This window comes from Symsagittifera roscoffensis, chromosome 2, assembly GCF_963678635.1.
Source record: "Symsagittifera roscoffensis chromosome 2, txSymRosc1.1, whole genome shotgun sequence".
Classification (NCBI taxonomy): Eukaryota; Metazoa; Xenacoelomorpha; order Acoela; family Convolutidae; genus Symsagittifera; species Symsagittifera roscoffensis.
Genome location: NC_087063.1, coordinates 29,094,889 through 29,239,067, shown reverse-complemented (window position 1 = coordinate 29,239,067; position 144,179 = coordinate 29,094,889). Strand labels below are relative to the sequence as shown.

The 144,179-nt window shown below is 36.6% G+C and overlaps 5 protein-coding genes across 6 annotated transcripts in view; 4 read left to right on the top strand and 1 right to left on the bottom strand.

Annotated features, from left to right (window-relative positions):
- The first annotated feature begins 53,001 nt into the window (after positions 1-53,001).
- LOC134839212 (SAFB-like transcription modulator) lies at positions 53,002-55,556 on the top strand. The gene is made up of 2 exons (XM_063854689.1): positions 53,002-53,237; positions 53,344-55,556. The coding sequence occupies exons 1-2, from the start codon at positions 53,009-53,011 to the stop codon at positions 55,401-55,403; spliced, it is 2,289 nt and encodes a 762-aa protein (XP_063710759.1). The 5' UTR covers positions 53,002-53,008; the 3' UTR covers positions 55,404-55,556.
- Positions 55,557-55,609: 53 nt separating this feature from the next.
- LOC134839213 (NADH dehydrogenase [ubiquinone] 1 beta subcomplex subunit 8, mitochondrial-like) lies at positions 55,610-62,060 on the top strand. Its single transcript, XM_063854690.1, has 4 exons — positions 55,610-55,918; positions 58,451-58,751; positions 59,196-59,289; positions 61,803-62,060. The coding sequence occupies exons 1-4, from the start codon at positions 55,678-55,680 to the stop codon at positions 61,920-61,922; spliced, it is 756 nt and encodes a 251-aa protein (XP_063710760.1). The 5' UTR covers positions 55,610-55,677; the 3' UTR covers positions 61,923-62,060.
- Positions 62,061-62,979: 919 nt separating this feature from the next.
- On the top strand, positions 62,980-66,287 carry LOC134840314 (POU domain, class 3, transcription factor 3-like). Its single transcript, XM_063856076.1, has 2 exons — positions 62,980-64,171; positions 64,638-66,287. The coding sequence occupies exons 1-2, from the start codon at positions 63,905-63,907 to the stop codon at positions 65,313-65,315; spliced, it is 945 nt and encodes a 314-aa protein (XP_063712146.1). The 5' UTR covers positions 62,980-63,904; the 3' UTR covers positions 65,316-66,287.
- Positions 66,288-74,994: 8,707 nt separating this feature from the next.
- Positions 74,995-105,707, bottom strand: LOC134840156 (uncharacterized). 2 transcript variants are annotated; one of them, XM_063855865.1, is made up of 6 exons: positions 105,248-105,706; positions 103,822-104,085; positions 103,377-103,516; positions 78,600-78,761; positions 75,686-75,841; positions 74,995-75,225 (listed from the first exon to the last, which is right to left on the bottom strand). In XM_063855865.1, exons 1-6 carry the CDS (start codon positions 105,543-105,545, stop codon positions 75,076-75,078), a joined length of 1,170 nt encoding a protein of 389 aa, XP_063711935.1. In that variant the 5' UTR covers positions 105,546-105,706; the 3' UTR covers positions 74,995-75,075. The 2 variants fall into 2 exon arrangements, with proteins under 2 accessions (XP_063711935.1, XP_063711934.1); XM_063855864.1 differs by lacking the exons at positions 74,995-75,225; positions 75,686-75,841 and adding an exon at positions 76,562-77,304 and having other exon boundaries at positions 105,248-105,707.
- Positions 105,708-123,136: 17,429 nt separating this feature from the next.
- The window catches only part of LOC134839788 (serine/threonine-protein phosphatase 2B catalytic subunit beta isoform-like), a 46,239-nt gene continuing 25,196 nt past the window's right edge, over positions 123,137-144,179 (top strand). The window contains exons 1-4 of the mRNA XM_063855410.1: positions 123,137-123,143; positions 123,578-123,903; positions 124,491-124,713; positions 124,934-125,161. Coding sequence (XP_063711480.1) covers positions 123,137-123,143; positions 123,578-123,903; positions 124,491-124,713; positions 124,934-125,161 — 784 coding nt within the window. The remainder of the gene's footprint in view (positions 123,144-123,577; positions 123,904-124,490; positions 124,714-124,933; positions 125,162-144,179) is intronic.

The following is a 144,179-nucleotide window of genomic DNA, read 5'->3' as shown; positions in this document are numbered from 1 at the left end:
GGAGCTTCCTTAACTAATAGAAAAATTTTCTTAAGAGGTCTGTCTTCGCTATCCAGGATGTAGCAGTCTGAAAAAATACGATTGAATAAATTTATTTTGTGGACAGAAGGATTTTTATGTTTCCGAGAAAAGTTTTTAAGTTTTCGAGAAAATTAGGATAATAATTTAGGATAATGTTTAACAATTTTCTTAGCCTAAGAACAATTGACTCATTTGGGTTTTTGTATGCTCTGGAAGTTTATTCACTATTTTCCGTAATGAGATTGTTCAAAATTTGAATAGGGCTTTCACTTCTTGAGCAAAAACATTTGACACTGTTTTCACTAGTTCATACAAATGGAGCTCTTTCGCAAAAAAAAACAACTTATTTTTCAGTCTTTGATTTTGGATTGATTGGTATTTACCTGCTCTTAAGATAACTCTGATCGAGCGCTTCTTTTTTTGATCTAAAAAATCTACATTGGTTTCCAGTCGCGTTTCTACCAAAACAATTCAACTCGAATCTGGTCAATTTTCGGGCCACTGAATAGTCACCAATTCAGTTCTGTTCAAACAGCATAAAATCAAACACCCTAAGAATCGTGCAGTCGCGCCAACGTGTTGCGAGCTTGCCAACAGAGGGTCGGATACATATAAAAATTAGAACCAGTTATCGCCACAAGCGACCCACAGGTAGCGCGACCATCAGCTACCTTAAATCGAATAAGTCGGCTTGGTAGTCTTGGACTAATTGAACAGTAATTGATAGTAACACAACTGTTTTCGATTTTGGTAACAACGGGACTTTTTTATTTAGGTAATTGTGAACACCCACCGTTTCACAAACATATCCGGTAAAATTCTAAAGACGGCGACGAACAGACAGTGTACTCGATCTGAAACTATTTTATGAGATCTCAGATGCATCTAATAAGACCAATCTCTTTGCCGCATCACTTTAAGACTAACTCAGCTACTCTGATGGACTAAGAATCGGAGACATAAACGACCACAGCCCCCATGGGAATTTCCATCTCCCCTAGACGAGTGCAGTGTCCTCCTCGCAGATGACATAACTGTCTCTCCCTATGCCCTTTTTAATACTGAAGTCAAAACTCGCTCGATGATATCTCAACAAAACTTCTCTTCTGAGATAATTATCGCCGCTCAATCGCTTGTATTGTATCGCTATTGTGAACCCCAGACTACGCTTAGCTCAGACCATCTGCCAATATTCATACAAATTGCTTCCAACGCGGCTCTTCTTCTATCAGCCAACAAGACTTTTACCAACCTGAATAAGGCCGACTGGGAAAATTTCATTTGCGAAGTTGGCGAAAATTTAGGCTCCGAACGGATAATGAAATTTTACCAAAACTGATGAGCAGATCAACGCCATTAAAAGTCAAATAAAAGCAGTCAAAAACCTGTTTCAAGATGGGAGCAACCTTGAATATTTTTTTTATCGAAAGATCTGAAAAGCAGTTCAAGCTGTTGATCATTGAGCCACCTAGGAAGGAATACCCTGCCTGCCTAGAAGAACAATAAATTCATGAAGCAAAATCAGACAGTTCTCCCGCGACCATCTCACTACGTTTGTATCGAGTGCAACAAACACATGAAAAGTTCACTCTTGCAGTACGGCTCTAATTTATGGCTGTTGTGCAAAAAACTTGCTCTAGTCATGATGTCTCACTACAGTATTTGTGATATCAGCAAAGAGTTGACAAAAAATGTGGCCCTGAGCAAAATTGCCCGGTCATTCATACATCCAGATATGCAATTCTTGCATCAAAAACTTCAGCACCACTTACCCCATCTGCAAAAAGAAAGTTGACTTCAGTGACCTATGGGCATAATGTAAATGTCAAGTGTTGTTTAAATGTTCAATTTTGCAGCTTTGTCTAGTTGGTTTGGAAAGATTTTTTAAATTTAAATCACCTAATCGTTTACAAATTGATTTTTCAAATTTAGCCATTGACAGCTTTAGAGAAGGCAGGCTGGAATGGGAAGTTCTGCTCCTTTTAAGGTCTAAGAGCATGGGCAACCGAGCGATGTTCAACTTACAAGTTGATGAAGCTTCTGATCTGTTTCAGTTCGGAGCGAACTTCGCATAAAGACTTCACTCCACAACCGATCACTTTGTACCGACTTCTTTTTAGACCCAAAACTCCTCATTTTTGAAGATCGATTTTTTTCTCTCCAGGACATTGCAAAATCCTGCTGAATGCCAAAAACCTTAAAACCGTTTTAATAGAAACTGAACTTTCTCGACTATTTTTGATACTACTTTTTAACTTGCTGGTCAATATATTTTGATGTTGAGGAAATGTGTTTCATTGATGAATTGTACTTCATGTTGAGGAATTGTAAATTTAAGACTTTTTTCGTGAGAAAAAATGCAAACTTAGAAAAATGAGTTTTCTGGAGAAGCTTTTAGCCGAATCTGTTTACCACTTTTAATTTGATCTACTGATTTTATGCGTCGGGTGACAGCAACCGCATAAATAGTTAAAGAGCATACTCAGCTGACAGAAACAATCTATTTGGTGAATGTAGATTGCACACTCCTGATGACATTTATATCACTAGGTCCATCAATGTGAAGGACAGCAAAAAATCCACTACCAATGTTTAATTATGGATGAAAAAAGTTTCACAATACCAAAAACTAAAGTTAACTTTAAAGCATTCCAAATGAGCCATGAAATCAGATGAGACCAAAAATTTATGGATCGAAATAATTTCATCTTTCAAACTGCGTTCTTTTCGTGGCTATCCGCAAAATAAATTGTGGCTATCCACATACAGTTTCGACTATTCGGAGATTTTTGAAACAATAATATATAAAAATCAGGGAACATTTTTTTCAGCTATCCGGGAAATTAAAAAAAAAACCGGCTGTCCGCAAACAATTTTTGTCGGCTATCCGGCTTCAAGGCTTGGACTTAACTGATTGACAGGGGAACAATTGGATCAACCGTACAATTTCCGCCCACACGTCGATTTAGATGGGATAGAACACACGTTTTTCAAAAATTAACTTTGAAGGCAACCAACATGAATCTCAATAATCGAAAAAATTATGAACAAAAATTTTGGTTATTTAAAAGATTTAATAGCTATACAAATACACTACAGTTGATCTACAACGGTTGATCTGATATTCTACGGATCTGATATTCTACGGTTGATCTGAACAAATACTATTTCGCTAACAATAAATTAATTGACAGATCTCGTTACAACCAATGAAATAATCGAGAACCTGCTCAATTAATTGCTCAAAAAACTGTTTCAGATGCTTTTTGAACACAAAAGTATTTGACAGCGTCGTTGACAGTTTCTGAATCACAAAATTGTCGGTCATTTGATTTATTATATCCTCCGAAGTTATGTGGGACGCGTATCTTGCTGTACTTGAGAAAACTGGAAAAATTAATTGCAATTAATTTATGACATATGAACCAATATTCTAAATTAAGTTAGTACGCTTTTTTCCACCCCCCACATGTGTTGTTCATAACTTACCTTGTAACATCACGCACGCATTCAGCCATAAAAACACGCACGACAACTGAGAAAACTTGATATGTGGGGGTGGTAAGTGGGAAACAGCTAGTTAGCCGAACTGTAAAGTAGATCCGAAACTTTTTTTGTCAAAAAGATTTAAGCGATAAAGGTTCCCCAAAACTATGGTATAACTTAAATGTTAGGGTTGAAAAGTTAGTAATCCCCCAGACCCCGCCGCCCCCCTAACGCCACACATGTTTTTTTTAAGAAGGGGATGATTTTAGAGGGGGTTGCGGCTTGGGGAGTGTAATTGAGAGGATAAGAGAGGGTGCAGGGTGCATGGATTTTAATTGATTACAAGGAACTTTATTGATTTTTCAAAAAGTATATTATAATCCACTTTATGATCAATTAGTATTTGTTTTGGTGGAAACTGACAATGAAAACATAATAAAATCGATAATTAAACATGGAAATTCAGTGCGGTTAATTATAATCGATTGTAATGATATTGTTTTTGACCACTAAAATCGGTTATTATTCATAGAACAAATAAAATTAGAAAAATCATGAGTTAAAAAGTAGCATTTTTGTTGCTAATTAATTCAATGAGAGTAAAAGTATTAGCCAAAAAAACTTCCTAAAAATGTTAGCTAACAGGCTGACAAAAGTTCAAGCATTTTTTTGACCAGTCAGAAAAGGGCGTTCAGCAGTGCCGAAGTACAACTGTGCCGAAACTAAAAATGTGTTCTACAGTGGTGAAAGCTGAGGAAATTTTAAAAAATTTCAGCTGTTTGCAACATGTTGGCATTTTGCTGGAATACTGTTTTGTTTTGGAACAAAACCGAGAAAAAAACTTGACAATCTGCCGAGCTAATTGTTTGTTCAGAAAACCGCACTGAGGAATTTTTGTTTGTTAAACAAGCAGCATCAACCAAAATGGCCATCCTTGAATTTTATAATTTTGTCGACTTTAATCAGGTTAATTTTCAGTGCTTTGAGGTGATTAACAACAATATTCAAAGCAAACTTCGACACAATTGAACATCATTTTGATTTTCGGCAATATTGTACGTCGGCACTGTAGTACTACCCCAATCAAAATGATAAAGCTTATGTGTTTTATAACATTTACGCTATATAAGAACCTGAAAGCACTATTTTTTCATCTGTAAAAGGGTATTTTTCGAAATTTTAGGCAAGTTTAGTCCATATTGAGCGTTCTTCATGACAATGAAACCCTAGGAAAGGCATTCATAATTTACATCGGCAGGATTTTGAAATTAATTAATTATAAAAAAAAGTTTAGTTTCTTTTAAACATTTCACAGAATTTGTATATATTTTTCCGTATTTAGAAAAACGGCTTTTTGTTCTTTTTTTCTCCTCACAAGATAATATTTTCAAGTACCCTGCCTGTGAATTCGCGAGCAGTCTTGAGTTAGGTTGTGAGATCGCGACCAGCTAAAACCGAGACAGGGGTCCACTTGGGAAAACTAAAAAAAAATCCGTCTATTGTGATATATCTATCAAGAAAGCTTCAGTGTTTCCGCGGGCACGGTTTTGTCAGGTACTGAGTTCGCGACCGGCCAAGAACAAGACAGGGGTACACCTGAGATGCTTTGAAAAAAAATTCAGTCAGTTTCTTTTCCAAATTGGAAAGATCGAAACAAATTATTAATTAAAACAGCCCAAAACTTTTGTATTCGTTTGGTATTCAATTTTTATGATTCATTTAAGGATACTTTTTAGATAAGTTTTTTTCTTTTTCTAGTTTTTCATTAACCAAGGACATCAAACAAATAAGGTTATTTAAACAAAAATGATATACAAGCAAATAGTTATATAATTTGTTGAACTAGCTTGTGTTTTTCATTTGAACTGCACAACCAAATATTATCACACAACAAACATTTTTCTTGGAGTTATATATTTTTTTTAAATAATACAAAAAATAATCAACGCAGAGAGAAGGATTCATAGGATTGACAAGGACTTATCGGAGTTAAGAATTTAAAATCTGGGAGTAATGGACTCATTTATTTTGCAAAACATACGCTGGCTCTCGAAAAATGTTGATGATCTGCAAATTTTAGTTCATAGTCTGAAGGAAAAGCTATTAGCACAATGTTTAACTGCCACTTGGCTGAAAAATGACCAAGATAGTAAGATTTTTAACATTGAGAGCTATAATATAATTGAAAAAAGCAGCAGAAAAAGCATCAGGCGGGGTTGGTGTATATATAAGGGAAGACCAAAAGTACACAGATATAGGCAGAGTAAAGGAAAAAAATGTCCAGTTTTTAACCATTGCTCTTAATACACAAAAATGTATTTTTTTAACAGTAGTCTATATTCCACCTACATGAACAAACAAATCCACTTTAAAAAAATTGCAGATCCATCTGGATTCTCGAATGCTGCGCCAGAAACAAAACATATAGTATGTGGTGATTTCAATATTAATATAGCTCGAAATACTAGAAAAATCAATTGAATTGACAAAAATTCTATCGGGGAAACGTTTATTTTTGCTGAAATCGGACAAACCCACGAGAGAAACCAACCAATCGAAAATTTGTTTGGATCTTTTTTATAGCAGCCATGACGGATATATAGAAATTCTGAAGATGTCTTTAACAAATGAAAAGAATTCAGAAAACCGGTAGGAAATAGAAAGTGGCTGAACCTCGAAAATTCATAAATTAATAACCAAATAAGCGAGGCTATTCATAATCAAACAAAAATTATGACAATTTTGATGAAAAAAAACTCGACAACGCTTTTGAAGAGCTGAAAAGAATTGTTGTTGAGAAGCTTAAACATTTTGTTCCAGTTTATCGAAAAAAAAGTTGAAACACGTGAATCCTGGATAGATAACCAATTTAAAAAAGCTGCTGCTAAAAAACTCGTCTGAAACAAATATATAATCGTAGTGGCAATTCTGAAGTCAGACAAAAGTATGAAAAACAGTGTAAATTGGCTTTTGATGCTTTTACGAACTCGAACAATCGGCCACGGCAGACAAAACAATTTTGAAAATTTTAAATGAAAGTAAAGGGGAAATTGACGAAAATCGTTTGAAACATCAGAAACGAAATTGGAGCGTTTTGAAGAATTCGTTTCGACAGCTGGCGAAAAACTGGCCCGCACGTTTAATGATAGGTTGCCAACTCTGGAACAATAAATACATTCAATGTATCTAATACCAAATAGCCAAGAGAGATTTTTCAAAATGTGAGATAGGATCAAAAGAAAACTCAGCACAGACTTGTTTAATGAAAAATTACTTTTGATAAATGTTAAAAAAAAGTATCGCACCAATTTTATCAAAAACTGTTCCAAGATTGTTTTTATAAGGCCATTTTTCCAGGTAGCCTTAAAATGGCCGAACTGATTCCAGTTTTTAAAGAGAAATCAAGCAGATCCCTCAAACTTTCGACCGATAGCCCAAATGCCAGCGATAGGTAAGCTCCTGGAAAAATTTATTTACAATCGCAAGATATCATATTTCAATAAATTTGAATTACTTTAAAAAAATCAGTTTGGTTTTGGCTCATGTCGTGGAACAGTTGACGCAATCGTTTCACTGATTAAAAGTATAAGACAAAGATTTAAAAATCAAACAAAACTGACTCAATGCACCTCAACAACTTGAAAAAAGCATTCGATACAGGAGATCACTTACTCCTGTTGAAAAAATGCGAGTCCTATGGACTACGAGGACCAATTTTTCAGTTATTAAAGTCTTATTTGAAACATAGGAAGCAGTATGTAGCCACTAAAAATGCAAACTTAGCTTCAGTGTTCCTCAGGGATCTACTCTTGGTCCACTGCTTTTCATAAACTTCATTAACGATATCGATTCACACCAACAAAACAATAAATCTTTACTATACGCAGACGACACTGTAATTAGAACATGTACCCAGATGAAATATGTGCATGTTGAGCACCAGGCTGCTTTTAACAAAACAGCACAATGGTTAAAACAAAAGAAGCCTATACTTAATTCGGATAAAACAAAACCCTAATTTTCGGCAAATCAAATAGAAAAAAAATTAAAAATTCCAAACTGTCAACATAAATGATCAGACAATTGAGCAAAACATTTTTTTCGATATCTTGGAACTCATATAGATGAAAAGCTGAACTTCGATGAATGCATTTTCTCGATAAAAAATCACGAAAATTTGCGGAACTTTTTATAGGTTAAGAAAGTTACTTTCCAGCAAGCACCTTGTAACAAATTACAAAACTTTCGTTCAACCTACTTTAGTATGGTGTTTTGGCTGACGCATCCACAAAGAAGACCAAAGTAGATCTTTTAGGTCAAAAAGTGAAGCGCTTGTTCAGAATAGTCTTAAGAGCACGTAAATACCAATCAATCCAAAATCAAAGACTGAAAAATAGGTTGTTTTTTGCAAAAGAGCTACATTTGCATGAACTAGTAAAAACAGTGTCTTAAATTCTCAGATGTGACAGCCCTATTCAAATTTTGAACTATCTCATCACGGAAAATGAAGTGAATAAACTTTCAGAGATGCGCGGTACAGCAAGAAGACTACCAACAAGAATGTTAAATAATGTTAAACATTATCCTGGATAACTAAGACACCTTAAGAAAAATTTTCCATTAGTTAAGTAACTTCCATGATTCTTTTTGTCTTTTTTCTAGTTAGCTTTCCTTTCCTCACTTTTTGGCGGAGACCAATATAAGTTAATCTAAGTAGACACATGGGACCAAGTTAACATCCTCCCCCCTCCCCATTCAGCCGCAATACAACTGAGAAAACAAGAAAACTTGATATGTGGGGGTGGTAAGTGGGAAACAGCTAGTTAGCCGAACTGTAAAGTAGATCTGAAACTTTTTCGTCAAAAAGATTCAAGCGATAAAGGTTCCCCAAAACTATGGTATAACTTAAATGTTGGGGTTGAAAAGGTAGTAATCCCCCAGACCCCGCCGCCCCCTAACGCCACACATGTTTTTTTTAAGAAGGGGATGATTTTAGAGGGGGTTGCGGCTTGGGGAGTGTAATTGAGGGGATAAGAAAGGGTGCAGGGTGCATGAATTTTAATTGATTACAAGGAACTTTATTGATTTTTCAAAAAGTATATTATAATCCACTTTATGATCAATTAGTATTTGTTTTGGTGGAAACTGACAATGAAAACATAATAAAATCGATAATTAAACATGGAACTTCAGTGCGGTTAATTATAATCGATTGTAATGATATTGTTTTTGACCACTAAAATCGGTTATTATTCATAGAACAAATAAAATTAGAAAAATCATGAGTTAAAAAGTAGCATTTTTGTTGTTAATTAATTCAATGAGAGTAAAAGTATTAGCCAAAAAAACTTCCTAAAAATGTTAGCTAACAGGCTGACAAAAGTTCAAGCATTTTTTTGACCAGTCAGAAAAGGGAGTTCAGCAGTGCCGAAGTACAACTGTGCCGAAACTAAAAATGTGTTCTACAGTGGTGAAAGCTGAGGAAATTTTAAAAAATTTCAGCTGTTTGCAACATGTTGGCATTTTGCTGGAATACTGTTTTGTTTTGGAACAAAACCGAGAAAAAAACTTGACAATCTGCCGAGCTAATTGTTTGTTCAGAAAACCGCACTGAGGAATTTTTGTTTGTTAAACAAGCAGCATCAACCAAAATGGCCATCTTTGAATTTTATAATTTTGTCGACTTTAATCAGGTTAATTTTCAGTGCTTTGAGGTGATTAACAACAATATTCAAAGCAAACTTCGACACAATTGAACATCATTTTGATTTTCGGCAATATTGTACGTCGGCACTGTAGTACTACCCCAATCAAAATGATAAAGCTTAAGTGTTTTATAATATTTACGCTATATAAGAACCTGAAAGCACTATTTTTTCATCTGTAAAAGGGTATTTTTCGAAATTTTAGGCAAGTTTAGTCCATATTGAGCCTTCTTCATGACAATGAAACCCTAGGAAAGGCATTCATAATTTACATCGGCAGGATTTTGAAATTAATTAATTATAAAAAAAAGTTTAGTTTCTTTTAAAGAACATTTCACAGAATTTGTATTAATTTTTCCGTATTTAGAAAAACCGTTTTTTGTTCTTTTTTCTCCTCAAAAGAAAATATTTTCAAGTACCCTGCCTGTGAATTCGCGAGCAGTCTTGAGTTAGGTTGTGAGATCGCGACCAGCTAAAACCGAGACAGGGGTCCACTTGGGAAAACTAAAAAAAAAATCCGTCTATTGTGATATATCAAGAAAGCTTTGCAGTTGCCCTCTCTGTGTTTCCGCGGGCGGGGTTGTGTCAGGTACTGAGTTCGCGATCAGCCAAGAACAAGACAGGGGTACACCTGAGATGCTTTGAAAAAAAATTCAGTCAGTTTCTTTTCCAAATTGGAAAGATCGAAACAAATTATTAATTAAAACAGCCCAAAACTTTTGTATTCGTTTGGTATTCAATTTTTATGATTCATTTAAGGATACTTTTTAGATAGGTTTTTTTTCTAGTTTTTCATTAATCAAGGACATCAAAAAAAATAAAGTTATTCAAACAAAAATGATATACAAGCAAATAGTTATATAATTTGTTGAACTAGCTTATGTTTTTCATTTGAACTGCACAACCAAATATTAGCTTTGAGGTGATTAACCACAATATTCAAAGCAAACTTCGACACAATTGAACATCATTTTGATTTTCGGCAATATTGTACGTCGGCACTGTAGTACTACCCCAATCAAAATGATAAAGCTTAAGTGTTTTATAACATTTACGCTATATAAGAACCTGAAAGCACTATTTTTTCATCTGTAAAAGGGTATTTTTCGAAATTTTAGGCAAGTTTAGTCCATATTGAGCGTTGTTCATGACAATGAAACCCTAGGAAAGGCATTCATAATTTACATCGGCAGGATTTTGAAATTAATTAATTATAAAAAAAAGTTTAGTTTCTTTTAAAGAACATTTCACAGAATTTGTATATATTTTTCCGTATTTAGAAAAACGGCTTTTTGTTTTTTTTTCTCCTGAAAAGAAAATATTTTCAAGTACCCTGCCTGTGAATTCGCGAGCAGTCTTGAGTTAGGTTGTGAGATCGCGACCAGCTAAAACCGAGACAGGGGTCCACTTGGGAAAACTAAAAAAAAATCCGTCTATTGAGATATATCAAGAAAGCTTTGCAGTTGCCCTCTCTGTGTTTCCGCGGGCGGGGTTGTGTCAGGTACTGAGTTCGCGACCAGCCAAGAACAAGACAGGGGTACACCTGAGATGCTTTGAAAAAAAATTCAGTCAGTTTCTTTTCCAAATTGGAAAGATCGAAACAAATTATTAATTAAAACAGCCCAAAACTTTTGTATTCGTTTGGTATTCAATTTTTATGATTCATTTAAGGATACTTTTTAGATAAGTTTTTTTCTTTTTCTAGTTTTTCATTAACCAAGGAGATCAAACAAATAAGGTTATTTAAACAAAAATGATATACAAGCAAATAGTTATATAATTTGTTGAACTAGCTTGTGTTTTTCATTTGAACTGCACAACCAAATATTATCACACAACAAACATTTTTCTTGGAGTTACAATTTTTTAAAAAATACAAAAAATAATAAACGCAGAGAGAAGGATTCATAGGATTGACAAGGACTTATCGGAGTTAAGAATTTAAAATCTGGGAGTAATGGACTCATTTATTTTGCAAAACATACGCTGGCTCTCGAAAAATGTTGATGATCTGCAAATTTTAGTTCATAGTCTGAAGGAAAAGCTATTAGCACAATGTTTAACTGCCACTTGGCTGGAAAAATGACCCAGATAGTAAAATTTTTAACCTTGAGAGCTATAATATAATTGAAAAAAGCAGCAGAAAAAGCATCAGGCGGGGTTGGTGTATATATAAGGGAAGACCAAAAGTACACAAACATAGGCAAAGTAAAGAAAAACACGTCCACGTTTTAACCATTGCTCTTAATACACAAAAATGTACTGTTTTAACAGTAGTCTATATTCCACCCACGTGAACAAACAAATCCACTTTAGAAAAATTGCAGATCCATCTGGATTCTCGAATGCTGCGCCAGAAACGAAACACATAGTATGTGGTGATTTCAATATTAATATAGCTCGAAATACTAGAAAAATCATTTGAATTGACAAAAATTCTATCGGGAAACGTTTATTTTTGCTGAAATCGGACAAACCCACGAGAGAAACCAACCAATCGAAAATTTGTTTGGATCTTTTTTATAGCAGCCATGACGGATATATAGAAATTCTGAAGATGTCTTTAACAAATGAAAAGAATTTAGAGAACCGGTAGGGAATAGAAAGTGGCTGAACCTCGAAAATTCATAAATCAATAACCAAATAAGCGAGGCTATTCATAATCAAACAAAAATTATGACGATTTTGATGAAAAAAAAAACTCGACAACGCTTTTGAAGAGCTGAAAAGAATTATTGTTGAGAAGCTTAAACATTTTGTTCCAGTTTATCGAAAAAAAAGTTGAAACACGTGAGTCCTGGATAGATAACCAATTTAAAAAAGCTGCTGCTAAAAAAATCGTCTGAAACAAATATATAATCGTAGTGGCAATTCTGAAGTCAGACAAAAGTATGAAAAACAGTGTAAATTGGCTTTTGATGCTTTTACGAACTCGAACAATCGGCCACGGCAGACAAAAAAATTTTGAAAACACCACCAGGCTGCTTTTAACAAAACAGCACAATGGTTAAAACAAAAGAAGCCTATACTTGATGCGGATAAAACAAAACCCTAATTTTCGGCAAATCAAATAGAAAAAAAACTAAAAATTCCAAACTGTCAACATAAATGATCAGCCAATTGAGCAAAAAACTTTTTTTCGATATCTTGGAACTCATATAGATGAAAAGCTGAACTTCGATGAATGCATTTTCTCGATAAAAAAATCACGAAAATTTGCGGAATTTTTTTTAGGTTAAGAAAGTTACTTTCGACCAAGCACCTTGTAACAAATTACAAAACTTTCGTTCAACCTACTTTAGTATGGTGTTTTGGCTGACGCATCCACAAAGAAGACAAAAGTAGATCTTTTAGGTCAAAAAGTGAAGCGCTTGTTCAGAATAATCTTAAGAGCACGTAAATACCAATCAATCCAAAATCAAAGACTGAAAAATAGGTTGTTTTTTGCAAAAGAGCTACATTTGCATGAACTAGTAAAAACAGTGTCTTAAATTCTCAGATGTGACAGCCCTATTCAAACTTTGAACTATCTCATAACGGAAAATGAAGTGAATAAACTTTCAGAGATGCGCGGTACAGCAAGAAGACTACCAACAAGAATGTTAAATAAGTTTTAACATTATCCTGGATAACTAAGACACCTTAAGAAAAATTTTCCATTAGTTAAGTAACTTCCATGATTCTTTTTGTCTTTTTTCTAGTTAGCTTTCCTTTCCTCACTTTTTGGCGGAGACCAATATAAGTTAATCTAAGTAGACACATGGGACCAAGTTAACATCCTCCCCCCTCCCCATTCAGCCGCAATACAACTGAGAAAACAAGAAAACTTGATATGTGGGGGTGGTAAGTGGGAAACAGCTAGTTAGCCGAACTGTAAAGTAGATCCGAAACTTTTTTTGTCAAAAAGATTTAAGCGATAAAGGTTCCCCAAAACTATGGTATAACTTAAATGTTGGGGTTGAAAAGGTAGTAATCCCCCAGACCCCCCCCCCTAACGCCACACATGTTTTTTTTAAGAAGGGGATGATTTTAGAGGGGGTTGCGGCTTGGGGAGTGTAATTGAGGGGATAAGAAAGGGTGCAGGGTGCATGAATTTTAATTGATTACAAGGAACTTTATTGATTTTTCAAAAAGTATATTATAATCCACTTTATGATCAATTAGTATTTGTTTTGGTGGAAACTGACAATGAAAACATAATAAAATCGATAATTAAACATGGAAATTCAGTGCGGTTAATTATAATCGATTGTAATGATATTGTTTTTGACCACTAAAATCGGTTATTATTCATAGAACAAATAAAATTAGAAAAATCATGAGTTAAAAAGTAGCATTTTTGTTGCTAATTAATTCAATGAGAGTAAAAGTATTAGCCAAAAAAACTTCCTAAAAATGTTACCTAACAGGCTGAAAAAAGTTCCAGCATTTTTTTGACCAGTCAGAAAAGGGCGTTCAGCAGTGCCGAAGTACAACTGTGCCGAAACTAAAAATGTGTACTACAGTGGTGAAAGCTGAGGAAATTTTAAAAAATTTCAGCTGTTTGCAACATGTTGGCATTTTGCTGGAATACTGTTTTGTTTTGGAACAAAACCGAGAAAAAAACTTGACAATCTGCCGAACTAATTGTTTGTTCAGAAAACCGCACTGAGGAATTTTTGTTTGTTAAACAAGCAGCATCAACCAAAATGGCCATCTTTGAATTTTATAATTTTGTCGACTTTAATCAGGTTAATTTTCAGTGCTTTGAGGTGATTAACAACAATATTCAAAGCAAACTTCGACACAATTGAACATCATTTTTATTTTCGGCAATATTGTACGTCGGCACTGTAGTACTACCCCAATCAAAATGATAAAGCTTAATTGTTTTATAACATTTACGCTATATAAGAACCTGAAAGCACTCTTTTTTCATCTGTAAAAGGGTATTTTTCGAAATTTTAGACAAGTTTAGTCCATTTTGAGCGTTCTTCATGACAATGAAACCCTAGGAAAGGCATTCATAATTTACATCGGCAGGATTTTGAAATAAATTAATTATAAAAAAAAGTTTAGTTTCTTTTAAAGAACATTTCACAGAATTTGTATATATTTTTCCGTATTTAGAAAAACGGCTTTTTGTTCTTTTTTTTCCTCAGAAGAAAATATTTTCAAGTACACTGCCTGTGAATTCGCGAGCAGTCTTGAGTTAGGTTGTGAGATCGCGACCAGCTAAAACCGAGACAGGGGTCCACTTGGGAAAACTAAAAAAAAATCCGTCTATTGTGATATATCAAGAAAGCTTTGCAGTTGCCCTCTCTGTGTTTCCGCGGGCAGGGTTTTGTCAGGTACTGAGTTCGCGACCGGCCAAGAACAAGACAAGGGTACACCTGAGATACTTTGAAAAAAAATTCAGTCAGTTTCTTTTCCAAATTGGAAAGATCGAAACAAATTATTAATTAAAACAGCCCAAAACTTTTGTATTCGTTTGGTATTCAATTTTTATGATTCATTTAAGGATACTTTTTAGATAAGTTTTTTTCTTTTTCTAGTTTTTCATTAACCAAGGAGATCAAACAAATAAGGTTATTTAAACAAAAATGATATACAAGCAAATAGTTATATAATTTGTTGAACTAGCTTGTGTTTTTCATTTGAACTGCACAACCAAATATTATCACACAACAAACATTTTTCTTGGAGTTATAATTTTTTTTAAAAAACAAAAAAAAAATAAACGCAGAGAGAAGGATTCATAGGATTGACAAGGACTTATCGGAGTTAAGATTTTAAAATCTGGGTGTAATGGACTCATTTATTTTGCAAAACATACGCTGGCTCTCGAAAAATGTTGATGATCTGCAAATTTTAGTTCATAGTCTGAAGGAAAAGCTATTAACACAAGGTTTAACTGCCACTTGGCTGAAAAATGACCAAGATAGTAATATTTTTAACATTGAGAGCTATAATATAATTGAAAAAAGCAGCAGAAAAAGCATCAGGCGGGGTTGGTGTATATATAAGGTACGACCAAAAGTACACAGATATAGGGAGAGTAAAGGAAAAAAACGTCCAGTTTTTAACCATTGCTCTTAATACACAAAAACGTACTGTTTTAACAGTAGTCTATATTCCACCTGCATGAACAAACAAATCCACTTTAGAAAAATTGCAGATCCATCTGGATTCTCGAATGTTGCGCCAGAGACAAAACACATAGTATGTGGTGATTTCAATATTAATATAGCTCGAAATACTAGAAAAATCATTTGAATTGACAAAAATTCTATCGGGGAAACGTTTATTTTTGCTGAAATCGGACAAACCCACGAGAGAAACCAACCAATCGAAAATTTGTTTGGATCTTTTTATAGCAGCCATGACGGATATATAGAAATTCTGAAGATGTCTTTAACAAATGAAAAGAATTCAGAAAACCGGTAGGAAATAGAAAGTGACTGAACCTCGAAAATTCATAAATTAATAACCAAATAAGCGAGGCTATTCATAATCAAACAAAAATTATGACAATTTTGATGAAAAAAAACTCGACAACGCTTTTGAAGAGCTGAAAAGAATTGTTGTTGAGAAGCTTAAACATTTTGTTCCAGTTTATCGAAAAAAAAGTTGAAACACGTGAATCCTGGATAGATAACCAATTTAAAAAAGCTGCTGCTAAAAAACTCGTCTGAAACAAATATATAATCGTAGTGGCAATTCTGAAGTCAGACAAAAGTATGAAAAATAGTGTAAATTGGCTTTTGATGCTTTTACGAACTCGAACAATCGGCCACGGCAGACAACAAAACAATTTTCAAAATTTTAAATGAAAGTAAAGAGGAAATTGAAGAAAATCGTTTGAAACATCAGAAACGAAATTGGAGCGTTTTGAAGAATTCGTTTCGACAGCTGGCGAAAAACTGGTCCGCACGTTTAATGATAGGTTGCCAACTCTGGAACAATAAATACATTCAATGTATCTAATACCAATTAGCCAAGAGAGAGTTTTCAAAATGTTAGATACGATCAAAAGAAAACTCAGCACAGACTTGTATAATCAAAAATTACTTTTTGATAAATGTTAAAAAAAAGTATCGCACCAATTATATCAAAAACTGTTCCAAGATTGTTTTGATACCGCAATTTTTCCAGGTTGCCTTAAAATGGCCAAACTGATTCCAGTTTTTAAAGAGAAATCAAGCAGATCCTTCAAACTTTTGACCGATAGCCCAAATGCCAGCGATAGGTAAGCTCCTGGAAAAATTTATATACAATCGCAAGTTATCATATTTCAATAAATTTGAATTACATAAGAAAAATCAGTTTGGTTTTGGCTCATGTCGTGGAACAGTTGACGCAATAGTTTCACTGATTAAAAGTATAAGACAAAGATTTAAAAATCAAACAAAACTGACTCAATGCACCTCAACAACTTGAAAAAAGCATTCGATACAGGAGATCACTTACTCCTGTTGAAAAAATGCGAGTCCTATGGACTACGAGGACCAATTTTTCAGTTATTAAAGTCTTATTTGAAACATAGGAAGCAGTATGTAGCCACTAAAAATGCAAACTTAGCTTCAGTGTTCCTCAGGGATCTACTCTTGGTCCACTGCTTTTCATAAACTTCATTAACGATATCGATTCACACCAACAAAACAATAAATCTTTACTATACGCAGACGACACTGTAATTAGAACATGTACCCAGATGAAATATGTGCATGTTGAGCACCAGGCTGCTTTTAACAAAACAGCACAATGGTTAAAACAAAAGAAGCCTATACTTAATACGGATAAAACAAAACCCTAACTTTCGGCAAATCAAATAGAAAAAAAATTAAAAATTCCAAACTGTCAACATAAATGATCAGCCAATTGAGCAAAAAACTTTTTTTCGATATCTTGGAACTCATATAGATGAAAAGCTGAACTTCGATGAATGCATTTTCTCGATAAAAAACTCACGAAAATTTGCGGAATTTTTTATAGGTTCAGAAAGTTACTTTCGAGCAAGCACCTTGTAACAAATTACAAAACTTTCGTTCAACCTACTTTAGTATGGTGTTTTGGCTGACGCATCCACAAAGAAGACCAAAGTAGATCTTTTAGGTCAAAAAGTGAAGCGCTTGTTCAGAATAGTCTTAAGAGCACGTAAATACCAATCAATCCAAAATCAAAGACTGAAAAATAGGTTGTTTTTTGCAAAAGAGCTACATTTGCATGAACTAGTAAAAACAGTGTCTTAAATTCTCAGATGTGACAGCCCTATTCAAATTTTGAACTATCTCATCACGGAAAATGAAGTGAATAAACTTTCAGAGATGCGCGGTACAGCAAGAAGACTACCAACAAGAATGTTAAATAATGTTTAACATTATCCTGGATAACTAAGACACCTTAAGAAAAATTTTCCATTAGTTAAGTAACTTCCATGATTCTTTTTGTCTTTTTTCTAGTTAGGTTTCCTTTACTCACTTTTTGGCGAAGACCAATATAAGTTAATCTAAGTAGACACATGGGACCAAGTTAACATCCTCCCCCCTCCCCAAAGCAAAAAGCCGTTTTGTGGGAGGATAGGATGTTAACTTTGTTCTATGTTGGGATTGTTCAGCCAATCAGAATCGAGCATTTTACATGCAGCGCTTAGCAAATTTAATTTAAATTAAGCGCTAGGGTGGAGGATCTTAACTTGGTCTATTTGGAGGGGGGGGGGGGGGCTGGGGGGCATGGAGGTTGTTAACTTGATCCGTCACATGATTCGATTTCAAGTATTGATAAATAATTTCTCACCCAGTATCAATAATTTACTAAATGAATTTCCGCTCTGAGACACCTGTGAACGGACCTGTAGGTCCAATGGTGCTCTGAATTCATTATGATTATTATAAAACACGCCTTTAATAATGTTTTAAGTTTTAACTTTCCTAAATATCAATTAGAGGCTTATATTTTATTTAAAAGCCAAAAATTGGTGAAGAAAGGTCATGAAATTGAGAAATTCTTCAGACCAGTCTTCAAAATAATCATATTTCATGAATTTTTGAGAAAAATTTCGGCTCGAAGTCCCTTATTTTAAGATTCGGCTTGAAATCCCGTCCGCTTGATGTCCGGCACCCCTTTTTCTTTAACGCCATTAACATACATGCATGCCTATCAGTTGCGCTAAAAAAACTAATTTTGGATGCTTAGAAATGACAACACCGAGGCAATAAATTGAATTTTTTCGAAGCACACAGTACTATTCACCTCACTTTACTTACCAAATACAGTTCGGCGTCTCTTCCGCCAAACAAATTGCAATTTATTTCAAGACTTTTTGAGAAAAATTTTGTCTCGAAGTCCCTTATTTTACGATTCGGCTTGAAATCCCGTCCGCTTGATGTCCGGCAACCCTTTTTCTTAAACGCCATTAACATACATGCATGCCTATCAGTTGCGCTAAAAAAAAACTAATTTTGGATGCTTAGAACTGACAACACCGAGGCAATAAATTGAACTTTTTCGAAGCACACAGTACTATTCACATCACTTTACTTACCAAATACAGTTCGGCGTCTCTTCCGCCAAACAAACTGCTCCTGTTGTCGACCGACGGCCATAGATTGCAGCAGCAGCAGCTACTAATTCCAAATCTTCTTCCTCGGCTCCTTTTCTTGCGTCTTTCTCTCGTTTTTCGCCGAGTTTCGTCTCAAATCGTCTTGATAATTTCTCGGAAGTTATAGATTTGATTCAATAACGTTTTGTTATGATGAACTATTAAGATAACAGCCTATTCTTTGTCTAACCAAACGATTATTAGTTTATATGTGACAATTCATGTAGCAGAAATCTATCAGCGAATTTCTTTAGTTTTATAATCAAAAGTTACGTTACGACGCAATTCAATCCAACAGCATAAACCGACCGAATCGTAATTTAAATCATGTTCTGTATATAAATTCTGAGCCGCTCAGCAATGTTTTATTTGTCTATTGTGCAATTGTGCACTTTGGTGTATATCATTATGTTCGGAGTTCTGTAATTCTTTTGAATACGATGCATTTTGATAAGATAACAGCATCCATCATAATGAAACCGACAGCTCCGAACTCAAAAATGGGCAACTAACTACCGAAAGAAGACAAATCGCGACACAGCAATGCATCTATCTGTATGCTAAACATGCGAGTTGTGTCAGTTAAGAGTGTTGGGATTATAAAGTAGTCAATAATACAATTTAGTGAAAGTATAACAATCTTGATCAACTTTTGAAAATGAGCAGTCTAGGTGCAGCAATAAGCATGTGTGCTTATTAGCATGCGCTAAATGGTGGCGTCTCTCATGATGGAGGGACCGAAAATTGGAAAATAATTTTAAACAATTTTCAGCCAATTAGAATTCAGTATTCAAAAATCTGAAAGAAATATCGAAAATCTAAAAGCAAGCAATAAAATCCAGTCCATGAACATTAATACTGACCGATCAAAAAATTAGCAGATTGCAGTTAAATTAATTTTCAAACATTGCCAGATCATAGACATATTACAATGAAAACTAATTTGGATCATGTTAACTATCCCCCCCCCCCTATTGCAGTAAAGGGGGGGGGGGGTATAGTTAAATAGGTTTGGAATACGTTTAGTGGGGAGGATGTTAACTTGGTTCTAAGTTGGGAATTTTCAGCCAATCAGAAAATCGAGCATTTTACATGCAGCGCTTAGCAAATTTAATTTGAATTAAGCGCTGTGGTGGAGGATCTTAACTTGGTCTGTTTGGTGGGGGGGGGGGGGGGGGGGGGGGGGGGGGAGGGAGGGGGGGATTGGATGTTAAAACTTGATCCCACTAATTTTTCCCAAGAAACCCGCCGAAAAATTGAAAACTGAAACACCAAAGCTGTTGTATCTGCACATACTGTGCATGTCTTTTTTTCTGCTAATTTTGACCTCGGTTCACTGCAAAAATTGGATCTTGTTAACCATTCCCACCATGGGAATAGGAGGGGAAATAGTTAACAAGATCCCGAATCTTCCCCCTATCTCCCCTATAAAGAAAGAATTGAACAATTACAGTTAAGCATATACGAATTAAGTACCTTGTAAAAATCCCCCCCCCCCCCGCATTGCAATAGGGGGGATTGTTAACAAGATCTCAAAAACCGTTCAGCGAATAGGAACTAGGAACTTCGGCCCAAATGAAATTTCTCCTCCCCAACCAAATAAATGGCAAATTTACCAATTTATTGATGAAGAAGCTATTTTTGGTTACGTACCTGTATTGAGACAACCGCGTATTCATACTCGTCAGTAACCAGACAAATGCTGCATTAACCAATCAGAATCGAGACAAGGAAAATTTAATAAATAATAGTTATTTATTGCGTAAGTTTGCTTTCTCATCTCGATTCTGATTGGTCAATATAGTATTTGTCTGCTTACTAGCGAGTATAAGCACGCGGTTGTCTAAATACAGACCGCACTCCGCTTATTTTGACTGTGTTTTTTATACCCTTCGAAACGTAATGTTTCCTGGGGGGGGGGGGGGGGGGGGGGTGATGAGGGTTCATGTCCACACTCTTTGAGAGCCGAAAAAGCTAAAGTTATTTCCAAATTTTTAACTATATCCCAAATTTTTAACTTTTTAGGGATAAAATAGTTAAAAAGATCCGTTTCTTGTTCAGATAATAAGCAATGAAACAAAATTCGACTAAAAAGGCAAATTCGTCAAAAATTTTGGATCTTCTTGTTAACTAATCCCCCTCCCCTCTTTTGGACCCCTCCCTTCTTTTGTTTTAGGCTATTGAGAATATAGAAGAATACATACACGGATGGGTCCCAAATCCGGGTATGGAATGAGATACACGGATGATCCCCAAGAATTTTCAAAAAGATTTTCAGAAAACAAGAAATAAGACAAAAGCGGAAAAATCAACCAATGGCAGCTTAAAAAAATTGAAAATAAAGTAAAAAAAAATTAAAAATTAACCAGGAGAGAGTAAAAAAATAAGCTTGCTTGTGACTGGTCAATTGAAACCTTGTACACTGATTGGTCAATTTTGGTGCCGATATGAATATCTACGTTTTAAGGAGGAAAAAATGTTATTCCAAAACACAATTTTCTTTGCCTTCTTCTATAAAATTAAAAAATAAAACTATCCCTGCTAAAAATTGTCAACTAGTTTATACATTGGCTAAAAAAGTTCACATTTTGTGAACAAAATTTTTCAACGTTTAAAAATTTTTTCTCCTCATGCATGCTTAAGAAATTTTGTTCAAAAAATGTGAACAGCTTAAAGACATGTTTGCAAAAAAAATTAAAAGTAAATTAAAAGAAAATAAAAATTAACCAGGAGCGAGTAAAACAAAAAGCTTGCTTGTGACTGGCCAATTGAAAACTTGTACACTGATTGGTCAATTTTGGTGCCGATTTGAATATCTTCGTTTTAAGGAGGAAAACATGTTAATCCAAAACACAATTTTGTTTGCCTTCTTTTATAAAATTAAAAAATAAAACTATCCCTGCTAAAAATTGTCAACTAGTTTATACATTGGTTAAAAAAATTCACATTTCGTGAACAAAATTTTTCAACGTTTAAAATTTTTTTTCTCCTCATGCATGGTTAAGAATTTTTGTTCAAAAAATGTGAACAGCTTAAAGACATGTTTGCAAAAAAAATTAAAAATAAATTAAAAGAAAATAAAAATTAACCAGGAGCGAGTAAAACAAAAAGCTTGCTTGTGACTGGCCAATTGAAAACTTGTACACTGATTGGTCAATTTTGGTGCCGATTTGAATATCTACGTTTTAAGGAGGAAAAAATGTTATTCCAAAACACAATTTTCTTTGCCTTCTTCTATAGAATTAAAAAATAAAACTATCCCTGCTAAAAATTGTCAACTAGTTTATACATTGGCTAAAAAAGTTCACATTTTGTGAACAAAATTTTTCAACGGTTAAAAATTTTTTCTCCTCATGCATGCTTAAGAAATTTTGTTCAAAAAATGTGAACAGGTTAAAGACATGTATGCAAAAAAAATAAAAGTAAATTAAAAGAAATTAAAAATTAACCAGGAGCGAATATTGAAAACATGTACACTGATTGGTCAATTTTGGTGCCGATTTGAATATCTTCGTTTTAAGGAGGAAAACATGTTATTCCAAAACACAATTTTTTTTGCCTTCTTTTATAAAATTGAAAAAAAAAACTATCCCTGCTAAAAATTGTCAACTAGTTTATACATTGGCTAAAAAAACTCACATTTTGTGAACAAAATTTTTCAACGTTTAAAAATTTGTTCTCCTCATGCATGGGTAAGAAATTTTGTTCAAAAAATGTGAACAGGTTAAAGACATGTATGCAAAAAAAACAAAAGTATAATAAAAGAAAAAAATTAACCAGGAGCGAATATTGTGAACAAAAATTTTCAAAATTTAAAAATTTGCATGCATGGTTAAGAAATTTTATATACAAAACGTGAACAGAATAAAGACATTAATATAAAAAAAATTTAACCAGGAGGGAGTGGATAAGAATGCTTGCTTGTGATCGGTCAATCGAAACATTGTTTTTTGATCGGTCAATTTTTTTGTCGATATGAATATTTTCTTTATAAGGAGGAAAACATTTTATACCGAAACACAAAAATTTGTCTGCTGCCTTCTTTTTTTTTTAATTAAAAAAAAATTAAAACAAAAATTGTCAACTAGTTTATACAGCGAATAAAACTGTTCACATTGGGTGAACAAAATTTTTCAACGCTTAAAAATTTGTTCTGCACGTGCATGGTTAAGAAAGTTTGTTCACAAAATGTAAGCAGATTAAAGACATGTATAAAAAATTTAAAAGATAAAAAATTTACCTGGAGATAGTGAATAAGACTGTTTGCTTGTGATTGGTCAATTGAAAACCTGGAGCTCTGATTGGTCAATTTTGGTTCGAGTTGATTATCTTTCCATAAAGAGGAAAACAATTTGTTCCAAAACACACAAATTTGTTTGTTGACTTCTTTTTCATTTATAACTTTAGAAAATAAAACAATTTTTATCAGGAATAGTTTTATTTTCTAAAGTTATAATTGAAAAAGAAATTAACAAACACATTTGTGTGTTTCGGAATAAAATGTTTTCCTCCTTATAAAGAAATATTCTTATCGACAGAAATTTTGACCAATCAGAATAAAGGTTTTGATTGACCGATCACAAGCAAGCATTCTTATTCACTCCCTCCTGGTTAAATTTTTTTATATTGATGTCTTTATTCTGTTCACGTTCTGTAAACAAAACTTCTCAACCATGCATGCAAATTTTTAAACGTTGAATTTGTTGTTCACAAAATATGAACTTTTTTTAGTCAATGTATAAACTAGTTGACAATTTTTAGCTGGGATAATTTATTTTTATAATTTTTCAAAAGAAGGCAGACAAAATTGTGTGTTGGAAAAAAATAATTTCCTCCTCAAAACAAAAACAATCAAATCGGCACCAACATTGAACAATCAGTGTACACGATTTCAATTGACCAGTCACAAGCAAGCTTCTTTTTTACTCTCTCCTGGTTAATTTTTAATTTCTTTTACTTTATTTTCAAATTTTTTTCTTACTTGTCTTTAACCTGTTCACATTTTTTGAACAAAATTTCTTAACCATGCATGAGGAGAACAAATTTTTAAACATTAAAAATTTTTGTTCACAAAAAGTGAACTTTTTTAGTCAACGTATAAACTAGTTGACAATTTTCAGCAGGGATAGTTTTATTTTTTAATTTTATAAAAGAAGGCAAACAAAACTGTGTTTTGGAAAAAATGTTTTCCTCCTTAAAATGAAGATATTCAAATTGGCACCAAAATTGACCAATCAGTGTACAAATAATTTCAATTGGCCAGTCACAAGCAAGCTTTTTGTTTTACTCGCTCCTGGTTAATTTTTTTTTTCTTTTAATTTACTTTTAATTTGTTTTGCAAACATGTCTTTAACCTGTTCACATTTTTTGAACAAAAATTCTTAAGCATGCATGAGGAGAATATTGAAAAAGTTTGTTCACAAAACGTGAATTGTTTTAGTCAATGTGTAAACTAGTTGACATTTTTTAGCAGGGATAATTTTTTTTTTTTTGTTCTATAAAAGAAGGCAAACAAAATTGTGTTTTGGAAAAAAAATGTTTTCCTTTTTAAAACGAAGGTACTCAAATCGGCACCAAAATTGACCAATCAGTGTACATGGTTTCAATTGACCAGTCACAAGCAAGCCTATTTTTTAACTCTATCCTAGTTAATTTTTTTTTCTCGTAATTCTTTTTCAAAATTTTCATACATGTCTTTAATCTGTTCCCATTTTGTTAACAAATTTTCCTAACCATGCATGGGGAGAACAATTTTTAAACGTTGAAAAATTTTGTTCACAAAAAAAAAGAATCTAAATTTTTATACATGAAATTGTTAAACATTACAAAAATATGTTCACAAAATGTGAACGGCACTATGCAACGTATAAAGCGAGCAAAAAAAGGCAGTCCTTTTTTGTCCCACATTTTTTCCAGCTTTAATCAATTTTCTCCCTCCCAATTTTTTAACTTATATTAGAGTGAAAATCAATTAGCCAAGCTGAAAGAAGATCCACTTTTTACTGCCACGTCATTGGTTGATTTTTCCGCTTTTGTCATATTTCTTGTATTCTGAAAACCTTTTTGAAAATTCTCGGGGACCCATCCGTTTATTCCATCCCATACACAGACTTGGGGACCATCCATGTATGTATTCTTTTATATTCTCAATAGCCTAAAACAAAAGAAGGGAGGGGTCCAAAAGAGGGGAGGGGGATTAGTTAACAAGAAGATCCAAAATTTTTGACGAATTTGCCTTTTTAGTCGAATTTTGTTTCATTGCTTATTATCTGAACAAGAAACGGATCTCTTTAACTATAGCATCCCTAAAAAGTTAAAAATTAGGGATATAGTTAAAAATTTGGAAATAAATTTAGCTTTTTCGGCTCTCAAAGAATGTGGACATGACCTCTCTTCACCCTCCCCCCAGAAAAACATTACCTTTCGAAGGATATAAGAAACACAGTCAAAATAAGCGAAGTGCGGTCTGTATTAGGACAACTGCATACTTATACTCGTTAGCAAGCAGACAAAAACTATATTGACCAATCAGAATCGAGATGAGAAAGCAAACTTACGCAATAAATATACGGGTTGATTTAGACTGCTTGATTGTATTCTTTTATTTTAAAGGCTGATCATAAAGTCATGTCTCAGCTAATAGAGTTTTCGGTGTTTGTCAATAACGTTCGTGGTTTCTCTCTGTGGTTTATATTTACTGAGTCGTTGTGCTTTTGTATTTTTCTATCTTCCACTCTGAGGAAATCGAGCAAAGCTTCATTTTCTTTGATATCGGCGTGAAGTCTTCTATCATCGGCCATGTCAGTGTCTTTCTCGGTTAGACCTCTTATGTAGATGCCTAAAGTTGTTTTTTTTTGAAGGAATTTCAACAGATTTTTGGGGTTTTCTTGTTTCCTAACGATAGCTTGTATGATTTAGAGTCTTTTTTCACGTATGTGACTTCATTTTGCACATTGCTCATTATTTTGTTTGATTTTTCATTTTTTTCAGTCAGTGTTTGCATTTGTTCCTGAAGTTTTTTCATTTATCATTCGTTCGTTCTTGGAACTTTCTCAGTTGTTGATCTAATTGATTGTTTTTGTGTTTGGCTTCGATGTTGGTCAAAAAAATTTGTTTTTTCGATTTGCAGTTATCACAGATGTGTAGGAGATTGTCATTCATTTTCATGAGAATATCAAGTCTTTTCTGATCAAACTCGGTACACTCTGAACTAAGGTGCAGTGATTTCTTTCAGATACAAAAACTGAAATTTTGTTTTATTTAAAGCAGGTTGCGCATTTTCACGAGTCATTTTGCTACGTGACACAAGTTTTTATTAGAAGCTTAAATTTTCGTCTTTGATTGAGGTGAGAAACTTAAGTTCCTATAGAAAATTTGTATGCGAACTTTAGACCGGTGGAACTTGAGGGGATTTTTGGCTGAGTTCCAATATCAAAATTTGTATTCCCGGTGGAACCTGAAATGACCATTGGGAATCATAATCTGGTATATAATAGGATACACTTACAACTTAATAACCCCCCAAAATAATCGCACAATTATTTTTTTTCGAATCGCAGCAGATACACTGGCAGTTATTGGTAGCGCAGTCTATTTCTTCAATATTTCCTTTATTGTTGAGTTTTTTGCTGTAATTCTTGTACAAGATGTTTTCCTTTACCAATTTTTTGAGATTTTTAGACCGTTGTTGTTTAAATGATACAGGTTCTTCTTGCTGAAGAATTTTTCGCCGGACAAATAGTTTGCAACATCTCAGTATTTCTACTTGACTGGCGCGTTCTTACTCGGCTTTTGCTCATTAGTCGCTTGAAGAATTTAGTTGACCTTTCGATCGAGTTGTGCCATTCGGTCATATTTGGAAATTTGACCTTGAGAAAACGTTTAGTCTTGATTTTGGGGTGAAATTAAACTTTTCAAATATTCGAACTGAGCATGTCATGCTCAAGTTTCTCGCGACAACTGAAAATATCAGAAAAATAAGATCAGAAGATTCGAATTACAATCGCGGGAAAGTAGTCAAAAATAGCAGCGGCAAATTGCTATTCGCAATTTCCAAACATAATTTGAGTGAGAATAGTGCTGCCTTATTCGTGGCAGGAGACAGAAAATAATCGCGAGTGAAAGGAGAGCAAATTAAAGTGGACCAGAGTGAACCTTCGGTCGAAAGGTGGACAACCGAAGTCTCTCAATGGTCCAGAACCAAAACCTATTTCTTGAGCTAAAATTAATTCATTACAAACTTCTCGAGCTAAACTTAATTACCCATCAGTTCTAGAGTTGCTTTATAGTTTAGTTACTCGATTCTAGAGGTTGTGTCTGTATGTGAGTGCCAAATTAAATTTTCTTAAGTGTATTTTATAATGTTATGTTGAGTTAGGGAGAGTTTTTAGGTCGATCCATCTGAAATGGATCAAAGGTCCACTGTCTAATAAAAAGTAAGTATACGAAAGGTTCCTACCCTGTTATAACGGCGTTCGTGTTTTTTAGGTATTTTAGGTATTTTGAGACCTAAGTATGGAGGCGTTCTCATTTTCTAGAGTGGGGGGGGGGGTATTTTGGTTGTCGCCTATAAGCTGTAACAAAGGTTTTAGTCTCATGTCGCAAGTGAACCGAATTGGCTCCGACCGCTTGATGTAGAAATACACAAGAGGTAGTGTGTCCCTGACTCTTGAGCCAATAGTTATAGGGCCTGTTTTTCTTTAACCTCATATGTGACTCAAGTAGGCGACTGTTATATAGTGTTTTTATGTCGCCCCTGGGTGTTTTCACGACATCAAGACTACGGGATCAAACCCACTTGACACATCTCCGGGCTACATGCCCATTCTAGAGTACCGGTGGTGCGGTTCAACGGGAACGTATTCACCTTTTGGTTGTACCGCGTGAGCTCTTTAAGAAAACTTAAGAAAATTTCCCGGTGCGCTTTCTGAAACGAGGCCTAGCTAACCGAGTAAGGGGGGTCACTAGGGGGACAAAAACGAGTAAAGAGAGAAAACGAAACAAAAAACCAAACAAAGATTAGAAATCGGAACAAAAAACGATAAAACATGAAAAGGACAGTGGCTCTGACTTCCAGATTAGGTAGATCAAACCTTTATATTTATTAAAATAGTATACCAATATTGTTTTCCAATGAGACCAATCGTCTCGATCAAACCAGCAACGTTTTACAGGTGCCCAAGTGTGGGGCGTTGTAAAGTCGACAGATAGCCTTTGATAGCAGCGTACCACTATGAGACTTAGCTGGAAGAGGTACTCAGCGAAGTGGGTCAAGGAAGCTCCACCACTGGGAGACTTAACTGGAACAGGTGACCAGCCCAGGGGGAAATTGTGAGCAACCGGCAGGTGACCAGTCAGCATTGTGATCAAAGCAGGACAGGGCAAACGGAAGAAGGTTGACTGAGGTTCTGTTTAGTAAAACGGGTATCGTTAAAATCCATTTTACATTTTAGGAAATGAGTGTAAAATTGAATTAGCGAATACCCACCGTCTTAAGGAAACGTTTCTACTTGAGCAGAGCTTGGAAACAGGTTCTACGGTTTTCTCTCATTGCGCTTGGGGTAATTTTCGGCTTAAGTGGGGAAGGCTAGATAGGGGGATGGAGGTTATATGGGGCTGGTTAAGGTAGAGGTTGGCGGTTGAAAATTGTAAAAAGGGGGGACACATTATAGTAACTATACAATCAATATAGTCGATTTAGTTACATTAGTAGACCCAGAGTCTGGAACGATCTATCTTTAGACTCAGAACAAGAGTTGCGACGCGAGGATATCCAAATTTAGGATCGAATTAAGGTAGGTTACCTGGTCGGATCGGGTGGGGGGATCGGAAATAGACAGTTTTTGGAACCCAAGAGGAAAAGATCCCATAAGACTGTTAGTAGGGGGGAGAAAAAACGCTTGACAATCAGGTAACAGACATTTTTTTTACGAAAGACCATATTGGTCGATTTGAATTTTAGGTGAATTAATCACAGTTTTATATTTTTTCAGTTTTCTCAGTAAAATTTTTACATTTTCGGAACAAATTTAATTGTCTTTTAACGAATCGGAGATCATAAGGCACTTACTAACAAGTCGAGTTTCGACTTTTGTCGGGTTAACAAAGGAAATGTAATTTCAAGGGAGGTTATCAGGTAAAATTTTGATTAAAATATTGGGTTTTGAGGACTTTTTAATACTAGAGCTCTAGAGGTGGTACTGGGGTGGTGGATCGGAAATTCCAGTACTCGACACAAGGTACAAGGGAATTCATCAGAAGAAAAATCCCTTGAGCTACGAGGTTGGGAGAAGTGCAAGAGTCTAGTCGCCGGTCTTGGGATAGTGATCTAAGTGTCCCAACACTCAGTCCTGGGATAGTGATCTAAGTGTCCCAACACTAAGGAGCAAGAGATCCGACTGTCCCAACACTCGAACGAAGTCTCCTGGGAGGGTTCGAAAAAGTTCTGGGACAGTACGAAGTGGATCAACACTCGAGCGAAGTCTTCTAGGAGGGTTCGGAAAAAACCCTGGGACAGTACGAAAGGGACCAACACTCGAGCAAAGTCTCCTAGGAGGGTTCAGAAAAAGTGCTGGGACAGCACGAAGTGGACCAACACTCGAGCGAAGTCTCCTTGGAGGGTTCAGAAAAAATCCTGGGACAGTACGAAGTGTCCCAACACTCGAGCAAAGTCTCCTAAGAGGGTACAGAAAAAGTCCTGGGACAGTACGAAGTGTCCAAATACTCGAACGAAGTCTCCTGGGAGGGTTGAAAAATTTCTGGGACAGTACGAAGTGTCACAACACTTGAGCGAAGTGCCCTAGGAGGGTTCAAAAAAGTCTTGGGACAGTAACGAAGTGTCCCAACACTTGAGCGAAGGGTCCTACGAGGGTTCAGAGGAGTCATGGGACAGTACGAAGTGTCCCAACACTTGAGCGAAAGGTCCTAGGAGGTTTCAGAAAAGGCCTGGGACAGTAACGAAGTGTCCCAACACTTGAACGAAGGGTCCTAGGAGGGTTCGAAGAAGCCCTGGGACAGTACGAAGTGTCCCAACACTTGAGCGAAGCGTCCAAGGTGGGTTCACAAAAAAGTCCTGGGACAGTAACGAAGTGTCCCAACACTTGAACGAAGGGTCCTAGGAGGGTTCAGAGAAGCCCTGGGACAGTACGAAGTGTCCCAACACTTGAGCGAAGCGTCCTAGGTGGGTTCACAAAAAAGTCCTGGGACAGTAACGAAGTGTCCCAACAATTGAGCGAAGGGTCCTAGGGACTGAAATTGATTTAGATTCAAAACTGAGTCAGACTAATTCGATTGATTTTATCTTTCAATACACTAAAAAAATAAATATGTATATATATAATTTTTATATCTATACTTGAGATCAGATTTTACAATAGGGACTTGTAAATAGTGAAATTGTAAATAAAGAAAATTGTATATAAAAGTCATGAAGCGAAATAGGGTACCGATAACAGAAAAAAGAGTATCAGGACCAAAGCAAAATCAAACCTCGCCGCAACGGAAAGCAATACTATCAAATCCGAAAGTAATTAAAAGTAACATTTCAGTCAACATGGTCAATGCAAGAAGCGTAAAGGAACATAAGGCCAGGAGAAAGCAGTAGAAGAACCAACAGTACCGGCTAGAGAAACCGATTTTGAGGCACCAGATCAGAGTAATGACGGGGTGGGAAAAAAAGACGACGGAATCAACACCAATGCCAAATGCAGAAGAACAAGAAATGAAGAGTTCTCACCAATTGACATTGTAGACGATACAACAAGCAAACGCTGGAATCGATTAAAGACGATTCTCAAACAAAAAGAACGCCGTTCACAGAGACGATTGCAGCAGTGGTCGGAATAAAACCAAGAGAGAAAGAGGAGGTGATACCAACGACCGAGAAAAGCAAAACTTTTGGAACAGTTTCCGCAAAAGCAACAAAGGCTAAACAATACGAAGAGCAGGTCACACATGGAGCAACGGTTAACCAAGAAAAAACAATTTCGCTTGAGCTGGGCGACTTGATGGCAAAGTTGGGGCAAATCGACAAGAAACTGAAGTCTAGCGAGGAGGACCGCCAAGAGCTAAAAAGCGAAATACGATACAACAAGAATGACAACCTAGACAACTGCTTCAACCTGGTTAAGGGTGACGGAAGAGAAGCTACAGCAGATGTCAGACAAGGTGGAGGCTACCGACAAAGAGCGAGAGAAACATATCAAGAAAGATATGGAAGAAATGAAGAAACGGTAGGACACCGTGATCGAGAAGTTATGGAATCTAGATACCAGAATGGATACAATGGGCAGGGAACAAGCTGAAAATTCTTGTGCCATACAGTTCAAACTGGATGCTCTCTTGAGAAACTCATTAGCCCAAGACAAAATAGTGGTGGAAAAGCCACCGGGAAATAGAGTGGATTTCGTTGAACCACAACGAAAGAAACGAGAATCTACACCGTTAGCACGGACTGATAGTAACATGGCGTCAGGAAGGATAAGGACTGTCATGAAAGTGGGAGTCTCAAACACAGCGAGGACAACATAGGACTCAAGATAAAATACGGGTGTACAACCGAACGCCATGACGTGGGCCAATACCTGGCAAATGATGAACAGGACTCTTGAAGCATTCGCAACAAGGAATACAGACTCGAGTGACAGAGGTAGTGGCAAATCCCGGAAAACCTTCAAAAAACCTAAGGAAATCAAGGACGATTCAGATGATTGCATTGATACATGGGTTGGGGTGAGGAGACTACTTCTAGGACAAGATTATTTGAACGACGAAAAGCAGGCTTGCACGGCAATACTAAGCAATTTAGACGGCACCGCACTAAAATGCGTGGTAGCAAAGAAGGAGGAGGAGCGTGATACAGCGGACAAGATCTTCAAGATACTGTTGGACCGATTCGGGTCAGGGATGAAAGGTCATCAAGCGAAGATAAGATTTGAAAAAAGAAGACAAAGGGAAGACGAGTCAATCGATAGATTCCTGGATGATCTTGAGAGCTTGAGAAGAAGAAGCGACCCTGAAGAGTCGACGAATAGAAGAAACTTTAGCATCGCTTCAAAGTTTATTGACGGGGTGAGAAGTGACGACTGGAGAACAATGCTGGCAACGTATTATACACTGTCGAAGCATAATGCCCCGACCCCAGAGGAGATGACACAAAAGTCAAGAGAATACATGTTAATGAAACCAAAGAATTTCTCATACTCAGAAGGCACGAACATGCAAGGGGGGAGCCAGCCACAAAGGTCGTCATGGTACAAGCCTAGAGACGACAGGGACAAACGTAGGCCTTGCGCTAATTGTGGATCATCAGATCATCATGTGGCGGATTGCACGACATACAAGCAGGGCATGAAGAGCTTGGGATACGCAGCGGAAGAAGAGGGCATGATTCAAAAGGAGGAACATGAGTTTTACAGTGGCTTGATCAACAAGATAGGCGCGAGGTGCTTTTTCTGCAATCAAGAAGGCTAATTCAGAATGGACTGTCCTTTGTTTTGGGAGGCGGTCAAGAATCAGAATCACTATAAACACAAACTAGCACTGGTTGCAGTGCAAAATTCTTGGAACAGACAAGCTGAAAACGATTTGAACAAAAAAGAAGCAGCGAGTGATGACTTGTCAGCAAAGACAGTAAAGGCCGTGACACAAAACAAAGATGCATCTGGGGACAGTAGCAGACGTAACTGCACACGTATTGGACATAAATGGAAAGAAGACACAACTGTGTGGGTTTGTGGACACGGGAACCGTTTTGAGTGTAATACCAATTGAAACTTGGAAAAGAATGGGGTTTGACAAAGATGACCTGATCGACTCAAGAATACGACTGTCAGCAGCGAACAAGGGGGAGCTTCGGTTTATAGGTAGGACACCAATAATAGCCCTAAACCTGGGAGAACGCAATCTGTGGATGACCTTTTTGGCGATGGAGAATCAAGATGAGTCTGAACAATTCATTTTAGGCAGAGATTTCATCAGGAATTTCGATGTAACAATTGATCTTAACACTGCGATGTTCAAGATTCGGAACCCGGAAAGGAAGTACGTAGTTAAACCGGTAAATTTGATCATGGCAAATGAAAATAAGGCTCCAGTTTTCTTGAGTAGGAGGGTAAAGCTGAAAGCGAATGAGGCGGCAATATTCAGTTTAAGGGTGAAGAAATATAATGAACTAAGTGAGAATAAACAAGTATGTATAGTACCCAATTCAAACAGTCAAAGGGCTGCTATTTTAGGAAGATCCTTCTCGATAACCAAGGGTGGCCTCTGAGTCAGTGTCTTGTTGAATACTCTTGATATACCAATCTCAATCCAGAGGGGGAGGAAGCTTGGATACGCACTGCCAGTGAAAACTAGATAAGAAATGACTGAAAATGTGAAAGAAATTGAAGTTCTTGATTGCCCGATTCACAGGGATAAAATTTGTATCTTGAGACGATTGAAGAAAACAAAAAGTTCGTCAGGTCTTGTGAAGTCACTTAAGTCAGACACAAACGATGGACTGTCGAGCTGTTCGAACTTTTCAGAATGACCCACGCTAAAGGAATTGGAAGTGGATAAACCAATATTACCAGAAATTGAAGATTCGAGGGGGAAGGTAACAGACGAACAGCTCGAAGCCATCAAGGACGTTCTAGATAAGAATCAGGATCTTTTTTCGAGACATAAGGCAGACATTGGATGCTGCAATTTTGTTGAACATGAACTAGAGTTAGAAGAATCGGCGGTGCGGTATAGGGAGGGGGCGAGGCATATGACCCAAACATATCGGATGCTTGTAGAAAAGAGATAGAGACCCTACTAGAGTATGATATGATAGAACCAACCAAATTACCGTGGGCGTATGGAGTAGTGATGGCTAAAAAGAAAGGAGACCAACTTAGGTATTGTTGTGACTTTCGATATCTGAACTCCATCACGGTGAAGAATGCCTACCCCATAACTAGGATAGTTGAAAGTCTCTCAAAATAAGGTGACGCAATTTTTTTGACAACTCTTGATCTAGGGTCGGCTTTTTAGCAGGTACCACTGAGGAAGCAAGATAGAGACAAGACGGGTTTTGCATACGAACTGGGGTTGTTTCAATGGAAGAGGCTGACCTTTGGCCTCTGCAATGCGACAGTCACCTTCCAACGAATAATGGCACAAGCGCTGACTAGCGTAACGAAGAAATATGGCAATTTAGTAATGTGCTACGTAGATGACGTGGTGATTGCAACACCCACACTGGAGGACCACATTGAACAATTGGACGAGGTGTTTGGTGGTATGAAGAGAGCAGGACTGAAGTGCAAGCCATCCAGTTGTGAAATTCTTAAGGACTCGATCAAATACCTGGGAAGAATGGTAGGCAAAAATGGCATTAGACCAGACCCAGATGCGGTGGAAGCAGTACTGACTTGGAAATTGCCAAAAACAGAACACCAGTTGATGCGCTTTTAGGTTTCGCAAACTACTACAGGGAGTTCGTCAAGGGCTTTGCAGACAAGGTATATCCAATGCAACAACTCATGAGGCATAAGGGTAAGAAATTCACATGGAACAAAGCAGCGGACGAATCTTTCCAAAGATTAAAAATGACTTATGCGAAGCACCAGTGATGCGGATGCCCACGGAAAAGGGAATGTACGTGCTGGACACGGATGCATCGGTGGTAGCGATCTCTGGGATACTCCACAAAGAACAGGAATGGAACGGAAAGACAGTCTTGAGATCGATAGCTTACGGGAGCAAAGTCTTGAGTTATACAGAGATGAAGTACGGAGCACCCAAGGCGGAGATGTTCATGGTAGTGACCTTTGTAGAAAAATATAGATCATATCTGGGCAGCGAGCTATTCAAGCTACGAGTCGACAACAGAGCACTCAGTTGGTTAGAAACGTACTCAATGGACCAGAGCTACGGGAGATGGATAATGCGCCTGCATGGTTACGACATGATTATCGAGCACAGGACAAGGAAAAAACATCAGAACGCCGACAGTTTGAGCAAAAAGACGGAGCTTTAGGAGAGGCAGGAGCAAAAGGAGGCCGACAGGCCGGAGATCAAAGATGGATTCTCGTTTATGGACAAGGAGACGTACGACAGTCTTCTACTCACGAGGTGCCTTGACAAGTCAGGGAAACCAATAAAAGATCATCCCGAGCTACCAGCAGAATATGAGACGAAAAAAATTCTCAAGAGAAAAACAGGAATGCCAATTGAAATGATGCTCAGGTCGATGATAGTAAGGGAAACACTGAAAGTGAAAAGCTATGGCCTCGATAAAATGGAGAAAGGAAGAATGGCGATAGGAGAGGATCTGAGGAGGCTACTCGAGAAACTAGCCGACGATAAACCGGTCGCCGGGAACAACAATAAAGACAAATCGGAAGTCACCATATTGAAAAGAGGGGAAGCAGCTCAAGGCGGCGACGACTCAACACTAATGCAACCTGAGGGCAAAGAAGTTGTGCGGACATTGGTCGAGAAGATCCCAGAGGACATACTAAAACAGACTACGCTTCGGGAGAAGAAAGTGACTTTCAGATAGGAAGCTGAACACCTAGAACCAGATCAAGAGTCCGGGGAGTGGTCGAAATCAGAAAGAGACAGTAAGGAAGAGAATTTGTCCGGGGAGTCGGATGAATGGGAGGAAGACTCAGAGAGGAGTGGTGATCACCAAGATAGGTTTGCATGATATTAGCAGAAGAGAAAATGAGGCACCACGACAGAAAACTACAACCTGACTCTTCAGCAGGAACGTACAGTCTAGAGCAACAGGATGAGAGCGGAGGAGAAGAGCTTGAGAAATTAGCGGTGTCAAGGAAACCATTCAGGGAGCTATTGTGCAACTCAAACGTCAGAACGAACCTGGAATTGAGGGAACACGTCAAAGTGAGATACAGACTATCAGATCTGATACGAGCCAGAAAAACGACAAGATGACGAGCAACCTCTCAAGTTGGATCCGGACTGGGGACAAGGAGAAAGGCGACCTGGAGGATAGTTACAAGATCTTGAGCCAGTTCTACAAAGAGAAAAGGGACTTACTCTATCACACAGCTCATGGTGTGGTAGCCTGTAGGAGGAGGAAACATGAGGAGACGATATTACACAAGCCTAATCTCTTCATATTACCACAGCTATGTCAGACGGAAAAATTGTTCAGATCGCACGACCAGATGGGGACATCAGGGAATAGACAAAGTACAACAAAGAATACTACACAGGTTTGATTGGCCAGGGTTGAAAAAGGCTTGCGAAAGGTGGGTGAATGCATGTTTGTCGTGTTTGCAAGTGAAAGACCCTAGGAAAATGAAATTCCCACTTAACTCCGTGGAAAGCTCGGAATTTAACGAGGCCGTGCAATTAGACCATCGGAAGATCTGCATGACCGACTCGGGATACAATCAGATATTGGTAATTATAGACTACTTCACGAAACTGGCAGAAGCGGTACCATGTCAGACGGCCTTAGCGGAAGAAACTTGTGATGATTTGATAACACACTGGATATTACGATATGGTTGTCCGATGACATTCCAGTCGGACAATGGGAAAGCCTTCGTGGGGGTCCTGACAAAAGAAATGATGAGGAGATCGCATATTCCTCAAGCGCACTCGACAACCTACCATCCTCAAACGAACGGAGTAGTGGAAAGGCAGAACAGAACTCTGGTGAACATGCTCAGGGTATATTGCTCGAGATACATGACAGATTGGGACAAGTATCTGCCGCAAGTGGTAGGGGCGTATAACAATACGCAGCACTCAACAACAGGGATCAGTCCTTTTACGATGTTGACTGGCAGAGAGAGAGAGAGAGAGAGAGAGAGAGGGAGAGCAATGCCCTTGACATTCAACTATTCGGAATACGAAGGGAAAAAGACGTCGCCGCAGGCGTACGCAAAGGAAGCGGTCAAGAGGCAACAAGAATTGAACTAGCTCTGTAGAAGGAACACGGCGCAGGCACAGATGAGACAGCGGAAAAAGTACGATGAAAAAATACTTCAGGCAAAACCGTATGCTGTGGGACAATACGTCTGGGTGATCCAGAATGTCATACCCCAAAAGGGACTAAGAAGTTACTGAAGAAATGGAGAGGACCGTATAGGATAACAGAGGTACACCAGCAAGGCCGGTTATATCGCTTGAGTACAGGGCGTGCAGCGCACTACGAAAATCTGAAACCTCACGTCCCATCTCCGGAAAATTGGTTTGTACCACAGAATATGGAAGGACTAGAGTACCTACTAGTAGAACCAGCAAGTGAGCTGAACGAAAAAGGCACCAGAAAAAAAAATGACGGCAACGAGGACGTGAGCATGGATGATAGCGAGAAGATAGAGGTGGATTTGGACAAAGGGTCTTTCGCGGAGGATAATTGGAACAGCACGGTAAGCCACCACCGTCGAAGTTCCGGTCACAGCAAACAGAGGAGTCGTATTCGGATCTCGGCAGTATGAAGAGAGAGTTGGAAAGGGCCCAAAGGAAACGGGACAAAGCCATTCTGGATAGGGATCAAGCGGCTCTGGAAAGGGATCAAGCCAAGCTTGATCGCGAGCAGGCAGTACTTGAGCAAGATAAGGCGATTCTTGATCGGGATCTGCTGATGGCTGAGCGAGTGCAAGAGCAGAGGCTACAATAAAGAATGGCCAATTGTGATCGAATGAAGTCGGAATAAGAACGGCTACAAAGAAGGCAGCAATTGATCGCGAGTGGTAAAGAGAAAAAGATGACGACGACTGAGCCCGTGGTAACGAGATCCAGACCAGAGTCGAGAATGGAAGTGGATGAAGCACCCAGATCGAGCGGCCGCTTCAACCTGGACCGCGTGGCTCAGGAACACATGAACGAAGGTCTGGAGGCATGGACGCCACCTGAGCCCGTTCCTTCCATGAGGAACCTGGAGGCGAACCGAGTTAGACCACTAATGGACATTGCGCTGCCAAGACTGACGTCCAGCTTGACTAGCGGCAGCCAGTACGGGACGGGAACGACACTCCTCAGGGAACTGCAAGAGAGGTTGCAGGCGAAAACTCTTGAGAACGCTGCACGTGAGGAGCGACCAACCAACTGGAGGGAGCACCTAGTGAGGAGCGTAGTGATCTTGAGTAACAAGAAGAACGTTGACGGCAGATACTACCGACATAATCGAGAAGACTGGACAGCTGCGCAACGAGAGAGAAGAGATGCCTTCCATGAAGCTACGTAGACAGAGTACTTCGTACAACCGAGAATACCCGAAGGCACGATGCACTTGTTAATAGGGGACAGTCTCGTCCGAGCTCTGACAAGGCTTCAGGCCCAGTGGCAGGTGGGAATCTTGAGTTTCTCGGGCGCAGCGATGCCCCAGATGTTGGTGTCCCTGCAGATGCTGGAGATGGGGAAGATATACACAGTTACGTTGATGATGGGAACCAACGACGTGACCTGGGGCGAGGCAAGAAAATTGATGAGGCTACATGACAAAGTAAGCTGCATTCTTCAGGAGCTAAGAATATACCTGGAGCCAACAAACCTCACCCATCTGCACCGTTCCCTATAACATGATGGCGGACCAGAATGCGATGGAGTTGAACGAGAGGGTGCGAAACATCAACGAGATAATCAGACAAACTCAGCAGAGAAGTGTGCTGCCCATGAGAGTGCTTGAAGTAGCGAGAACGATGGAAGATTCCCTCCCGGAGGATGCAACCTCGGATGGTATCCACTTCGACAGGCCAAGGGGCACAGAGTGGCTGAATGGCGTCTTCCAGAGGCATATAATTTTCCTTGAGTCGTATCTACTGGAGAGGGCGCAATTCACCTTTGGTCCACCCCCGATACCTCCCTTCTTCTTAGCCCGGTCAGTAACTGATCGCATGGGGGAAGGATTGACTCGAGAGGAAGCTCAACAAGTAGCAGAAGCAGACAGTTGAGGTCGACACCCATGGAAGGAGACGAGGAGGAATCTTCTACACCCCAGAGCTCTGTTGTGTCGTCAGTGCTGGTGGTAGACAGCAAGAAGAAGGTGGAAGGTCCGGGGAAGCAAGCAGATTCCGGTACCTGGAGCGAGTGAAGGGTTTGGATCTTGAGGATCTAGCCTGCCGATAAGAGTTGACGGAGGCCTTGGGGATCAGTAGGTAATGTCTCAAGAGGACTTGAGCAATCACTATTGTGTGGACTGGCTAAAGGCCCATGAGGCGCACTTCTACCGAGCCAAGACACTGGAGACGGCGGACTTGACGGGAATTTCCCAGAGATCAATAATGGGGCCAATCAATTACCGACCTCTCAAAGAGCTGGGAAGTCCAGGCTTCATAGTGGAGCCACCCAAGCATCGGACTAGTGCGGCCAGAATCAGAGTGGCGATACCCGCGCAGCTTAGGGCGGTGGACAAGCTTCTTGATCCAAAGAGTATGGGACTTCCTGATACAGCCTACATGGGTGCGAAACTTGCGGAAGACCCAAGGTACGGGAGATCTTATGGAACTTCACGGCCGGCCAAGATATTAGCGAGTTTTGATCGGTCTGATCCTGGAGCGGCGAGAGCGATCATCGTAGCGGGGTCGGATTTTGAGGGGACGTCACCAAAGTTGTTTTGGCCAGAAACCTTGGTGTACCTACTACCAGGGGCGGAGATAAATCAAATGTTGACCCTGATCGTAGCGATAAAGTCAGAAGATCTGGTAGGAGATTCAGGTGCTGTTTGCAGCAATGAATGAGTGCAGGAACTGGTGGCATCCCGGTTGGGATCGAAGACAAGAGTGGTATTCGCGTCATTGTCGGGTTACGCGAGTATGCCACCTGCTTTACAATTCGTTTACGCCATGTTAATTCTGATTGCCGTGGGAAACGGATGGCGGATGCTGATGGCGGCCCCAAATCGTGAGCTAGATTTGTTGAATTTGACACTCTTGAAGTCGGAAGTGGCGGTGGCGTGGGCGGATGTGTCCTACGCTCCAAGGGGCTTTTACGAGCTTGCGGACAGCCTGATCGTCTTGGACGAGGTCCTTTGTTTTGAGGTGTCGAACCTCGGCCGACAACTGAAGTTCAACCCGGAAGTGGGGGATGACCATCCAGTGATAACTCATCTGACAGCCAAAAAGTGGTGCCGGAGTATGGAGCCGACGATCACGAGTTCCACTAGCAAGACGAGGGGCCAAACAACGAGAGTAAGAATGTGGCGGCAGCCGAAAAACAAGTGGAATCAATGGTATACCTTCTAAAACAAAAGCGAGGAAGCTGGCCGCTTCTGACCCCGAGACTTGAGCATGTGACAGACAAAACGAGAGAGAGTGCTTCACCACTAGAGAAGCAGATATGGGAGTTTCTTGAGGAACATCTGGAAGTGGCAGAAGAGAGAGAGAGAGAGAGAGAGAGAGAGAGATGGCAGTGGGGAGATTCGTCACGGCTTCAAACGAAGTTACTATTGGAGGCTTCTGGAAAGAGCACGCGATGGGCGAACTGAAAACCAGGAGGGACTACAAGACGTTGAGATTTTTGAGTCCATGCTGGGAGAAGAAGTATCTGAAAGAGGTGTTTTACGCGGGTAACGCGATCTTCGAGGCGTTCGTGCAGAAACTGTTGAGCATGCCGATCAACCTCCTTCTGGCCCTGTACTTGGTATATCCCAGGTACTTGTTCAACATGGGCCCAGATATATGTTCAGCAGAGGTGCGGAGACGCTCCGAATTGACGGATACTTGTATCTAATAGTCCTGACACATGGGGAGCTGACCACATTTCATCGACTGATGAAGTATGGGGAACCCCTGTCGGTGAGGAAGGCCCACCCGAGTCCGGATACGTATTCCTACAAGTGAGCAGCTGGGCTGAAGACGCTGCTAGTGGAGTATCCCCTGATGCAGAACAGGCATTTGCTAGGCGAAGAGAGAAGCGCAAAGACGAGAGAAAAAGTGAGGGAGGCAAATGGAGGAATACCTCTCCTGGCCGACTTGTGCTTGGCCATGAGATCCGATCGCGTGGGGATGATCAGGGGATTGGGAGTGGTGGTGACCTGTGTTTATGGGCCAGCCGTGACGTACGCCCTCCCGGATCCGCTTGTGGCAGCGTACCGACATTCGGTGGTGCACGTGAGCCTGATCAGCATTCTGGATGGGAGGGCACTGAACTGGTGTCGACAGGAAGACTTGAGAGCGCGAATGAGTGAGACAGTGCTCATCGGGAAAATAAAGGACCCAGAACTAATTTTGCTCAACTTCAGGGGTCAGCTGCAATGCAGGATGGGTGGAAACGAGAAGTTCCCATCGAAGTCTATCCAAACTTCTGGAACTTGAATCCAACAGCAAAAGACACGAGGGAAGTCTTGAGGATCCCAGCCTGGACGAAGTGCTTTGAGTATACGAAGAGGGAGCTGGAGACAATTCTTGAGCGGGACGTGTTGCCCGCCGCAATTCCTGAGTTCCCGACGGTGAGACGGATGACGCTGGGGATGAATAGCCCCAAGGTAGTCCCTTCCCTACACGCAAGAGCGACAGTGGAGCAGCAGCTAAAGGATTTCACGGAAAGCTGGGACCCCTTGTTCATCGGGAATACAGCAGTAGTGAACTTCAACCCCTGTGAAACCAAGATAAATTCGTGGCCCACGCAAGCAAAGAAGATGCGGGGTTCCATGCCTCCAAAGAACGAGGTTCGGGAAGTGCTGAAAACTCTCGAGAAGTCGAGGCTTGAGAACAAGCTGGCCATCTATGATGACGGGAGGATGATCGTAGACGAAGGTCACCTAGCCCTGAAGGACGAAATGAAATTTGGCACGAGAAAATATCGGGCACCTTATGGATTACAAGAACTGGAGCTGCATTAGGGGGGACGGAAGTTGGACGCGGCAGGAGTTCTATACGTTTCCCTCACGGAGTACAAGATAGCAAACCGACGACACCTTCACCCCTGTCTGTGGGAACTCCAGGAGACAGAAGGAACATTCCAGTGGAGAACAGGTTCACTGCCGCGCTAGAGAGGAACTAGCCAGAGTCAGGAGAGGGGGAGAGTATGGACGAAACTCTCAGCGAAGCTAGAGAAGAAATGGAGGTGGGAAATACGCCACACGGAGGTGCAAACAACAGAGAGTTTATCCCCGGTACCACGCGTGAGCTGCTACACGAATTGAGTTGGGACGACTGGGCAAACACGGCCACCCCACCTTTGGGGTCTCCCCGGAAGAATCTTGAGTTGCCATTAACGAGTGAAACGTTCAACATGGGTATGGTGCTCCTAACCGACGAAGCAAGGGAGGAGAACACCTTCCAAGGCAACAAAGAGATTTTCTCGAGCACGTTGGATGAGGAGGCGTGGCGAAGTTTCATGAACGAGTTCAACCAGAGGTTGGAAAACAGAGTTGGAATAGATGCCTTCAAAGAATAGCTGTTGAACAGAGTAGTGAACTTTGGAGAGCCAGTCCTGATCGCCACTGTACTAGACAAGAAAGGGAGGAAAGGGCTGCTCGAGAAGACGATGGGCCTAAGGAAGCAGAAGCAGGACGCCGAACCCAACCCATGTAAAAAAAGCTCTACTCTGAACAAAAAACTGATGATAAAAAAATAAAGGCTGAGGTAGATGACAAAAGTAAGACTAGTAATATGATTTAAAAAACTAATATTCTTAACGCTAGAGAAGGGAGAGGCAAGAGTCGGAAAAGAGGAACCTGGACAAAGAAGGGGAGTCAGTGATGGTGGTGACAACGCCCCCGAGTAAGGAAATAAGGTCTAAGAAAAGGAAACGGAAGACAGAGGAAGCGAGTCCTTCGGCGGATGCGGTTTCGGAGAAAAATCTAGAAGAGACAGCTCCCATGATTCTAGCGCGAGGGAAAACAATGGCCTACAAGAGTGGCTCAGCACCCAGGAGGCTGACCGAAGTGATACGGGAAATGGAAGCCCGATGATCCCGGGAACGGAGGATGACTTCAAACCCAGAAGACAAACGTGAAAAGAGGTTCGACTAGTGGACAGACGTGGGAAGTGGACATCCGGAAGGAGTGGTTTTCGACGCAACACCAGGCCATTGGGAAGCAAGTGACGAGCGATCATCTCGAGAGGAATGCGACAAGGAATACCGCTCGAATTTGGTGGATGTCTATGGAGACCACGAAAGAACTGGAGAATCGCCTGAAGGAGCTTGATCGTGGGGTGTGCCGCAAGCGGCGGCATTGGGCTACCCATCAGAAGGCCGAGGTTAACAAACTAGAGTTGGGAAACCAGTTGGGGCGATCTTGCGAGAACCTGCTGCTCGAGTGTTTTGAAGATGCGATGAGAGCACCGTCGTCAGCGTTGCCATTGATGGCTAGTCCTTTTGTCCGCACGGCCGGACAGTTGATGTTCACTTGGAGTTTTGCAGGAGTGGCATTTGAAGCGATGACCTCGCACGATAAACTGCAACTGGGCGGAAAGAGTCTTCAGGTTTATCAAATGCTGGTGCAACATATTGCTCGAGACATCTCGGGACTAAGCCTAGCGAGAAGAAAAGATGCCACTTGTTTCTTGAGGTGAATTCTGTCAATGATAACTGACACCATTGTACAAATGTGCAATCAAAAGGCGAAGGGAAGTAAAACCATGGAAAGGAGAGTCTCCACTGTTATCCTGAACGTATACCAGAGTACGGGAATCGAAAAAGAAGAGAGCTCGAGGCAGTCTCTGGAGAGCCATGGGAAACTTGATGAAATACGGAGGTTCTACAACAATAAATTTCGAGAAGGGGCATGAAGTAGATCGTTACCTGGCCCGAGCAGAAGAATATGCGAAACCCACAAAACGTGGAGAATATCAGTATGTGTCTGGAGTAATGGGAAAAGCTTACAACCTTTTCTTGGACTCGGAGGCCGGAAAGGCCTAAATGAATTTTGAGGTGGCAGAACTGTTGAATTTCTGGAGGGAGAAAATCATCGAGATCGATCCGACGGAAAAGGAAAGGCCAAGCCTAGGTCTGTTGCTCGAGAAAATGCCAGAAGTGATCAACGTGCCGCGCTCGAACAAGAGGGTGGAACTAAAGATGGGAAATGGAAACGACATGTTGTTCACGAGTTTGGAGATTGTTTGGAAATTGCTGAGACACTCTTGGTGCCCTCATCCACACGCGAGTTTGATTGAAGAAATCACGGAGCGAGTGAGACTGTCATCAGCGAAGGAAGAAGATTTGGGGAATCTGAACGTGGTGCACAAACTAATCTTACCTCAGCAAAAGGAATCGGAGAAAACGACGGGCAAACAAGAAAAGCTAGTGACGAAGATCGAACCGGGTAGTTGTCTGGACCTGATGTGTGGCGGTGGAGAACAAGCCTGTGATGGACGATCCTGCGTCAGAATACAATATTTTCAGAAGGAGGACCTAGCCACGTGGTTTAGTGACATCACGGAGAAGGAGAAAAGTGAGGTGCATATAGTGGCTGAATGCTGTACGAGCACCACGGTGAACTTAGCGACGGCGTTGGGATTCTTCTCGAGTATGTGCAGCTTGCAATCACTGGAGATGCTAGAATCCGAACACCAATTAGTGACCACGTTAAGCGTGGAGTCATGGCTTGGAGTGTTGCAGATGGTCCAAAAGCACATCAGTGGATGGAAGATCGGTATTGAGGCGAAGATGGGATTTTCCGTGAGTGAACCCTACAGTTCGCCAACGAATGCAAAATCTCTAGTGGGATCGGTAATGACCAATCTGTGTGAAAGCCACTTTCCATCACATATGGCGATGGTGGAAGCATCCAGTCAGAGGGTCTTAATTGACAAAGCCTTCTCGATATCCAAGGGTGTACGCCTAGCTCGCTTGTCGCATCAGTCACACCGACTGTTAAGGAAATTTTTGGGAGCTGTACCGGAGGACCAAAGAGAGAACTTGAGTGAGATCTGGGGAAAGGAACTCATGAGCTTGGAAAACGAGAACACGATTGATTTCGAGAGACAAAACACGATCGGGAAAGCAATGAACAGTGCCCCAGCTATGGAAGGGAATGACGTAACACGTGAGAAGATGATGGAGTTTGAGCCTCTGTTGGAAGCTTCGGGAAAACGCAACCTCCGTATTATCAACCTGACACATGGGGAATGCCCATACCACTGCCGGGCGCAGACAGTGTGGTATCCGGAGCATTAGAACCTCTGCTTGATATGGGACGTGGAAGAAAATCGGTTAGTTGGGTTACCTGACCATCAGCAGAAGGTCACCTTTCTCGTGGTGCGCTCGATGCTGGCATTGCGATGGATCGAGGAAAATGTAATGAAATATCGAGAGTCGAGAGCACATACAGCGGAATCAATACATGCCATTGACTACAATCGGAGGCTTGAGTTGTTTGAGACTGCGTGCAAAGTTTTCTCTATACCTATGGAGGTGAGGCACGTGTGGAGTCGCATAAGATTCTTCCCATGGTTTCGATCGACGTTGAAGTCTTGGTTATATACGGTGACGAAGGATCACATGAAGAAACATCAGAAGGAGTATCGACAGTTCCTGGCTGAAAATGGGCCGGAAGCTTTCAAGAAGCCCTTGTTAACCCATCGTAATACGATAAACACGGGTTGGAAAAGAGTTATTGGAGTGTCTCGAGACAATACCAAAGCGAGGGAGTCGATATTGGAGGAAGACTTGGCGAAGAACGTGAGCCTGAGTTTGCACAATTCCTTTAGCAGGAATAGGGAATCTAAATTGAAGGGTCTACCGAATCAGGCGAAAAGAATACAAGAGCAAAGGGGGTGGATGCGGTCCTAGAAACAGCTGAAGGCATGGTTAGAGATCGTAATCAGGAGCGATGATGAAAAAGAACTGGCAAGGTAGATTACGATGTCGAATGTGTCAGGACCCAGTACCTCGGAGACAAGGAACACAAACTGAAAAGGGTGTTCAGGGATTGTTTCTTGCGTCGTGAGTGGGAAAAAGAAAAATGGGCTTGAGTGTGAACTCGGATGAAATCTGAGGGCACGGAAAATAAATTTTTATAAAATTTTTTGTTACTAGTATAACTACTATATATATAAAAATGCTGCATGACAATTTTCTGAATAGGTAGAACAAAAGAAATTTCAATCAACAGCTTGCAAAGCGGAAATTCAGGGTGCAGGTGTATGCAGATTTTGGTTGCTGTTTAGCGATAAGGTGACAACTTTGCTTGGTTGTGAATTTTGGGGCATAGATAAAGATAAATCTGCTGCAAACTTCTGTAAATGACATCTAGCAATGTATCTTGAGACGCACTCAACATTCTGGGAGCTCACTGACAGAAGACGACACGCGATGAGTTCGAGCTGTGCCAGTCGGTCATATTTGGAAGTTTGACCTTGAGAAAACGTTTAGTCTTGATTTTTGGGGTGAAATGAAATTTTTCAAAAATTCGAACTGAGCATGTCATGCTCAAGTTTCTCGCGACAACTGAAACTATCAGAATAATGAGATCAGTAGATTCGAACTACAATCGCGGTAAAGTAGTCAAAAATAACAGCGGGAAATTGATGTTCGCAATTTCCGATACATAATTTGAGCGAGAGTAGAGCTGTCTTATTCTTGACAGGAGACAGAAAATAATCGCGAATGAAAGGAGAGCAAATTCTAGTGGACCAGAGTGAACCTTCGGTGGAAAGGTGGACAACTGAAGTTTCCCAATGGTCCAGAACCAAAACTCATTTCTTGAGCTAAAACTAATTCATTACAAACTTCTCGAGTCAAACTTAATTACCCATCAGTTCTAGAGTTGCTTTATAGTTTAGTTACTTGAATCTAGAGGTCGTGTCGGTATGTGAGTACCAAATTTAATTTTCTTGAGTGTGTTTTATATTGTTATGTTGAGTTAGGGAGAGTTTTAGGTTGATCCATCTGAAAAGGGTCAAAGTTCCACTGTCTAATAAAAAGCAACTAAAACGGAATGTTCCGACCCTGCTTTTAACGGCGTTCGTGCTTTTAAGAAAAATATGAGTCAGTGTGGGTTGAGTGCAAATCTACATTTAACATTTCGAGTAAAGAAAAAATGTTAGTTAATTTGTGTAATTACGCGTAATTTTATTAGAAACTGAAAAAGCATTATCTATGTTAAGCGTTAATTGTTCCAAAAAATCAATAAAGTTTGATCTGCTTGGGTTATAACACAAATTAACTAACATTTTTTCTTTACTCGAAATGTTAAATGTAGATTTGCACTCAACCCACACTGACTCATATTTTTCTTTATCAAATAAATTTAGATCAGGCCTCAATTTCGGAGCCAATTTGACTGGTATATATAACAAAACGCCACCGCCTTTCTTTTTTACCGCTGATTGCCTATCATATCTAAACATCGCATGCGTTCTAGGTTGGAAATTCCATAAATTGTCACTATCTTCTTTTTTAAGCCACGTTTCGGAAATTCCTATAATTGTGTTTTCGCCCATATCATCAAGAAATTTTTTCAATTGCATCCGTTTTCTAATAATACTTTGAAAATTCAAATGAACAAATTTAAGATTTGCACAATTTTTTGAGCAGATACCGTAGACTGTTTCAATGGTTTCGATAGGACCAGGGTTTTTTTCAACATCCCCACTTTGGGTCAGTAACAACGCGAAAAGGAAAAGATGAGTCAGTGTGGTAGCTCTCCGCTCATTTATCCCACATTTCGTTGATAATATCTTTTGCTGGCAGCTTAGATAGCCCCAGTAAACAATAGTTTTTTCTTTAGTTTCCATCTGAGCCTTGGAAATTAGAAAAATTGCACAAAACAACCAGAATTTAATATTCAGCATAATAGGTTAAATAAATTAAATAATCGCCAAAGTTTGCACCAAGAAAAAATGCGAAACTAGTATTTCCTAAAAAATTTTGCACCGTTTTGGAAAAATAGTAACATTTCTGCCGTTTTTGGATCTAAATTTGATGATTGTTGGGTTTGCTTCATTCTGGGGCGGGTTGTAATCTCACATGTGTTTGCATTAATATCAGAACCCCTAAAAGAATCTCTAAAACTTTGCACCAAAATTTCAACACCCCCATCAGAAGGATGCAAACCATCCGAGCTAAGAGCATCTGTATTTTGACTAAAAATTTTGTTTATGTCTAAAATATCCAATTTTACTTCGCCCAAGTCTTTTACATTCCGTACTAAATTAAGAATTTGCTTGTTTAGCTTCTGTACATTTGGATTAAAATCTTTTCTAAAAGCGCCTAAGGGAGTTACAGTACATAGTGAAATTGTTTCTGGGGAGAATTTATGATTTATGAGATAAATTAGTTTTTCTAAGCTACTCACGGCTTCCTTCGCGTCGAAATCACTTGAGAGGCAGTCATTTATTCCAATTAGCGTAGTTACATGTTTAAAATGTCGCGATTTACTGTTTCTCACGCGTTCCAGCAATGCAGAAATTTTGTGCCCACCAAATCCTCTCGCCAACACATTTTCCGATATTTGTTCCCCATTGATTCTGTTAACAATTGAGTCTCCCAGTAATAGGCCAGAATATTCTCCTTCTCGTGGTAAAAATAAATGTTTTCGTTGCTGGTCGAATTTTTCTTCTTGAATATTGGTTGCTTGTATTTTGATTTCTTGGTTATTCTTGCTTTCTTGGTTATTTTCGCTTCGTTTGTTCTGATTTCTGCTCCGAGTTCCAATCTTGCTCCATTCGTTTTCAAATTTGTTTTCTGTAATTTTCGAATTGCCCGTGTTTTTAAAATTTTCTAGATCAAAAAATTTGTTTCCTCTTTCTTCCTCTTTCGTTGATACAGTTAAGTTTTCGATAATTCGCTTAAAATAAGTAACATTTTCGACTAAGTCTTTATACAGCTCGTATTTCAATTCGTTGTTCAGATTTCGGAAAGTTTCGAGGTCAAACATGTTGGCGATTAAAAGCGAAATTAAAAATAAGACATTAAAATGAACCGACTGATCGCTAGAAATTTAATTTGGTTGTGTGAAATCGTTTGGGTGATTATAACATAAATTATCTGGATAGCAAAGAAAAAGAAAATTTAGATTCTATAATTATTCCATATGGATTGAAGGTTTTTTGTCCAAACGATGAGACCAGAATTAGTTCCTCAACAAAAACTCATATCGACTACATAATCAGTGACTATGAAACAAACGGCATTGAGTTTTGTTTTGATACACCTTATAAAACCGACCATTTTGCTTCATTTATTTTGACGGATATAAAATGCGGCAAAATTTTACCGAGGATAATTACGACTTTCAATAAGAAAAATTATCAGAAAAATGAATTTTGCAATTCACTCTCCGCTCTTCCTTGGTATCTCTTATATCAATGTACAGACGCACAAAACATGTTCTCGACGATGATTTATTTAATTTCTTGTGCTCTACAGCAACATGCTCCTATCGAAAAAAAGTTTGTTCGTAATTTTAAACCAAAAAACGTGTTGAAAACGGAATGGTTCGATTCAGAATGTCAGCAATTGTTGACTAAGAAACAGAATTCACTCAGATCATATCGCAGTCAAAGCACAAGCGATAATTGGTCAAAGTACCAGTTTTTACGTAATCAAATGAGCAAATTGATTAGAAGTAAACAATTCGATCATTCAAAAATTTGTTTTTCACTTCTCAGCACTATCCAACAAAAATGGAAATATATTAACCAAGTTAGAGGTACATGTTCTGGCAACCATCGAATTACAGTTCTACGAAATTCCTTCAGTGAAATGATAACCCAAGACAAAAAAATTGCCAATCATTTAAATTATATTTTTTCAAACTTAGGCGAATTTTTCGGCGCTAAAAAGCCTCCGAATTACAACAAATCTGCCTCTGAATCTGCATCTTTTCATTTTCAACACATTACAGTGAAGCAATGCTTTGATATAGTTCGAAAAATCAATGTTGGAAAACCTCTCGGACCTTGTACCGTACCTGCTTGGGCAATCATTGACGGTCAATCAGTTATAGTTCCACATTTAACTTTTGTCATAAATACTTGCTTAGATGAGAACATTTTCCCGATCGAACTGAAAAAAGCAAACGTAACCCCTTTGTTCAAAAAAGATGACCCAATGGATGCAAAAAATTATCGGCCAATATCAATAACTTGTGCTTTTTCTAAAATTTTTGAAAAAATTTTACATGCCCAAATAACAGAACATCTTGACAAATTTCAAATAATGACACCATTTCAATTCGGATTTCGCAAAAACATTTCAACACAAGATGCTCTTGTTTATGTGACAGAAAGTATTCGAAATCAAATAGATTCAAAAAAAATCGTACATGCAGCTTTATTAGATCTGTCCAAGGCTTTTGATTCTATTTCGCATGAAGTTTTAATTGAAAAAATGCTTTCTCTCGGTTTTTCAAATGGAGCAAATGCTTTAATTGCTAGCTTCCTAAACAAACGTATTCAAAGAGTAAACGTCAATGGAATTTTTTCAGACTGGATTGAAATAAAACGAGGTGTCCCACAAGGAACGGTACTTGGTCCGTTGTTGTTCAATATTTATGTTAATGACATACAAGAGCGATTATATGAGGGTTGTACTTTAGTTCAATATGCTGACGACTGTATGGTTTTTTCCTCTTCTATAATTTCTGAGGATGCTTTGAATCGATTGCAAAAATCACTCAATAATCTAACGGAATTTTTTGCAGAGAACCAATTGAATCTGAATGCATCTAAATCGGAATTTATAACATTTTGTCAAAAAAATGATAGCAAAAATGTGGATACTGATAAACTAGTAATTAGTGGGCATTATGTAGCCAAAAAATCAGAATGCAAATATTTAGGCATAATTCTTGATTCAAGTTTATCTTTTCATGCTCAAATCAAAACAATTCTCCAAAAAATGGCCCAAGGGATTAAAACTATTGATACAATTGGACAACAACTGCCGACATTATCATTAGTTGCCTTGCTTCATTGTCTTGTTTTATCACATTTAGATTATTCAGCAATTTTTTTACAACAAATTAATGCTACTTTGATGCTATCTCTGGAGAAACAGTTGAACTGGGCGCTAAAAAGAACATATTTCAGATCGAATTTTAAATCTTCTTCCCTTCTTCGCATTAGCAAATCGTTCATTGGAATCGAGAAAAGAATTGAGTTAAAGTGTATAACGTACTTATACCAATATCTTACAAACAAAAAGAAGGCTTTTGAAAATACACTGAGACTACCGACTGCCAATTATAGGCTCAACGAAAGAACGAAACAAATTATTTTTGACAAACATTGTTCGACTGCTTCTCTACAAAAATCATTTTTTCATTTGACTTCTAAAAAATGGAATTCACTGCCCATAATTTTGCGCAATTTAGAAAAATCGAAAACAGAATTCAAGAAAAAATTGAAAGAATTTTACGTGAGTGAATTGAGAAACAATCCTATATGTACTAATACAAATACGTGGCGTGATTACCGTTTTTGCTAGTTCTATATTTTTTAATTCAGTTTAATTTTTCACACATTGCTTGAAAGAGAAACTGTATATACTCTGTATATACGTTGTATAATTGGACTATCTGTAAAATTGTTTGTAAAGTTTTATTACCAGCTTGTTCCTAATTCTTAAATCTTTAATTTTCTATAGTATCCGAAACTTCATATACTTTAATCAACCAATTTCCGAACTGTAACCGATTTTGTTTTTTTTTTGTTTTGTTTATTGCTTGTTTTCTGATGTTTTGTTTTTGTTTGATGTAACCAATGAATTTATAACCAATTTTATTATTTACACTTTGCTACACTGATGCCTCGGCTTTTTATTGTATAGTAATTCAAGTGTTCTTTCTTCTTCTTCTTCTTAGGTACTTTGAGACCTAAGTATGGAGGCTTTCTTATTTTCTAGAGTGGGTGGGGGGGGGGTGGTATTTTGGCAGTGGCCTTTAAGCTGTAACAAAGGTTTTAGTCTCATATCGAAAGTGAACCGAATTGGCCCCGTCCGCTTGAGGTAGAAAAACACAAGAGATAGTGTCCTTGACTCTTGAGCCAATGGTTATAGGGCCTATTTTTCTTTAAGCTCATATGTGACTTAAGTAGGCGACTGTTACAAGTTTTATTTTCTTGTTCAGGAATTGCTAGAACAAAGACAGTCTTGGCTCGTTCACAGAGAAAGTTCGCAAAATCGATAATTTTGTTATCTACTAAACGCACAGGGGTATCAGTTGGCGCTGTATATTAGTAAAGGTCGTTACCACCTTGAAGAGGATTATTGTATCAAACAGGTTTTTCGGGGAGAGATAGTCGTAAAAGTGATTTGCACTTATAACAGGTAGCTATAGGATATTCAGTTTTCCAGCTTGTAGGTGCCTCGCTTGGGAGGCAGCAATTAGGAGATACTTTGAGGATGAGGTTTTGAAGAGATGATATCTGCTTCTTAGGAGAGGCATCCATTGAGGGCCTTTCACACAAGCTTATATCGCACTAAGATTTTTTTTTGGGCATAAACAATTTCAGGAATATCCCTCCTTAGTCCAGCTTTGTACTGCTTTAGCCATAGATTTGCCGAAATTACAGGAAGAGATGCCCCTATTCCTGAATCAAGCAATGAGAGGACTGAAGATGCTTAAAATGAGCGAAAATGGTTGTTGAGTTTACAATTTTCTCAAATTATTTAGTCAAAATCAAGAATTGTTTTTTATTATGATTTAAAGAAGATCCATCAGAGAAAACCTGTCATAAATTTTCAGGAAACAATTTTGAGTTGATTTCAGTTGAAAAGTATTATCAAAATTAGTAAGATTTTTAAAATTAAATTATACTCACTTCAAACCTAATTTTTTAAATATCTGACATACACTTGCATATTTGAAAGTTTTTTCATTTAGCGTTTAAAATGTTTTTCTGATTTATTTTTATAAAAAAAATTTCTTCTTGTGTTCGTATGCCATGAAACTGAAATTTATGAAACAACAAGGTGTTTTTTTGGCTCTTTTTTCTTTACCAACTGAGTTGTTAAGACGCTTTATCCACAACGGGAAGGACCAAAATACGATCTGTTCAGGTTTTCACAGAGAACGCCCCTGCTTAAGACTTTTATGCTATTTTTCTGGGTTGGGTCATGTTGTTAAACCCTCAAGCAACGAGTACCAATATTGGTTGACCTAAAGGACCCGACCTTTTGCTTGAGAGGCAGAGACGTAATCACTTCACCACCTGCGAAATTTTCAAATTTTGTTTTCGTTCGCTTGATCCGATTCTTAATATCAAAGCTAATCATGAACACTCCAACTGTCTGATGGCGATGCTCAAAATGTTGACAGTATCCGACAACCAGTATCCAAAAGCAACAATATTTAACATTATTTACAGGTTTCAGGGGTATGGATGTTAATTCAGCAGCCCGAATCGCAGAGCTGTCCGAAGAAGAACTGAAAAAAGTGCTGAAGAGCAATGAATTTGGAGATACGAGTTCTACCAAAATGAAGCTACTCAACCAAATAAAAATCGGAAGGGAAGATGTTGGTCCCAAGAGCGGCAGCTTGCAGAATCAACGTGAGGAAAAGGTGGCTTTAAAAACTGGACATTCGGCCAATTCACATGTTGTTGACGGTAATTTAAGTTGCATTGATTTTCTCTGAGCAAAAGAAACTGAAAAAAGAATGCATGCTATAGTAATAGGTTGGTGCAGCAAGAATCCGGCAATAGTTAATTTTAGACCCAGTGAATTGTAAAGCAGCATTGCCCAATCAAAATGCGGGAGAAGTGAAAATGGAACCCGGAAAGATGAGCTTGGAGACCGGACTTGATGTTTTCGAAGAAGCAAGCGATGATCCTTTTGCCGAACCAACTGGTGCACTTTCATTGGACAGCAAAAATGATCTGCTCGAGTTCGAGGTGGAGGTTGAGCAAGACGTCTTAGAGTTGGACTTTGGAGGATCACTTGACCCCGAAAAGCAGGAAAGCGTCGACGTGCACACAACTGGGCAAAATGGATCAACGACCACTGCAACAGATCAGAAAGCGGAAAAAGATCCCCAGAAGGAGAAAACTGGGGATACAAAGGAGAAGAAATGTTTATGGATATCCAACCTTGCTACAGAGACCCGGACAGCCGATCTTAAAACGATATTTGGAAATTTTGGAAAAGTTTTGAATGCTAAAGTTATATCAAGTAGCAGTAAAGACGGGAATAGATTTTATGGTTTTATTACCATGCAAAATTGTGAGGAAGCTCAAGCATGCATTGATAATTTGGCTGGTTCTGAAATTCATGGTAAAGTAATTTCTATTGAAAATGTAGCTGAACAACCGAAGCGAAGATCTGATAAAACTGAGTCTAAACCTAAGAGTACTGATAAAATAAGTACTGACAAGCCATCTGATTCATTTAGTAGTAAAATTATACAGGAACACGGCTCCAGGGATAAGGGCAAAGAATCTCGATCGGATAAAGAGAAACGATCAACTTCTAGGGGTGACAGTCATAGTCATCGTGTTGGAGCCGATGATGCCAGAAGGAAACTGGAGCAATTGGGCAAGATGAGAGGCGATGAGAGAAAAAGATCACAAGGACGAACTGAACGGACTAGCAGGGAATCTTCGAGGGGACATCAGAGACCACCTGTTGTGAGGCGGACACCGCCACCTCCATCACGAACTATCATAATTCAACCAAAGCGGGACTCCTCGCATTATCAATCTCGTCCAAGGGAGAGCCACAGGGTGTCACCTCGAAGGCGAAGTAGAAGCAGGAGTAGACGACGCGGAGAAGGAATCGAACTGAGGAATATGCTTGACAATAGAAACCCGTCACGAGATGACCGCGAGCGCGATCGGCTCATAAGAGAACGCGAGGAGCAAATGCTGCTACGTGAACGAGAGGAGAGGAGACTCGAAGAAGAAAGACACAAATTGATCAAAGAGAAGCTTGAGCGAGAGAAGATTGTGAAAGAACGTCTGGAGCTGCAGCGCCAGATGCTGTTATTGGAGAAAGAGCGTCAGATAGCCGAGCAGAAACTTCTCAAAGAGGCCGAGGAGCTGAAGCGGTTAACTCGAGCTCCAAGAGGACACCAAGTTGCATCATCAAGTCGAAATGATGACAGGAGGCGCCGCCAATCAACTGAGAGGGATAGATCTCCAGATAAGTCAAAAAGAGACTCAAAGTATTCGCGAGTTGAGTCGAGTAGAAATCGAGATAGAGACGAACGTGATAGTCGAACTAATGGTCATCGAGGGGAACCATCTAAAGATCGAAGAGTGAGGGCTCCGAGTCCGCGACGAGAAAAGACCCCTCCGAGAAAGATGGCTATAAAAAGAGTCCTCACTCCACCTCCCAGAGATACCGATGAACGGTACCGCAGCGGCGATAAAGTCAGAGAAAGATCCCCGGGACTTAGTTATGGTTCAGTGCAGCGATCGGTTGCAGATGCGCATTTGGCGGCAGCAATGTCGCGAGATCACATGACTCGGGTTCAGCAGCCTATGCTAGGAGGAAGAGACTTCGATCTACGACAAACTGCCACAACTGTGCAAGAGTCGAGAACACGGATGGTGCATGCTGAGGATAGACCCAGGCCATCAATTCAGACTGCTGCAAACGCCATTAACCAGGCACTTGTCTTGCCACCAACTGGATTGGGTTTATTGGACCCCCGTCAGTTCTACCAGAATCCAAACCCAGTTCCGCATGTGGAATTTAACCATGTCCAGGCATTCCCAGATCTTTCCTATGGTTCATCTCATCGCTCCTCATCGAGAAACGCACCCATGCGATGAACTGTGCTGGTTCATTTTAGCAGTTTAAAACATTGTCGTTGTTTTCTATTCACAGATGTATTGTTATATAGCAGTTAAGATGACTTCCTCCTCCTTTCGTTTTGGCGTTGAATGGCGACGTATAATTTTTGAATATAATTAATGTTAATGGAATTTTAGTTCTACATGACACCCAAAACCTACTGTCGCTGGTTTATCTTGAGAAATGCCTGAGACCTTTATTTAAGATTAGGAGTGTTTTTAGATATGACTGTCTACATGAGTTAAATACAAGATGAGTCTTCACAAGCTGATCAGCAGTTGTGCTATTGTTCTGCCAAGGAGTGCATTGCACAAGGCTGGAATAAGCGTCACTCCTTCTGTTCGAGCGCTTCATGTGTGTGTTGTGAGAAGGGGAGAACATCGTAGTCCGACGGAGCATCCCGAGTCGACCTTCGGAAAAGATTCACACCAGACGGGAATCTCACACTCCAAATATGAGCAGCCACATGCAGACTTGACCAACTCCGGAGGAGGTATGCAATGAGTTAGATTGCACTGACCTTAGACTGTATCTTTAATACACAATTGTCATTACGTTCATAAGAAAGTCTGGTGGAGGTCCTGGAAAAGCAGTTAAATGAGTCGCTTTATCCAAATACTTTTTGAGAAGAACGTTAATCTAAGCGTTTTAAAGAGCTCTAAGTTTTTGTGGTTTGTATGCATCTGATTAAGATATAAAAGTTGTTTTAGTTAGACTACTTACACATGCGAGCGCAGTGTAATATTACGTTGTTTTCTTTTTCTCTTAGTCAAGTCGCAAATAAAACTGCTCCTTTGGTGGCACTTTTGTTTCATAAGGATTTGAAACTTATCAGCTTTGTTCTCTGCGTTGTTGCCTTATTTTCAAGAGGTCTTGGTGCAGATTTGAGGATGTGAGATTCGTAAGCCACAGTTTGGCGGTTCAATTCCGGCGTATATCAAAAGTTTCATTTTTCGAGGTTTTTATTGATTTTTTTTCTTTATTAAGTAATTATAAAAGAATGAAGTTATTTTCACTTTTACACTAGTGGACAAAATTAAGACCGAATTCAGGATTTGACACTCTGAAGCTGTTTACTCTCTTTAACTGTTTTCTCTCTAAAACTGTTATATTGCCTGTTTTCAATGTATATTTTGGGAAAACGTTTCTTTCGAAGTGCATGAAATTTTTACATAGACCAAAAATATATGATCACGGCTGCCCTCTATAAAACTATCAATGTTTGGTTTCAAAAACAGCATTGTAATCCGGGTCGAAAAGTGCCTGTTATTCTCACTTTTTCTGGCTAACTTTTGCATCGTAGGGAAAGCTCTCTTGAATAAGCGGAGTAAAGAAATTGTTCATGAAACGTGAAACATTCTCAGCGAGAAAATGGAACATTCATTGTGAAACTTAACTAAACGCAGTCGTTTCTTACCTTTTCACGCGGATTGAAAAACAGCGCAGATGAGGAAAACTGGCGTTTTCAGACCCGGATTACATTGGTAAGTTTTGAAATCAAACAAGTATAGTTTCATAGAGAAAAGCTATAATCATTTGCTCGTTGTCTATGTAAAAAATTTACTGAATTTTGAAGGACGTTTCGCCCGAAATCGACATTGAAACAAGCTTTGCAGAGGGTAGAAACCTGAATTTGCCCGAAATCGACATTGCCCGAAAACCTTTGTGCCCGAAATCGACATCGCTCGAAAACCATTATGCCCAAAATTGACATCGCCCGAAAACCATTTTACCCGAAATCGACATTGAAGACAAGCTTTTCAGAGGGTAGAAACCTGTCTTCGATCTTTTTTGTAATTTTATTCCAGGAAAAAGTATTTAAATTTGTTCACGTTCAAATTTGAGTTTTCGCGGTTTGACTCATGATTTTCTCTTCATTTTTTGGTTAAATGAAGGCAAACTCCGCTATAGAACAGTAAAAAAGAAAAGTTCACGAAACTTGAATAATTTCAAGTTTTAAAAAATGGAATTTAATTTTCTGAATTGCCAGCTTTCAGAAATAGCAGTTAAGATGACGACCGAATTGTTCAGAAGTTTATCTATTGGTCCAGTTTTCTCTATATGGATTAATTTCGAAGAATACAGTGCTGATTTAAATTAACCAGACAAAACGCGTTAAACTTGAAACTTAAAACGCGTTTTTCTCAAATTGGGTTGAGTTTAGGTGAAAACTTATGGAGACAAAACTTGCTTAAAATTTTAGCAGAATTAATATGGTGTAAATTGTTTCGCGAAATTCGGGCCCAAAATTTTACCCCAAAAATGGGTCATTTTGGCTTTTCTTAGTTAATCAAAAATTACGCCAAAAATACCCAGTCGCTCACAGACATAATTATATCAAAGTGAGCCCATTACGTAGCCCAACAAACTTTAAGAGGATATATTCTCCAAAACATTGCATAAATTAATTTATTTTTGTTTGATAGACAAAAAAGGTCGTTTTTACTGCATAAAATACCAACTTTTTATTTAAAAACTATTTTTAAACCGTTTACAATTGTTTTTGTAGATTATGCCCTTCTTAAAGTTTGTTGGGCTACGTAAGGGGCTCACTTTGATATAATTATGTCTGAGCGACTGGGTATTTTTGGCCTAATTTTTGATTAACTAAAAAAGCCAAAATGACTCATTTTTGGGGTAAAATTTTGGGCCCAAATTTTGCGAAACAAATTACACCATATTAACTCTGCTAAATTTTTAAGCAAGTTCTGTCTTCATAAGTTTTCACCTAAACTCAACCCAATTTGAGAAAAACGCGTTTTAAGTTTCAAGTTAAACGCGTTGTGTCCGGTTAATTTAAATCAGCACTGTACGTGCCAATCATAAAAAGTATTTGAACACAAAAAGCTTCAACCTGATGAATTTACTTCTTCAAAAGTTAGTTTCGATCACTTTTTTTATTTTTATTTTTTAAAATCTTCTCCAACTCTTTGTTGACTATGTATTCAATTTTGAATTTTTTAGTGCTAATTTTTGCTGTTTTTTGCTTGTGTTTATCGTCTGTGGTTAAAAAAAAGTGTTACAGGTGTTTTAATTTTGCCGGAAGAACAATTGCCATCGGATTACCCGGAAACGGCGGAGGAATGGATTCGAAGTGCGAGAAAGTATGGCATTCCCATCGAAGAGTACCAGCCCTACCCGGACGACGGAATGACTAGTCGCGGCGACTACCCAGATTTCCAGCCAGTACATGGGCTGTCCAGGGACTTCTGGCACGACTGGGACATGCCTCCGACAAAGAGTGACTGGGGTCATGTGTTGCACTATGATGAACTGGACTTGGTTGCTTTCACTGACGACCAGATTACTCCCACTGTCGTGCCCAAGTTAGTACCCAATTATTGCCCATAATTCTTAATTGTATTGTTTGCAGCCAACATATTATTCGGTATATTGTATCAACGGCTATACCAGAAGCATCTGTAATGCTTATTCGAAGTACTTGTAAACATGATGCGTCTACTTCTGCGAATTCTACAACTCAGTTTCTTAAACGATATGGCATGAAAAAAGCAACCAGAGGTAGAGGGTTTGGGTACTCATTGCTTATTATAATCTTTGCCTGCATGGATAGAGAACTGCACACACTTAGTGTGAAGCTTTTGTCAAAATTTTAAAACCTGTAAAGCAGTTGTCCCGATGATATCTTAGTGAAGGGCGTGCATAGTGGATACCTAGGGGCTCATTTACAAAAAAATGGGCTCATTAGTTAATGGAATCCTGTTATAATGACACATCTGTCTGTTGATTTGTCGAATCTGTTTATTTAGATGGAAGAATTACTTGCGCTTGTTTGCTTACATGTTGGGAGCAGCGGTCCTTATTACCTACTCTACGTTGTATCTACCCTACCACGGAATCATGGTGAGTTAAGTTTTAAATTGTAAGTTTTCGGTATGACCCTTGGTTTTAAATGTTATCAAACGAAAGTCTAAATATTTCAAGCTGAATTTTATATTCTAGCGATATTAGTTGTGATTCTTTTTATGTTCGAAATTAATGTACTAAAATGGAAGGTAGTTTTTTAAATGTTTTTCTCATAATTCACAGGCCTGAGTTTTTACTGGGTCGTGTAAATAAAAATGTACAACGAGAAATTTTGTGCGTTAGGCAATTCCATTACAACAAAAGAGCTTATGATACGCAAAAACAAATGTTTTGGTGTGCAGTAAGCGTATTTAATTGCCAATTATCCGTACTTGTGCGTTATTTACACAAGCAAAGGGTGTGCAGTTACGAAGTCCACTTTTTTGTTATCTTACTCGCTAATAAAGGTGTAACCTACCTCTTTAGCTGGTTTATTCCTGGCTAGTGTTAGTTATATTTGTGATCGTGTTGCCACCGGGTAGTAAATTTTCCCCCGAAAATGAGTTTTTTAACTAATTTCCTAGAGGCCTGTTGGCAAAAAATGTGCCCCAAGAGACTTGTTTTGCACATGTTAGCCTTTTAAGTATTCGTCATATTAGAAATTAGCTTTGTTGTTGGGTCTAGTTTTACCAATTCGATTTTTAAAATTTCATTTTTGTTTGCGGTTTTTCCTCTGTCTTCTTTGCTTCGTGAGTGTGTTTTTGTGAGTGTTTAGGACTTGAAATCTTTTTAAAATTAATTTAAACATTTAGAGTTTTTTCGGCTTAGAGGATTTCTGCTTAGGTACTTTAGGCTTTCTTACCGCTTGGCAAATTTTCTCCGGATGCTAATTTCATATTCTGTTGTCTTGACTTTGTTTTTTTGAAAACTAGTTTCATTAATTTAATAGATCTAAGTTTTTTTTTCAAAATTTGTCGATTTTTTTTTCGATTTGCGGGTTTTTTTTATTATAGCCCAAGTAGTGCGAAGTGCCGCTTCGTCACTGTGTATGTTTTTAGAGATTTTGGCGCAGATAAGAGGCTGTGAGGCGCCTAATTTTCAGATCGGAGGTTCGATTCCGGCACATAGCAAAAAATATATATTTTTATTTTGCTGCATAAAATTGAGAATTTGATAGTATCTGTAGCTGCTTTATTGGTGGCTAGTATTTGCAAATCAGCAAGCTACCGTTGCTCAGATGCAAGGACGTGAGGCTCCTTGTCCTCTAGATAGGGGGTTAGGAAGTTTGATAAGTTCTTAAAATGCTCTAATAACTACAGATGTGCATTCATACATTAATGTATTTATGAATGTACTTAGGTATATATGCAATTTTTGAGTTCAATTGAAATTCATCTGCTGGAAGTTACGTAAATTGCATTCTCCAAATAACGTTGAAATGGCGTGAACAATTTTTAAGCTCTTTCCCAGCTTACTGTCTGTTCGTATTGTTCAACTTTTTCCAATTGTTCATATAAAAAAATGCAATTTTTGGTGCTTACTCTTTGGCTATTCGATAACAGTGTTTCAAATTGATTCTACACTTTTTTCATTTGGTAGTTTTTATCCCTTGTTTAATCTATTTGGAGAATATTAAACTCATTATAGGCAATATTCTGTGTGGATATTGAAAGCCGTTTTTTTTGCTGTAATACACGATCAAACTTCATAAAATTTTGCGCCTCTCTGGGATGTCAATTGTTTTTTTTTTATAAGCGGCATGGCATGTTGATGTTTCATTGATTTTACAGAATTTTAAGTTGTTTGATTAGTGAACCTTATCAAATTCTAGACTGCCTCCCTATTAGCCTCGAGGTAACGCGGTCCTTTATACCCTAAGGTCTGCTGTTGGAGTCCCGGTTGGACCTTGTTGTTTTCAGTTTGTATGTTAATTCAGTATGTTAATTGAAAAATTCAGGTAGTTTGTTGCAAAATTTCAAAGTTTCGAAACTTAATTGCTCAAAATTTTTATGACAATTTCGGATGGTATTTTTTGCAGCTAAATGGGCGTCTACCCAATTTTTGTTGGCTTAGTGGCCGTTTGGTAAATATTAGAAGCCTAATTAATGTTGGTGGTTGTGTTTTTTGGCTGTTTTTCTGAATTTTTTCCCGAATTTCCTCTTCGATTTTAATATTTCCGTCTCATTTTCTAATCGCTAGCTTCAATGATGCGCTTGCATTATATCACAAGTGATGCAAAGCTCCGTTTCGCCTCTGTGTTTGTATGCATATTCAAGTTTTTATGAGTTGGTTTTTTGATTTTATGCATCGCAATTGGTACAAAGCTCCGCTTCGTCTCTGTGCTTTTGTTTGTGGGCGAAATGATGTTATTCGCTTTTTGCCTCTAATATTCACTGCTCATGATAAGTAGCTTTATCCGCGAGAAGTCCAGTTTTTTGGTCACAAGAGGCAAAGAAATTTGATTAATAATTCTGTATTAGTCAGTGTAAGTTTTGCTGCAAACCCCCAATAACTGCCTAAATTTGAATCCTATTCGAAGATTCTAGTCATGATTGTTCTTGCATTAACAGGCACCTCGAACCTACCCTCACGGATGGGATCCCCGCAAGAGAAGATTCATCGCTGAGAACGAGAGACCCCTTTATAGATTCCCCGAACACCCGCAGCACTACAACAAGATATCTTCGTAGAAGCGGACAAACAGACACCGCGAATGACTGACTCAATTAAACAATTTGGACGCACAAATTCGATCATAGATATTTTAACCAGTTCTTTGCCACTTGACTGTCAAATTGATCGCAAAAATTTAAAGAAATTAGGTTGAAGTTTGCCCCTGATAGCAGCACATTTGACTTCATTTTTGTTTTTATGAACAAATTTTTTTCGGGTGAACAACTAGTGAACAACCTGGGAAGGCTAAGGGACTATGTTCGAACCCGACAGGGCCTGTTTTGAACAAATTATCGGTCTATCAGTTGCCTGCTTAGTTGTCAGATCATCAACTTGTGCAGTAAGGCTGTTGACTTGTACAGTGCTGATTTAAATTATCCGGACAAAACGAACAAAACTTGAATTTTCAAACGCGTTTTTCTCAATTTGGGTTAAGATTAGACAAAAAATGAAGAAAACAAAAGTTGCTTAGAATTGCATCAGAATTAATATGGTGTAATTTTTTCTCCGAAATTCTCAACCAAAATTTTACCCAAAAATGGGTCACTTTGGTTTGTTTTTTAAATAATCAAAAATTACGCTGAAACTACTTGGTTAATTGATAAAAAACATATAACACAAGAAGCCTATTACACAGCCCAACAAAGTTCCAAAATGGTTAAATCTCCAAAAACCTGGATAAGAGAAAATAGTTTTGCTTGATGGTCAAGAAATGTGATTTTTACTATATAAAACCCAAAATCTGTGCTCAAAACAAATTTTAAACAATTTACTAAAATTTTTGGAGACTTAACCCTTCTAGAACTTTGTTGGGCTGTGTAATAGGCTTCTTATGATATATATTTTTTATCAATTAACCAAGTAGTTTCAGCGTAATTTTTGATTATTTGAAAAAAACCAAAGTGACCTATTTTTGGGGTGAAATTTTGGTTGAGAATTTCGGGGAAAGAATTACACCATATTAATTCCGATGAAATTCTAAGCAATTTTTGTTCTCTTGACTTTCTGTCTAATTTTAACCCAAGTTGAGAAAAACGTGTTTGAAAACTCAATTTTTGTTCATTTTGTCCGGATAATTTAAATCACCACCGTATGCTCTAGCTCTATGGCTAAATTCGCGTCGAGCAATTTTTTTTTTCAAAAATCATTAATGTTTTCAGTTTCTTGCCTTATCTGTTTAACGTTTTTAAAGGTAGTTCTTGGCATATTTAGCTTGAGTTTGTAAAGTGCAGCTTTGCTTTGTGTTATACTTGCAGGAGAAAGTGAATTGCAATCGGGTACTAGACTTTTTCCCGTCAACAGCTTTGTTCACAGGTCTCATGAAGGTAGTTTAGTGTAGAAGATGTATTTTGAGCTTGCTTGCATGTTAATACGTTTCTTTCGAAATCCGTGTTTTTTGAATTCTTGGATTTGATCATTCAAAGCTTTATTCGGCTTGAAAGGTTTTTATCGGCGCTAGTTATGTGGGTTTAGTAGCCTCATATTGCGTCATTTAGATGTCTTGCTTTTTTTAATGACGAGGGGGACTTCTAAAGTTCCGAGATTAAAAATTGTTTATTGCTCAGGTGTTAAAGGCACTCTTTTCGGCGTAATGGTGGTCTACCCAAGGATATGTAACCGCTAGCTTAAGGCCGACAGTTGTCTTTGTCGGCATTTTTTCTTTAATTTGCATCATTTTTGACTTTGACGTCCGGCTATTTTTTGTCGGCCAGCTCGCCATGCTATGTTTGTGCTGTATTGCGAATGGGGAGAGTGAGAGTACCGCTTCGCTTCTGTGTAAAAAAATCAATAATTAGTTTTTTTTAAAGCAAAGAGCTTGAGCGTGATTTATTCTTCGAAAAGCAGAGCCTGAATATTGATCCAAAACATATTTTTGCTTCCCATTTGTTGACACTTTTGCAAATGTCTGTAGACTGTTGCAGACCATAATGATGCACTGAAAGACTTAAGAAATCAAGCGAGCGCCAACTGGATATTGTGATGCTTTCAGTTGAGATAAATGGCAATGGATGCAGCTAGTGTAGGAGTTGGAGTCAACATCTCAAGCAGGAGCGGCAACCCCATGGGTTCGACACCAGTCGCCGCCCCCACGCCCAATCCCCAAAAGACACTTGGACCTGCATCGGGGGAGGACCATGTGCACATGCAACAGCAGGGGATGGGGCCAGGAGGCAGACCGATGGGAGGGGGAGGCGAGGGGGGCAAGTATGGGAACCTCGGACAGGGAAAGAAAAGTGCGCCACATATGCTGCTCAATAGACGCAAGGTGAGAATTGCTTTTTTCTGTTTATCTGCGAATAATTTGATGTTAAGTGTGAATTAACGTAGTGAGCGTGTTGATTTATTTTTTTTTCAGGAAAATGTTCACATTGAAATTCGATTTCTTTTAGCGGTTTGACATTTGAGTTTTTGTTCAATTCAAATTCGTTTGCTATGTAAAATGAAGCAAAATAACGCTTTCCAATGAAGCAAGCGGAAAAGGTCCGAAAAACGTGAATGACTTCCAGTTTCGAAAGTGAATGTTGATGTGATTTAAAAATTTCCCTGATCTAGTGTTCTCAAATTGGGTTACTATTTTTGTCTCCTCGAGTTCGTTCGCACATTTCCAACTTTCTGTTGGCGAGGTTTTTGTTTAATTGGAACCATTTGGCTTTTATTGAGCGAGACATGATTTTGGCGAGACATGATATGGAACTCTTTTGGCCGTAAAAGTAAGTGTTCTCGGGTTTCAGCCTCAGAAGAACTACTTTGACTCTGGCGACTACAACATGGCCAGACAGCTGGGTGCCAGAGGGGGAGGGGGAGGGGCACAGACAGGGCTGAGCGAGGGAGCAAGTGGGGGTGGAGGAGGGGGTAGCAGGGGTGTGAAGAGCAGACCGGCGCTGAGTTGCATGATGAGTGGAATGGGAACTATGGCACCCACTCCTGAGGCAGTGGAACTGACAAGACACCCCCATCATGAGCAGAGTAAACTGGTGCAACATGAGGAACAACTGCAGGGTGCTCCTTCTCATTTGGGAGGCACGGGATCTGCAACTGTTGACGCAAGTCATCAGCATCACATGAGTACAGTTTCTAACGGCAGCAGAAATCCGCAGCAACAAATTGTTACCGCTCTTCCGCACGGCAGGAACCATCAAGATTCAATCGCTGTTCAACAGGGAGTCCGGGAAGGTGAGGCGGACAGGACTCTCACTCACATTACTGCATCACATGAAGACGAAGAGAGCATGGAAGACTCACCGTCGCTGACATCCGCGATTCCACCCTCTTCGGAATCAGTAGGAGTCCCCCACAATACCTCGCAGCAAGCTCCACTTGCAGTTGATGGCCATAGTCAGTCTAGCCACCCATTTGCCCAGAGTTCTACAACCCAAAATCAACAACAACAAAATTCGTTTCTCACATGAGTAAAGACTTAACTATACGTTGATGGGGGCTCACGAGATGTACATGGGTTTAGAATGCAGAAAACAGAATCAGAACTATTCATTTTAAACTATATATCTTGAGCATGGAAAAGTAATGAATAATCAGAAGATAGAAACTAGCCCGCTAATAAACTTGAAAACTATTTTCTACTTAAAATTTTGATTTGTTCCGGTAGGAGAATTTGAGTGGAACCTTGAATGAACCTAATTTCAATTTAATGGTCAACAATTATCCGAATTTATTTGTGCATTGACTTGTAAGTAATTCTTTCCTATCCGGTGCAATGAAGAAACAACATCAATCTATGCCTTCAAATTTTAGTTCATTGGTCTGCGCTGAAAAATGCTTTTATCGGTCAACGAGTTCGTTGAAGAATTGGTTTTTTTTGGACTGAGCAATGACACTAGACAAATAATCAATATGTTTATTATAATTAAGTGAATAAAGATTTAGCATTATAGAAGGCATGGAGGGTTGTGCAATGTTGATTTAAGTTGGTTTATTTGAAATTTCTTTGCTGCTTTAAGGTTATCTCCCGTTTTTAACATCTGCAGTTGGTGCCGATGACTCATTCAGCTGAGCTAAAATTATTATCCTGATCACAAATGCAGTGCAATTTTTATTTCATTGTGACGAATATGAATTTGGTCTGCCTCGGAAATCCCATCTGTTTGGTTAAATTGAGCAAATATCCCAGTCTTGCCCCTCTCCCCGCCCCATCCTCCGCCAGAAGTTGAAACCTTTTCTGCGCCTGGATCCTCCTGAAAATAATCTTAATGGCATAGCTATGAACTTGGAATGATGCTGAAATTGAGTACAACGTAACATATGATTTTCCATAATGTAATGAGTGAGCTGCAGCATCAATGTTGTTTGGAGTCCAATTGCGCTTCTATTTCTAGATCTTGAATTCTTAGAATGCATTTTCTGCTAATTTACATTTCAATTTTTTTTTTCATTTCAAGATGCGATTTGACTGTTTCGAACAAAAAACAGCGCCGATGAAGAATGAGAAATTTGGTTGCTTCAACTTAATAAGGTGTGCCGCTGGTTTTGCAATGTTTTTGTTATGAGGGTTGGAGGGAAAACTTTAAGGAATAGGTTGAAATTTTCCACGAGCTTTCAGGCTCTACAAATTAAAGACTAATGTCAGATCATTCGTTTGACATTATTGAAAACCAACAAGAGCTGAAAAGCAACAAATTTAGAAATCAACTGTTCATAAGTTTTAACTGAAAAATTGTTGATCGTTGAAAAATTGTTGATCGTTCAAATGCAGAGTTTGGGTTCCCGCTTGGTTTAGTGCAAAAGCGCGTGATTTGGATCTGAAGGCCCGGAGTTCAAATACCGATCGGACCTTTTTTCCTATCAATATGAACTGAGTTTCTACCCACAGCTTGGAATTGGAAGTCGTCCTGTCCTGTACAAAGCAAATTTACCAACACAGATTTTTAATTAAGTTCTGTAAGTTTAAAATTTTGAACGGGCCTCTACCTAAAATTTTTGGATAAATAGCCACTTGTTTAATACCATTTAACTGTGATTTGAAACTTTTGACCACTAGTCGAGGCAAACTTATGAAAGTTTTGTAGATAGTTTTTTCATCGTTTTAATATTTTTTTTCTAATTGGTAGTTTCGGTCTCATTTTCTATTTGCCAGCTTGAAATGCTCTGCTTGAGTTGAATTGCATGTGATGCGAATCTTAGTTTCGCTTCTGTATGATGAAATGATTGTTGTTCCGACTTTCGGTGAAAAATAAAATATTTGTTTTTTTCTTATTGGCCCGAAATATTTGGGTTTGGTTTTTAGGCACAATTTTATTTTCAACCAACCCTACTTGAAGATAATTTTCAGATTATCTGTAAGGTATTAATGTCCTGAGCTGAAATTTCTAGCTGTGATCCTTGATCTTAAATATATGGTGGTTCGAAAACTACCAATTGGCTAAGTAGGGATAATTAACACGTGCTCAAAAAACGCGTGAGTGGTAATTTAATCTGGCTCAAAATTTTTTAAAAAGATTTGTTCGAGGCAAAGGTTTTAAACATATTTTGCTACAGGCTGAGTTTTTTACCTTGTACTTTACAAAGCGTGTGAGTTTCAAATTAAAAAAAAATCAATTTTTCGCTTCTTGATTATGCTGTTTGCACACATTCTTAGTAGTTAGAAATATTTTCAGTTTAAAAAATGGTTAAAGTTAAACAGGTCCAAAACGTGGCTATGTCTTTTACCAGACCAACTTTTCAATAGACCACAATGCAATAATTTAATTGAGATAAATTTAAATTAGTGGAAGGTTCAAATAGGAAGCGGTTAGAACAAACAAAATTTTGCTAAGAAACCAGACTACACGACGTCATTACATCTGTCAATCAAATTTCTTTATCGAGTCTAGTAAAAGGTCCGTGTTATAATTTTTCTGGTAAAAGTTCGGTCTGATAAAAAGCTGGTTCCCGGTCCAAAACAGTTTTGAATAATCGTAGTATTTTCGTTTGCGTTGCAGATTTTTTTCTCTGACGTGTTTTTTTTGGAAAAATAGTTACGCTTGAATTAGCAGCGCATTGTATAGAGCAGCTGCGTTATAAAAAGTTTTCGTCAATTTCTTCGCTTTTAAGATTATCGTTAGGAGTGTTTTTCTCACGATACCAAGTCCACCAGAAAACTTTGAGTTCCAACAGAATCTGCCCCAATTCTCTTTTTGAGTATGGTTTTCGCCAAGGAGGCTCCACTCAGTTTGCCCTTCTGAAGATCCTGGATACCTGCAAAAATCTAGACACTAGTGATCATGATTATATCAAGCTGATTTTTTTTTAGATCTGAGCAAAGCGTTCGACAGAGTACCACATGAGCTTGTCCTAACCCAGCTCAAAAAAATATCTGGTTTGAGTCCCTTCATAATAAACTTCATTCGAAGCTTTAAAACTGAAAGAAGTCAATTCGTTTGCGTGGCTGGAAGGTCATCGGACTTGATGTCACCCAATTCAGGCGTCCCGCAGGGTACAATCATGGGCCCACCCTGTTTCAATCTAGCATACGACGACTTGAAAATTGATGAAGACGTGAACTATCACTCGGAATGCCAAATGATCAAGTTCGCCGATGACAATAATCCAATAATTGGGGTAAAAAATGGTCGTGATTGCACTGAAGAAACCTTACGTATGATATATGAATGGTGTGAATCGAATAACTTTCTCCTTAATTGTTCTAAAACCAAACAGCTCACAATTAAACTCAAGAGTACCATCCAACCAATTCCAAGTTCTATTGAGAATCAAGAAAGTTTGAAGATTCTTGGTCTATTTTTTGACACCCACTTGACCTTTGAGACACATGTCAACTTTATCTGCAAAAAAGTGTGCTCAGACCTTTATCTACTCAACAAACTCAAGCACCATGGATATAAATACCATGACCTCAATCTGTTATTAAACTCCCTGGTTCTCCCCAAGCTCACCTATTGTTGCACGGTATGGGGCGGTTGCTCCGCTTCTTTGCTCGGAAAAATCGACAGACTACAAAAGCGAGCAAAAAGAATGGGATTCACCACAAACTATATCCCTATCAAAGAATTAATCGCTTCGAAAGACAAAGAGCTCTACCACAAAATCCTCAAAGAACCCCATCATTTGTTATTTGATATCATTCCCACACGCGAAGAGTATTCTATGCAGAGATTATGAAACCGAGCGCCAGGCTCCTGGAAACTTTCTCGGAAGTTCAACAACACCTTTCCGAACCGGTTCCTCAGATTGTGCCAAACGAACTTATGATTTATCTATGAACTCTTTTTTTCTTTTGTTCTTTTTCTCAGGTTTTTCAGATGTATTTCTGATATCACAATTGAAACTTTCCTTCTTCTTCTTCTACTAGAGGCATGTTTTAACTACTTGAAACTAGCAAACTAATTTCAGTTGGTCAAAACCATCAGTTGAGCAGAAAAATTCACAATTATTGAGATCTAACGAGACTGCTCGTATATCAGGAAGAAGCCCTGAATGGTCCCACTTCCCCTTAATCCATATCGAACAGTTTTTGGGAAAAATATTGAAAATCTATAATTTTTTTAGACAATATCAAAGATCAAGTTTGAGTGGTACGAAATGAATACAATTCAGTTAGCCTCAATTCGTTTTGGAACGATTTTGTCGTGCGGGATAATTTACCACCCATAAATAAATCGCGTTGCGCTTTCAGCATTACGAATAAATTCTTCAAAGCGCCTAGAAAACGGCCAAATAGGCAGTTTTCAATCTCCCAGAATTTTTCAAAAAATTTCGGATGTAAAATAAATTTACAATTGAAGTCCGGAAGTCGATATCTTCAATGGCGTTCAGTTTTTTTGTTAAAAACTATTATTTCTAACAGGGAAACTTGACTGAATCAAAAAACCACACCAAGCACCACTTGCAGTTGATGGCCATAGTCAGTCTAGCCACCCATTTGCCCAGAGTTCTACAACCCAAAATCAACAACAACAAAATTCGTTTCTCACATGAGTAAAGACTTAACTATACGTTGATGGGGGCTCACGAGATGTACATGGGTTTAGAATGCAGAAAACAGAATCAGAACTATTCATTTTAAACTATATATCTTGAGCATGGAAAAGTAATGAATAATCAGAAGATAGAAACTAGCCCGCTAATAAACTTGAAAACTATTTTCTACGTAAAATTTTGATTTGTTCCGGTAGGAGAATTTGAGTGGAACCTTGAATGAACCTAATTTCAATTTAATGGTCAACAATTATCCGAATTTATTTGTGCATTGACTTGTAAGTAATTCTTTCCTATCCGGTGCAATGAAGAAACAACATCAATCTATGCCTTCAAATTTTAGTTCATTGGTCTGCGCTGAAAAATGCTTTTATCGGTCAACGAGTTCGTTGAAAAATTGTTTTTTTTTGGACTGAGCAATGACACTAGACAAATAATCAATATGTTTATTATAATTAAGTGAATAAAGATTTAGCATTATAGAAGGCATGGAGGGTTGTGCAATGTTGATTTAAGTTGGTTTATTTGAAATTTCTTTGCTGCTTTAAGGTTATCTCCCGTTTTTAACATCTGCAGTTGGTGCCGATGACTCATTCAGCTGAGCTAAAATTATTATCCTGATCACAAATGCAGTGCAATTTTTATTTCATTGTGACGAATATGAATTTGGTCTGCCTCGGAAATCCCATCTGTTTGGTTAAACTGAGCAAATATCCCAGTCTTGCCCCTCTCCCCGCCCCATCCTCCGCCAGAAGTTGAAACCTTTTCTGCGCCTGGATCCTCCTGAAAATAATCTTAATGGCATAGCTATGAACTTGGAATGATGCTGAAATTGAGTACAACGTAACATATGATTTTCCATAATGTAATGAGTGAGCTGCAGCATCAATGTTGTTTGGAGTCCAATTGCGCTTCTATTTCTAGATCTTGAATTCTTAGAATGCATTTTCTGCTAATTTACATTTCAATTTTTTTTTTCATTTCAAGATGCGATTTGACTGTTTCGAACAAAAAACAGCGCCGATGAAGAATGAGAAATTTGGTTGCTTCAACTTAATAAGGTGTGCCGCTGGTTTTGCAATGTTTTTGTTATGAGGGTTGGAGGGAAAACTTTAAGGAATAGGTTGAAATTTTCCACGAGCTTTCAGGCTCTACAAATTAAAGACTAATGTCAGATCATTCGTTTGACATTATTGAAAACCAACAAGAGCTGAAAAGCAACAAATTTAGAAATCAACTGTTCATAAGTTTTAACTGAAAAATTGTTGATCGTTGAAAAATTGTTGATCGTTCAAATGCAGAGTTTGGGTTCCCGCTTGGTTTAGTGCAAAAGCGCGTGATTTGGATCTGAAGGCCCGGAGTTCAAATACCGATCGGACCTTTTTTCCTATCAATATGAACTGAGTTTCTACCCACAGCTTGGAATTGGAAGTCGTCCTGTCCTGTACAAAGCAAATTTACCAACACAGATTTTTAATTAAGTTCTGTAAGTTTAAAATTTTGAACGGGCCTCTACCTAAAATTTTTGGATAAATAGCCACTTGTTTAATACCATTTAACTGTGATTTGAAACTTTTGACCACTAGTCGAGGCAAACTTATGAAAGTTTTGTAGATAGTTTTTTCATCGTTTTAATATTTTTTTTCTAATTGGTAGTTTCGGTCTCATTTTCTATTTGCCAGCTTGAAATGCTCTGCTTGAGTTGAATTGCATGTGATGCGAATCTTAGTTTCGCTTCTGTATGATGAAATGATTGTTGTTCCGACTTTCGGTGAAAAATAAAATATTTGTTTTTTTCTTATTGGCCCGAAATATTTGGGTTTGGTTTTTAGGCACAATTTTATTTTCAACCAACCCTACTTGAAGATAATTTTCAGATTATCTGTAAGGTATTAATGTCCTGAGCTGAAATTTCTAGCTGTGATCCTTGATCTTAAATATATGGTGGTTCGAAAACTACCAATTGGCTAAGTAGGGATAATTAACACGTGCTCAAAAAACGCGTGAGTGGTAATTTAATCTGGCTCAAAATTTTTTAAACAGATTTATTCGAGGCAAAGGTTTTAAACATATTTTGCTAGAAGCTGAGTTTTTCACCTTGTACTTTACAAAGCGTGTGAGTTTCAAATTAAAAAAAAAATCAATTTTTCGCTTCTTGATCATGCTGTTTGCACACATTCTTAGAAGTTAGAAATATTTTCAGTTTAAAAAATGGTTAAAGTTAAACAGGTCCAAAACGGGGCTAGGTCTTTTACCAGACCAATTTTTCAATAGACCACAATGCAATAATTTAATTGAGATAAATTTAAATTAGTGGAAGGTTCAAATAGGAAGCGGTTAGAACAAACAAAATTTTGCTAAGAAACCAGACTACACGACGTCATTACATCTGTCAATCAAATTTCTTTATCGAGTCTAGTAAAAGGTCCGTGTTATAATTTTTCTGGTAAAAGTTCGGTCTGATAAAAAGCTGGTTCCCGGTCCAAAACAGTTTTGAATAATAGTAGTATTTTCGTTTGCGTTGCAGATTTTTTTCTCTGACGTGTTTTTTTGGAAAAATAGTTACGCTTGAATTATCAGCGCATTGTATAGAGCAGCTGCGTTATAAAAAGTTTGCGTCAATTTCTTCGCTTTTAAGATTATCGTTAGGAGTGTTTTTCTCACGATACCAAGTCCACCAGAAAACTTTGAGTTCCAACAGAATCTGCCCCAATTCTCTTTTTGAGTACTAGAGGCATGTTTTAACTACTTGAAACTAGCAAACTAATTTCAGTTGGTCAAAACCATCAGTTGAGCAGAAAAATTCACAATTATTGAGATCTAACGAGACTGCTCGTATATCAGGAAGAAGCCCTGAATGGCCCAACTGCCCCTTAATCCATATCGAACAGTTTTTGGGAAAAAATATTGAAAATCTATAATTTTTTTAGACAATATCAAAGATCAAGTTTGAGTGGTACGAAATGAATACAATTCAGTTAGCCTCAATTCGTTTTGGAACGATTTTGTCGTGCGGGATAATTTACCACCCATAAATAAATCGCGTTGCGCTTTCAGCATTACGAATAAATTCTTCAAAGCGCCTAGAAAACGGCCGAATTGCAGTTTTTTAATCTCCCAGAATTTTTCAAAAAATTTCGGATGTAAAATAACTTTTTACAATTGAAGTCCGGAATTCGATATCTTCAATGGCGTTCAGTTTTTTTGTTAAAAACTATTATTTCTAACAGGGAAACTTGACTGAATGAAAAACCACACCAAGCATGAATTTTCACTTTTCTGCGAAGATCGCATCAAAAAATAATCACTTTGGTTGCATTAAGCCGGGCCGGTGTCTTTCTATTCTAATTGAAGGAAAATGTAATATGCTCTTTTGTATTTTTATATCTTGCTGAAGTGGTCAGTTCTTGGGACTTATTTACAGGTTTAGAGAACCAACCCTACCAATGCTCTCAAAGCAACGATAGTTAAAACGAAAAAATCGTTTTTTTTCTGAATTTGCTATTATTTTCGTGGCACTAGTGGCACTAAAAAAACACTCGGTTACGCATTCGATAACGATTTTTGTCGCTTTGAAATTTTGATTGGGGAAAGGGGAGAGACAGCTCAATTAGTCATTACAGGGGAATTGGGTTGCTCAATTGATCCGATTGTTTCAATGCAAAGATTGTTTACATTTTTCTTCCTCCGAAGTATGAAAGTTTAAAAATGAGCAAAAAAATGTAAATTATTTTTCCCAGTTTCCCTGATTTTATTGACACATAGCAATTTATCTGCTGTTTTTTTTCGTAATTAATTGTCCTTTTTTTACGCGTGGTACTCAATTTGATTGACCTTTATCTTAAAACAAACAATGAATGAAGATTAAATTTTTTTGAAAATCTAAGAAGTCTTAATTAAATTTTTAAAACTCACGGCATAGTCTTTTTGATAAAACGGTTTGCACGGATTCTTAAAAGCTAGAGATGCTTTGAGTTTTTAATGGTTAAGTTTAAAATGTCGAAAAAAGTTGTGAATAGTCGTAGTGTTTTTTTTTGCGTTACCGATTTTTCAAGAGTAATGAACGTAGTGCGGACTCTTATATATGTCTTGCTGATTTTTTTTGTTATTTTTTTCAGGTAAAAGTCTTCAATTTTGTTCGCGCTCAATTTTGGTGTTTCGCAGTTTGACTTGTGATTTCTTTTTAAGTTCAGTGCATTTCCATTGTTAAAAGGAAGGCAAAATACGCGGTCGAAAATCAAAAATGTAAAGGTCTCGAAAAACGTGATCAACTTCTTATTTCGAAAATGGAAATTAATTATCAGATAACCCAGTGAAATAAAAATTCTCCTTGTGATCCAGTTTTCTCACATTGGTTTAATTTTAGTTAGCAAAAAAGTGTCCATCATAAATTTTTTTCAAACTCAAAGAGCTTTAAGGCCGTCTATTTTTTTCTTCGAAATTCAAAAGTTGAAGATTTTTGAAAAAAGATAAAGTCAGTTTTTGTTTCAGTTTCTTTGCATTCATTAAATTTTTCCAACTGTCAGTTGGCAATGTTTTCACTGACTTGCTTTTTTTGTGGAAACTGGTTAAGCTTGAATTGTCAGCGCATTGTATAAAGCAGCAGCATTGTGAAAAAATTGCGTGGATTTTTTTGCTTGTTAGACATTGCTAGGAGTTTTTCTTCACGCGGTATCAGGTCCATCAACATCATAGAGAGCCAATTGTGTTTGCTCTTGCGTTAAGCAAGATAATTGCAAAAGGGTTCTATACCTTTTTTTAACTCGATCAAATAAATTTTCTGAGGTCTCCAAAATCACTATTAAGACGTTATTTTAGCCAAATTTTCTGCGGAACAGTCAAACTTGGAAAAACAGGAAAAAAGCGGTTTTTAGATAAAACTATTTTTGGTGCGTTATAAATTTTAGGTTAGTCAGCCAAAAATGGATATCTCGAAATACTACATAGGGTGGGGGGCTTTGGGTCGGCTCAGGGTCAAATCCCTGAGGGAGGGGGCAATCACCTGCCTCCCTTTAATCCGGTACTGTCTGTCTGCAATTAAATGACAAAATTAAGGTAAAGTTCCTGCTTGCTTGGGCCATTTTTTGAATCCTCTTTGATTTCTAGCTTTTCGAAATAATACACATTCACTGCTAACGCGAGCTTTTTTAAACCAGAGAATGTCAGAATAAATTGTTAGAACATGGAAAATAAAATATTAAGTCGTTTTATGTCCGGATCTTCATTGGAATATAGTTTCTAGTGTTTAGGATGAAAGTGTGTGTGTACTTCGTCGGCTCTCTTGGCCGACTGGAATGCCTCCAGTCTATCCAGGGCCCCGATGTTCTCCATGCAGTTCTTGCCCAGATACTTGCAACATACTCTGCAGTTCTCATCGCACTCTCCTAGCTTTTTCACAAACAGCAGATCAAGTTAATTAGGCGAATTTTTTTTTCAAAAATGGGTTCCAATTAAAAATAAACTTTATGAAAAACAAAATTGAAGTTGAAGAGAATTCCCGTTTAGGTACTTTCTTCAAATTTTTATTAAAAACCACGCTGTTGATTGTACACAAAATGGTATCGATGAGAAGACCAGCTGCAACCCGTTATGCCTCGCTCAGTTCCCTACAGCATTGCAAAAGTCCAATGAGCGGAGTATTTTTAGGTCTTTTGTTGAAAACGATCCGGCCAATTTTGAGGTTAAGGGTTTAATAAAAAAACAGACTGTGGGGCTCCTCCCTGCATATGCGGCTCAGCCCTAATTGTAGTAGAAGAAGTAAATGCTCGAAATATGTTTAAAAAGTGTTCCAAATTTATCAAACTTTTCCTCTTCTATCTTAGATTTTAAACTGAGGCTGTCAGCTGACCTTGACCATGGTGGCGTTTTCGATGGTCTCCTTGACCTTGCGACCTCTGGCATCTTTGGTGAACTGAGTGACAGTTGTGAATTTGTCCTCCGGGATTACTTTGCACTTGTGTTTTTTCGCAATGAACTTGAGGAGAGCGTACTGCTTCTCCGCAACCTAGAACAGAACAACAATATATTAGTAAACCTTAAAAAAATTTTCTGATTTGTAACTAATAAGCACTACTTTAAAATAAGAAACGCTTTTGAATTAACTATCTTTTAAAAAGAATTAATTATGATTAAAAAACCTATTTTTGAAAAACTATTATATTGGTTGTTCTGCTCCAGGTTGAAATTTACAAAAAATGTTCTGGATCAATTGAAGAGACTGAGATGAGACCTTTTTAATTCAGGATATTTTCTGAAATACAACTGTATAGATGAGAGATACGAAGCACAAAGGCTTATGGTCACCCTTTTTCTACAATAAAGCAGCTAAAAAAACATTTAAAAAAAACAAGGATAGGCGGTTACTGTGCAAGTACAATGTTCTGACCATAGTCTTTAAAAACTACAATTTTTTTTTCAAATTAGTCGTTTTTGTATACGTGGCGTGATAAAAAGATCTGATGTATAACTATAATTCAGGCATATGAACAACAAAAAACTATATTTTTTTTTTCAGTTTTTTTGCAGAATTTTTTTTTGAAATTTTTGATTTTCAAAATGGCGCTAAAAATTTCCGAAAACAAATTTTACTTGCTTAAAAGTAAGTTTTCAGGGCTTTAATTAGGTGTAACTAAGCTGTCGTAAAACTGCTCGCTCGCTTTATTCGCTCAAATCGGAAATAAAAATCAAAAATTTTAAATCAGTTTTATTCGATTGAAAATTGTTCAATGTCGCTCGAATCACGACTGAAAGGGTTTCAATTTGGTATATCACTCGACCCTGGTTTCGCGTGGAAAAGAAAAAATATTTATCACACCCAAATACGAAGTTCCTCCACATTTTTCAAAAGGTCGGAACAACAAGCTAGCTTGTACTAACATGCACAAAGAAAAAAATCGGAATTAGCCATTTTTAAGAGAACCGGGTGGTGAACTTGATAAATTTGCAGACAGTTTTTATGCCAAAGTTCGTTGAAACCATATCATTCGATTGATCTCTTTACCAGTTTCTTTTTTCATGCGAGTTTTTAATTTATGGCGTCATCGTCTTCATCGCATTTTGCACTATTCGTCGTTTGCACTGTCTGATCTAGACAGCCATATACTTAAACTGTGCGTGACAAAAGTATTCATAATGCTTTTCCTTCTCTTTCTTTCTAGACTCTTCAAACTTTTTGTGACTTTTATCCAGAGACGAAATCTGTTCTAATACACATTCGCCCAAACTTCGCATACAGCCCCTGCATTTTTCGTTCATTTGATCGCATGTGAACAAAGCAGCATTCTGAAGTTGTTCTTTTCGTTTTTTACCCTTAGCATCTGTGGTTGTGATCGCAAGGGACCCGAAACTTAGTCCGGAGGTGCCGGCGTCTCCGGAAATTCTGACCGGCCCGCCGTCATCGCCTACAGTGCTACACGGGCGATGTCCGCGTACAAGAACTTTCACCATTTTGTGAATTTTCTCATTTTGCTGAAATTTCAATCAGAACTCATCTTAAATTGAAAAATGGTTGCTCAAATGTCGACAATTCATAAATTTGATGATAAACAATCTTTATCCATTTTGAAACTATTTTCAAATAGAGCTATTAGATAAAATTTGAATCATTCCCTCAGTTAACACATGGCTTCGTGAATTTTGCTCTAAATGATGTTTTTTTCTAACGTTATACTTTTTGGTTTCTATATTTTTGAAAATGTGGAATTTAAAAGCCAAGATTCAGATTGGTATCGGAGTCTTATATTGGACGAAATATTAGGGTTTGCAAACGAAATGAATAAATGTCTTGGCAAAATGGCTTGCCAAATTAAGTCAATATACATCTTGTGGCATAAATAATTTTCCTAGAACCAGTAGTTTTGTCCCATCTTAGTTATAGTGGAGTATTTTTCAGCAGATGGCAACAGAAAAAAGTTGATCATTTGAATCGTCTAATAAACTGGTGTGTAAAAGTTTGCTTCATGAAAAAAAGTTTGAAAGATGTCGTGATCTACTTATGATGAAACATAACACCATAAAAAATTTTGTTTGCTGAAAGTTTTTGAAGTGTTCTTTGAAAAAATGAATTTTTCAAATGAAGAAATTGTACAAAAACATAAAAAGTCGTTGAACAATAGACCAAAAAAGTGAGTACTGCACAAGTATATGGAAACCATTCATCAGAGTTTTCTATTGCTAAAGTATGTGCCAAGAAGTGAAATGGTTTACTCAAAAACTTAAGAATGTTAAAAAAGTCAAAGTATAATAAGGAAATTAATAAATATTGGATACATTTACATGAACAGTTATCAGTTAACGAAATTAGAGGCTTTTAAGTCATATATACATAGATAACCTTTATATTCACCTTATATTAAATTCAGTTTGCTCAGAAGCCAGCCTGTGTTGACTTAATCCCATTTGTGATTTGTAAATTTATATAAAAAAACTATGATGTTAAAACAAATTTTTTTCGTCAAAAAAAGTTAGTAAATTTTTTTATAGTAAAAATAAATTATATTTGAGAAAATTTGCTAGTTTTTCAAAAAAATGTTTTACCCTCATCTATATTAATGTCTACTATGTTTTGGGTTGATGTGAATATAATGTCAGTTTTGATTTTTTTTTCGTTATTTGAGCACTATACAAATTAAAACATTGAGTTAGCCCAATTTATCTGTGTCCTGTTGTTCTCATTCTCAGCAAACAGTTTCCTGTTGCATTTTGGCTACCCTTATTAAATTTGAAAAAAAAGAGAAAAATTATGTAATGCTTATATAACTGACCTCGTCTATATGGGGCTGCTGTGCCTCCAGATAGAGTGCCCTCTCCCTCCACATCATCATCCTGCTCTCCTCATTCAACTCCTCAAAGTGCTCATCTGCTTCTATCACCAACAGCTGTCTAGTAGACTCCTGCTTACACAGGTGCTCACGCAGACGCTCCATCTAAACTCAAATTCATCGAAACGTGAAATGATTAAACTAATTATTCAATGAGTAAGCTAGAAACACAAATCCGCCCCCTCACAAGGCGTTTCCTTATTTTTTGTGAATGGCTCTCTTCTGAAACTAGCAGATCAAAGTAGCTGAAATTAATGTTATTTTATGACACTAGCTGAAAATAATTTTATTCGCTGGCGATGAACAAGCGTTATCAAATCGGAATGTAGACTTTTTGGGCTAGCAACAAGTTAATTGAAATCAGTGGAATCACTTTTGATGCTGCTATGTCATTCAAAATTAACTACTGGATGGCTTCTAGTTACTGCAGAGTAGTTCCAGGGGGAAGTTGGTCTCTTTATGCTTTAACTCTTTGTGTACAGCCTTCGAAAAAGTCTGTGGGGGAGTTTTTGACCTTTGACCAATATTTTTGATTTTTTTTCATCGTTTCTCAAACACTAACCGACCAAATCTGAGATTTTTGCCTCAATGAATAGAACGGATTTGACAAGCTTCCTTTCAGTAGCGGATTTAGAAGCAAAAGGCGGACGCCCCAACCCCCCCCCCCCCCCCCCCCCCCCCGCTCAGGGATTCGACCCCCCTGCCGACCTAACGGGTCCCCCCTTTGTGCTATTTTGAGATGTTCATTTTTGGCTGACTGAATTTTTCTAAAGGCGCCTTTGGCGCCAAGCTATACTAATTTCGAGAAGGGAGCGCGCGCAAAAAAAAACGCAATTTTTTGGCCGAAATTTTCCAAAAAGTGCCTAAAAACGCTTTTTGCCTGCAGCACAGAAAATTTGGTCAAACTAGTGGAACTTGATCTAAACTACATTTTATGATTGGATAAATTGGATATTTTACCACAGTAAAGTATTTAATATTAACCAATCATAATCCATCTAACTAACAACCCACTTATTTGAAAGTGCTGAAATTACTGGTAATTTCAGCACCAGAGAGAGTTGAATTTAACTTAGAAATTAGTTGCCTCTCCAAGAGAACTTCAGCAGCCGCAATAAACCAGTATACCCTAGATCTATTGAGCCTAGCAGAGACTAGTTAAACACCCTGAGACTAGAAAGTATAAGAGTAAGATTAGGATCGGTATTAGACTAAGAAGTTGCACGAATCTATCCGGCCGAAAATAAGATAGCGTGACGAGCAGACGGTGTACCCTATCCGAAATTACTCTATGAGTTAACCACATCGGTTCTAACTCATCTGGTGCGACAATAAGTCTCGAATAAGACCTTAATAGCTTAGAACTAACCAAAAATAGATTAGAAATTAGACAAAACTTTTTCAAAATGTTATACGATAATAATTTAATTGAAATGTCTCTACGACTCAATAGATCAGAGCCGATATTCCGAACAATAATAGAACTACCCGGAATTGGAAGAAGACCTCGAACCAGAGACGACATACGACAAAGTAGAAACTTACCAAATAGTTATATGATAGTACGGCAAAAGCCAACACAAACTTTTGTATTTAGAATCTTTTTAGCAATGAATTTAGATTTTCATTTGCAAACATAAAATTCAATCTACATGATCATTTCAGGCACTAAACAAAATTATTAATGTACAATAACAATTGATAAAAAGATCTCAGATCGTTTTTTTAATTTCTGCAGTATTACATAAAACATATTTGAAAAATATTTATTGAAAATGAAAATAAAAATTAGCAGCATGACAATAAATTGTTAGTAATCATAAATCATATGTTTTCCATCATAAGCTCACTAATATCATAAAAGAACTAAATCTTTTTCTTAAAAAAACTTAAACCCTCTTAAATTTAAATTCACTTAATTTTAAAATCAGATCCTCAAGGCTTATCCTTGGATCTTAATTAATTTTCTATTTCACTAAATTTAAAACCTGATCATCAAGGCCTATTCTTGGATCAAAAAGAACAATTTTGTTCTCCTCCACCCACTTAGCAAGTGTCTAACGACCTCAAACGTCGATTCACTATCCAACCCTTCCAAAAGACCTAAGACTAATAGAAATTTTTAAATAAAACTAACCATTCAAATTAAGATAAACAGTGAAGAACTTCGGTTATTCATCCTTCACATGAACCCTCCTCTTACCAGACCCAGGATAGGTCTTAGACTTAGTAGGTTTAAAATAGTATCTAACGAACTACTTGCGTTCTAATTATACCTGAACCTTGTGGATCGATTTACTATTCTCCAACCCTTGAACACAATCACTACCCCTAAGCAAGATTATATAAGTTAACACCATAGCTTAGACTAGCCACGAGAAAGTAAAAAATCATTCTTCGGAATCGATATACTTTTCTCTCCAACCCTGAATAAAAAGACCCAGTCTAAGCTAACCAAAAAATCGTAAGGATTAACAGTCTAAGAAAATAGAAATACCTAACAATTTTTTGCATCCCTCATCCTAAACCTTACGTCATTCAAAAATTTAGGAAATAAGCAAACAATCGTTTTACACAACTGTGAAATAGATAACAAAAAATACGATCTTGTAATCACACCTCATACACAAACAGTTGGATACATTAGAACAAAACGACAAACAATAAAAAGAAAAATTATAAACAAACAAAGACAAATCACACGAAATTTTTTTTTCAAAAAATAGAAACGCATTTTCTGAATCAGAAGCCAGCAGTTTAGATGAACTCTACAAATTAAATAAATCAATTGATAAAAATTGTCCCATTCACGACCAATTACATTTTTCCGACTCAGTAACAACTTCAAATTCATCAAAAACAGGAAAAAGAATCATAAAAAAGCAATACAAACACAAACCAGTACACCTGTATAATTGGAATCAACCAATTAGACACATCGATAGCTATATATTAACAGTCACCAAACGAAAAACTGAGCCACACTCAAAATGACGATAGTGCAGATGACGAAGCAGTTTACCCCAGAGGACAACATGATTTTTGCAAGAACTTACTCGTAAATTTGTTTAAACCCGGAATCAGTCCATGCAAAGCAGAATTCCCAGATGTAAAAATCAAAAGACAAATTATTGAACATTATTTGAAAGACATATCTAACCTAACACAACAATATGGAATCTACACCAAAGAATTCAGCACACCAAATACAGACCATGGTAAATATGTAATTCAAACAGATGATATTGAAATAGAATTTTCAAAAGTATTCCTAGAATTTATCAAAAGCATACAATATCATAATTCACAAAGAGCAAACTCCATATTTACTAGCGAAGTTTTTGCAATAATAAATACTTATATCTCTATATTAGAAAAAACAGAATTTCAAAGTCCCTCACCAACTGAAACATCCAAACATACAAAAGTACGACGTGAAATCGCATCATTTTCAACATTTCTACATATAATTAAAGAAAATTTCACTAAAGATGATGTTTCACAACACACTAAACATGATTTACAAAAGATTTTGGCATGGTTTATAGTAGATTATTTCAACCACAATTTAGATTTAATTTCACAAGCAAGAAAAAATTTCAGACCTTAAAATACAAATGATGACACTGCCCTTTCAGAACAATCAGACTACGTTTGGGACCCTGAATGGTCTCATCCTACATTTATAAAAATCTCACAAGCTATCTCAAGTAAAGCAATAAGTACAATATCTTATCACAGAGATTATGTAAAAGTAATACCATGAACTATTGATGCAACACCATTAAACTACAATACATTTTTACCTGATACGGGAAATAACAGTTTAAATTCGACCATCATACACAATGAAAACCTTAATGGAACTAAAAATCTTACACAACAAGATATTCAAACACCATCACACTTCATAAATGAAGAAATCGTCCAAACAACAACAACTACACAACAAAGTATTTCACCAATACACCCAAATTTGACAACACCAAGAAATACAAATACTTCACTGGCACAAGTAACCTTACAATCAACCGTTAAATCTTTGGTTGCTCCAAAATATTCACATATGGATTATCAAACGTATAGACCAATGACAATACCGTCAAAAACACGAAAATCATTCACAAGAAACACTTTTGCAGAACACAATTATAATTATGCTCACAAACCAAGAAGAAATCAACCTCCCCGAAAAAACACACAAAATTCAAATCACGTATGTTCTCATTATTGGAATCTCCCGAAAACATCGACAAATTTTCCAGATAATCCACAACCTACACAAGGATTATACTGAAAATTAACCATTCTTTCAATAAAATAAAAATAACCAACATACACCATTTAATACAAACTATTTATCATCCGATGAAGATGATTATCACCAACCAGATATTTTTGCACCATATACTAAAGAATATCGCACACAAAGACCACGACAACCTCAACCATCTCGAAATATAAAAATTTCCGACAAAATGTACAAAATGTACAAAATCCACAACAAATGCATATACAAAACCCAATTAACACACAATCTTTTCAACCAATACAACCACAAAATCCAATGTCAATGCATTCTTATCAAGCAACTCAAATGCAAAATGAAATACCGCTTCCATATTACCTTCAGCAACACGAAATAACAAAAAATCAACTTTCTAATTTTTCGCATATGTCAAATGCCGAGGAATCACTACAGATGACAATGAATCCATACCTCATGGGTGGATCATCAATAACATCCAATAAACCACTGATGGTATTCAAAGGAACAGACCCTGAATATTCTGTCTGTGTGAAGATTATCTAAATGCAGTAACAGCAAATTTAATTTTAAAAATAGGACCTGAACCAATTAATACGCCACTACATCAAATCTGGATACATAGACGCACAGCACTGATACAAACAACCTTAGATGGCGCAGCTCAAAAATGGTTTTCAGTATTACCTATAGAAATAAAATCAGACTGGAAAAGATTTACACAAGAATTTCCAAAAATGTTTGACTCCGAAAGAAATAAGCAACTCCAAAGAGTTTTATGTAATGAAATTCGCAGGTTACCAAATGAAACTATCAAACAATTAGCAGTACGTATCGAAACACTAGTTCGAAAAGCATATTCACTTAATACACATGACCATAGAAGCACAAAAATGACAGAAATTTTAATGATGACCTTAACACCTCAATTAAGGAAAATAGCAATAAAAAAGAGAGCATCTCATCCTTCCTCAATTCGAGAACCAGATTTAGATTTTCGAAAACTAGTAGATAAACTAGAGCAAGCGGAAATTACAATGAAACTCGAAGAAACAGAAAATCTAAAACTACATTTTGTTAATCGAATTGAAACAAACACTACACATATAAATAACATACAGGAATCAGATACAGACCTAATTGAAAAAATCACTGAAATACTAAATATCTATGAAAAACATCCAAATTTTAAAGGCAAATCATCCTTCAAAAAATGGTGTAATTATTGCCGACGATACCGATACAGTATTTCCGAATGTAGACAAAAACAACAAGATAATCAGAATAGACCTCAAAAGCATATAGAACCAAATAAATCGTTCTATCAATATATGAAAAAAGATCAAAATCTACCAAACAAAAATATATAGTAATAACGGTTCAGGAAAACCACTTGCAAACAACACCAATTACACAAGGAATCAATCACCATATAACTCAAGTTATAGAGGAAGATCACCAGAACGAAGAAATACACAAAATTCTTCACAAAATAATTATAACCGATCAAATAGTCGAAATAACTATTCAAGATCAAATTCCAATGCAACACAATTTGTTTCTAGATCCAGTTGCCAATCAAATCCAAGGAATAAACACTATTCCAATACTCAATCACGAAACTCATCATACAACAGAAATAGAAACTATTCACATAATAGAAATAGAAGTTATTCGAACAATCGAAATCAGAGTTACCCGAGCAATCGATCAAGAAATAATTCATATAATAGATCTTACTATCACAGATCAAATGATTATTATCAAAATAGATCACGGAACAATTCGCAAAATTGAAATTCAAGTTACAATAATCGATATAGAAATTATTCCCAGTCACCACATAGGAATAATAACCATTATCATAATTCTAAACATCGATACAGAAGTAGTACACCAAAACATCAAAAACATATTAATCATGTACAGACAAATGAAGAAACAACTTCAGACCCCCCAGGTATTGATGACACAGGAAGTAACGAACTACAACTAAATCATATAAACTGTGGATCATCAGATACAGAAAGTGATACAGAAAATACCATCTCTGTAAATATGATAACAGTCGAAAACGACTATGAATCTATAATATATGAACAACCTTTTACATCACATATATATGAAAATCAATTGGAACTTCTTCACAATTATTATATTGGACCCACCGATACTACACAAACTGCACAAGAAGTAAACGAAATTAACACGGTAATTAAACCCGATGAAAAAGGTAAAACACAATGCTCAAATACAAATCATATTTATCAAAATATACAGAAAAAACAACCCAGAGAAAAGATTTGGACAGTACCATTTCTCTTAGAAAGTCCAAGAAACAAAGAATTTCAACCACCAGATCTTGAAATTGATTTTTTAATTGATTCAGGAGCAGAATCAAACATAATTAATATTCCCACATGGAATGAAATCAAAACATTACATCCAAAATTAACGCCTCTTGCAGCCTCTAGTAAACTAGCAACAGCACAAGGATCAACAATAGTAAATTATGGAAAAATTCAATTATTCCTTCTCCCCACGAGAACAATGGAGCAAAACAAAATCCTAAACAAACCATTTAAAAAAATATTTCATATTACTGATATTAAGCACAATATCATTGGCATACCATTTATATCTAAATATATATCAACAGTCAACATCTTAAATAGTAAAATACTAATCAAAGTTAAGTACACAAAAACAAAAAATACAGCTCTAACATTTTTTCAAAGGTTAAACAAAGAACCACCATTCTTATTAAAATTTTATCCAATTTATAATCAACAACGGAAACACCTGAAACCATTATCAGGAAACATATATAATTTTTTAATAAAACAAGTTCACCAGTATGATAAAAGTCAAAATAAACAACAACTTTTTATGTCAGACTTTGAATTTAAACCTATTCACAAATTTTTCAAAATCACGATCTCATCTATTAAATATTTGAAAAACACGAATTCCGACATCATTTCGTTACACGTGTATAACAATACACCGTAGCAAGTAACATTAGGATATTGTGAAACAAACGCTACACTCTCACCCATACATGAAGTAGCCTACCGCGTAAATAATATACTCCAATTATTTGATATTTGCCAATCCACAATTCTTGACGAAGAATTATCCATAAATAACATAGTAAGTAATGAAGAGAGAAACACAGATTACTTCACAAAAACACTATATTTTAAACCAACATTCAATATAACAAACTACACAAAAGAACAACAAAAATTTTTAACAATGTTTAATTTTGAACACTCACAAATTACACAAATCGAGTTTGATAAATTAGCAAAACAACTGTTAAAATATTCAACAATCTACGCAACATCAAAATTTGACGTTGGAAAATTCAGTTCATCACTACATCTCCCGTTAAAACGTGACGCAGTTTTCAAAAAACAAAGAGCTAGTAAAGTACCAATTCATTTACACGACAAAGTAAATAGATTACTTGATATTTTAGAACAATACAAAATTATCCCACCAGTAAATAAAGAAGAACAACCAAAAGGTAACACTTTTATCAACCCTGTTATCATTCTAGCAAAAGGTGAATCATTAAAAATAGTTTTTGACGCTAGATACCTCAATTCACTAATTGATGAATCGAAATGCAATTGACCTATTGAACCAATACAAGTTATCTTAACAAAGATAAATGGAAAATACTTTACAACCGCAGATATGAAAAGTGCATACAATCAAATGCCACTAGATGAACAATCACGACGTTTAACACAATTTGTTATTGGAAATCAACAATATGAAATTAATTGCTTATTCTATGGAATATCCATAGGACCAGCAGCATTTTCAGCTTTTATGAGTAAAATTTTTAGACCACTAATACTCAAGAAAAACGCAATCACCTATTTAGATGATGTTTTTATGCAATCACAAACCAAAGAAGAAATTTTTACAGTTTTAGAACACTATCATAAAATACTTAAGAACGAAAATCTGAAGGCCGCTCCCGATAAATCACACTTCGTACTAACAAGAGTTAAATTTTTAGGACATAACATTGAACGAAACACAATCACTCCATTAAAATCACGCATTGATGCTATTCAAAAATTTCAGCCACCAACAAACAAAAAGAAAATCCAAGAATTCCTTGGAATGTTAAATTTCTTTAGCAAGTACGTTTATAAAATGCAATTATACTTAAGACCGTTCTATAATATCCTCAGACAACAAAATAATTTTGAATGGACCACTGAACATCAAACACGATTTGAAGAAGTTAAAAAACTTTTAACTGAACAAATTTCAAACACAATTCCAGATCCAAATCAACCATTCTAAGCAATGTGCGATGCTTCAAATTTTGGCATCGGCGCAGCATTACTACAATCACATAATGGTACAAATAAAATAAAACTTACATTAGCTAATTCCCGATTATTCACTCAAGCAGAGCTACGACTCTCAACTCTAATGAGAGAATGTACAACTATAATTTATACACTTACAGAATAAGAATTTCTGATACTTCGATCAAAACATCCAACAGTTCTGTTCACAGATCATAAACCAATCATTTTTCTCTTTACACAAAAGTCAAATCCAAATCATAGAGTTTATAGATTTCAATTATTTCTAATGAAATTTCCAAACTTACATATAGTTTGGACAGCAGGAAAAAATCTTGCATTACCAGATACCTTAAGTCGAAATACACCACCTGAATTACTCACACGAAAAACTACAGTTGAAATACCAAAAAATATAAAATTTTACCTTGCAAAAGACGAAACATCACCCCGACTAGAATGCAAATATGCAGTAAAAACTGATATTGATCAATCACAAATAAATAACCTACAACATTTTTCACTTTACTTAGATTGCCAAAATAATCACTACGAAGTTGATCTACTAGGAACATCAACTTTCAATCCAATTCCATACTCACAATGGATAAAAAATAACACCCAACAAAAAAGAATAAAACACCACTCGCATAAAAAAGACTTTGTTCCATTAATTGAAAAAGAAAATTTAACTGATAAAATAAATTTATCAGGACCACAAACAAATGATTCAAAATACACAATAAACCAAGTTTTTGACCTCCATGACCCACTTGACACAATTCCCCTATCAAAACTAGAAATTGACAATATTTTTCTCCCTCCAACAGATAAAATTACACTTGAACTCTTAAAACAATATCAAAATCTCGACCCAGTAATTAGACAATTAAAATCATGGCACAAATACAAAACTAAGCCCGTAAAAGCAGATACCACAATTTTGGGAAATAAAACACTCCTCCGATATTTCCGAAAATTTAATAACCCAGCAATTAATGAAAATACAGATCTTCTAGAATATCAATTAAATGATTCTACAGTTCCCTGTTTTCCTTTAAGTATGATAATAATAGTTTTTAACATCTCACATACACAAAATACTAAACGACACTCCGGATCAGAGAAAACATACTCAAACTTTACACAAAATTTTTATTTCCCAAAAATTTCAGACCTCAAAATACAAATGATGACACTGCCCTTTCAGAACAATCAGACTACGTTTGGGACCCTGAATGGTCTCATCCTACATTTATAAATATCCCACAAGCTATCTCAAGTAAAGCAATAAGTACAATATCTTATCACAGAGATTATGTAAAAGTAATACCATTAACCATTGATGCAACACCATTAAACTACAATACATTTTTACCTGATACGGGAAATAACAGTTTAAATTTGACCGTCATACACAATGAAAACCTTAATGGAACTAGAAATCTTACACAACAAGATATTCAAACACCATCACACTTCATAAATGAAGAAATCGTCCAAACAACAACAACTACACAACAAAGTATTTCACCAATACACCCAAATTTGACAACACCAAGAAATACAAATACTTCACTGGCACAAGTAACCTTACAATCAACCGTTAAATCTTTGGTTGCTCCAAAATATTCACATATGGATTATCAAACGTATAGACCAATGACAATACCGTCAAAAACACGAAAATCATTCACAAGAAACATTCCGAAAGAAATAAACAACACCAAAGAGTTTTATGTAATGAAATTCGCAGATTACCAAATGAAACTATCAAACAATTAGCAGTACGTATCGAAACACTAGTTCGAAAAGCATATTCACTTAATACACATGACTATAGAAGCACAAAAATGACAGAAATTTTAATGATGACCTTAACACCTCAATTAAGGAAAATAGCAATAAAAAAGAGAGCATCTCATCCTTCCTCAATTCGAGAACCAGATTTAGATTTTCGAAAACTAGTAGATAAATTAAAGCAAGCGGAAATCACAATGAAACTCGAAGAAACTAGAGTAATAACTAGAAACTAAATAATAGATCAAACTATCACAGATCAAATGATAATTATCAAAACAGATCACGGAACAATTCACAAAATCGAAATTCAAGTTACAATAATCGATATAGAAATTATTCCCAGTCACCACATAGGAATAATAACCATTATCATAATTCTAAACATCGATACAGAAGTAGTACACCAAAACATCAAAGACATATTAATCAAGTACAGACAAATGAAGAAACAACATCAGACCCCCCAGGTATTGATGACACAGGAAGTAACGAACTACAACTAAATCATATAAACTGTGGATCATCAGATACAGAAAGTGATACAGAAAATACCATCACTGTAAATATGATAACAGTCGAAAACAACTATGAACCTAAAATATATGAACAACCTTTTACATCACATATATATGAAAATCAATTGGAACTTCTTCACAATTATTATATTGGACCCCCCGATACTACACAAACTGCACAAGAAGTAAACGAAATTAACACGGTAATTAAACCCGATGAAAAAGGTAAAACACAATGCTCAAATACAAATCATATTTATCAAAATATACAGAAAGAACAACCCAGAGAAAAGATTTGGACAATACCATTTCTCTTAGAAAGTCCAAGAAACAAAGAATTTCAACCACCAAATCTTGAAATTGATTTTTTAATTGATTCAGGAGCAGAATCAAACATAATTAATATTCCCACATGGAATGAAATCAAAACATTACATCCAAAATTAACGCCACTTGCAACCTCTAGTAAACTAGCAACAGCACAAGGATCAACTTTAGTAAATTATGGAAAAATTCAATTATTCCTTCTCCCCACGAGAACAATGGAGCAAAACAAAATCCTAAACAAACCATTTAAACAAATATTTCATATTACTGATATTAAGCACAATATCATTGGCATACTATTTATATCTAATTATATACCAACAGTCAACATCTTAAATAGTAAAATACTAATCAAAGTTAAGTACACAAAAACAAAAAAATACAGCTCTAACATTTTTTCAAAGGTTAAACAAAGAACCACCATTCTTATTAAAATTTTATCCAATTTATAATCAACAACGGAACCACCTGAAACCATTATCAGGAAATATATATAATTTTTCAATAAAACAAGTTCACCAGTATGATAAAAGTCAAAATAAACAACAAATTTTTATGTCAGACTTTGAATTTAAACCTATTCACAAATTTTTCAAAATCACGATCTCATCTATTAAATATTTGAAAAACACGAATTCCGACATCATTTCGTTACACGTGTATAACAATACACCGTATCAAGTAACATTAGGATATTGTGAAACAAACGCTACAATCTCACCCATACATGAAGTAGCCTACCGCGTAAATAATATACTCCAATTATTTGATATTTGCCAATCCACAATTCTTGACGAAGAATTATCCATAAATAACATAGTAAGTAATGAAAAGAGAAACACAGATTACTTCACAAAAACAACATATTTTAAACCAACATTCAATATAACAAATTACACAAAAGAACAACAAAATTTTTTAACAATGCTTAATTTTGAGCACTCACAAATTACACAAATCGAATTTGATAAATTAGCTAAACAACTGTTAAAATATTCAACAATCACGCAACATCAAAATTTGACGTTGGAAAATTCAGTTCATCACTACATACCCCATTAAAACCTGACGCAGTTTTCGAAAAACAAAGAGCTAGTAAAGTACCAGTTCATTTACACGACAAAGTAAATAGATTACTTGATATTTTAGAACAATACAAAATTATCTCACCAGTAAATAAAGAAGAACAACCAAAAGATAACACTTTTATCAACCCTGTTATCATTCTAGCAAAAGGTGAATCATTAAAAATAGTTTTTGACGCTAGATACCTCAACTCACTAATTGATGAATCGAAATGCAATTGGCCTATTGAACCAACACAAGTTATCTTAACAAAGATAAATGGAAAATACTTTACAACCGCAGATATGAAAAGTGCATACAATCAAATGCCACTAGATGAACAATCACGACGTTTTACACAATTTGTTATTGGAAATCAACAATATGAATTTAATCGCTCATTCTATGGAATATCCATAGGACCAGCAGCATTTTCGGCTTTTATGAGTAAAATTTTTAGACCACTAATACTCAAGAAAAACGCAATCACCTATTTAGATGATGTTTTTATGCAATCACAAACCAAAGAAGAAAATTTTACAGTTTTAGAACACTATCAAAAAATACTTAAGAACGAAAATCTGAAGGCCGCTCCCGATAAATCACACTTCGTACTAACAAGAGTTAAATTTTTAGGACATAACATTGAACGAAACACAATCACTCCATTAAAATCACGCATTGATGCTATTCAAAAATTTCAGCCACCAACAAACAAAAAGAAAATCCAAGAATTCCTTGGAATGTTAAATTTCTTTAGCAAGTGTGTTTATAAAATGCAATTATACTTAAGACCGTTCTATAATATCCTCAGACAACAAAATAATTTTGAATGGACCACTGAACATCAAACACGATTTGAAGAAGTTAAAAAACTTTTAACTGAACAAATTTCAAACACAATTCCAGATCCAAATCAACCATTCTAAGCAATGTGCGATGCTTCAAATTTTGGCATCGGCGCAGCATTACTACAATCACATAGTGGTACAAATAAAATAAAACTTACATTAGCTAATTCCCGATTATTCACTCAAGCAGAGCTACGACTCTCAACTCTAATGAGAGAATGTACAACTATTATTTATACACTTACAGAATAAGAATTTCTGATACTTGGATCAAAACATCCAACAGTTCTGTTCACAGATCATAAACCAATCATTTTTCTCTTTACACAAAAGTCAAATCCAAATCATAGAGTTTATAGATTTCAATTATTTCTAATGAAATTTCCAAACTTACATATAGTTTGGACAGCAGGAAAAAATCTTGCATTACCAGATACCTTAAGTCGAAATACACCACCTGAATTACTCACACGAAAAACTACAGTTGAAATACCAAAAAATATAAAATTTTACCTTGCAAAAGACGAAACATCACCCCGACTAGAATGCAAATATGCAGTAAAAACTGATATTGATCAATCACAAATAAATAACCTACAACATTTTTCACTTTACTTAGATTGCCAAAATAATCACTACGAAGTTGATCTACTAGGAACATCAACTTTCAATCCAATTCCATACTCACAATGGATAAAAAATAACACCCAACAAAAAAGAATAAAACACCACTCGCATAAAAAAGACTTTGTTCCAATAATTGAAAAAGAAAATTTAACTGATAAAATAAATTTATCAGGACCACAAACAAATGATTCAAAATAAACAATAAACCAAGTTTTTGACCTCCATGACCCACTTGACACAATTCCCCTATCAAAACTAGAAATTGACAATATTTTTCTCCCTCCAACAGATAAAATTACACTTGAACTCTTAAAACAATATCAAAATCTCGACCCAGTAATTAGACAATTAAAATCATGGCACAAATACAAAACTAAGCCCGTAAAAGCAGATACCACAATTTTGGGAAATAAAACACTCCTCCGATATTTCCGAAAATTTAATAACACAGCAATTAATGAAAATACAGATCTTCTAGAATATCAATTAAATGATTCTACAGTTCCCTGTCTTCCTTTAAGTATGATAACAATAGCTTTTAACATCTCACATACACAAAATACTAAAGGACACTCCGGATCAGAGAAAACATACTCAAACTTTACACAAAATTTTTATTTCCCAAATGCACCAATTTGGAGAAAAGTATTATGCAATGATTGTATAATATGTCAATTGAACAAACCTTATCCAAATCAAAAACAAATAGCACAAAAACAAGATTTTAAAGGACAAAGTTTATATTTTAACCACCGTATTTCATTGGATACAATTTCACCATCATCTGAAGGAAACTCCTACATTATGGTAATTGTTGACGCATTTACACATTATGTAGCACTTAACCCAGTACCACATTGTAACGCTTATTACGCTTACACAACACTCTATGAACACTGGATAGCTAAATTTGGATTAACCGAAATCTCAGTTACAGACAACGGTACAGAATTCACAAATAATGAAATACGTACCTTGGACAAACGGTTTAGTCGAAGGTATGAACCGTTCACTACAAGAATATCTCAGATGTATCATAAATGGAAATGATACAAAATACACAGAATGGTCAGCAGATGTAAAATTATTTCCTTTAGCATATAATTCACAAATCACGACAACTCTAGGAATGTCACCATACGAAATGGTTTTTAATCAAAAGCCGGGTAAACCAATTATGTTTACAGCAAGTTCTCATAAAAATGCACAAGGTTATTGCCAACCAAATAAAGACTCAGTTTGTTATAACTTACCTTTACACACGCATGATGAAGATCATTTTCATCACCCACAAATCCTTAAATTAGCCTCCGGCACACACACCGAATGGATTTTAAATAGAGATAAAAAACACAATGAAATTTACCAAAAAGTAACAAAAAAATTGTTACAAAGGCAAAACATTAACGAACAAATTAATTCACGCTTTATACCAGCCACAGATTTAAAAATTGGAACATTTGTCTTAATACCTAACTTTAATACACAAAAAGGAATTTCTAAAAACTTACAACCCCTTCGTAAAGGACCATACCAAATAATTGCCAAACCCACTGACGTAACGTATAAACTCACCGATTCAAACCAAAAAGAAACAATCTATTGTCTTACTACCCAAAATAGTACGCACTACGCAAATTAACTCAATTATATTCTTTCACAGGTTTAAAAGTTATTCAAAATCATCCACATACGGAAAAAGAAATAAATGAACAACACAACATTCATTATAAAAAACAAAATACAAAACCAACTACAACTCAAAACAATACAAAAAAGCCAGATCAAAAAATACCTCAAAAAGAAAGCAAAAATAGGAAAATGATAGAAAATTTCTACCGCAAAAACAAGTAGAGAAATCAGAACATAGAGAATCATCACGACTTAGAAATCAACCACGTAAAAACTACAAAACATTCATCCCACAATGTAAATTATTAAAGAAAGTTGAATTTCAAAAACAACTTTAATTTTACAATTAATAATCCTTGCACCTCTGAATCATATTGAACTTTCATGCTTAGATTCAGCCAATAGGGTTCATTCAATCCGTCACCTTCTATAACTATAACACCAACCTATTAGACGAAAGATAATAAATTCCAGGCATATCTATAACTATAACTTTACAACCTCTAGGTCAAAAATAAGCAAACCACTCAAACTTGACAACTAAAATAAATACCACCATAATATCATAACCCTCCCTTATCTAATAATGCAAAGATCAACAGTATTTTCCCAACTTGGACCTCAAAAACCCTCCAACCAAAAATGGTAAATTAGCCTAAAGTAAAAATACGACCGTATTCATTTGGCCTAAAGTACAAAATCTCAAAAAAACCCCAGATCACCTGACAAATAAAAACAAAGCAAAGAGGACCTCCCGAACACTATAAAATTAGCCCCCAACAGCTTTTCACAAAACTCAACCCACTTGTCAAAAAATCAATAAATAACTCGACCACACTTGAATATCGCCCCAAACAACAAAAAATATTCTTAAATGCTCTTCTCTCGATCAGTCAATATCTTTAAAAATACAATTTTCAACATTTTCATAATTTTTTTCATAATACTTAAACTTTTATTCATAATTCTATTAAGGTATCAACATAAAAGGTATCAATTAAAGCTTTTAAAATAATATTAATCATTTTTGCAACATTTTTTAAATTTTCTACTCCCTATTTGAAATATATCTCCAACTTTCCCAAATCATTGACCATATTCACAGGTACGATAACCCAAAGTTTATTTAAATGATACGAACAATTTTTAGTAGAACAGATATTTTTTTACTATTTGTAAATTTTATAACATTTTTATCATCCCTAGTATTGACAATGTGCAAATGTATAAAAAGGCAATAATCACATTCGCTTCAGCAACAATCCTTTTATTTCTTTTCCTCGAAGAATACTACAATAAACATAAATTTTTTCAATAGAAGAAACCAATCAGAATACTTTGAAAAATTGCTAACCAACAATCACAAAATCAGTCTTCACCGACATCATCCCAAGAAAACCCGACAATACCTACAACTACCCAAAACCCCCAAACATCCACACGAATTTCTTTCCAAGATAACCCATACACTTTTGAAGAACGACACTCTCGCTTATCCGAACCATTAGAACCAGTTCCGCGACAGGCACCCCTAAGTGAGCCAACATATAACTTATACCCAATATTACCACAAGAATTAAATAGAATAAGAAACATTAGTCAAAATCAAAACACAGTTGAAATAATTGGACAAATTATACATCCACGACGAAATTGAAATTTTCAAACCCCCCGAGTTCATTTTGATATACCCCAATCACAAACACCAATTACTCCAGAAAACCCAAATAAAACATTACCAGAAACTCCCCACTCCTTTCACAACGTAGCACCTCAAGTATACCCTCAGATTACTTAGGTTCAACACCAACATCTGAACAAATACGTGACAATTCCTTTAACCCCCCAATCTCACATCACGACTACCATATTGGACAATGCACTCATTTACACAAGGTGAACCAAACTTAATAAACGACCCAATAGATATTTCTACGGATACCACAACATCATCATCACTACCAGAAACATTATCACTACCATCAACACCATCAATAAGCCAGTTTTCACCGACGCCTTTCCCTCTAAATTTTCCAAATAACCTCGACGCTAGATATCGAGAACAATCATCAACAAATATCCCTTTAAGATTAGATTGGAATACATTCACAGCACCCCCACCATTATTTAGACAACATCAAGAAAGTAACCGACTCCACAATTGGGCACTCAAGAGATTACAATATAGACAAGATATCCACGAAGACATTCGTGAACATAACATCCAAATACTCCAACAAAATTAAAATTCGAAATCACGATTAAACTTAATAACATTGTTCAACATCCTTACCCATTAAACCCACCCAATATATCAGCTCAACCGCTACCACCACCATTTATAACAACTGAAGTAATATATAAGTACGACAGATATACCAAAAACACAATTGGTTACATCACATTTTATAACCCATACTCAGGATTATCATACACATGTATATTCTAAAAATATTAACATTTCAACTAATCTTTTTTCTAATATTTTCCGATCAGAACACAAATCCTTCTCCTCGCACAGGACCCCAGGACTTATTAGTAACACACTACGATTGTGAAGAAAACGAACAAAAAACACTACACAAATATGCAATAAATCAAGTGTCACAATGCGAAACAGAACTACAAGCTATAGAAACTACAAATGTAATAGCGACACTGTATTCAAAAGCCCGAGCAACAACAGTCGCAGGATATAAATTTACAGCAACATTTTCCGAAAAGAAAGTACATTGTTCACAAGTTTCAAACGGAAATAAAAACCGACTTGATCACGAATCATTCTACCAAAGTAATATAGAACGACTTCTACATCTATATCCCGATGATTGTAAAAACGAAATACTCAGACTAAACATCACAAGAAATAAAAACACGGACAGAAAAATAGTATGCTTTCAAGTCTTTGCCGATTCTGTACATCAAGCAGAACTTGAAAGATATCAAGGACATATAAAACTAGATGAAAAATACCCATACAACGGCGCACACGGAAGATTAACTTATGACATACACGATAAACGCTGGATACCACACATTGGAATAAATAATACCTCAAACTGCAAAGCAGACACAAAAAATAAAGGATTTCAAGAAATAATGTTTTTCGATTGGAAAATACAACTCGAAAAAGTACAACTCACACGAGATTTCTCCGACAACACAATGATCTATCAAGGAATTAGATTACCTTGCAAAACCGATCAAGGTTATTGTGATCCTACAACACGGACACAAGCAACAATTGTTTGGTTTCCCGAAGATACATGCACAACGTTTCAAGTAGCGAAAATACACGCTCGAATGATAAAATTTCACGAAAAAAATTTTATAGAATCAATTCCATACGAACAAGTCAATCCATCCCGAAAACAAAGTACTGATTTTAGAAATATCCATAATATAGAAAATAAATTAAGACGTTTCCAAAAATATCAAGAAACAGAAATTGCATGCAAATACAGAAACCCACTTTACAAAACACAATATTCTGAAATACTAGTTGAATACGAAAAAGGTTTCGACATGACCACTGGAAAAATAAAATTTGATGACCCTTATGCCACAGGTCACCCTCTAAACGAAGGAGCATCATATATACCAGTTAATTTTCAAAAAAGCACAGGTCAACCTGGTGGAAAACTAAAGCCACATGACAGTAGAAGTACACGTTTACAAGAACTATCACTAATGAATAACACTTATTTTGGCAATATCCACTATGATATTCACTTAGATATGAAGTTAGACTACACAATTAGTCGATTTTTTTAAGAAATGTCACTCTCCGAATTAGAAACACTTCACCAACTATGCGAATTAGAACGGACACAAATCCTACAATCACCCGCACTAGCAGTTTTAAAAATACCCTTACGCAGGATACTTGTTCTCTGAAAATAGATCAAGTTTTCTTGACTACGAAGGAAATATTTTATGGTTTTATACTTGTACCAAAAAAGTATCACCACTATACGTTTTTGAAGATAAACGCTGCTATAAAAGAATCCCTATACTCTATAAAAATAAAGTACATTTTGTTGACACACTTTCAAGACGAACATATTTTTGGGATACCGCAGTACCATGTGATTCAGAAAATCGCCACAATGTAGTAAAATTGAATCTTGATGAAGATAAATATTATCCCCTTACTCCATACCCTACGTTAATGCAATCACTCAAAAAATTTTCACCCGAAAGCATCAGAGCTATTGCTCGTAATCCAAATATTGATTTACAATCAATTGGAATATATTCTAAATCAGATATCCAACACCACATTAGAACACAACAATTCCAAGAATTATTAACACAAATGGACACTATACAAAGACAATCAATTGATCAAAATTTACGAAAACTTGCCGAAACCGCAGGATTTGCAGAGATTTATACACAAGATTATAGCGGATATTTAAAAGACATTAAAGACTATATATATCTAAACGGTGAAAAATACAGACCAAAAGATATTTCACCTACAAATATTTTCAGCTTTGTTACCCTAAAAAAACGAAAATCTAGATTTTCTAGGATGGCCCTATTACATCTTAGAAAAATTAACTATCCTATACGCAATGTTTAACTTTGTAGGATTTCTTTTTTCACTTTTAAAAGGAATCTATAACACATGCGCTATACACACACAAGTAAATAGACAAGCAAGTGTAGCACGCATACTGTTTGCAGGATTTTTTGGAATTTTTTCATCATCAATAAACAAAATTCTTCTAGATGCACAAATAAAAGAATATAACACAAAAATAGCGACAAGACAGAACACGCACGACGAAGAACATAATAATATAGAAGTAACACCTACCGCACCACAGTTGCCAGCCCTACCACATAACCATCCATTATCTTTAGTCCCACGTAATTTCCGAAACCTAGCAATAACAAATAACCCAAATTTTAGAGCAAATATATCACAAAGTCCCATACAGCATATAATGACACACCATCCACTAGATGAAAATACCTATGAACAAATTATAGAACAACCCCATACCACCGCTTTTCAGTCTCAGAATAATCCTTTTTTTAGCCCACGATGAGCCGACAACTTGGATCCCTACACCGCTCAAATTCCCACCCAGCCAACCTCCAAACTCCAATCCCAATAATCCCACTTTTTGCTTTCCCACCATCCAATTTTCCAATTATTAATATATCATCAAGCACGAATTCGGATACTAACTCAGATATTTCAGTTTTATACTCTATCTCACAACTTAATAACCCTAATATAGAAACCCCTGACGAATTTGCAGACTCCGAACCATCTCCATCAAATAATTTTCAAACCAACTCCTCAGTTTTTTCAAAACCCCCTTTTCAACCAATCCCACCAAATAGTTCACTCCCATCCGTTTCCATTCCTTCTTATGCTTCGCAAGTAACCCCAACCTACTCTCCACTTCATTCTGACCGATCATATAATAATTCTCCATATACCCCCCAAATTTCCCAGGAACTCGATAATTTTATTACCCTACAACAACAGTTAATACACCCTAACACCCTCACTATACATCAACTTTCATCCACAATAGAATCCTCAAACCCACCTACTCCTACACCCTCCTCAGCTTACACTGCATCATTAGCACAATCATCCACATCCACCGAAACATCAAATAGCACTAACCGAGCTTATCGCACTTTTAAAAGAAAATTCCCGAGCCATCCATTCCCCACCAAACCAGGAACAGCCTGCGAATATATTAATCACCCACAACACACCAACACGAAAGATTTTCTAGCAATCACCTTACCCTCATTTCCACAATATACATTAAATACACCTAACGACACTAATGACACACGTAGTTTTGTAGATGTTTTAATGCCCACACTTCATTGGACAGCATATTGTCATTTTACTAACCCCCTTTGCCTGCCACTATCTAGTACTCATGACGACATAGAAAAGAAAAAAAAATATGTTATATAGACTCACCGCAACACTAACACCTAGACAATTTACTTACGTAGGATATAATAAATTACTAAAAACATTCACTGCACCCCGAGCTAACGAATTTACAATAGTATATTACGACCATAATATCATCCGAACTAATCAAGACCAATTTTTAGATGAAGATCGCTTCGCTAACCCACAACTAACAGAAAAATTTTTCATCAAAACGTCATATGTATTCACACTTAATATTTTTGATAGAAAAAATGATCACATCATTTCCGAAGCACTAAACGATATTCAAGCTTACGAAAGTTTCAAAGACAAATTTCAGTTATTTTCACTAATTTTTCAATTCCTTGCACCACATGAACACGATTTGCACGGTTCACACGACATTATGTTACGCACTAAACAGACTCACACATATACATACTACCGCTTCATACAAAATCATTTTGATTTGCATACTCCATCAAGACAACCACACCATCGTTTTCAGTTTCTTAATTCGAAATACACATCACCATTTTTCCTTAATTTCATTTATTGCATCCAGGATACTAACCTCCACGGCATCCTCCGCAATTATGACCCAATAACTCAAATGTATATATTTTGTCCCATCACGAAGACCTTTAACGCCGAAGAATCCAGACCCTTCCTTCTCCCGCATGAATTTATCCAGCCTATAGAAATACCAATATTAGAATTCATTCACAATACTAAATATAATCACAAAATATATAACCTCATTCAAAACACACCTTACGAGTTTGCAGTAGGCACCGAAGAACTAAAAACCATTAAAACACTTCAATTGCTTTGGCCACTGCTCCAAACTAAAAACATCATTCGCAGACTAGCAAAATTACTAACAACATCAGATATGATACGCGACATCTTCCCCCACGGCTTTTTCCCAGACGATTAACAGGTAAGTATAATTTAAAGTACTCTTCACTAATAAATTTAAATTAGTACTAATCATTCTTTATTCATGTTTCATTTACATTTCTAGTCTTCATACCACCATCATCTGCAAAAACAGAAAAAAAACAAACTTGTTAAAATTCTCCTTAATTTCATTGCACAAAATAATATAAAAAAATTCATACCAAATGTAGTAAATTAAGTTATAAAATATTTTCCCATGAAGCAGTAAAATTAAATACGATGAAAATTTATAACTTTAAAATTTCCTCCAAACGCAGTAAAATTGAAATTCTATGTAATAAATTGATGAAATGAAAATGCAGTACTAACTTTTTGATATTTTCATTCAGTGGCACAGGAATTCTATTCAAACTCGCACAGCTCGCCCACGAAGAATTGTTTTAATAATGATTTTAAGTTTCAAGTTTTCACACTCAACAACTCTAACACACGATAACAAGTTTCAAGCTTTCCTTTAACCCGGTTGGAAAGGAATTATATACTAAACCAAACTAACCAACGCAGCTTACTTAACACCACAAATCATAAAATAACAGCATGACTAAGAAAAGAAAACCAACGGTACCCAAACCGGATTAACCCAGTTTAAAACTGGATAATTTATTCTTTTGAAGACTATTATAAAGTCTAAGAAAGAAATAAAAAACACAAAAAAGTCACAAGACAAACCCATACCAAAAACAATTTGATTTTTGAAAAAAGGAGACAACCAAAGTAACATAAGAAAGACCAACATAAACCCAACATAAAACGTTATCACAAAACAGGACCTCTCAAAGAAATAGCACGAAATCATACTCCCACTCCTGGCCTAACCCACCAGAGAGGACGTCCTGCGCATGCTCTATAGCCGGCCTAACCCACCGCGCTACATCCACGCTTTGTGACCACACTTCTATTTTTAATAAGAGGTACTCAAGGGTGAGTAACTCTTCAAAATAACCGAACTAAAACAAAATGCTTTTGTGAAAACAACTAACTAAATTCATGATTAAAAAACCGAACTAACATAATTTTATAAGATGTAAATCATACCTTGCAGTATATAGATCAACACACAAAAACAAAGACGAACATCCAAAGACAAAATGATCCCATCACACTCGAACAAAGAATGGCTAATCACAATCGATATGCCGTCCACAATCACAACTCAAAGGATTTAGAGTACGACTTGACTTCGCAGAAAAAGACTTCATATATGTATACCAATGACCACCTCGATGTTCAAGTATACGCGCAGATCCGAGTTACGAGGCATCCCTTCCACACACGATCTCCACGCCATTCCCAGACGAAGTTGAACACAAAACAAGTTCTCTACATAATACAGAAAAACCCGTCATAGCAAATCATTTTGAAATCAGATTGATTTCATTGGGAATCACAGTCGTTGTCACAAGACGACGCAACGATTGTATGTCCTTAACTCCAGCGTCCTGGAACTTCTTTAACAAGAGGAACCGGACAAGAATATGATGTTCGCCAAATACCAACGTCCATCATCCATCCTTTGAATTGCAGAAAGATAATTCTAAAAAACTCTGTAAAACCCGGATGGGTCGAACCTGATCTAAACTACATTTTATGATTGGATAATTTAGATATTTTACCAATGTAAAGTATTTAATATTAACCAATCATGATCCATCTAACTAACAACCCACTTATTTGTAAGTGCTGAAGTTACTTGTAATTTCAGCACCAGAGAGATTTGAATTTAACTTAGAAATTAGTTGGACTCTCCCGAGCACTTCAGCAGCCGCAATAAACCAGTATACCCTAGATCTATTGAGCCTAGCAGAGACTCGTTAAACACCCTGAGACTAGAAAGTATAAGAGTAAGATTAGGATCGGTATTAGACTAAGAAGTTGCACGAATCTATCCGGCCGAAAATAAGATAGCGTGACGAGCAGACGGTGTACCCTATCAGAAATTACTCTATGAGTTAACCACATCGGTTCTAACTCACTAGGGTCTTTATAGTAGTTTGGGAGAGCTCAGAAAATCAATTTGTTCAACCTAAAAAAAAGGTCGAAAAAATTATCTTTTTTTTTTAGAAATTTATAGATCCGAGCCTGCTCCCTTCCATAAGCGTCTTGCCTAAACTTTTCTTATACATAAAATTATGGCCCTCGGAATAGACAAGTTTTTGATTTTTCTGACCGCTTTTTAGATCTTTTTGTCTATTCTCGAGAACTACTCTTCCAAACCACTTGGCCTCTGTGTTTTTAATTTGATTCGCCATGTACCTTAATAGTGGGTAACTAGCCCCGTCGAAGCTTAAGCTTACTCCCATTCTACGCCAGATATCGAGTAAAATTGCTTGCACTTATTTCAACACAAAAAACTTTTTTTGAGACCCAAGAAGAAAAGACAGGGTTTAAAAAATTTTTGTTTAGTTTTTACCTCGTAGTTCTCTGCGAGGAGCATGAGTTCGGCATTGCTTCCTCTGTGTCCATGATCTATCAGGTAGTCCTCGCTCTTCGCCCTTAGGGGCTCAATGTCATACACATGAGAGAGAGCTGCTAACTGCTCCACGTTATCATCTGAAAAGTACACAAAAAGTATAGTCGTGAATCTATGCCGCAGAAATAGTGATAGCGATAGCACTACTTCGGCGGTTGCCCTGAAAGTGTTACTCCGATCCAGGTGCGGATCTAGGATTTTCTCGAGGGGAGGGAGAGTTTTAAAAAAAATTTCTAAAACTTGTCAACCTTTTTTTAAAATCGCCTGGTTTCATTTTGACTTGGAATTCTGTCGAATTTGGATAGTGCGCTAAGATTATCATTTTTTCTAAGCGAGCGCTTCATGGGGAATTTTTGTGAAAATCAATTATTTCTTTTTTTTCTACCTGTGATGGGAATGTTAGGCTGGTAAAGATGAGTCAGCAGTAACTTCATGTCGCCCGGATCCTCATCCAGTTCCAGTTCTAGCAGACCATCGGCAGTGTACGACAACTGCTGCCTCGACTCCTGCTCCTCTTCTTCGAGTCGATTGGTCACAGTTTCTTCCACTCGTCTCTGCAGTCCGTCTTCGTCTTTGCCTTTGTTGTCTTCCGACTCTGCAGGTGGACTGCACTTCTCTTTGAACACCGGACTCCAGATCGACAGAAAATCTGAACACATTTTAAGATTATGACCATGCCTCCACGAAGAGAAGGATAACTTTCAAACTGCGCGGCTGCTTACAAAAAGTCAGTTGCTGTACAAGTAGCACAGAAAGTTCCGTCCTCAAATAAAAAACATTGTATTTTTTTTTTTGCAAATGTAACGTTTTTATTCGTTTGGTGATGAGCGGATCTGAACAAAAACCCAGAAAGTAAATTCATTCGATATTGAGAGTAGAATACGTACATTTTACAATGGTTTTCATCAAAAAAGTCAATCGAAAAACAAAAAATTTAAAAAAGATTGTATTTTTCAAATTTTTTTCAGAATTTTTTTTTTCGTTTATGTTGTCAAGAAAGCGTTAAAAGAAGTAAAAACAACTATTCCTGGAGTAAACTTAGTCTTACGTCTTATTTGCGTGTTGTAGGCCTGCTCGCTCGCTGTATTCGCTCGGAGTTAGAGTTAGACCAAAAATCCACAGCTGAGATTTTTTGGCAATTTTTCAACGGGGTTCGAATCACGACTGCAAGTGCTTGTATATGATATATCACTCGACCTCTTCCGACGATTATTTGGGGTGCCTGATTTAACGTGGAAACCAAAAAAAGTAGAGAAAACTCATTTTTTTAGTGGTCGGATCAACTACTGTTGTGCCCCTGCTTAAGAAGCACATGCATTTTTGTTGGTTAAACTGCTGAGCTAAGAACTGTTGCCTCAAAGACACGACAAGCACCGTTCATGTAAGGCCTCCAAATACCAGAGAGAGGAATATTGTTGCCAATTTTCCATTGTGCCCCCAGGTCATTTGTTTGAGACAGACATAAGGTTAATCAACAATCCAATTCTTTTTCATTAAGTAGGAAATGCGTGTGTATGTAAAATTGCACACTGTATTTTCTGAGCAGGTGGTATTTACCTCCGGAATATACCAACTTTGAGCGGCACACAGCCTAGCACCAGATAGGTAAATTCACTAAATTGGTTGCTTGTGCTTGTGATAGCAGCAGTACCTTGTATCATATTCATTTTGTACCCACAACTTCGAAAAACTCTGAAATCAGATACAAAGTTTCCCCTTTTGATTTTGGAGGTTTGGGGAAAATGGTGCGTCTGCGAAAATAGGCATCTTGAAAGACTGCAGATACAAACGATAAAGAAGTCTAGCATTACCTTTGTGACAGTAGAGCTGTTTTTTGTCCCTGCATTCAATCACCATACTACACGTGCCATCATCCTCCTCGAAATCGAACTGCTTCTGCCCTCCCTCTTCGGTCGCCCTCTTGCTGTCAGAAGTGGTCACTGCCCGAGAAGTCTTTTCCCGCCCTGTTTTTCCTACGTCTTGAGTCTTCGTTTTCTCCCGTCCGTCCCCACCTGTCGTTCCTTTTTTGTCTTGACTGCCCCCACCTGTGGTTCCTTGTTTCTGCTGCATGTTTGGAGCCGTTTTTTGCTTTGATGTTTTGGTAGCCATGGCCGAACAGTGAATATGAGTAAATAAAAATACACGCGCTTTTAAATAATAAGCCAATAAATGCTTTAATAAAAATAGAGTGCAATTTTTGATCAAAATCGTTAAACGTATATCACGAACAGTTTTTGAACAGCATGCGCGGCAAAAAAACAGCTTTCAGATAAATACAAAAAGTAGATATTAGACGATTTATTAGATGATTTTATGTTTGAGTTAATTTGAGTTAAGACTCATATTACAACGCATTATTAAACGATGTTTTAACGTTGGCTAGATACTACCAGAGAGAAGAGGTCGATTTGTTCACAATTTAATACAAAAAAAAACATTTTGTTCGTTACTTTCAGCTACCCTGGTAATATGTGAATTTTTGACACCATATTTTCTAAGTACATAAAGAAAAAAATTGTTACAAAAGTTTGTCAGTATCGCGAAGTTTTATTTTTCGGAGAACCATTAATGAAGTATTGTCAAAAATGACCTTGTACTTAACAAAAAAGTGCTACTAGTTTAAAGTTTAACGAATAATTAGATCCAAGCGTAATTTTTTTTCGGTTATGTTAGTTTTAGGGTGCCTGAAATCAAAATGATAACAAGACTGCAGGTATCAGAGAAAAGGACTAAATACTTGCCGTTTAAAATCGATGAGTTTTTTTTCTTAAAAGTTAATACGGTATTAAAAAAATGCAGCAAGGTTGATTTTTTTTTTCATTTATATACCACACGCTATGTTAAGCACGTCATGGTGATATATTTTGAGTGTTGTAATCCCTCAAAAATTGTAAATTACTTGCCTCAATTCAATTTGGGAAATACACCACCTTATTTTGAGCGTTAATTATCCCAAGTTGGCCAAATTGGCACTTCTCTAACAATCATAAGTGTACAAAAAGAGTAAAAAACGCTGGCAAAGGTCAAAGTTGCTGGTATAAGGTCAAAGTTTGTCTGCAGAAAAAACCTGCCCGAGCAAAAAAAAAAATCAGTCGCGTTCTTCATTACGAGGCCAAACTGTGCACTGGATAGGAGCACAATTTTCTGTCTGTATGTTCCTGGATTCCAGAGACAAGTCTTTAAACATGTGAAAACTTTGTCGGAACGATCAAAGGAAAGTAAGGAACAAAAGAAGAGCAAAGGGAGCGTCCTTGTTACGAAATCCGCTTACGATGTACAAAATGCACAGTTTGGCATCGTAATGTTCGTAATTCGGAACAGTGAATTATATTCGTTGCAAAGTATGCACTTGTTAAAATCTCACCGCTTAATATTAAGAGGGTTCAATAGAAATGAAGAAAATGAACAACATTTATTTGCGGCTTGTGGCATGAAACATACCAACCGCACTCAGAAATAAGAGAATGAAACAACCCTATCTTTGCTCCCTACCTTTTTTCAGAGTTAAAATTCTTCGCCTCAGCATGGAATGAGAAAGTCTGAGAAGGCATATGAGTTTTTTTGGCAAAAATAATCGGATATCTCTAAACAGGTACCGCGACGGGATCAGCTTTAACAGATAATCGAGAGTAGTTTCATTCGTTATAAATTGAATCTAAGTTTTTGGGGTTTGACTGCAGCGTTACCCGTGACGAAGGTAGTTGAAGTCTACAAGCTCTGATCAGTTAATTGAGTTTTTTACATCACCCTTTGGTCTGGTTTGAACTATTTATAAATTGCTATTAGGGCATTCTCTGCTAACTAACTTCAGCTGTATCATTCAAAACATCATGCTACTCCTCTGCGGTAGATGACTCGAGATTTTTTGCCAACGCAATTTCCGACAAAACAATTTGTGTGTCATTAGAATCAAAACACAATCTTCAGGGTTCGCGTCTTACCATTTATAATAATAATCATAATATTGAATTAAACCCGCAAGGGGGGATTAGTTGCTCTTAGTCGTTGATAACAAAGTTTGTAAAATAAAAACCATGACTCGAGGATAAATCGAGTTTTTAAATGGTTGCAGTTTGTCAAACAATAACAGGTTCAGATTCTTTCTAAAGATTACAGGTTCTTGAAAAAGATCATAACCAGGCAAATTGTTTGATCTCGAAAAGATGTTTGACATTTCTGCGACACGGTAAAAGAAAACTTCACAAAGTTTGCTCCGTGTTATCATTAGCATTCTAAGAAACATCTTGTTTCCCGTTCGATTTGAATCAGGGCCCTTGTCGAATGTCCAAAAATCAAGAAAATTTGTGTGCATCAAATACGTTAACCTGGAAAGCGTTCATTGTTTGAATGAAAAACAACCGCGGAAAAATCATGCTGCAAGCTTTTGACGATTATGTGGAGCTGAATTTTTTTCACAGGCTCTGTAGCATAAGTGCTTCAGATGGTCATTTGACCTAACTATGGAAGACCGAAGTGCCATTGAAAAATTAGTTCTGTATGACTTTCAGTAGATCTTAAGTCTTCATACCAAATCTGGTCACTCTACCTCTACATGTTTTGAAGCAAATGAAAGACGCGGACGGCATAACGGGATATTTATACAACCGGGTCTAAAATAGAAGAAACGCAATCAAGGCAATTTGATTTGTTTGAAAAAGTTTTTTATGGGGCTATCTTACTCTGCTAACAACTATCGATCCTTTTTTAGTCCTTAAATATACGATGACTGGTCTGGACTGTTTTTTAACGTACGACTACTCTGGTTATTGATGGACAACAAATGGAGGCAATTTGTTGGACTCGTGGTTTATTTTTAGAGTTTCATCCTAACTTTGCAAGTTTAGTCGGAATCAAAACAACTTAATAAAAGCAAGGAGACTAAAACAGCATCTAACTTTAAGTGATGAACAAGTATTTGCTCATATAAAATCCGTCGGCGGGTTATGACTGATGTAGCTTCAGAGTAGGCGACATTTTAACCCTTGCAGGTTTTTTCTGAACAAAGTATGCGCATGTCGGTGGTTACCACTCCAACAAAATGTGGTAATTGTAATGGGGAAACTAATGTAGGAGTTTCCCCTCAATAAAAGTGGGAATTTGGTAAAGATCAAACTTTCCTACTCAGAGAAACAGTGTCTCTATTTTAGCGGAGACGGTGTCATTGGGTTGTCAAAATTTCCAAAATTTAGTTACCAAGTTTGGTAGCAGATACGGACCCCCTTTAAAGGTTTTTAGTGATGTGCAGTTGAAACATAGATGCCGAAGTGTGTCAAAAACAGTGATTTCCCCATTTTTGGAGTGGTAACCATGTCGGTGGTTACCACTCCAAGAAAATGTGGTAATTGTAATAGGGAAACTAATGTACGAGTTTCCCCTCAATAAAAGTAGGAGCTTGGTAAAGATCAAACTTTCCTACTCAGAGAACAGTGTCTCTATTTTCGCGGAGACGGTGTTATTGGGTTGTCAAAATTTCCAAAATTTATTTACCAAGTTTGGTAGCAGATACTTTAAAGGTTTTTAGTGATGTGCAGTTGAAACATAGATGCCTGATCAAGGAGTCGACGCACTTTGTCCGGTTTATCCGGATGGTTTTTCAATGCTGGTTTTTAGTTGACGAGGTTTTTTTGAACCAACATCGTCTCTCAATTGGTGTTTTTTTTCTAGAGTGAATGACAAGAGGAAAACAAAGTTCTTGAGATTTGTATGCAATTTCTAGCACAGATCGAGTTTTGCTTTCTTGTGGAAAATGAAACTTTGCGGTTTTCTTTTGATCTCCTCAAACAGTAGAATTTAGAAGCAAGTGGCTAAAACATTGTATTCTTCAAATACTCAAAAGCAGCACAATTTTTGGTATCCGGAACAACATTTACGGACTCCGAATCAGTTTGGAGATCCATAAGAATTTAAGCAGTTATTTGTACAGTGATTTGCGCTGGTGTCCAATCTACAAATTTTAAACGGATTCCACTAATAGCAAGCTGAATCCAAATGTTTGCGGACTTCAGTAGCATCTGCTAAAGGGTTTGTGTTATAATTCAGGCCATTCAATCTCAAATGCTATTCGACCATAAAACATAAAAAAATATTGTTTTAACAAATTTGATATTTATGTGTTTCTAAATCCGGATCACAATAAAATTATTCTATCGTTTTACACAGGGGCGGATTTAGGGGGAAGGGTGTGGAGGTTGATTCCCCCACCCCCACCAGGCTTCAGCAATTTGACCCCCTCACCAACGAAAGAGTCCCCATTTTGGTATTATTTTATGACATCCATTTCAGGCTGATCAATACTAAAATTTTTCTGAAGGCGGCTTCGGCGAAAATATATTCTAAAATTGAAGGGGAGCGGGTGCAAAAAAAACGCAACTTTTTCGTCAAAATTTTCCAGAAAGTGCCCAATTTGTGCAAAACGGGTGCAAAACTTTTTCGTCAAAATTTTCCAGAAAGTGCCCAATTTGTTATCCTACAAGGTATCTTATTGGAAAACTAAATGATAATTCTAAGAATGTATTTTCTTGTCGTTGAATTAATAGTTATCTTTCTTTTAGCTGCTGAGATACAAGTTAGGCTCAACACACACTGAACTCTCAGCTGTGAACCAAGAGTCTTAGATATCATGACCTTGCACACTTTTAATAATATAAAATAGTTATTCACTGAAGGTTACGGTTATATCACCTTACTGCTATTGCAGTAGAAGTATCACATACCCCTCGAGTGAAAAGCTTTTCTGATACAAGAAATAACTTAAAATAACAATAGATATTTAACTCAGTTTCTAAAAAGTTCAGTAAGTGTTAGATTTCATAATTGTCTATTCTTTTAGTTTTCATCTAGTTCTATCCTCCACCTAGGGTTCAGTCTACTCCTTTGTCCAGAGTGGCAAATCTCAAATTCCTTCTGAAGAGATGTCTCTCGAAAAGCCCCAGTCTCGACTCTATCGGCCTGTCATTTCGTGTCTTGAACTCGGTTAATCGTCTTCTGTACTCTTGTAAGGCCGCTTTTAAGAGTGCTCCCCCTGATAATTCTTCTTCTGAAATTTCATTGATGGAATATTTGACTGGTCCTCAAAGCGTTGTGGTTCTTTACTCTTGTTTTGCGGTGAGCTTCTTCAAATGCCAGCTTCTTCCACGCTGAAGTCATCTGATGACCCCTGTGGGGGTTCGAGTTTGTCGTCTTTTTCGCCGATTCACTGGTTTTTTACTCTCAGCTCATCCGCCACCTTCTGTACAACCCTTTTGAGGACTTGGTCTGCCAGGTTTTCTCACTCCGCCGGAGCAAGATTTCTATTCTGGAATGTGTCTAAAATGTCCTCAGGTTTAGTGGACATGTCCACCTTTTACAGTTTCGTTTTCTGCTTACTTCTGAGCAATGAATTTGATTACGTGTTACTGTCCGTGGCAACTGCAGCAGCAGTTTGGTTATTGACTGACTCTGTTTTTTCTTTATTCGCGTCTTTTTTGGTTTTCGATTTCTTTTCGGTCGACGAATTCGGGCTCCCTGTGTTGGGTTTGGCCCTCTTTATAGTGAGGCTTAAGCACCCCCCCCCCCAGATTCTGTGTCCCTAGAAGTTACGATGGTTTGATTTTGCTGGAAACGGTCTAACGGGTTTTCAAAATCAGCCTGCGCCACCTGTCGTTACAGTTTCTCTTCGGAATCGCTTTCTTCCAGCTTTTCGGAAAAAAACTAATTTTCTGAAGTTTCTTTCGCGACAGCACGGATGGGCTTTTCACGGCTCCCTGGGTCTGGTCTTGTTGAAGATTTGTTTTTGCTTGTGCGATGTCTGATTTACTGTAAATCGATCCTGCGGAAGCTTTTACTGTTGACCCCGTTTCTGCTATTATTTTTCCTTTTAATTGCTTTGTGAGTGCTTGCCCGCTTTTCCTCAGGTCGTTTTCACGCAAAATATTTTTCTTCGGAGAAAGTGTAGTCTCTTTTTTTATCCTCGTCGAAATTTTTCTGTCAAGAATATATCATTTCCTTTCTGAGTTCTGGATTGGATTTTCCAGCTGCGTCCACAATTCTGCGAGTGTCTTTCCTTGCTGCGTCCCTGCGCTCCTCGTTCAACCGAGCTGTTGCCTCTAACAACTCCATAAGTGCCTTTGCTCGCTGACGATCCCGCTCTGTGCTCAGTTGCTGTTTGTACATCGGGCTGGTGTCTCTGCTAAGATCTCACTACTTACGATCTTCAAGTTCTCGCTGCATTGGTCGATCCTTCGTTTAAGCTGTGACGCTGTCAACGCCGATCGTTCCGGGTGTTGTTTGTCTAAATAGTCAGATTTATTTATAAATTTGTCATGTAGAATCTTAAATTCATTTTTTGGGAGTCTGCCGAAGTGAGCTTAAAATGGAGAAATTTGAATAGTTTTCTGTTTATTCAACAGTAAATCACGAATTTTTGTACTAAGTCAGAGGTTGATCGATCGCTTGTTTTCTTTCAGTAACATTACCGCCAATCTCCGCTTTATTGTTTGTATAGTTCGTTGTACTAGTCCGCAACCCCGATTGTCACCAACCGGACAGAATTTTTGTTCGATATTATTTTCGGTACAGAGTTTTTTAAAATGTTTTTCCTTTAAATCCCGAAAATTTTTCGGATCGAATCGATTCTGGGATGCCATGTGGCTCGATGTGCGCAAAGTTTACACAATACACTTTCCACTCGTCGATTTAGTCACCTTTAATGATGGGTATTTCGAGAATCTATCAATAGCTACGAGAAGATAGATTTTTTTTCATTAAGGTATTTTTATGGTTTTGTACTTCTTAACCCTGCTGCATTAGCAGTGGTAGCAGTTTCGACAAAATTTTCGGAATGAGATATTTTGCATTCTTACCATATCTGGTGCAACTACGGCGCTCTTCCGCAAGATTCATTAAGTTCTTGTGCATATGTGGCCACCACAGATATCGTGAGACCTCAAGCATGTCTTCTTGACCTCAAGCATGTCCTCTATGTTATCTTTTGAGAACTGCCTCTCGCAGTTGTACTGGTACAGCCAATCTATTGTCCACCGGAATGCAGACTTCTTGCACCGCCATCTGCGACCACAGAGGATTAGTAATGGTCCCATCAGCTCGAATCTTTATTTGTCCCCTCGTTCTATTACTCGTCTGAGCCGTTCCATCTAGGGGTATTTTGACGTCAGCTCCACTAGGATGTTCTTGTCGAAGAGTTTGGAAAGATTATCCAATGTATCCTCACTGGGCTGCTTTTGCAGTTTCCTCTCCTCTCGTGACCTTGGTGTTTGTCTGCTGGATGTTTCGTTTGTACAAATGTATTGATCCTCTTCCAACTCATCCGTGGTCGTAAGGTCTACTTCATTCACTTGAACTTCATTCGTTTTCGGTTCTTTTGGCTGTGCGGTGCTATTCGTGAGCTCTCCTCCGTCGCGGCTTCCAGTTCGCGCGTGCTGCTTGGTGGTGTGCTTCATTGTCCTTCAATAAATTACCAGAATGATAATAACCTGCTGTCCGCTTTATTTTTGCTGTTCATCGGACAACTTCTACTTCTTTCGGGACTGGTGTCTTGTTTCGCTATCTGAGCTTTGTCTGTTTTATCGGCTACCTCTGATGATTTTCTTTGTTCTTTGTAGTGTTTCTGTGACCTCCTCTTCTTCTGACATTTCATTTATATTATTCATCGATCTATTCGACCGCGGATCCAGAATACGCTCCTCTCTAATCGCTTCACTATTCCTGGGGTGATTCTGCCAAGCAGTCGTGAGGTCTGTTATAGTTTCTTTCTGATTTATCTTTCCGTGAGTCTGTTTTTGAAACTTTCCTTTTCGGATTTTGTACTGTTATTGCAGTTTTGCAGGTCGACTGTTTGCTGAGTTGAAATGGAGTGATTTGTTTTTTTTTGAGAGCTGCTGTTCAACTGTTTGGTTGTTCGCGAAAGCAGATTTATTTAGTTCCGATCGAGCTTTGTTCGTTTTTGACCTTCTTTTTGGCGATAAAAATTATTAAATTAGCCTAAAGAACAAAATGAACATGGTCGTTCAGCTTAAAGTACAAATATTTCTCAGATACCCCCAATCGTCGAATAAATAACAACAAAAACCAGGAAGAAAATTAAGAGCCCTCTAAACTTTCCCTTCTCAAAAATTGCCGAAATCCGACCCTTTTGTCAAAAGTCAATAAATAATCCAACCGCACTTGAATTTAGCCTCAAAAAAATAAAAAATATTTCGACGAAGAAATCACCTCTTCAAATGCTCTTTTCTCAAACAATTCACAAATTTCATATAAGCTTTCAAATCTTTTTTCAATTCTTTCCAACTTTTTCAAATCTTGTATAATTTTTATATCCGACACTTTAGAAATATTCATCTTCACCCTGATATTTTTTTGCAACATTTTTCATTCCCTAATCCAAACCTACGTAAATTTCTCCGAAATCATTGATCATCTCTTCAGGTACGATATTGCAATTAACTATCTAAATGTTCCAACATCTATTCAGTAGAACAGATGTTTTTATTCTTTTTATAATATTTCTCCCAGTTTTGACATCCCTGATAATGACAGTATGCAAATGTATAAAGAAGGCTGCCGTAAGCTTTGCATTAGCAACGATACTTTTAATCCTTTTCAAGGAAGAATATTACAGTAAACATAAAATTTCTTTTTAAGTAAATAATTTTCCAAAAATATTCCAAAATTGCTGATCAACAACCACCCCCACACCATCAACGTCCCAAGACCCGCCAACAACACCAACAAATACTCAAATGAATAACCCTCAATCGTCAACAGGCATCTCTTTTCAAGACAATCCATATACATTTGAAGAAAGACACGCACGATTGTCCGAACCACTACAGTCAGTGTTTCGCCAAGCATCGTTGACCGAACCACAATACAAACCAGTATATAATATATACCCCCTCTCCAACAAGATCTGAACAGAGCAAGACACCAAAGTCAAAACTAAAGCACACTCGAAATAAACCGACAATTTATTCATCCAAGACGAAATAGAAATTTGCGAAAGCCCAGAGTTCAATTCAACATACCTCCTTCACCAACAACAAATCCTGTAAACCTTTCTAGCAGTACAATTCAAATACCCCTAAGACTCCAATACACTAAAATACATCGAACAACCCCTCAGATTATTTAGGTTCAACCACCCCTACATCTGAACAAATCAGAGAAAACCGTTTTAATCCCCCAACCACTACAGAATATCTCCCATTTTCGATGACACAAGCTTTCACTCAAGGCGAACCAAATTTAGTAAAAGATCCAAGAGACGTTTCATCTGACACATCTTCGTCACTAGCTGAAACTCTTTCACTTCCTTCAACCCCCTCATTAACTCAAATTTCACAAACACCATTTCCTCCAATTTTTTTGTACAAATCTCGACGCCAGATATAGAGAAAATTCAACAAATAACATACAACTACGATTAGAGTGGAAAACATTCGTAGCATCCCCTCCATTATTTGGACATCATCACGAAAGTCACAGATTACACAACTGGGCACTGAATAGATTACAGTATCGACAAGACATCCACAAAGATATTAAAGACCATAATTTACAAATGCTTACACAAGACAACTTGTCACTAAAATTTGAAATCACAATTAGTCTAAATAATATGATTCATCATCCCTTACTCCTAGCCCCTCCAAATATAACCGCTCAATCTTTATCTCCCCCATTTATAACCACAGAAATAATTTACAAATACGACAGATACACAAAAAACACAATAGGTTAAATCACCTTTTATAATCCATATTCAGGACTATCGTACACATGTATCTTTTAAAGGTTTTAACTTTTCAGACTCTTTTATTTTCTCAATTTTTCGAAACCTGATCCCAACAATCCTTCCCCTCGAACAGGACCCCAGTAACACATTATGATCGTGAAGAAAATGAACAAAAAACATCACACAAATATGCAATAAAACAAGTCACTCAATGTGAATCCGAACCACAATCAATCGAAACAACAAATGTTATAACTTTACTCAAAAGCACGAGCTGCAACACTAATAGGATAAAAATTCACAGCAATGTTTCCGAAAAGAAAGTAAATTGTTCCCAAGTTTCAAACGGAAACAAAACAGATTAGATCATGAATCTTTTTACCAAAGTAAAATCGAAAGAATATTGCACCTCAGCCCTGGCGATTACAAAAACGAAATTGAAAGATTAAAAATCACGTTAAATAAAAGCAAAAACGGAAAATTAATAAGTTTCAAAATTTTCCAGACTCAGCACATCAAGTTGAACTTGAAAAATACCAAGGTCATATGTGACAAGATAACAAATTTCCATTTCACTGTGCACTTGGAAGATTAAATTACGATCTGCATGATAAAAATTGGATACCACACATTAAAATAAACAACCCCTCATTTTTGAAGGCAGGTACAAAAAGTAAAGGATACCAAGAAAAAATGTTTTTTGATTGGAAAATACAATTTGAAAAAGTACAACTAACAGGTGATTTAAAAGATGACACTATAATTTACCAAGGAATCAGACTCCCTTGCAAAAACGACCAAGGATATTACTATCCTACTACAAGCACACAAGCCATAACCGTTTGCTTCCCCGAAGACACCTGTATCACATTTCAAGTAGCAAAAATACACGCTAGAATGATAAAATTTCACCAAATTTTTTTTTGAATCAATCCCGTTTGAAGATGTAAACCCTGATCAACTCAGACATATTAATTATAGAGTTAGAAACAATTTTAATAGAGAAAATAAATTGACACGTTGGCAAGTATACCCAGAACCAGAACTAGCATGTAAATACACCAAACCACTTTACAAAACACAATATTCAGAAATTCTTGTCGGATATGAAGATGGTTCCGACATGAATACAGGAAAATTAATTTTACATCCAATGGCTACATCTCGTTCAACCACTGATAAAAACTCATATGTCCCAGTAAATTTTCAAAGGAATACAGGAAGAATTGGTGGAAAATTAAAACCAAAAGATAAAGACAGTACACGTTTACAAGAATTATCACTCATGAACAACACCCATTTTGGCGCAATATACTATAACATAGATTAGACAATAAACTAGTTTACACAACAAATAGAATCTTTCAAGAAAAGTCTTCGACAGAACTTGAAACACTTCATCAATTATGCGAACTTGAACGCACGGAAATTTTACAATTACTATGCAGGATATTTATTGCCAGGAAACAGATCAAGTTTTATTGACTAAGAAGGAAATATATTATGGTATTACACTTGTACTAGGAAAGTATCGCCTTTATATGTTTTTGAAGATGAAATATGCTATAAAAGAATCCCAATGTTCTACAAAAATAAAGTACATTTGGCTTATACACTCTCCAGAAGATCTTCTTTTTGGGATACAGCAGTCCCATGTGAATCAGAAAACAGCCACAGGGTAGTACAGTGAAACCCTGACGAAGATAAATACTATCTTCTCACACAATATCCTACACTCATGCGTTCACTCAAAAAAGTTTCACCAGAAAGCATTAGAGCTATTGCTCGCAACCCCAATATTGATTTACAATCACTCGGCATATACTCAGACATCCAACATGACATTCGAACACAACATTTTCAACAATTACTCACAAAAATTGACACAGTTCAATGGCAATCCATAGATCAAAACCTACGCAAACTTGCAGAAACAGCAGGCTTTTCATACGCACAAGACTATAGCGGATGTTTTAAAGATATAAAAGATTACATTTACTTAAATGGCGAAAAACACAGACCACAAGATATATCACCGATAAATTTTTTTAGTTTTGTAAATTTGAAAAACGAACTTCTTGCCTTTCTAGGATGGCCTTACTACATCTTAGAAAGATTGACTATATTATACGCAATGTTTAATTTTCTTGGATTTTTTTCTCTCTCTTAAAAGGAAACTACAACACATGCGCAATACACACACAAGAAAACAAACAAGCAAGCGTAGCAACCATGCTTTTGCAGGATTTTTTGGAATATTCTCAACATCAATCAATAAAATTCTTTTAGACGCTCAAATAAAAGAATACAATACCAAGTTATCAACAACACCAAACACGTATGACGAATCACGAAACGATACAAATACAACGCCTACAGCACCACAATTGCAAACCATCAACCATAACCACCCACTATCAATGTTACAACAAAATTTCAGAAAAATAGCCCTAACAGACCTCATAACTTCGAGATCTAATTATCCACAAAGCCCAATCCAACACATAATAATCCAACAACCCAACATAGACGACGTATACGAATAAACTATAGAACAACCACATGCCACTAATTTTCGTTCTCAGAACAACCATCTTTTTAGCCCACGATGAGCCGCCAAATTAGATCCCTCCATCAATCAATTTCCCACCCAGCCAACCTTCAGAACAACCTCCCCATCATCCCACTTTTTGCTTTGCCCGACCTCAATCACCTCATCATAACACTTCATCCAGCATGGAATCAGATACTAATTCCAACACAACAGTACATAACACTATCTCCCAATTCAACAACTCCGATATCGAAACACCCGACGAATTTGCCAACCCTGAACCCAGTCCATCTACATTTTCCCAGAATCCTTTTCAACATATCCATTCCCAAGTCAAAATTAAACCCTCTTCCCCTCCCTCTCCCATTTCATATGTTACACCCATATATTCCCCTCTAACCAGCAAACCACCCGATAACAACGACCAAGATCAGACACAAAAATCACATGAACTTGATAACTTCATAACACTACAACAACAATTACAACACCCTCAAACACTAACTATTCACCATTTCTCACGGTCTATAACATCATCCAACCCATCAACCCCAACTCCCTCTTCAAATTATACACCTTCCCAAAACCCGACTTCCTCATCAACCCCATCTTCTAGTACAAACCGCGCTTACCGAACCTTTGAGAGAAAATTCCCAAATACTGCATTCCCATCTAACCCAGGAACATCCAGCACATTTGTCAATCATCCACTTTACATTAATACAAAATAATTTTTACAAAAATGTCTACCCTTTTTCCCACTACACACATACTTCCATTCAGACCCCAATGATGAGAAATACAATTATGTAAACGAGCATGTATTATACCCTACACTTTCATGGACATCTAATTACCACTTTATTAATCCACTATCACTACCACTATATAACAACCCTTATGATAATGAAGCATGCAGCACCCAACTCTATCTTCTAACAACAGCACTAGTCCTAAAACAAATAACGCAAATAGGATACAGACAATCACTAACCAAATTCACTGCACCTAAATCTAATGATTTTTTTTTTCAATTATTACGATCATAACATCAAACGACCTAATGATGACATCTTTCTAAACAACGACCCATTTTCTAACCCTCAACTAACTGGAAAATTTTTCATCAAGACCCCATACACCTTCAACATCAACATCTTACACAAAAACACGAAAACGTCATCTCAGCAGCACTACGTAATATTCATGCTTATGATTCATACTTTAACAATTTTATCCACTTTTCACTAACCTTTCATTTCTTCACACCCAAAGAATGTGATTTGCACTGTTCACACGAAGTCATGTTACGAACTAAACAAACACACACGTACATTTATTACAAGTTCATTCAACACCATTACACTCTCAATACACCAGCACGACAACCGCACCATAGATATCAATACATTAACTCTAAATACAAATCACCATTTTTTCTTAACATCACCTATTGTATTAAGGACACTAACTTACAAGGCACCCTCTGAAATTACGATCCTATCACCCAGATGTATATCTTTTGTCCCCTAACCAAACTCCTAAATGTAGACGAATCCCGTCCACTAATTGTCCCTCATGAATTCCTCCAGCCCGTTGAAGCCCCAATCCTAGAACTCATATATAACAATCGCTATAATCACAAACTATATAACCTTATTCAAAACACACCGTATGAACAATCACCTAACATTGAAGAGCACAACATCATGAAAGCACTCAAATTGCTTTGGCCACTTCTGCAAACTAAACACATCATTCGTTTGCTAGCTAAACTACTAACCTCATCTGATATCATCCACGATGTTTTGCCCCATGGCTTCTTCACCGACGATTAGGTAATATAAATTCAATATTTTACTAATAACTTCAAACAACACCAACCATTCTTATTCAATGTTTTCTTTTTCTCTTCATAGGCCGAATCATCGACCATCTACAAAACAAAAAGCCAAATAAGAAACAGAAACTTTTTTCATCAAATCTTCAATTTCTATTAATCTATCCAATATTTGACGCAATAAAGTTATCCCATACCCAGCAGTAAATTAATATATAAATTTTTTTCCCCAAAGCAGTAAATATTCATACAATTGAAAATAAATTAATAATTTTGACCCCTAAATCAAGCAGTAAATTTAATAATTTTGAAGTAGTAAAATAATAAAAATTGTTCATAAATTGCGGAAGGCAGTACTAACCTTTTTCGAGACGCTTCTTTATATTCTGTCGCCCATAGATTCTATCCAAATTCGCACTGCTCGCCCACAAAGAATTCTTTAAAACTTTCAACTTTCACTGATAACAACTCAAACAAGCTTTAACACGTTTCAAACTTTCCTTTAATCCGGTTGGAAAAGAATTATATAAAAATCCAAATTAACCAACGCAAGCATAATTATCACTATAAACCACAAGCTAACAGCATGACTAAGTAAAGAAAACCCACAGTACCCAAACTGGATTAACGCCAGCTTAAAACTAGATAAATTAATCTTTTGAAGACTACTTTTAATTTAAGTTTGAGCACAAAAGAACAAAACACCAAAAAGTCGAAAGTCAAACCCAAAACCAACAATTTGATTTTTGAGAAAAAGACATAACTAAGACAACAAAAGAAAACACTAGTAATAAAAAAATTGCATGAAAGGTTGAACAAAAAAAGAACCCTCCAAAAAGAGAGCAAGAAATTATACCGTCATCTCTGGCCGTCCTGAGCATGCTCTATAGCCGGCCTCACGCACCGTGCTACATCCACGCGTTGTGACACCCACGACACTATTTTGACGGGAGTTACTCAAGTGTGAGTTGCTCTTAAAAATAACCGAACTAAATAGTAACGCTTTTGCGATAAACACTAATACAAGATCATGACTAAAAAACAAGATTAACATCGATTTATTTATGTAAATAAGACAATGCAACATATAGATTACAAACAGCCCAAAGACGAGTAGCACGAAACTTGACAACCCAATCACACTCCAATTACGGAATGGCAAAACCCACCTGACATGCTGCCTACAATCACTACTGGATTTAAAGTACGATTTGGCATCGCAGCAAAAGAAATCTATTGCAACAGAACAATGGCCATCTCGTTGTTCAAGTTTACGTACAGATCCAAGTCACCAGGCACTGCATCCAGAGTCGAACTACATGCCGCTCCCAGACGAGATTGAGAATAGCAGCGTTCCTATCAACCAGATCAATACTCATCGCAATCGATCAGAACCCCGAACACGATCTCCCGAAACTGCCGTGATACATCTCTTCTTCCAAACCAGATAAAAAAGAATATGCTCGCAACCTCTAAAAAAAAATCGCCATCATCCATCCTACACTACAATAAGAACATTGAAAAACTGAAACTCTCTAAACCCCGGATGGGTGGAACCAGATCTAAACTAGTGTTTAGCATTGGTTATTTTTATGATATTTTATCTCTATAAAGTTTTAAATACTAACCAATCATACTCCATCAAACTAACAACCTATTTATTTGTAAAGTGTTGGAACTACTTGTAGTTTCAACACCAGAGCAATTTGAATTAAACTTAGAATACAGTTGTTCTCATTCTGGAACTAACTCGCGCAAACCGGTGTACACTAGATCTATTGAGACGAGGAGATATAAGAGTAAGATTAAGATCGGTATTAGACGTAGAAGTTGAACGAATCTATCCGGCCGGAAACAAGATAGCGTGACGAGCAGACGGTGTACCATATCTGAAATTACTCTATGAGTCTAGTACTAGATACATAACTCAAGAGTGAATCAGTGGCAAATCATTTTTTTGGCTATTTTGGCTATTCTGGCAGTTTTGGCAAATCATGTTATATATCGATCAAACTTTTATAGTCGCGCTGGCCTATATTCAAACTGAAAGTCGAACTGAGTCAAAAATTAAAGGCGAACTGAATCTAAACATAAATTTGAATTGAATGAAAACCTAACACAGAACTAAGTCGTAGCAAATATCAAAGTTCGGCAAACAATTTAGAGTTGACTGGGGCCTCTAGTCGAACTGAGAACGGGAACTTAGAGCCGACCTGAGTCAAAACATCAAGCCGAACGGACTTACAGATCTTCTTGTCGGACTTTGCTTGCAACATTATTAAAAAGACGCAAATAGTTTTTAACTAGCACTATCATCACCTACTTCAACAGAGGAGTTTACCAAAAAAAACAGTTTATCAGATTTTTTAAATTTGGCAACAAAAAACTACCATCTTCCAAAAAGTTTTTTTTTTTGTCTATGATACGTAGTTTCGTTGTTAAAAATTTCAAAAATGAACCCAATTTTTTCTTTTGATTTGTTACATTCTTGAAACATTTTCACAAAAAAAATTGAGTTTTTTTTCTACGTGCGCTTCACCCTCAAGTTATTAAATTTTGTCTTTGCGATGAGATTTTAAACGTCATTCAAACCTATGGGTTTTTAATATAAGGGTTGCTGTGTTTAGAAAGAAACAAAAAAATGATAAAGTTAAAAGAGGAATAAAAACAAAAACATTTGTGATTTTGTAATTTATGGAATCGCAAGTCACAATGAAACAAAAAAATTGTAAGATACAATGAAACAAAAATTATACAATTCTCAAATATGAACATTTTTTTTTTAAATTTAAAGAATGTATGGCAAGTTTGCATTTTCTGTCAGTCAGGTCGGGCATGGGCATGATCAATGTAATCCGCTTGAATCTCTGCAGTGACTTAAGCGGATTCAACGATCGTGCCCAGTGTAAGCGCAACCAAGCATGCGGTATATGTTCGCCAATATTTTGTATATCGATCAACTATTTTTTTGTGATCGACTGTGGCAGGCGATGATCGGGTTGGTTGAAAACAGTTCTCTTAATTTCGAATCAGACTTGGACTACGTGAGCATCATTAGCTCTTCACATTATAAAAAACAAGTAAGTAGCACAGAATGTTCCAATCACGTTCCAAGTACTCTCGAAATTATACAAATACAGCATGTTCCGATCACACTTGTATTTATACGCAAAGCTTAGTCACTCAACTTCATTCACTTCCAGCTCTCAATGAGTCAAAAACGAAAATAACAAGCTGTTTTTCTCAACACTGATTTTTTTCCGATTTTTTACATGCAGCTCAAATTGCCGGAATAAAAAATTAAATGATAAAGGTTTTATACTTTATCCGTGAAAATTCTTCAACCAGTCAGTGACTTAAAAAGATCAAGATAACTTTTTGACATTAAAAGAAGTCACAAGTTTTTACGTCATCACTTTACAACGTACTGAGATAAAAACTAGTTTGCATCGAAATAATCATGGTTATGGCAAAAGTTGCATTAAATGTTAATGTTGCGTTCCAAATGTTTCCAAACAATTTCTTCAAAGCTTACTGGAAATGATCGAAAAAAAATTGTTACTCATCATTGACTGATGTCAAGTTAGTATCTTAAACAGAAAAAAAAGATCGAAATTGCTTAAAAATATGTGAGATAATTCCTAACATCACGAAATATTTATATTTTTTGCTTATTCAATGAGTAAAAACCCAGTGGGGCGAGGGGGATGCAGTTTTTATCGAATTTTTATAATGGTTTTCTTTAACTTTTATGCTGTAAATAACTAATGTTCTACAAGTTTGTAAATGAAGGCTACTTAGCCAAAACCAACATCAAAATTTTGCCTAAAAACATCACCGTGTTTAGGCGAAATGTCCTAGAAAAACTCTGTTATGGTGTTGCAAATGGTGAAAAACCCTGTCGTCTTTTTGATTTAAACAACTGTCACCAGTGTTTATTTTGGACTGTAACAGACTATTCGGTTGATCTTGATGAATGAGTTCGAGGTTATTTGATTCCAATGAATTGGTTTCAGAGTCTTCCCAAAAGTCAATCCCGTCTTCTTCGTCATCTTCTTCATCTTCGTCGAGCGAACCCCGGGGTGGATCACACCTCGGACTCGGCGACGGATCTCAAGACGACTCGAGCTCCGGAATGAATAGTATTCCCCACAGTCGTCCCAACGCCCCCCAGCCCAAGGGAAAACCCATTCCCAGGAAGAAACTGACAGTGGAAGACCTGTTCGACGCTCGAGGACTCCCGCAATTGGGACTCCTTCGAAATCATATGAAGGAGGAAGGCCGATTGTCGGAGGCCGGGGCACTTAAGATCCTAAGAGACACGACAACATTGCTCACTAAGGTATGTTTCGTAGACTTGAACTTACTTATTGTTTTTTGTTGTATGAACTCCACCTTGAGGAATCAGATTTTTTCGAGTTCATATCAAAACTTTATCGAACTTTTTTCATGAATTGATGCATCGCAGCGGAAAAAGAAATTCAAGCTAACTTTTTTTTAAAATATCATTTACAGTTTATTTTATTTGGAATATGAACGTTTAAAAGACTATGTCATCAAGTTAATGTTTCTGTTTTAGTTTTTTCCGTGATTTTTGATGAAATTGTTTTTCCTAAAAATTAATTAAAAGTAGTTTTGCAGTAATAAATCATAGTGAAGCTTGTCACTGAGAAAAAGTGAACAGATATGAACAATTAATGTTTCACAGTTTTCCTTGACTTCGTACATGCCGTCCTTCGTACCTTGAACTCTAGGTACACAAAACGACTTCAAAGTATAATCTTATAGCACAATTAGTATTTGAGAAAAAAAGAGTGTTAACAGCTATGACCATTGATTCACGAGGAATAACCAACCTACGAGCTATTAGATCTTAGTCACTTCTTCATCGCTCCTCTACAGAGTTTTAGTGAGCTGTCTGTGTTCCAGGAGCCGACTCTGATGGAGATCCCGGCGCCTGTCATCATCTGCGGGGACATCCACGGACAGTACTATGACCTCCTTCGCCTCCTCAAGATAGGGGGCAGTGCCAGTGAACACACCTACTTGTTCCTTGGGGACTACGTGGACAGGGGCATGTTCAGCATAGAGTGTGTGTTACTACTCTATGCCATGAAGATTGCTTATCCTAAACATGTACTCATGCTCAGAGGTAGATTTTTTGAAATATATTAATAAATTTGCCTTAATAAAAATAGGCAAAAAAATTCGATTATCTATTGAAATCAATTCATTTGTACCGATTCTCGGGACCTTAAAAATATCAACAAAACTTCTGAGTGGTTTTTTTACATCCGCCTTCTCCTTGCATAAACACCAGATCAGTACCCGATTTAATTGCCAAAACTCTAATCTGGTTTATTTGTTTCTAGGAAACCACGAATGCAGGCATCTCACTAAAGTGTTCACCTTTAAAGAGGAATGTCTGGCTAAGTATTCTGAGACAGTGTACAAGGCATGTATGGAATCTTTCGACGCCTTACCTCTTGCGGCCATAGTGAACAAACAGTTTTTCTGTGTACATGGCGGACTGTCTCCGAGGATTAAAAAAGTGGCTGAGATACACAAAATTGACAGATTTAAGGAACCCAACAGAAAAGGTAAGCTTGCTCTTCCAGAAGGTTTAAAGTATGGTTCGCCTTCCCTCCGGTTAACTGTCTTCCTAAACCAGTTACCTCCTTGGCTGAACGGGTTTGACAGTGGGGCTCGCTGGAGGTTTCTGTCTGTTTTATCCGAAGGGTCGCTTTCAAACCCTCTATTGTCCGATGCTATGTTTTCCATATAACCATCCTCAAACGCGTCGTCTGCTCCCCAGTCTTGTGCTCTATCCTTTGATAGTATTGACTTCCCCTTATCTAAACTAATCGCGTGAGAGACCGAAGACTTCCAAAACGTGTTGGGGGATCTAATAAAATGTCTTGCAAAAGGAGAGCATCCAATGGATGATTGTTTCGTCAAACGAATATTCCAAATGATTTTATCAATAGACGTGTTTAAAGATGATTTTGGTTCGTTAAACGACATTGCTAGAAGTTTAGCTTTAACAGTGTAAATGAATCGTTCTACTGCTCCGTTGGATCTGTGATCACCAACAGTACATAAAACTAATTTAATATTGTTCTTCTCGCAGACGTTTCTAAAATTGAAAGAAGTAAAACATGACCCATGGTCGGCTCTAATAGATTTTGGAAATCCGTGAAGGTGGCAATAATCTGTCATGAAAGATAAAATTGAATTAGCCGAGGTGTTGTTCATTACTTTTGCTGACGGGAACTTTGAGAAGCGGTCGATGCATAGCAAAAGATATTTCGAGTTACCCCAATTTTTGTCCAATGGACCCGCAAAGTCTAAATCTACTTCTTCGTTTGGTTCGGTCAGAATTGGTAATTTCTCCGTATTTTTTCGTCCCTAGTATCACTTTTAGATTATACCGGCCTTGATGCACTGGATGCAATTTTTCCCGTGATAGTAAATCTCCCGGTATAGATGTGGCCACCAAATATTCTCTGCAAAGGATTTCATCCCAAACTGTCCTGGGTGTGTTTCATGCAGTAATGACAGGAATGGCGACCTTAGAGCTGCTCGTATTATCAATTTGTTATCGTTAAATAACACTCCTTCTTTAACGTGAATGTCTCTCTGAAAGTTCTTTTGGTAGGCTCCGAATTTATCCAGTGGTCTGCCTTCCTCTACTGCCTTCTTCACCTCCTTTAGGATTTTGTCTCTTCCGACATCAGTTTTATTAGCTTGTTTGAGCAATGATCTGTAAGGGATAGCGGAATGTATGGTAATTTGAGATCTCCCTTATATTTGGCCAGTAGTTTCTTGTGTAAATCTGACATTGTATCGTTATTGAAGTTCAACGAAATTCCTTTATTTTCTGCCCTAAGGGAAAATTTTAGCAAGTTAACCGATGTAATGATTTCTTGTGACTGTTTTCTTTTTGATCTGAACGACTGATTAATTGAAAGTATTGACTGGGCAAGAAAAAATAAAAAGATTTTATCTGATAAATCAAAAAAATTGAAATCAAACTTTGATAAATTTAGTGGAACGCAACCGCTTGTACAAGACTCTGAACGTGAGTGATTGGAATTACAAATTATAACTGTGCTGTTTACGTAGTTCAGAATATTCGAGAAGAACGACCGTTGGATGCTAAGCGATAATTCTTTCTTTCCACCCATTGGATTATTACAATCCAAGTTACTGATCGTGTTTACATCCACTGGATTATACAATTCGTTCTTTTTACAATTATTCTTTTTACAATCACTATTTACAGAGAGGTTTTCTACAATCTTTTGTACTGTAGTCACTACAAATTCGCTATAATAGTGAGAGGTTGTGAGAGCTTTTACTGAAGGTAATCCGACAATAAATCTGTAAATCCCATTTCTTTTCCCGGTATGTGTTTGATCTTGAAATTGAATAGTAAAAGTCGGTTTACCCAACGGGTTAGTGTGTTGTGCATAGTTTTGTTACTCTCATTTGCATTTAGTGCTGAAAGCAATGCCTTATGGTCCGTTACGATTTCGAAGTCAGTGCCATACAAGTAATTTTTATAATGCTCCATCGCCCAGACTTCTCCCAACAATTCAAGTTCATTAGTCGAATATTTACTTTTGTGATTATTTAAAAATCGGGATGCAAATGCTATTGTTAACCAATTCTCCCCATCCCATTGTTCTAGGGTGGTTCCCAGACTGCTATGAGAAGCGTCTATCTTAAGTCTTGACATCCTTTTTATGTCAAAATGGTTGTTCTCTGTGATGTTAACTATCTGTTGTTTTAGTTCTTCAAACGTCTTCGTATGCTAGTCGTTCCATTGGTACACTGATTTCTTTACGAGAAGTGGTCGTAAGGGGGAACTTATAGATGACAAGTTCGGGACGAATTTCATATACTGATTGATTGATCCAAGGAATGACCTTAGTTCGGAAATGTTTTTGGGATTTGGTAGGCTTTTCATCGAACCTGATTTTCCCACCAGTGGTTTTACGCCCGAATTCGATATCTTGAAACCCAGCCATTCTATTTCTACTTGGAAAAATGCACTTTTCTCCAATTTTACCGCCATATTCTTGTTGTCCAAAATGTTTAAATTTTTTGATAATATCGCTTACTGTTTATTTAATGATCCTTTCGAAGCTTTTAAAATGTCGTCTATATAACAATTAGTAAAAAGAATATCTTTTAATAAAAAATCTATCACCCTCTAGAATTCGTTTGGCATATCGCCCAGTCCGTAAAATCCCGTTAAAAACCTATACGTCCCGGTGGTTTCGCCCCCCACAATACTAAAGTTACACTGTTTGCTGGTGTCTGTACATAATTGAAGTTGACTGTACGCATTTTTTAGATCTAGCTTACTAAACCAAACTTCTCCTGACTTTTTACTTGACAGTTAGAGCGCTATGTAGTCTATCAGTTCATGTATGTTTGGCATTTGATATTTGTTCTTGAATATCTGGTTATTTAATAGTTTCGAGTCTAATGCCAACTTGATGCTACCGTCTTCTTTTCTTATAATCACTATTGGACTTATGAAACAATCTTCACCGCATTTGTTTAGCTTCACAATATGCCCCTCTTTTTCCATTCTATTTAGTTCCATCTTTAAGTTATCTAGTAAATGCAGGGGAACTCTTCTACCTTTGGTTTGGATAGGTTTGAATGGAGAGTGAAAATGTGTAATTTTTCTGTCCGATGGTTTTTTCCCAACTCTGTTCCCAAATCCTTTGTACTTATGATACAGATTAAGGATTGTGTCTGAATTACTGTTTAACTTACACAACTCTGGGCGTGATATGTTGTTGACGGGTAGTAGAGGCTGTCGTTGAGCTATCTTGATTCCAATTCTCGGTAGGTTGTCGTTTCCCAGGATGTTCCTTTCATGTCCAGAAGTGATAAAAAATGGGATTTCGTCCGCGATCCATCCATTGGATTGTAATCTTACCATCACTTTTCCAATGATGTTGATTGTGTCGTTGGTAAACCCGCAGTATAGTTCCCTTGTTTTCTTCTCTACCGGGTGTATTTTCAATTGTGGATTTCTCAACTTCAATTCGTGTAGGACGTTTTGCTTCAGGAAGCTCACTGGGCTTGCAGAATCCACTGGAATGTTCAAGTTAACTATCGCATCGTCTCCCAGTCCAATGTTGACTAATTTCTTGGTTTCCAAGCCATTGGTATCGTACATTGTTCTGATGTTAAGAACAGAATAGTTATCGTTGTCGCTTGTCCCCTCTTCGGTCCACGCGTTGATCACTCCGCAAAAAATCTCATTGCTTCTTGCCTGAAGGTCTTCTGGGGAATATGAACAACTCTGACTATTTACAGATTCATCTACAGTATTTACAGCGGTATTTCTTCCTTTCGATTTACATAGTCTTCCAAAATGTCTTTTATATTTACAGATATTACAATCAATTTCTTTCGCCGGACACACATTCAGATGACCCTCGGTAAACGCATAACCTCATTTCATACAAGTATTTGATCTTTCAATGTTCAGGCTTGGTTCTTTTTTACATTATTAAATTTTTTGTACACTCTACCGCTACTTCCTGTCGTGTTGAATGATCTAGTCATATTTGTTAGTTTTAGGTGGATATAGTAGCCTTTTTCGTCGATGATCGCTTGGTTGAGTGCATCCATTGGATTGAGGGTTTCCGAGAGTAGTCTTTCGAAGCCTTACCTCTTGCAGCCATATTGAACAAACAGTTTTTCTGTGTACATGGCGGACTGTCTCCGAGGATTAAAAAAGTGGCTGAGATACACAAAATTGACAGATTTAAGGAACCCATCAGAAAAGGTAAGCTTGCTCTTCCAGAAGGTTTAAATTATGGTTCGCCTTCCCTCCGGTTAATTGTCTTCCTTGGCTGAACGGGTTTGACAGTGGAGCTCGCAGGAGGTTTCTGTCTGTTTTATCTGAAGGGTCGCTCTCAAACCCTCTATTTTCCGATGCTCTGTTTTCCATATAGCCATCCTCAAACGCGTCGTCTGCTCCCCAGTCTTGTGCTCTATCCTTTGATAGTATTGACTTCCCCTTATCTAAACTAATCGCGTGAGAGACCGGAGATTTCCAAAACGTGTTGGGGGATCTATTAAAATGTCTTGCAAAAGGAGAGCATCCAATGGATGATTGTTTCGTCAAACGAATATTCCAAATGATTTTATCAATAGACGTGTTCAAAGATGGTTTTGGTTCGTTAAACGACATTGCCAGAAGTTTAGCTTTAACAGTGTAAATGAATCGTTCTACTGCTCCGTTGGATCTGTGATCACCAACAGTAGTAGTATATGAGTGAGCAAGAGTGGGGGGGGGGGGTTGGTGGGAGACCCCCATGTATTAAGATAGGGAATAGAACATCCGGTCTCCCAGCTATGTATTAAGATTGGGTATAGAGTCTACAATGTATTAAGGTAGGGAATAGGTTTCCCATGTATTAAGATGGTAGGTTTCAGATGACAAGTTTCAGAAAAATTTTTGGCGCCCGATTTTACCATTTTTTAAGATTCTCTACACCAATGCGATAGGTTTTAGATTTTTTCATTGTATTAAGATATGATTTTTATTTTGTTTTAAACCATTAGAGTTTAAATTGAAAGTGTCTGAAACTATGCTGAAACCTAACTGAAGCTTCAAAGAAGAAACAAAGTTTTTCAGAAAAAAAAATTAAATTACTGTAAATTGTTATATTACAGTTGAAAAGTTGAATAATATATAAATGATTGTATGGTATGAAGTTTTACTACAGTTTATAGAATAAACTTACAAATTCAAGGGCTTAGTATGTATTCCATCATTAAGTACCTCCCTTTTCGGGTAAAAGTAACTGAGTCCTTTTTTAGTTTGTTCATATGTTCCAACTAAATGGTTGGAGGTTTTGAATCCGCGATTGGTCGACTTGAAATTTTAAGCTTCGTCAAGAACTCGTCTGTATTTAGACATTGGTCCGTCCCCAGTGTCTTCTAGCGTTCTTTTGTTGAGCTCTTTGCTGCTAAATTTGAATTTGTCGCTCTTACCATCATAGCAGCAATACGTCTTGCTGCACAGGAACAACATTTCAGTACAGCGAAATTCTTCTTTGAATAATCCAGGTTCTCGTTTGTCATGCTTTTTGTGAACAGCGCAGCATGTACGTGGAAATTTTTTTTTATCTGCATCAGCTATAAAGTCATCTCTACAATCATTTCGACGAATAAGTGTCCACTGAGCTTTCTTCTCTGGTAATATACAATCGTCCAGGTTATCTTCTGCTAAAGCTAGATACAAAGAGTCCGTATCCATCTCCAACTCCTCGAATTTATTCTCATCGCAATACTTGTGGAAGAAGTTGTAGTATAACTCCAAAATTCTAAGTTTGGCGTATTGAAGAATGAAAAAACCTTCAATAATTGGTTCTCTATGTTCAATTGTTGACTTCAATAGTTCTACTTCATATAAGTCCTTTTTCACAATATTCAATCGCTTGAAAAATTTCTCATTTATTGCTTTGTGTGTCTTCTCATCGCCGAGATATTTGGTTATCGTGTGTCTGGATTTGTCCATAATTTGATAACCGTACGAACTGTTACCGAGAAGCTTCATCGTCTCAGCAACAACTCCAGAATGTGGATTCTCGTCTCCTTCTCGTCGAGCATCAACAACAGATTGAAGAAATTTGTTGAAACATTTCCTAAGTGTGTACTCAACAAATCGATAAATTTTTGTACATTGAAGTCCAAGACTTAGATAGAAGTTAAGAAGAGGTGTGATGATTGTACCATTTTCTAATTTAAAACTGGAAATCAACATTCGTTGTGGGTTTTTCAGCAAATCGTTTTCTTCGGCATAGTTTTTCATGTATTCTCCAATATCGTTTCGGGAGACGTCAATGTTTTTGAATATTGGAGGAAAATTTGAAAATGTAGGCTTCAACTCGTCAGGAACTATTAAATCGCATTGTACATAACCAAAAAGAGATCTGTTCTTTATTTTTTCAAGTAAAGAATCAGTAGACAGAGATCTTTTGGAAAGAAAATTTGTCTTGACATGATTCTTGATTGACGAATTTGTTTTGAAATGCTTCCACCACTCACACTCCCACATTTCCTGAATTTTGTAACCTCTTTCTTTTATGTACTCTCGTCTCAACTCATCCATTTCTCGCTTCTTATTTACTCTTTCAATATCTTGTTCTGACAACGATGAACGGGTTTCTTGACATGAGCAAAAATGATAATAGCAACCCATAGCTTCAAATACTGTTTTACAGTGATCACAGTAACCATCAACATGAAAACAGTCAATTTTTTTCTGCTTTCCGGTTGTGTAAAAACTCTTGATAAAAAGACATAACCATGTTCTCGAAATTTCTTGTTCTGTTATTTCTAGCTTTAAAACGATCAGTTTCAGAGTCATACTCCCATCTTGTGTAAAGTCCGGTTGGCATCTCTTGACACATTGCGAATGGATATAATTGGCTAGCGTCAATTCCAACAATTGTCTTACAAATATTTGACGAGTTATGAATATAAGTTTGATCGACAACAGCTTTTCGCGTAAAAACTATTGATGGACCACCAGTCATGTCTTCTCTAATTTTCTCACATAAATCTTTATCTCCTTCAAAGAACGGGCAAAATTTGTGATTTATCGACTTGTGTAAGCAGATATTTGCAAGATTTGGAAGCGTGCATCCCAGTTTCAGCATGTCAATTCCCTTATCATGGTAAAACTCTATCTTTTTTTGCATAGCTTCAAGAGTAGGAACAACATCTTTGTTGTTGTACCATCGTAAGAAGTCTTTGAAAGTAATCATGCTTTGTTGTTCCCAGATGTTTTTCAAATACGAGTAATTTTCAAAACCTGTTGGTGGAATTGATTGAATACGCAACTTTTTCAGCGCACTTTGTTGATCAAGTCCTCCATTAACCAGTTTTTGGTAATCGTTGAAATCTTTCTCGAGAGGGTTGTGGTTTCTGAGTTTGCTGAAAAAGGTTTCATATGGAGGCAACTCCGTACAGTCAAGCTTGTCTGGACTGTCAAACCATTCGTAAGGGAAAAAACCTTTGGTCTCACTTGCTTTATAGGCTTTCAGAAACGAATCCAATGTTGTTGCCCCTCCAAGAAATTTCATTATGTCCAAAAACTGAACATCTCCAAATTTGAATGATATGAAGTCATTTGCTTTTTTAATGACTGTTGGTTCAATTTCTTTATCACATATAAGGTATGGAATCAAATAAGATTTGATAAGTTTCAGATCGTATCTGCCGCTATTGAAACCGAACACCGGTAAGGTATTAACATAACGCTCTAAATGCTGTTTCAAGTCGATCAACTGATTTTTTTGAATTCTCAAGAATTGTGTTGACATGTCATCTTCGTCGCCATCCTCAACACATTCATCTTCATAATCGAAGACTTCTAGTCTTTTAGTTAAAGTTCTAGCATTAAGCTTATCAAAGATCTTTTTGACTCGATCATTGACAGTGTTTTCGATTTCTTGAAACTTGGTTGTCATTTGTAGTTTACTTTTTTCAGCCAGAAGTTCCAAGCTGGAAACAAAAGCAATTATTACAAGTTCTGGATCTTTTTTACACAAGAAAATTGGACAATCTTGCAGATTTGAAGATATTGATACGGAAATAGGGACATGTTTTCCAATCCAAGTAGTTGTTTCAGTTGCTTTCAATTTTTCTGTGGGAACACAAATCGATTCGAAATCAAAAACTGCAACATTGCTAAACAATTTCTGACCTTCAGTGTAGGGAATGTTGAAGCCATCCAATTTCTCGAATATTGTTTCCCGTAGTGTGTACGCATTTTTGGGATAAATATGTCGCACTCGATCTTTACAAGTTAGAAGATGTCGGTCGAAGTTGTTTGATCTGTTGAAGAAACAGTCACAGCTAGGACATCGAAAACACTTGAAGAAGGAATCAATATCATTCGTGTGAATAATATGGTTGTTGATTCTTAGCAATTTCACCGTTTTTTAAAATTTTCCAATACTTCGACTGGCTAATTCTCCAACATATTCTTCTTCTTGAATATCAAAATCGTAAATGAATATGTTTCGTTCAACTATTCCCTCTACAACAGGTAAATCATCGATTGAAACTCCACGAAGATTCTTCGGATCGTATCCAGATTTTGATATAAACTCTGTAAACAGCTGAGATGTGTGAGCATCGAGGTTACTGTGACCATGCAAATACATTGTTAACGCACGGAAAAGACAAAGATACAAAGATGATCTTTGTATGGTTGTTTATCTTTGTCCGATAAAAGACAGTTTACTTGCGTATGTCGTAGTAAAGGTTCAGGCAACACAGAGTCTGGACATCCCATTGGGATGTTTTTCAGTAGTGCAGCAAAAATAGTAACATTTGTGATCAATTTGAACCTCCACTTTGTGTTCTGACGTTCTTGGGTGCATTGCTCCACGATATCAAACTTTTCAACTTTTCCTTGGATTGTAATCAAATCCGCTTTAGTACACAGTAAATGCAATTTTTCGAACAAAGTATTGTTTTCGTGTGCATAATAATACCGATATTCTCCCGTTTCGACATTACGGAGAACAAATCTAAGAGCAATATTGATTTTTGCAGCGAAATCTAGCTTGTTGAAGACTTCTTCAAGCTTCTCGTTGATAATCTTGGTATCTAACTTTGACATTTGAAAGTTAAATACCTTATGCCTCCCATTCTCCATCTCAGTGTCCACCAAGAAATGCTGACAAGCACTCAACTCCTCTTTGAGTTTCACTCCATCTTCCCCTTCCCCCTCCACAATCTTGTTCAAGTCTGCCACCGTATCACTTGGTTTCCGTTGTTTCGCCCCATGTTCTTTTCTCCGATGTTGTTGGAGAGAGTAGTAACTCGGAAACTCCTGCTCACAAGACGAGCAAACTGTTGATTGCTTGGAAATTCATGGAGCATGCTTTTTGGCCACGTGATAATTCATTTCCTGTTGATTGTAAGTGAAATACCTACAATCAGGACAAGAAATAAATCCTTTAGCACATCTTTTTTGATGTCGAGCCGCATGTTGACGAACATACATGTTTCCACAATCCCCACACTGCACTTTCTCGTTTCTGTTCAGCGACGGCATCTAAAAATGGGAGAATTTTTAAGTCTGAATATAAAGCTGTTAGTACTTGGTACATATCAAATTGGGAGATTTAAAATGTTCCAAAAAAATTTAGTAAAAATAATTTTTACTTATTTGAATTGTTAAAAATATTTGAAATTTATTTCAAGTAGTTAATCAAAGTATAGAGCAGTTGCTTTTAACGTAAAAGAAAATCAGAATGAAATAATTTTTTTTCGCTTTTTATTAGAGAAAAGCAACTAATCAGAATTGAGTATTTTTTTAGTAACACTGTTTGTTGGAAATCAACCAATCAGAATTCAGCATTTTCTAAAAGTGAATTGTTAATTTTTTTTAAAAAACCTTAGTCATTATTTGAAAAATGTCTATCAAAAAACATTTGAGCTTCCTCGAGTTACTTTATAAGAAAAAAGAAAAAACTCCAATTGATTTTCTTATTGATGAAATAGATGTTGACTCTTACTTTTTTCATAATTTTTTGGACGTCTTTATTGTACAAAATAGAGTTATCCGACTAAGTAAAGGTCTCTTCAGAGAAACTTACTCAATCAAAGAGTTTACTTTTGATTCACATATTGCGTATCAAAGTTTTAAACTTAGGGCTGAATTACACCTCACAAGGAAAGAAATTTTGTTTATTCTCGAGAATTTGAAATTGATCAAAAAATCGTACGATAAAACATCAAAAACTTTTTTTATCCCCTATCCAAAACCCAAATTTGTAAAAACACCCCAGCAAAGTTCTTTATTCCTTCATTTCTTTAAAGATTTTCAAAGTTCAAAATCCTGCTTGATTCGGTTTGGAATCAGATTTCCAGAAGTCTGCTTTGAAAAATTCGTCAACTTTGAGTTATCTTCCCAAATTTACATCAAAATCAAAGAACTTGACTATCTACTCAAAAATCAATAATTTCTCTTTGATTACATACAAAAAATTCAATTAACTTGATGAAAAAAGTTGCAGAGATGTTACTTTTATTTTTTTTCCTTCTTTTGTTACTTATATCAGCAATATTTCTTATTTTTACTGCAAACAACTTTTGGTCATTTATTTTTGCAATTGCTTTTGTGTATATTTTTACTTATTTGGAAGATTTAAGTCCTTAAAAGCGTCTTCTGATTGGATACGACAACTAAAACAAAATTGAACGTTTTTGTGATTGGAAACGACAAAATCCAAAATGGAGCTTTGTTTCCGATTGGATACGACTTTTATCCAAGAATCCCATAAAAGGAAGCTGAAATCTGATTGGACACGACTACAATCCAAATAAGGAAAATCAATTCTGATTGGTTAAACCCACACAGTCGAGTTGAAGGTACCCCTAACTCCTAACTAAAAATCATTTTTTTTTTCAATTTAACTACCGTCAATTACCTCCTCTCTCAGCTCTAAATACCTTAATTTCAACTTATCTTCCGTCAACTATCCCTCTCTCAACTCTTTCTTATTTTTACTCTTGTACTCAATTTATTGCTCAAAATGATCTTCTCAGTGCAAAACAGCAACCTCATGTACTCTGTAGAATTTTCTCCTGATCTAGTACAAATTCAAGTGCGAGAAACAGTCTCTGGAGTTTTTCTGGCACGAATGGAAATCCAATCCAAGTCTGACACATGGTGGAAGTGATGCGAAGGGATTTCAACGAACATCATATGATGCAAGTTCCCATCACAGTGAACCAACTTGGAACAATGCAAATGATGGAGGAAGTGTCTGACCATGTGGGAATGAACTACCCCGAGATTCCTGCTTCTAGATATGTGGCTCAACCAGTCGACGACTTCCTCTTTCCTTGGGAGGAAGAAGGATCAGTCGAAAACCCCATCACAATAGATGAAGATGAGGGATTCTCAGAAACAATGACGCCTCAAAACACTCCTCCACAACAACCACCAGCAATGGAACCTCGTCCAACTCTGCGTTCCATAGAGAACCTCCAGAACTCTTCTGCTGCTCGACAGCTCTTTGATTAAATGTTTTTGTAAATAAAGATTGTTTGGTTTTAACTTCGTTTTCTGTAATTAATTTCTTCAATTTCATTTTAATTATGAGAATAGATGAGAGGTTCAAGATAAACCATTGAAAAACAATTAGTGCTCCGAACTTGCACACATGTTAAAAAATTTGATTAATTTTTGCACAAAAATTCGGAAAAAACACTAGAAAAACTGTACACAATTAAAAAGTTACCTAATCGATATTGCATCTTGTACACACTTTTAATCTTTTGTAGAAAAAATTGAAACACTTTTTCGCATTTTGTCGAAAAAAAGTAAAACACTTTTCGCATTTTGTCGAAAAAATTGAAACACTTTTCGCTTTTTATCGAAAAAAGTAAAACACTTTTCGCATTTTGTTGAAAAAATTGAAACACTTTTCGCATTTTATCGAAAAAAGTAAAACACTTTTCGCATTTTGTTGAAAAAATTGAATCACTTTTCGCATTTTATCGAAAAAAGTAAAAAACTTTTCGCATTTTGTCGAAAAAAGTGAAACAATTTTCGCATTATGTCAAAAAAATTGAAACATTTTTTAAAACTTGTTAAAAAAATTAAAATGTTTTTTTTGCAACTTTTTGAAAATCAAAACAAATATTACATCTTTCTTACATGTTTGAAAAATTTTTGTGCAAAGGTTTTGGACCACGGTGATTTTTTTTTTCGGTAAAATTAATGGTAACTTTGTAAACATATGAGAGAAAATAGATGGAATATCAGAAGTTTTTTATTGAAAAATTGACATGATCACTATTTACAAATCCATAACCATCAATAAAACAGTCAATTATTTTTAACAAATCATGTTCATATTTTGAGTTTTGTACTATACGAACTCTTTCTAGAAAAGCTGAACCAATAGTTTGTGTGGAAGCTAGTTTATGGTTAGAACATAAATAGTGACGTTTGAATTTTTTGCGTAACAGTCTTTTCTTTGCAACACTTGGCATTTTTTCTGCTCCTTTCCATTTCAAATTGTGATGAACAGCGAGGTCAAGTTGATTGAAAACTTCGCCAGTTGATGAAATAAAATTCGAATGAAATCTGTATTTGTACAGAGTGTAAAGAAAATCGATAATTTGGTATGTGAAATGAAAATTACCCAATCGTTGTAAAATTTGATCGAAAGATGAACCAATCAGAAGTATGTGGAACTTACAATTTTCAAAAGAACAGTAAGAATTGTGGGTAGAGACACAAAAATTATTGGTTACTATATATATTTTTCGTAAAAATCACTGGAAATGGAAATAAATAGCGATTTTAGACAATACTCTGAATAAAAGCTGAGAAGAGCTTGACACATAGCTGCAGCCATCTGGAACAATGATTTTTGCTGAAAATTGTGGATTTATATAGGAACACTAACACCTACACAATTCCATATTTGTAAATTTCCCTCAAAAATTCCAATCATAGATCTATTTCCTTTTATGGTTCAGTGAATGACTCATATTGTTTACTTTCAATTTCGTTTAATCTCAAATTCATTTCTCTCATTTCTCTTCATCTGATCAATCTGTTCTTCAAAAATGTACTCAAGAAAAGACACAAGTCCCAATTACATTGAATTCTCAAAAAATCAAACAAGAATTGGGAGATTTGCTTGGTCCCAAAAATCCTACAAAGGGAAAATTTATATTGAACCCTGCTTTCAACTATTCAAGAAAAATGAGTTGGGACAACTCGAAAAAAGACAGCAAGTCTATCTTGGTGAAAAAGAAGGAGAAGCATTCTCAGCAATTAGAAATACTGTTATTCACGATGCTGAAAACCTTGGACTCGTTCCTATATTGGAACTCACTTCTGACAGACAAAGAGTCAACTATGGATCAGGAGCTTGCCAACTGCAACAAAGTGTATGACATAGCAACATACAATAGAAGACAAGTTTGTGTCACGATCAAGAAGTACAATATTAACAAACCTCCCTACATTCAGATTCGACTATTCACCACAGTAGAGAATGAAGCAATGAAACAAGTTGCCTATGTCAACTATACTTTGAACGAATTCAAAGAAGTGTCCCAAATTTTGGGAGACTTTATGTTTGTTGAGATCTGTAAAGTACAATAATTTGTGTTGTTTATGTTTTTTGTCTTGTAATTTAACTATTTATCCTCAAAATCGTTTTTCATTTAGTATTGGTGTTGAACAGTATGACTTGGAATATTGGTTTTTCAAGAAATTTACTCTTAAAACTTCACAATAAATTGGGACTTTTTCATATTGTTCTTGAATAAAAGTCCCAAAAAATTTCACTAACAATTATAGAGTCTCAAAATTTACCAAACTTGCAGAATTTGGACGTAGACTCACAAATATCTCACTTTGAGTGGACTCTGCATAATGGTAGAAGAAAAATTCACATAGGATACCGATCTGATACCAAAAAAATAGATCTTGTAGAATATCGTAGAAATGGAAATCAATGGAAAAATAATCAATCTTTACAACTACAAAGAGAAGAATATGATAAATTACTTGATATGCTTCCTTGATTACTAGGTTATGTAGAGATCTTCAAAAAATCTTGTATCATTATTGACGAATGCACTGTAGAAAATGAACGTACAGAAATTGAATGAAATTCTAAGAGTTTTTGAGATTATTAGGCAAGATTTCTCATCAAATACAAAAAGAAAAAATTTATTTCTTTGTACCTGTATTGTTTTGGACACGGACATAAATTTAAAAGAAATGGACCAAAAATTTCCTTTTGGCGGACTAATTGGATACGGAAATTCCCGTATGGATTACTTTTTTGCAAACTCCAAAATTTTTAGACTACATGCAATTCTACACGACTCTGCTGGATCTGTGAAATCTACTACAAAAAAAGGTCCTGGGTATTGTTATGTTGCACCTAGTCTCCCCAGTTCATGCTTTCTTGGTCACGTGGTGGATTATTTTTCTGTTTATATGTTAAAATATTTGCTTCATCAGTATATGCTTTGTTTGATTGTTAATCATTTTTAACAAAAACTCCAGAGAAATCAGTTAACAGAATGAGTATAGTTGTTTTGGATATTGAATGTATAGAAAGCAATATAGTGAAAGAATTAGGAGTTTATAAGGATGGACAAACAGAAGGTTATTCCTTTCTTCCTCTCAAAAAATTCAAACCAACATCCCAATCTTTTTGGTGTACACAGCATCTTCATGGAATCCATTGGAGCAGTGGTTACAAAAAATATACTGAACTTGAAAAATCTAGAAGCCACAGACACGGAATTTTTTGCAAAAGGTTATGAAAAATGTAAGATTCTATCAGAATTTTTGGAAACAAAGATTATTAATTTGAATGACTACGCTTGCCCTAAAGTTCAGTTTTTGATATTCAAAGATGAAAAATATGATTGGAGGTGTAGCAACTACCCATTTCGTCATGCAAAAATTCTTCACTGTGCAGAAAGAAAAGCATTTGCATACGGAACATGGGCTCGATGTTTTTTTAACAAATTGTAAATTATATTATTCTTAATGTACTACCATTTTCAAACTTTAATTAAATTTCATTGTCATCTTTTTCTTTTTAGAGTTAAGATGGTCGATCAATGTGACAAACCCGTAAATTTAAGAAATTTTGTTTTTGATGAAGAAAATCATGAACGAAAATCATGGAAATTGTTTGGACGTACATGTTATAGATCTCTTTTAGTTTTTTTGTGCCAATTTTTTGTTATAGTTTTGATGCTAGTATGTGCAATCGTTCGAATTATGTTATCCACAACATGTGAAGAAACAACAGTTTGGGTAGCTATTTTATCAAGTACAGTCGGTTATATTCTACCTTCTCCAAAGCTATGAATAAAATAATGTCTACCAAAGAACGAATTTTTATTTCCCTAGTTGGACCAAGTGGATCTGGAAAATCGCATCTTATTTTTGATTGGTTGAAAATTGGTACTTTTCAACCAGCATTCGACAAAATTTTTTATTTTTATCAACATTATCAACCTCTTTATAGTCAAATGCAAAGAAAAAACCTTAAATTTATCCAAGGAGTAGATTTTGACTTGATTGAAAATCTCCCCAATAATGGAACTAAGTATTTGCTTATATTTGATGATTCTTGTGAAGAAAATTCAAAATACAAACAATTTGTAAAAATTGCTCTTGCGGGGAGACACAGGGGTCTGAATACAATATACATCAAACACAATTTATTTCATCAAAGCAAATTAGGACGAGATGTAGAGTTACAAAATACACACATAGTCTTGTTCAAGTCGCCGAGGGATGTTTTACAAATCAATACATTAAGTCAACAACTAGGTCTAGGATCTCAATTCAAAGAGTGGTATCAAGATGCAACATCCGTTCCTTATGGTCATTTACTTATTGATTTAACCCCAAAAACAGTTGATTCACTTAGGTATTGCACTAATAGTGGCTCAGTTCCAACAAAATTTTACTTACCAGCTGGAATAGAGACAAAGTTTTTGGACGATGAGTACACAATACGTCTCTATTCTCCCAATATTTCAAAAATTTTCCCTAAGGCTTCGAAAACAATTCATTCTCAATTGCTCAAAAAATTTCATTCAGTTTCTGAGCGAGCGTTTAGTAAACATATTAAGAGGAGAGCTTCGAGATCTTCGGAAAGAAGACGTAGTAAAATATCGAAAAAAAATTTCAGAACTAACACAAAAAAGAACTCCTCTACACAAAAGAAGAAATATTTTAAGTTCAACTAAAGGGTTACAATTGATATCTATCATCACACCTTTTGTCATTAAACGATTGACATAGTATGGAACAGTTTGTTTTAATTCCGTACTCAATTTATCAATCACAAAGTACACTTCCAAGAAAACCAAAATTGGAACAAAAGCAAGAAAAAGAGGAGATTGTACCAAAAAATTTTGATTCTTTTTACAGTGCTGTAAATGCGAGGTTGAAAACGAGCAACAATAGGAATATTATTGATTTAATTTTGAATTCTCCTAGAATTAAAATCAGCCAGTCAGACAATATTATATTGGATAATCGAGATACAAAAGAATCTATTGTAGACTTTGTGTGTGCACTAAAGCGAAAAAATACCGATTTTCCAGATATTTACTTTACAATTTTGGAACCAACACATATTCCTCCTAAACTTGTTATTAACAAGAAAGCCAAAGCAAAAGATAGAGGAACTTGGATCCCTTTCAAAATCTGAAAAGGTAAGACTAAACAGATTGTATTCTAGGGGCAGAGCTGCGTACTGTTCTATTCAAAACTTGAGTAAAGCGAGTGGTTTATCAAAAAAGAAAGTAGAAAAGTTTTTACAAACCAAGACATCGTATACAAAATTTGGTCCACCAATCAGGTCTTTCCGAAGACTTCAAGCGTTTTCTAAATATATCAATGAAATCTGGTGTATGGACTTGGCTTTTGTAGACAAATTAGCTAGTCAAAACAATGGAGTCAAGTATTTATTAGTTGCTGTAGATATTTTTTCGAGATTTGTCAGAGTTCAAACAATGAAAACAAAGTATGCCAAAGACACTTTACAAGCTTTTAGAAAAATGATTTCTCGACAAGACACTCCTTAAAAAATTTTGGGTTGATAAAGGAACAGAATATGGGGGAACTTTTAAAAAGTTTTGCAAGGAGAAAGACATTGAAGTTTACTCAACAATGAGTGAAAGCAAAGCTGCATTTGCTGAGAGAGCAATTCAATCTTTAAAACATATAATATATCGTTACATTGAAGATCATGCTTAAAAATTTATCCCCAAATTGCAGCAATTTGTTTCTACATTGAGCTGCCCCAAAAATCGATCAATTGGAAAATCTCCCAGAGATGGGAAAAACAGTGATTTTTTATCAATATTGTATAACAAATCATTCAAGAAATATACTAAACCAAAATTCAAAATTGGTGATAGAGTTAGAATTTCGAAAAATGATATTCCGTTCCGAAAAGGATACAAGCCACAGTTTACAGATGAAATTTTTGAAATTTCGACAATATCTACAAAAAAACCTCCAACATACATCATCAAAGATCTCGAAAAAGAAAAAATTCTGGGAAAATTTTATGAAAAAGAGCTGAGAAAATGTTCAGATTAGTGGTAAGTCATTTTTTAAATTGAGTTTCTATCGATCAGTTGTCATGGATTCTTTTACTACTGAGCTAGTTTCTAATGCTTCTTTTAATTGTTATCCGAATAACAGTCTTAGTTCCTTTATAAATTTTCTACCGGAACAAATACATCTAAAAGGAGAATGGGAGGTTGCTATTTCAGAATTATCGTACCCTTCTTTGTACCAAAACGTTACAGAGGGAAAGTTTACTTTCGTAGATGGACGAGAAAGTCCTGAGGAAAAAAGAAAGATTCAACCGATGCATGTTGAACCTGGATTGTATCCAAGTATTGTTGATATAGTTGTAGCCATGAATGACAAAGTTCGAAAACGTATAGGCGCACAAAAATATGAATAAAACGGAATTTATGTATCAGTAGATAAGATTACACAAAAGTTGCCATTCAGTTACCTGAGGATCAATCAGTGTTTATAATTCAAAGTGCTGATTTGAGTCACATTTTTGGTTGTGATTTAGAACAAAATCAGACAGGTGTTATAATGAAAGGAAAAAGACCACATTATCCTCAGTATTCTTACGATATTATAAGAATACATTCCTTAATGATTTATAGTGATATTATAGAATATAATATAGTAGGCGATACAAAAACTCCATTACTGCGTTGTATTCTTTTCATTTCCAAAGTAAAAAATGGAGAGATAATATCTACAGGACAGTACATGAACTATCAATCCTTCACAAATCTACAATTTAAAAATTTATTAAAAAACTCTTTCCACAGCATAAAAATAGAACTAAGGGATACTACAGGTGAAAAAATTCCTTTTGTGTCCGTAGGAATTACACGAGTTGTCCTCTTGTTTTGCAAGATTTTGGATAATCATTTTTGATTTATACTTCATACGAAATGGTTGCTCAAAGTTCAGCTAATTTTCCTATTTTTGGTGGACATGCAAGGCAGCGTGGAAGAGGTTTTGGTGCTCTTGCACAAACTCATGGGAGAACTGCAATTCCCTTCATTAAAAAATATATAGTCCCAGCTGCAAAAAGAATCGGAGCAGATTTATTTGAAATTGCCGCTCCAGAGATTGGAGAAGTTGTCAGTGGACGAAAAAAACTCAAAACGTTTGCAAAAGATGTTGGAACAAAAACAGTTCGAAAACAGCTGGGAGGTGGAAAAAAGAAATCCAAGCGTAGAACAAGAAGAACCATTTCACAAAAGAGTAGTTCAAAAATCAGTCGCTCTCGCAAAGACATTTTTGACAAGATAAAATGAGTGTAAATCAAAGTAGTCATTTTCGGTACGGAGCGTTTACAAATTCTTCTTTGGAGATTTTTGATAAAGTCCCAGTTTTGGGAAACAATTATGTCATCTTACACACAAGAAGTATTCCCCAGTACTTCTCTGGATGAAAGCAGTATTGAGTTTGAATTTGAAACGGATCGTAATCTCTACTTGGAT

What these genes read in the sequence shown, in the direction of transcription:
- LOC134840156 (XM_063855864.1), bottom strand. Translation starts at nt 105,545, where the DNA reads ATGGCTACCAAAACATCAAAGCAAAAAACGGCTCCAAACATGCAGCAG. An exon ending in ACAGCTCTACTGTCACAAAG is followed by an intron (nt 104,086 to 105,247) that starts GTAATGCTAGAC and finishes AAATGTGTTCAG; the next exon opens with ATTTTCTGTCGATCTGGAGT. An exon ending in AGCAGCCCCATATAGACGAG is followed by an intron (nt 77,305 to 78,599) that starts GTCAGTTATATA and finishes TTGAAATTTCAG; the next exon opens with CAAAATGAGAAAATTCACAA.
- LOC134840314 (XM_063856076.1), top strand. Translation starts at nt 63,905, where the DNA reads ATGGCAATGGATGCAGCTAGTGTAGGAGTTGGAGTCAACATCTCAAGC. An exon ending in TGCTGCTCAATAGACGCAAG is followed by an intron (nt 64,172 to 64,637) that starts GTGAGAATTGCT and finishes CTCGGGTTTCAG; the next exon opens with CCTCAGAAGAACTACTTTGA.
- LOC134839212 (XM_063854689.1), top strand. Translation starts at nt 53,009, where the DNA reads ATGGATGTTAATTCAGCAGCCCGAATCGCAGAGCTGTCCGAAGAAGAA. An exon ending in CAATTCACATGTTGTTGACG is followed by an intron (nt 53,238 to 53,343) that starts GTAATTTAAGTT and finishes AGTTAATTTTAG; the next exon opens with ACCCAGTGAATTGTAAAGCA.
- LOC134839213 (XM_063854690.1), top strand. Translation starts at nt 55,678, where the DNA reads ATGAGTCTTCACAAGCTGATCAGCAGTTGTGCTATTGTTCTGCCAAGG. An exon ending in ACTCCCACTGTCGTGCCCAA is followed by an intron (nt 58,752 to 59,195) that starts GTTAGTACCCAA and finishes CTGTTTATTTAG; the next exon opens with ATGGAAGAATTACTTGCGCT. An exon ending in TACCCTACCACGGAATCATG is followed by an intron (nt 59,290 to 61,802) that starts GTGAGTTAAGTT and finishes TTGCATTAACAG; the next exon opens with GCACCTCGAACCTACCCTCA.